General features: G+C 36.9%; 1 long non-coding RNA gene across 3 annotated transcripts; it reads left to right on the forward strand.

The window, feature by feature from the left end:
• Window positions 1–3,244: 3,244 nt before the first annotated feature.
• LOC103105067 (uncharacterized) lies at window positions 3,245–113,791 on the forward strand. Of its 3 annotated transcripts, none has more exons than XR_008911181.1 (5): window positions 3,245–19,119; window positions 59,863–61,849; window positions 95,875–96,042; window positions 96,685–97,009; window positions 101,433–113,791. It is a non-coding gene; the product is annotated as an uncharacterized LOC103105067 (long non-coding RNA). The 3 variants fall into 3 exon arrangements; XR_008911182.1 differs by having other exon boundaries at window positions 59,863–60,040; window positions 61,599–61,849; window positions 95,875–97,009; XR_008911180.1 differs by having other exon boundaries at window positions 95,875–97,009.
• The last annotated feature ends 30,388 nt before the right edge of the window (window positions 113,792–144,179 follow it).

Below are 144,179 nucleotides of genomic sequence, written 5' to 3' on the forward strand. Positions count from 1 at the left end.
GTTCGAAGAGTGGGGAGAAGGGAGCAGGAGGTATGCCTGTATTGTTTTGTTGAAGTTGAAAGGAGATATGGGATTTAACTCTGGACTGCTCATGTTTTATTTGCTCATTGGATTGTATTGATGTTGCCTGCCATCTTCATTTCCCCAGCCTCTCATTGCATACCTGCACTGAGTCACTCAGATGAATCCAGTTGCCTAGATGGAGGCAGGCAGTACCATGAAGAGGGCTTCCACTGGAGACTGAAAATTCAGATATTTTCCCTATATTTCCATCAATGTCTCCCAACCACTGAAGAGATTTTAAAATCATGTGGAATGAGCCAGATGAACTTCATTTGCTTTTGTGACAGTTTTACTGGACTGCTAGTTGAGGGGAATAAAGACTTCATATCCATGAATTTCAGTAATACATTTGACAGTCCCTCACATCACTCGTACATACAAGGTACAGGGAAGTAAGTTAGGTGATAGTAGAGGTAAATGGCTTCAGAATGAGATGAATGGTTGTACTCAATGTACATATTAATGGTTCTGTGTCAACTAAAGAAATCTCTAAAGACTTCCCTCAGGGATTTGTGATGGCCTCTGGGTTGGTTAATATGTTCATCAAAGCCCTAGATAAAGTCATAAATGGCCATCTTATCATATTTGCAGGTGTTACAAATCTGGGAGTGAAACCTACCAAACAGGATGCAAATTATTCAATAGATTATTATGATTTGACATTTGATAGGGATTAAAGTCCCAAACTGCATATAACCTTCACAGTACAGAAGGAGAAGGGAGGCAGAATGGAACAAGAGAAGGATCACAAGTTTGGAGGCAGAAGGCTTAAGTTCAAATCTCTGCTTTGACCCTCATTTCTTATTTGTCATTGGGCAATTCAACTTCTTTGGGATGAGGTGTTTTTAACTGTAAAATGGGGGAGGCGGGAGTTTAGACTAGATGACTTCCAACGTCCCTTCAGATCTGCTTTGCTATGATCAAAACTGTGAAAAATACTAAACTATTTGGTGGCCAGTTCCATATGAGCTAAAAATATGATGACATGGTACCCCCCAAAGTTCATTGGATTAATTTGAGACTGAATTGATAGAGACATTGTGTCCACAATGATGAGGGTTAGCTAGGAGCTATCACAGGGTTTGGCTCTGGATTGCAGAACTTAAAGGAGAAATTTCAAAGAGGCATATATGGAATTGGACTCTATAGCTCTCCAGATAGCAAGTTCCTTATTAGTGCAGGTTTTTAAGTAGAAACTATATGGCTACTTTTCAGGAATATTATGGATTCTTATTTGGGTGAAGATGGACTATATTTCCTCTGTTAGATGTTACATCTAGTCAAGATCCTATGATTCTGTGAATATAGCTCCTGGGTAAATCACCTAATTTTTCAGAGCTGTGGGCAACTCACATAAATAATTTACAGAGAAGGTACAAGTCCTTATTTATAGAAGGAGTTTCTTCACTGGGGTACATTTGCAATTAAATAACAAGTCCAGACTCTCTATTCTTATAATTGCTTTAAATACTCCTAAGGGAAGGGAGAGGGAAGAAGATAAGCATTTATTAAGTGCCTTCTATGTTCTAAGGGATTTACAAATATTATATTATTTGATCTTTATAATAATTTGATCCTTATTCTGTGAGGTAGGTGCTATTATTATTCACATTATGCAACTGAAAAACTGAGACAGATAGAGAACATTTACTGACTTGTCCAAAGTGATAGGACAAGTGTCTGAAACTAGGTTTAAATACAGATTTTTATGAGTTCATGCCCAATATTCTATTCTATCCATTGTGCCATCTCACTGCTACATATATATTTTTTCCTCTCCCAATAGAATATAAACTCCTTGAATATTAAAATTGTTTTGTTTTTTTGTTATATCCCAATGACTTGTTTAGCATTTATTATGAAGTAGTTATTTAAAATATTTCTTGATTAATGATTAGTTTTAAATTAAAAAGCAGAATCAGATCTATGTCATTTCATCTCTCAGTAATCTGTGGGTCTGACCTGATTTGCTAGTAAAAAGTGTCTAGTACAGATTTTCAGTCACTTTCCAATGTAGCCTCCCTTGCTTTATGCCCATATATTTATATATCTCTATGTATGTATGTCCATATATTTGATTATAAACAAAAATCCCTGGGGGGTACTCACATAATTGGTTGTATAATACCAGAATAATGTTAGATTTGGGGTGAAGTTTTGACATTTAGATTGAAACAGTGGATCTTTATCCTTCTTTCATTGTCAATTGAAGTACATGGGAAGCATGATCAAATTTCCAGATAGGATTTTTCACAATTAATGAATATGTACCATAATAATAACCCCTAAACAAATGCAGGTTTCCAATAAATAGGAAGGAGTATGAATTTATTCCATAATTTATAGAGACATAGAACTAATATAGATAAACCCCAAGGAAAATGAGAGGCTGGGTAGTATGTATAATGAGGGACGCATACTGAACCAACATTCTTGACTAACTTCAAATAGGGTGCCAATGAGAAATCGCCTGTCTAATTGAGCTACAATCCCCCATCTCTATTGTATTAACTCCTTACAAATAAGATTTTTTTTAACCTGGTGGGGGGAAAGAGTTATGGAGTGGGATGACATAGAAGATAGTCCAACTAGGAGTATAGTCATATTAGGTGAGGGTGTGGCCCAGCCCTTTTTCTAGTGAGATTATGAAGGAAGTGAAATTCTGGAAGCCAGGTACCTTGTACCCAAGATCTCCAACATCTCAGGAAGGTTGGTCCCTGCATATAGCATGGGTTGTCAGAGAGCCATAAGATAAGTTGTAAGGAAGGCATTAGCTTCAGGAAAGAAGGTGCCCTGCTCTAATGGGAAGGAATTGCACCTTTATTGGGAAAGAACTGTGCTCTCTCTACCTTAGGAGAAAGTGCTCCTTTACAAAATGTGGGCCCTCTGGGATAGTTTCATTTGATCCTTTGCTGGTTATGACTATAATAGCAGTCATTAATTAAATCATAGTTTTGAGGATACAAGTGTTAAGAAGGGATGTTGCATTAACTTGTTCATATCTTTATGGGCATTAGCTGATTGATGAATATATATATATATATGTATATTATATTGTATATATGTATATATACTGTATATGTATGTATACATACATATATATATATGTATATATATATATATATATATATATATATATATATATATATATATATATATATATATATATATATATATATATATATATAGGAACCTTTTCTGGGTCTACCAGAGCTGGAATAATATGCCATTTCTGTTTTCTACCTATGCATTTGATTTGATTCCATTTCATTTTAGAGAAATACTGCCCCAATATAGGGTGATTTTAGGTTCTCCTCCCTCATATTTCAGTTCATCAAGTCACAATAACTTAAGAGAAAAAGGCCTAGTTTAATATCTAGGTTTCCCCAAAGTGAGGAGCAAAATAGGTACTCAATAAACACTGGGAATCAGATATGGGAGAGATTTTCCTTTTCTCTACACATAAAAAGGGTAAGCCTGGACAAGTGCATATTAATAGGAAAAATAAAATAGGATTTATAATTTGTAATTGTGCTTTAATCTTTCAGAAGGCTGATACTTTAACACATGACCATAAAACAGGCTGTAATACAGCTAATTAGGCTAAATACTTTGTGCCTTTCTCCATCTTCTTACCACTCTGATGCTAAAGCATCCAGGGTTGACCCAGGTTTTTTCTTTGTTGGTGTTCTTTCCAAGAATACTGTTGTAGTTGCTGGGGAATCCTTTACATACACCCATATTCACCTCTGACTTCTGATGGGATTTCTGGACTTCTCAAACTCACCATGTTGTCTCTTGTCCTGAACACATACATCTACCTTTACATAGTCCTTATCCTAAGATCAGGAAATAACCAATTAAAAAGGGGCATAGAGGACCACAAGCTTGGTGCAAGCTCACTTAATTGTAATTCTCTGCACTAGCTGCCATGTCAATAAGGTTGCCTAATATTTGGGTAGAGAAGAACCCATCTTTCCTCACCTTTCAGTGGAGTTACATGATGCCACTGGAATAGTCTCAGCAGAGAAAATACTAGAGAGAAGTTTCATTTTATTTTAACCAGAACAGCAAACCAGATTACTGACATTGTCATGAACAAGGTGGCAACAGAGACACTCAGGGTTTAAAGCCTAATTTTAAAATGCCAAGTTCTGTCAGTACTAGACCAATACAGAGCTAGAAGCTTCTTATCTACAAAGGCTGCAAGCAATGAGTCATCTTACCTCAAATATTCCAGAGATTTGCAGAGGAGATCAGGTTGAATATTCCTAACAATGACCCCCAAAGGCTGATGAAATCATACACATATAATGGAGATAAAAAGCAAATGGCTCAGAGTCAGCCATTCTTTTTCAAATATTTATAGTGTTTCCTATTTTTCCTGAACTCATGAAAGAAAGTGCATGTGCCCCTTTGGCCTCACTTATACTTCCATTCAGTTGTTTTAGTACATGGAAGATTCTAAAAAAAATCGTAGACTGCCACTTTGCCTGGAAGGTTCTCTCATACCCAGCATCTATGATCACAGATATACAAATGAGTCTCACTTGTTTTACTTTCTGCTGCATGAAAGCATTGTTTCCTGAAGGACGTGGCTCCTGTAATATCTTTTGTTTCAAATGAATGTTAATTGCAGTTGGTTGTTGAAGGGTCCCCTAACTAAAAACAAATGAAAATGATGTTCTGGAATGTAAGAACTTTTACAACCATTTTGCAAGCATTCCACAAGATGGCAGTAAATTCCTGCATTTCAGATGATGTAATTTTAACCTTTTGCTATATAAATGTTTCATCAATAGAATTTTTTTCTGACCAAAGATTTCATTTTTTTCCCCCACAGAGGTAAATTGCAGAGATCATTTTCGATTAAAAAAAAATAAGACCCAAGAGAGGAAATCACTATAATTTTGATTTTAATGCCATATCTTTATCTTGTATTTACTCTTGAATATTCTCTCATATGTCCTGTTAATATATGGAAGAAAGTGTCATTGAAATATCACATAATTTGTGAAACAATAGACTGCTGATTGTTTTCAAAGATTTAAATAAAACTCTTCCTAACCCAACAATTTACACTGTTATTCCTGTGAGCTCATTTTTTTTCCATTTCAAGAATCTCTAAAAGGTGAAATCCACTGATTGAAATGGAGCAAATAAAGAAAAAAAAAGAACATGGATTTTTCATTTATGTGATCAGCTTAAGACTCTTGGTAATTAGACTATTTCATAAATATTGCATTCTAGGACTCTAAACATGAAAGAAATTAGTTTGCAAGGATTTACCCCTTCCCCATCCAAGTTGAATGGCTTTTATTATTGCTTCTTGAGAAAGTCTCAGAGGAGAACAGTGAGATAATTTAGATAAAATAGAATAACACACATATCTTTTCTTTTCTTTCTTTCTTTCTTTTTCTTTTTCTTTTTTTGGTATTCCATTGTGTCTGGTGCTTGAAAATTATAGCTAAGTGACCTACAAAATCCTAATGTACACACCTCGCTGCACATCCATTCATCCTTTGTTTAGTAGTAAGTGTGATCGAATTAGTCTCTAACCTCTATTAGACACATGAAGAAAGTAAAAATGTAATAAGGAAAGATGGGCTTAGTCATGGAAGAGTCAGTACGAATTATAGAGATCTAGAGAATATTATGACATCAAACCTCTTCTATTTTTCCTCATACACTTGGAGATAGACTCCTTGGGAGGACTAAATACAAATGTGGGATTTAAAGAATTTGGAAAGGCAAATTTTTCAATGAATACTGAGAGGATAATGAAGGGAATATGCATATTTGAACTATGCCTAAGGGGGGGGAAAGCAAGACCTCTTTATGCTATTCCTTTTATTTCCCCTTGTAATTGTCATTATATGAGACATTTTAATTTTGTTTTTGCTGTTTGTATCTGCAGATAGTAAGGTTTCCCCCCCCCCCACTGGCAAAAATATAACAGCAAAGTAAACTGACTACTGACAGCTATGCTTAATAAAGACAGGATTGTAGAAATCATACCCTTATTTTTTGAACTGGCTCAAATTCATTTGCATATTAAGATAGAAAGGATTTGGGGAATATCTAATCTTGATTTAGTTGGTTATTTGCAATAGAGGACTTTGATCCCCTCTCCTTACTCTGTCCCCCATAGTGCTTGAGGAGAAAGAAAAGAGTTGGGTCATTCTGCTTGTGGGCTCTCCTTGGCTTTTGTTAGCTGAGAGTCAATGCTATTACTAAAGAAATCTCAGCAAACCTTCATTAAGTAGAAAGAGGTTCTATCGATTCTGTCCGAGACCAAAGTTGTTTGATGTGATCAGTGACCAGTCTTGAAGAGATGTGCCTACAATCTAGTAGCAAGGAGCAATGCCAACAAAGGCTACAGTTGATGGAACTCATAATGGAGCAACAGTGAGTGCATGGATGAGAGATTAGTCTGTGTTGTTGAAACTGTGGCACTGGTACCCAGGCATGTAGGGAGGTGGGGAACTGCTCAGTTTGCCTTCTCCACAGCTCCAGAGGACACTTTTCACATGGTTCAACCCTCTGCCCAGCAGTCTAATGAAAGCGCTTCCTCCTTTCTAGAGTAAAAAGGGAGGGGGAAAAGAGGCTCACAAGCAGCTTGAAGTGCAGTTTGGGCACGTGATTTTGAAAATGTTCACCAATGCTGTACTAGATGGCAGGAGATCAGCTTGATGATCAGTTTGGCTAGTCTCCTAATAGCAGTATATAATCAGAAGACCTTAGTGATTCTACATTATTGCCAGTAGAAGTAAATAATTTTGAAATTTCTGATATGAGTTTTCCCAGGCCCCATTCATACCTGTGGGCTATGAATGTGGCTCTCATGCATAATCCTTATGCAGCCTAAGTCTCCACTTCAGGTATATGCATTTGTGGGAGAGTTTGCCTAAGTTTTATAGCAGCATTGTTCTAATGTGGCTTTTATTTTTGTGCTTTCATTAACTGCCTTAGCTTTGAACTAATCCTGCTCTCTGGCTGAATCCAGGAAAAAAAATAAACTCTTCAAAAGAGTCTTGTGATCTTTGCAATCCTGCAAGATTAGTTTTAGAGTTCCCACCACATCAGTATTCTCTTCCCTTGTAGCTCCCCTATTTGGAGGTTAGAGAGCTTGTTCTCAAACCTCCATTGAAGGAGGGTGACCAGGTCAGTCATCTCTTCATTTTCCACCTGGTCACATTCCTTTTGACTTCTGAAATGTGTCCCTGAATCCTTTCATGCCTCCTTTCATCATTTTTTTCCTGTGATTTTTTCTCCTATTAGATTGTAAGGTTCTTGAGGCAAGGGCTGTGTTTGCATCCCCAGAGCTTAGCACAGTACCTATGGAGCTTAAAAAATGTTGATTAATTGGCTGACTAGTGTTTTAAGTGAATATGGAAACTTAAAGAACCCTGAACCTGGGATAGATAATAGATATTATAATATGAATAGGGGCTTTCCCAGTTGCTTCATTTTCTAAAAATGAGGGGGAAGGCCAGGTGAATAAAATCTGTTCATTGACAATTGGTTAAAATATGCTTTTTAAAGCTAGTACATAGGAGCCAGACAAAGATTGGAATATAAAAACAAGCTGCTAAAAAAGTGTATATAGTGGAGAACAATGTTTTTCCCCCTTTCAGGTACTTGCTTCCTTCTCTTCCTGTTTTTTCTTTTTTCTTTATTTTCTATCCTCTTTTTTCGGTTTCATTCCCTATTTCCTTTCTTATGTGCTTCTCTTTCCTTCCCCCTTTCCTTTCCTTTTCTTTCTCATTCCTTTTCCTTTCCTAGCATCTTCCCTTCTCTATCTTCTCCCCTTTCCTCTCCATTCCTCCTCAATTCTCCTTGTTTTCCCTTCCATCAATTTCTCCTATTCAATTCAGAGAATCTAATTTTCCTGAGGTCTAAGCCTTGACTGACTTAGTTTAGCACTTGAAGAAAAATCTATTGTCAGTTTGATGCTTTCCTACAACTATTTATATTGGGAAGGACAGTTTTTCATATCATCTTACTCTGTCTTGTTGAGAGTGAAAAAATTCATTTTTTGTAGCTGAAGACCATGCTAGGGACTCATTTGACCCAATTATATGGAGCTTCTTCCCACTTCTCTAAATATTTTTTTCTTAAAGGCCAGTTAAAATCATCATTCATTTACTACATGATTGACTTAAAAAGGAAACCTTTTAAAGTCACTGAGTTTATAGCCATTTGTTATCTTGTAAGTGGCATAAATGCCCAGCACTTACTTGGTCCATATTTGGATTCTTGCTGACTGCAGCACAATTGCCAAAGTTTCATTCCTATAGATGTTTTGTATATACTTCCCCCTTACATTTAGTTCCTCAGGCTGTTAAGTTTCAGGTAGACTAAATCAGGTGAAAAGCCAGTAGTCATCTAAGGCCCTAGGTTTTTTTGGTGTTGCAAAATTTTCAAAGTTCCTGAGACTAGACTGTCTTTTCTCAGCTTACTTCCTGGCACGTATCTTGACTTCCAGGTGTCCCACACATTGTGTTAATTTTGTCTCCTCTTTCTAGATTACATTATTCCCTTTTATTATTCCAGACTAGATGACCTAGAATTCTACCTGAAAGTCCTTGAGACTCCCATTTTGGTTGTTGGCTTTACAAATCGGTATTGACTAATGGTATATGTGGTTGGCTAGATCACCCATGTAGTACATTTGGACTTCATCCATTTGGTATCCTGGAGCAGTTAGGGTAGGCACATAAAGTCATAGTCCTGCCTACAAAGAATTTATTGGGAAAGGCATATATACTGAGAAGACACATTCGTAGGCAGCAAGTCTGAAAACATTAAGTTAATATTCATGACTGAATGGAGTTTGAGAGTATCCTGAAAAGTTTTTCATCCAGATTTGGAAAAAAAAAAACTGAGATGTTGTTCAGAAATAATTGGAACCCAAGCAGACATTTTAGTGAACTGTAGAGACAAAATCAATAAGAAGACTGAATTTTCAGTGATAAAATTTTACTATTTGTCTAGACTTCTTAGCAGGAAAATGGCATAAAATTAAGAAATTCACCTAGGGTGCTGTTTTGGTTATAAGACCTCAAATAACCAAGGTGACATTCATTTTTTTACTGAATTAACCAGTTACCTAGACATTGTATGAATGAAAAGGATATTGAAGGAGGGAAAACAGAATAATTTTGTGGTCCAAAATATTTCTAAGAATGTCTTTAACTTATACAAACAAATCATCCTATTTTTATATGTACGCTCATTTTGGTACTCAATGTTCATCTCAATTAAGTTTAAACTTGGCTAGCCACAAATAAGTGGTTAGCTGTGATTGTCTTTTGACCCTGTACCCTTTTCTCATTGGCTTTTTTTGTACCTCTCTGTGATCAGACGAATGTAGCAAGATATATTTGCCTTTCTATGACAGTTTCAGAAATATTATGTTGGTTGCTTCTCAGTGACTTTGTCTTTGTGATGTAAATGTCATTGTGAAAATTCAAAGTCGTGGTAAGTGAAATTCTGCACAAAGAACTCCAAATTACATTCCTCAGAATAGCTAGAGAAAGAAAGAAGTATTCAGGGAGCAATGCAAAACATTAATTGCAATATTTCAAAGAAAATCTTGTTCTTCTTTCAAAACCTTTAAGTATATTAGTCCTAGAATTATGCTTCATTCTAGGGATATTTTTAAATGAGCTAAAAAATATAATATAATGTTCCATAATATAATTAGCAATCTAATAAAATATTTTGTTTTAAATTAGTTAATAAATGTACTATATGTATAATAATATACCCTTAAAATAAATTCTGAGATCATTATTGAGATCTTTTAAAAAGTGATTGAATATATTTCCCATCCCCCAAAATATTAGAAATCACATCACTGCCATATTTATTTCACTGTGTTGGATAACACCTAACTAATGGTGGTCTAAAAAAGTAACTCCTGGATTCTAGGGCAGAGTTGCTTGAAATTTACATCAAACAAAATGGCATGAATATCTTCCCACTGTGGACATTGGTGTGGGAGGGGTTTTCAGGCTCAAATGGGGATCACCATGAGTACCAAGATGTCTTTAGAGCTACCCAACTAGATATGCTGTCTCTCTCCTGCACTCAAGAGTTTGTGATTCAATTAGTCACCAGGGTGCCTGTCAATGTGGGCCACATTCATTCCTTTAAAGGGCAGGGAAGGTACCTCATCTCCCATATATAAGACCCTTTCTGATCCTATCCTAGCACTGTCAGGAGGTTTAATGGGTTAATCAATATTAAGTACTTTTGAAAGCACTATATAAATCCCAATTATTATTATAACCAGTGCTGTTATCATTACTCTACACAGTTGCCAGACTTCTAGTCTGATGATGACTTCATTCCTCAGCTTTCTACACAACTTCTGCTGAGATCTTACTATATACATCAGTGTGTAGACAAATATTTGACCAGGGACCTTGGGAGTGGATGGGATGTATGTAAACACACTTTGAAGTTTAAATTAAAATTTTAACATGTATCTTAGGTCTATACAATCAATAAAATAAATCAAAATCTAATTTGGAATTTTCAATTTCTGAGATGTATTAAATGCTCACACTAAAAGCTTAACAGTCAGTTCTTTAAGAGGGTTAGCGGTACTAATGATATCATTAGTGATAGCTATTCCACCTTGCCAACACAGAGGGGACTTAATTTTTTTGACCATACCCATTGTTCTGGTTTAGATGGTTAGGTTCAGCTCCTTTTTAAAAAAATTTTTTTTAAACCCTTACCTTCCGTCTTGTGCATTGGCTCCAAGGCAGAAGAGTGGTAAGGGGTAGGCAATGGGGGTCAAGTGACTTGCCCAGGGCCACACAGCTGGGAAGTGTCTGAGGCCAGATTCAAACCCAGGACCTCCTGTCTCTAGGGCTGACTCAATCTACTGAGCTACCCAGCTGCTCCAGGCTCAACTCTTATGAGAGATTATGGATTTCACTTAGGAAGTTCTGCAATAGTTCAGAAGCTGATACAATCAGCATGCTGTCATCCACAAACAAGAAAACCTGGAGGACCCCATCATGACAAGAAAGTCTAATCCCTATTCCACTGGACTCTAATTCATCATTAAAATAACACAGAGATAGTAAATTTAGAGTTAGAATGATTGCTTAAATTTATAGAGGGGGAACTGAGACCTAGAGAAATTGACTGACTTGTCCATGCTCCCTCAGACTGAAGGTGAAAGAATCAAAATTTAAACTTAGCTTCTTTATTTTATTCCACTCTACCATAGCAGCAGCTCCCAACACAAAAGGAAGCAGACCATTCATGCCTCCAAATATCCTGTGTGTGTGTGTGTGTTTGTGAGTTTGTATACATTTTGCCCATTTGTCCTTTGAGCTCAAACACTTATCAGATAGAATCCATCAGAAAATGATCCAAAAGAAAAAAAAATCATCCTATAGTATAAAGATGAGAGGCAGTTGGTGCCTTACTCCCTGATGCAGAATTCAGCCACAGTCATTTCATTTCATTTCACTTCTTAGCCTAGTGAGAATTATCTGCTTGTTTGCATGAGGCATCACCATTGATAGAAAAAAGGGATGGAAATTTAAGGCATTTAGCATAAATACTTCTCTCTTTCTTGTGATTTTTTGTGCCTATTCCTTTAGAAGTACTTTTTTAATACTATCAAAATTCACAATGAAATATTAGCAGTAGAATTTCAACACCAAAAATTAATTTCATGCAAATGTCATTTTTCCATAGCACAGGGAATAAAAGAATTCATCCCCAAAACCTTTCTTCTCCCATGACTTTTATTTTCCTTTGCTGATTGTATTCTGTGCCTTCAGCCCCACAGACAGTTGGGATAGGTGTGCCAATTAGTTTGTGAGAACTCACTTTCTAAGGCTGGTGAGAAAAGTTGGAAATGACCAACTTTAAGAGCTTAACTGGGAAAACCTCCCCCAACAATTCCTCATTGCTGCATCTGTTCAGTTCTGTAAAACATTATTATATAGATCAAAATTCTTTGACCTTGTATAACCAATTCAAGTAACTACTGTTTGTTAACAAGCAAGTATTCTTAGTTCTAATCACACAGTGATGGGATCATTGTTTTAGAGCTGGAATGAACTGAAGTGACCATCTAGTGCCAATACTTTCATTTTATAGATGAGGAAACTGAGACCTAGAAAGGTCAAATGGCTTGTCCAGTCACAAGTAGTAACCACATACACTATATTCATTGCCTCCATTCTTTTTTTTTTTTAGTGTTCATACTACTCACTTTTACCTTCTCCCTCCAGTCCCTCAACTTGAAATTTTCTTTTTCTTTTTTCCCTCTTCTCCTCTTCAGTCATACCCACTTCTGCAATTGAGCTCAAGACCTGGCTGGCTCTTTCAAGAAGTCTTCTTTATCACCTACAGTCCACGTTGCTATCTTCCTTCTATAAACTCCTTTTACCTGATAGTTCAGCATTTAATTACTGGTGATTTGTTACACATGTGTTAGCTTTCTCTCCCCAGTTACAATAATCTCCATCATAAGCCTCACTGAGGACAGGAGGTATTTCATGCAGACTGCAATTAATGAAAGAATTGTTAAATGCCTGCTATGTGCAAGACACTGTCTTAGGTGCTAAGGATTAAAAAAAAACAAAAACAAAAAGAAAAAGAAAATGAAATAGTGTCTGTCTTCAGGGGAGGTTATATTTTATTTTATTTTCGAAGGGCTTAGCAGGAGCTAGGCACACAATAGACACTCAACATCTACTGGATGTCTTATTTATTATTGACAAGTTATTGCTGAGAAATAATATATGAGAAAGTGAAATCATGATTTAAGAGAACTACCTTTTAAAAGTAGGAGCTCTTTCTCTTGGGCTAGAAGGATAGAGCTAATTTTGCACTGTTGTCTTGTGCTTGCAATTTCCATTATTCCTTTTCTTTTAGCCAAGGCTTTGCAGAACTAAAATTGAAACCAAGAGAGCCCTACACATTACTTTTCTGTTGTTTGCCAGGGGTTTTATGTTTCTGAAAATCATTTTTTTTCCATCTACAATGAATTTGAGCTTTAGAATCTTTATATGCAAGATCCATGACTATATCCAGGAAAATTGAGGATTCTTAATGGAAATGAAAGATAGGAGGCTAAGCGGTCTCCGACTGTGATCAAGCTCTGACAGTTTTAGGCTCTTTTCTTCAGGGTTTCAGAGGGAGCCTGACATGACTAGATTCCCAACATTGTAAAGGCAAATATTCATATAGAAGTTTGTTTAGAAAGTTAGAGAACAAACTTTTTTCTTTCCAGAAGTAAATAAAAAACTGATTGGGAAGTAATCACTATGGAAATTCTAACCTTCTCTTTCTCTCTCACTCCTATACAAATTGGAGATCACAGATATTCACACCATAGATAATTAGGATGAGGTGAGCTGCAGTATAGTCAGAAATAGATTTTGAATGCTTTGCAGAATTTTTGATTTTTCTTTTTTCTTTCTCTTAGAAACTATAATTTAGTGAATCTGACATCATTCAATGACAAGGTTGTCTTTGTCATTTGAAGATAAACTCTCCTTAGTATCTGCTGATTTCCCAGCAACTTATACAAGTAGGTGTTTATGAAAAAGTTTTATTGGTAAAGCTTCAGAACCTATTTTGAGGGGTGCCCTTCTCTTGGAGAGAAAAATCAAAGGTTATTTAACTTGTTTAGTCTCAGTTTCTTTATCTGTAAAATGGGGATAATTTTACAAGATTAATAAAAACCACAAGATTGTTTTTAAGATCAAATGTGCTATTATATGTAATACTATTTTGCAAACACTATATACATGTGGGCAGCTTTGAATTATCACTCAACTCATTATTCTCATCTTTTTTTGATGGAGTTGTAGGAATTACATTTTGATGGTTTGACTAAAATATATGAAAATTATAAATAATATGGTGGTCACTGATTTAAAATATTATACCTCAAAGTCTTTTAATAGCTTTTATTTACAAAAGAGGTAGAAAGAGTGAAAGCAGAGAAATAAAAAAGGAATATAGATGTCTAGCCTATCACACTAAATATTTCTCTGGTGCACGACTCATCCAGGCACAACTTGTTAACCTTCTCAACTGAAGTTAAAATCTCTCCAGAAGTCAGAAAAGCAAAGCCAGCTATTCACTCTCCCAAGTTTCCTCCAAGAGGTGGGTCAAGACAACTTGAGCTGAAGATGACTTCTGAAGCCGACTCTTCCTGAAGCCAACTCTCTTCTTGAAGCCCACTTCCCAGCCCCAGAAATTCAGGGCCTTCTATAATGGCTTCTTGTCCCTTCCCCTCTTCACAGAGGTCAATCACAGCTTCCAAATTGCCCAGCACTGCCCAGGAGGTCAGTGTCTTGTGGTATCCACTTCTCACCTCTGAAGGTATAAATTCTTATTATAGGCCTGTGAGGGTGTAAACCTTTTTTTTTATCATGGGATTCACACATTTCTGACAGATTGGGTTAAAAGGGTAGAGCTCTCGTCACTTAGTGGTTAGCTAGGTACTAAGTAGAGATACTAAAAGAAAGAGTTGACTAAGTGTTAACTCAAAGTAGATAAAGAGAATAAAGAATTCCCTTTTACAAGTGTTAACTCAACATAGACAAAGAGAATAAAGAATTCCCTCTCATAGAGTATAGATAGAAACAGTCCAAGAATGATTTTATAATAACTTTTTCTTTCATATTTAGTACATGAAAGTATATTTAGAGTACTGGCATGTGTGCATTGTATGTTGTCATATATAGAAGACAACCCTTTTAGCAGACAACAACAGTGATGACATTTTTCATCCTGTTCTCATATGTTTTAAATGTCTTTCATTTTATGCTAATACTAATGTGATAATAATAATGGAAATTATTTCATCATCAATAGTATTATTTTCTTGTGTCCCAAATAGAACCTATAACTTTGGATAATAACTACCTCTTTAACCCTATCCGGCTTTATTATAAAGGTCTGCTTTTGGTATTAAGACCATCTGGTAAAAGGGTATTGATAACTCAGGGCAATTGGACCCCCAAGACTGTAGAAACAGTCCAAAGCTCAAACCTTCCTTAAGGTGGGGCAGTAATAACATCTTTACAATAAGATTTAAAAATCTGTATTACTTAATTTTAAACTGTTGGACAGAAAAATTACTGGTTATGAAAGATGAATTAGACAAACGGTGCATGCTACAGACATGACATTTCTTAAACATAATACTTATGCACGATTCTTCAGCATCATTTAACTTTTTTTTATCTAAGTTTGGGTCATATATCATTGTGTTGCATATCATTTGCTACTTAATAGGACACTGGCAAGTTAGTCCACCTAGAAGTTAGATGTAAATTTATATGGGGAAAAAAAGATGTTATTATTTTCACTAACTTCTAATTGGAATCTAACATTTCCTTCAATTATTGAGAAAAATTATTCTGAGAAGGGTTTTATAGGTTTCCCCAGCCTGTAAAATGATTCCCTAATGCAAAGAGAGAGAGAGAGAGAGAGAGGAAAAAAAGTTTAAGAACTCCTCAATTAGCTATTCTTTAAGGACATTTGAACTCTACAGCTTTATGATTGGTGACATTACTAAGGAAATAAAAATCAAATTTGCTCCAAAAAAAACTGTGCATTTAAAGAAGGCAGATATTAATAAAATATATATTCTGTAATTATAACTCATTATTTAAAAGCTGCATTATTTTCACTATGTGGGGTACTCCTTTCATGAAAGCAAAATTATTACCCTTCTCTACCTTAGTAGATGCATTAATGGGTTGTTTTGACCAAATAGTTCACCACCTGATGGTCAGCTTCTGAATTGAAGGAGACTGGTCCTGGAGCTAATGATACATAATCCATTACTGGGGCCAAACTTGGAGTCTTTCCAACTTGGCAGGATTTGAAAAAGCTTTTCCTCTGCTTAATTAATATACAAAAACTCAGGGTCAGTTCCATGTCATGATTAGGCTTCAGAGCAGGATGTTAGTAGAGAATTCTCAAAATAAAAGACATCTATCTATAATGGAAACATTACATTCAAATATTAATAAGCCCTTAAAATATCTACTATATGTTCACCCTCATTTTCAATAGATCGAAATGTGCAGGGAGTTCATTTTATGTATCGTAACCTCACTTATGCATGCTCACTGGAAGTTATGCTATTACTGCTGACTTCACTAATATGTTAATATATCAGTCTTTTGTCTCCTCTCTGTTCCCATGTGGAAGCACAGACATTTGTCATAATAGCCAGCATGGTGATAGCTAACCTTCGTAGGGCTCTCTGGTTCACAAAGTATTTTACAAAGAAGATCACATTGGATCCTCATAATAACCCCGTGAGGTAGGGGCTATTATTACTCCTGTTTTATAGAAGAGGAAACAGGGGTAGAGAGAAGCTAAGTGACTTTCCCAGGGCCACATTACTGGTGAGTAGCAGAGGGCAGAGTTTAACTCAAATCCTCATGACTCCAGGTTTACCACACCCCCTAGTTGCCTTGTTATGTACAAAATCTATTTGGCCTTTCTTATAATCATAACCTCCAATTTATATGTGACTTGGGTGGACAGTAAAAGCCCAAACCTGCATACAGTCTTTTCATATTCATTGCACAGAGGAGGTGCAACAATGTACGTGTATGGCTATATAGTCACTATTTCTACATTCCCTCACATACCAAGGCTCATGGCCAGACACTCAAGTCCAGCTCTGGTGAATCTTTTAGAGGTCGTGTGTCCAAACTGCACCTTCAGGCTGCCTGTGATCCCCCTGCATTGCTCCAGACAGTGGAGGGAGGAAATGCTCACAATGCACTGCTGGGTAGAGGGGTGGGGCTTAAAAATGTCCTCAGGCCCTATGGAGAGGGGGAATGGAGCAGCCCTCTCCCCCATGCTGGGGCACAGGTGCCACATCTTTACACACACAGCTATTGATTCCTCTCATCTGTCCTCCCACTCAGAACATAGCTTTACTCACTCTCCCTCATGTTTAATACCTAGTTGAATCTAAGTTCTCTTCGTCCCTCACAATGCACCATAGACTCCATTACACTTTTTCCTTATTCTTCCCCTTAGTCCTTCTGCTGATCTATGCACAGACTCTTGAACTAATTCACCAAAGAAATAATTCTCTCCATTCTCAGAGGCTCAAATAACCTACTACCATTCCTACTCAGTCTCCAGTATCAAAACAGTGTCTTGATGCTTCTAAATATGCTTGGGGAACTATTAGCAAGAGTTAGCTTTTTAAGGTTTGCAAAACATTTTACAAATAACTCAGTTTATCCTCATAACAATCCTCATAACTTAATTATCCTCATAACAACAATGGGAAGTAATAGATGAGAAAACAGAGTGACTTGCCCATGGTAACAGCATTTGAGATAAGATTTGAACTCAGGATGTCCTGACTCTCTGTCTCTTGTGCTATCTGGCTATCTCTATTGGCAGATGAGTACAACTAAAGGAATTTGTTCTTCCCCCTTGCCAGTCTACCCAGATCTTAAGAGGGACGGCTAGACACGGTCTGTTTCATAAGGGATAAGAGAAGAAGACAACTAGCATTTCTGTTTGCCTGTAATGTAGCATGTATAAGAAGTATGGGGAAACAAGCAGGAGCCTAGATGTTGAGAACTGTGAGTGCCAGTGTACTCTAATACTTTAATGGGTTTATGATGTTATTGACTTGGATATTCTTTTCGATGATGCAGCTTGAAAATCCACTGATGCCTGTCCATCCTGGGATACTTTTATTTATCATATTTGTTTCCCACAGGCATCTAGCTCACATGGTAGGGACTTTCCTTACACTCCCATGATATCAGGAGGATATCAGTGGAGCAAATGGTTGTCCATCAGGTATCCATGGCCTTTGTTGTGCTATTTGACTATCATCCTTTTTGATCATACACTTCTCAAATAACATACTTTGTACTGCTTCTTTTATACAATACTTTGCTTCTGATATTTCAGAACAGCATATTTGTATGTAACATGCAGCTCTCCATTACCCTTTAGGTGGTCTTCATTTTCAATTCTTCCTTTCATTTCAATTCATTCAGCAAAACTGCAGTGTTTTGTGTCTTCCAACCATTCAATATCACAAGAGAATATTGTTATTAAGAAAGGAGAAGGGAAGGGAAAAAAATTGTATTAAGCACTACGTGCTAAGTGCTTTATAGACATTTCCTTGTTTAATCCTTACCAACAATGTTGTGAGGTAAGATGCATTATTATCCCCATTTTATAGCTGAGGAAACAGTTCAACAGAGGTTAAGTGATTAGCCCAGGATTAGGTGCAAGATAAGTGTCTGACACTAATTTAGTCACTGGTCAGTTTGCTGTAGCATCTCACTGCCTTTAGGTTGAAAGAGAACTTGAAATCACTAAAGATCTCTGCAGTTCTTCAAAAGTAATACAACTTAATCCTTACTATTTAAGGGGAAGGCAAAGGAATAAGTATTTTTATAGCACAACTTAGCTGTGCTAAGTGTTTTACCTAATTTTTTTTGTATTTGATCCTCATAATAACCCTGTGATGTAGGTACTATTATTATCCCCATTTTTAAAGATGAAAAAACCAAGGCATATACAGGTCAGTTAACTTACCCAGGGGGTCATATATCGACTAAGTGTCTGAAACTGGATTTGGACACAGGTCTTTTTGACTACTTATCCAGTGCTCTATCTACTGGTCCACTTATTTGCTTATTTAATTTTGGATGTATGATATTATCTATTTATATATATATATATGTATATATTTGAATATTGGTGCTGTGGAAAGGAAACTAGACTGACAGTTTGTGGGGGAAGAGGCCAACTGGGAGTGGCAGTGGGGTCTTGTGACTAGCACTTCCTTCCTGCTGGGTGTGGCAGTGGGGTCTTGTGACTAGCACTTCCTTCCTGCTGGGTGTGGCAGTTGGGTCTTGTGACTAGCACTTCCTTCCGGCCATGGGGGGACTTGCTTCCTGGTGTTGGAGGAGGAAGGAGCTTGTTCAGCCCTATCTGGTGTGGTGTGCCGCCTCTTCTTGGTTCAGCCTGAAGATTCAGGCCCATTCATCTCTGAAGGTCAGACCTTGTTGCTTTCTGTGTACTGCTAAGATTCTGAATTAGAACAACGAGAGTAGACGGGAGTGGGACAAACTCTCCGCCAGCCTCTGGGTCTGGCCTCAGGTCTGAAGCTGAGAAAAACTCCAATTCCAACTGCTTATTAAACTTTATATTATTTGAATATGCAGTCAGATAAGTGGACTATCTTTTCTGGTCATAGAGGGAGCTGAACTTCAGTTTCAGACATTCAAAGACAAACAGACCTCTTTGGACCCCTGCTGTTTCCTCTAAGCAGGGGGCATCTCCCTCCTTTGCCTCACCAAGCTATATACCCTCTCTTCCCTTAACTTCTCATTACCCCAAACAAACCTCCCTTTATCCCCATTTTTCTAATCCTATTTCCTTTCCAAATAAATATTACAGTGCATGAGCCTTATTGATAAACTATCAACTGAAAGTGCATGGGCATTTTTCATAGTTCAAGATGTGGAAGACACCTCAAAGTCCATGTAAAGTATATTCATTTTACAGTTGAACAAACCAAGGCCTAAAGAGGTTTTAGATACTGCCCAGGGCTCTCTAGGTAGGAAGACTCAAAGGTCAAATATAGACTCAGGTTCTCTGATTCCAAATCCAGTTCTCTTTCATTTTATCATATTTCAGGTACTTACCCCACCTTATACAGATAAGCAGTCCAAACTCTTTTGAGTCATCCTGGATCTCATTTAGGATGTTATTCAATGCTCTGGGCTGATGGAATCAGTGTCATGGCATTTATAGATAGTAAAATTTAAAGGATTCAATCATCTTTAAGGAATCCCTTTTCTATCTGCATTCTGCTCTGGAACTCCTCTTGATTGTCTCCTTGTTTTATAAAGTGTTTTTTATTACTAATCAGGGAGTCATTCAAAAAGGATATCTCTTTTTCCATATCTTTAAAGGAATCACATCGGAGACATATTGTGTTTGAGTCTTTAAGGTGTATTTGCTTTTCCAATAATTTTTAAAATTAGCTACCAAACAATAGGCATGGTGGGATCTTATATTTGCTATTTCTGCCATTTAGTTGCCTGATGACAAAGATCCAGCCTGATTTGGACAGGAAGACTTATAATCACTCTTCCTCTAGCCTTTCTATCTCTTTCCTCCTTCCCTAACCCTGGGCTAACAAGAACCCACATGGACTACTTGGATTATACTTAGGAGTCATTAACTCTATTGCTTCTGGTGTGATGGAGGACCACCAGGTCTTATTATGTTCTCTGTCACATCTCAAGATGCCCCAGGCCTTATCATTTGCCCCAGCACTATCATCTGATATATTGATGCAACTAAGTACTACTGAGCTTTGCCATCATTCTTGCTACTGTCCCCATAGGACTTCTAGGACTTTTTATCTGCCCTGAAGCTGTTTTGTAATGCATTACCTCCACCAATTAGACTTTGAACTCCTTGAGAACAAAAAACACCTTGTTTTTCTACTTGTTTCTATAACCCTTAGCACAGTAAACACAATACAAACTCATTCATTCAAATAAACAAACATTCCTCTGATGCATGTACAAATTATTTTAATAAAAATTTAATAAAGATGGAAGGGTAGGCATATGCCAGCATAATGGCATATGGTAACTACCTACGAATCAATATCTAATTGATCATTAAAAGTGAAGGTGAAGAAAAAGGAAAAAAAATAAGTTTTTGAATACTGAAAATTGTGTGAATAACAGTGCCATCCAATGAGTGAAATAGAAAGTCATAAGGAAGAGAAGGTTCTAAAAGAAAAATATTAAGTTTGATTTTGAATATGCTGAAATTGGGATATTGATAGGAAATCCATGTGGAGATGTCCTATAGGCACTTGCTCTTACAGCCATGGTTCTTTGGAGAAAGGTCAGAGCATGCAATAGAATACTGAGAGGCACTTTCACATAGACAACAGTTAATGCAATATGAGTGAATACAGTAGCCAAGGGGGAAAATATATAGAAAAGAGCTAAGGTCAGAATCTTGTGGAATGCTAATATTTAAGGAACTAGGGAAGAGAAGAGTTTCTTATATAGGAAAAATAGATCGGTTTAGAAAAGTAGTAGGAAAGCCTCGCTGTGATGTCTTGCAAGTCAAGAGAAAAGAGATTATCCAGAAGGAGGAGCAGACAATAGTTGTAAGTGCTGCAGAGAGTTCAAAGGTGATTAAAATGGAGAAAAGGGCTTGATGATAAGGTGGTTTGTAACCTTTGAGAGAACAGTTTTAGTAGAACATTGAAGATAGAAGCCATATCATAGGGGATTGAATATTATATGTGATGATGGTGTCAACATGGAAATCTAGAAGTCCCCAGTTTACTTAGTTTAAGGGTACAAACCCCAGGTTTTGACCTTGTAATGGGAGAGTTTCCTTCTGAGGGAAGGTCCCACTTCGCCAGACAATAGACATCTACTTCAGCTTCCGTGCAGTTGTGGAGTATCAGTCTCGCAAGCTGAAGGTTCTGAGTTCGATCCTCTAAAGGGGGGCGGGGGGTGTGATATACTGGGAAAGGCTTCTGGAGACAAAAGAGCTCCTTGACTTCGGATGGGGTCTACCTCCCACCTGAAGTGGGTGTCTATTGTCTGGTGAAGTGGGACCTTCCCTCAGGGGGAAACCTCTCTCGTGACAAGGTCAAAACCTGGGGTTTCTACCCTCAAACTAAATAAACTAGGGATTTCTAGATTTCCATGTTGACAATGGCGATGATGTGTTGGCCCTAGGCACAGAAAATTTTTCAGGGTGTTTAGTGGGGAAAGGGAAGAGAGAACTCACATGTATTTTCATCTAGTACAAGGGTTGAGGGAAGGATTTTTCTTTTAGTATTAGAGATCAGAGGGTGTTTGTTGGTAGCTGGGATGAAGCCAATGGAGAGAAAAAAAAAAACTTGTTTTGAGCTACAAGGTATGATTGATGGAGCAAAGTTGATGGACCAGAAAAACCAGTCTTCTTTTTCCTTCTATGCCCTGTCTCTTTGTCTTCGTATAGGCTGCCTCTCATGTTTGGAGTTCATTTCTTTCTCCTCATTTTCACTTAGAATCCTTGTTTCAAAGGTCGGTTCTGGTGCCACCTCCTATAAGAGGACTCTCTTGATCTTCCCAGCTTCCAGTATCTTTTTGTGTTGTCTTTGCAAATACTAATATGTGGGACTGTTCATTTCTTTTGGTAGACTATAAACCTAGTCAGTGCAGACTGTTTTATTTTTGTCTTTATTTTTCCATATACTGGCAATGATGCCTGTCATATGCTAAGAACTTAGTAAATGGTTGATTGATTGGAGGAAGAGCCTGGAATCATAGACCAGAGAGTCAGGGAGATTGATGAGTGTTTGAGATGGGGTCAGGACAATTCGTTCTCTGAGATAGGAAGGAAGATTTTTTAAAATATCTACTTAATAAACACTTAATAAGCACTGTTTTATGCTAGGTACTGTGCTAAGTGCCTTGTCCTTAGAATGACTCTAGGAAATAGGTGTTATTATTATCTCTCTTTTATAAATGAGGTTAAGAGAAGTTAAGTGATGTCCAATATTATACAACTAACAAGTATCTGTGACTGGATTTGAACTCACATCTTCCCAATTCCAAGTCAAGCACTCTATTCACTGTATCATCTAGCTGCTTCTGGAAGGAAGAAAGAATGGGTAAAGATCCTAAGCAATTTTGAGGTGTACATGTGGGATAGTTTTTAAGAATGCTTGCTTGATGACCTTAATCTCATAATTGGATGTTAGGTTGTCTGTTATTTGTGACATTTGAAGGTGTGATTCTTCTCTCTGAGGGGAGAGGAGAAGGTTTGGAGCCAGTTTTATTATACAGGAAATCAATAATTATAGGGTAGGAGGATTAGTGGATTAGTAGCAGGAAGAGCCTAAATAAGGTTAAATAGCAATAACGTTTGACATTTTTTTCAGTGAGTTTCAATGATCTAGGAGCAAGAAGGTGAATAGCTGGTTGACATTTCTTCCCAGCATTAAGGGTTAACAAATTGGGGACAGTGGAAAGTTGTAAGGTGAACAATCCTATGGTGATAGTTAGTGAATCTTTGAAATGGCAGTTGTGTTCTAGACTAGGTCATGGAGATAAGTGACACTAAGATATGGATAAAGAGGGGGCAAGAGGACCTGGTAGTCATTTTCAAGGAAAATGGCAAATGAATAATATGTTAGAAGTGCAAGAAGAGGAGCTTGTAGTAAAATAATGAATTTTGAAAAAATGGCACCAGAAGGTAATAGTACAATCTAAAATCCAACTGCTTTAAGGTTGAAGTGGATGAAAATGGAGAACCCTGGAGGTGAGAAGATTGAACAATCATATGGCCGGCTTGTTAAAATAATTCTACATTAATAGTGAAGCTCTAGAAGCTGATGGCATAGGGAAGTGTGAAGAAGTAGCAACTGAAGAGGCATGAGATCCAGGTGCTAAAGTTAATGAGGAAATTGGGAAGGCAACTTGAATGTTTATATCTGGAAGTGATACAGATGAGAAAAGAACTGTTTAATTGTATCATATCTGCATAAAAAGATAATGGCAAGAAAATCATGGCAGAAATAACAAAAATCAGGCTCCCACTTAAGAGAGAATGACAAAAGAATGGTCACTTCAAGAGAAGGCTGGAGTGGACATGACATTAAAGGGGCAGGATGGAGAAAAGGAAAAATTGCCAGACTTTTGGCCAGGAAAACCTAGGTTTAAATCCTTTCTCTGTGACTTAAAAACTGTGTAACCCTGAATAAATTATTCCATTTTTTCTTATTTGTAAAGTGAAATGGTTATTTTAGATCACTTGTCAGGTCCTTTCTAATTTTAGATCTACTCTATTATCCTTAAAAACAAGCCAAATTTCAGTTAAAGTCAGGAAGCAAGACAAATATTTGAGGGAAAGTTTGTGGATCTAGGAGAATTGAGAAAAGAGTGAGAGCTCTCAGAATACAGTAGAAAGGGACAATGGAGGGTAGGGTAGGAATAGAGTGGACTTGGGCAGTCTTTCAATTGGGGTCAAAGTTTGGAGGCAAATAATTGGAACATAAAGGGTGCATATAGCATCAAGGGTGCTAATATTGGAAGATGGGAATTAGGATGGATATTACTCTATAATGGTATGTTGGCAGTAGGGGGAGAGAAGGAGGTAGAAACATAATACAAGAAAGAGAAAGTAAATATATATATATATATATTTTTTTTTTCTTAGACCCTCAATATGTTAGAACTTTAAGAAGAACATAAGATCCCTATCGATTGACATACTTCAGAAAAGGCTCTGTAGAGAAAGTGGTTCTTGAAGTTTTGAATTAGATTGAGGAAGAAAAGCCAGAAATCTGATCTGAAAAGCATACTCTCATCACCAGTTCTTCTGTTTTGTTAGATATTTTTGGGAAGCTATATTAATGTACTTAGGGTCATAGAGTTAGTGGTAATTTCTGGAATAAAATGCTAGTGGCCTACTTTCCAAACTCTACTTCTGTCTTTGCAGGATGGGTGATGCAATGGTTGTTGGGTCAACTGATGAATAGGACTGAAGAGGTGATGTCTCTTGCCTGTTCCCCTTGCTTAGAAGTTCATGACAGCCCTCTCTCTACCTTCGAGGTCAAAGGCTCAGGCTGAGCATTCACTTGAGTTAGGGATGCACTTATTTGGGAAATATTACACCTCTGATTCTTTCGTTTTTCAGGCACAGTTCAAAACTGCTCCCTTCATACTTGTTGCCTAATCTCCCACAGATAATGACGCATGATGAAAAGAGTTTGGCACAGCTAGAAGCCACTCTGACTGGGACAGATGGAGGAGTTTTCCAATTCACTTCACTGCCACTAAGGTTCCCTGCTGTTTGCCAGGATCCCTGCTTTGACTCTCTGATCTGTTGATATGCAAGGCCCATGCAGAGAGTACAGACACTTCACTAATTGCTGCTTCAGTACCATGAAGCAGTATCAGAGAGGTAACTAAGAGGGATTGCAGCTACCTTGCAGGGCTTCCTACAGAGGAGAAAGATTTGACAACTGCCTTGATTCATTTAAGAAAGAGAGCAGCCCACTTTCTGGGTTCAATGGATTGTGCTATTGGCAAATATCTAATTGCTCCTAGAACATTGCTTTATTATCTGGGGTATAGAGTACAAATTTCCTTTCCCCCCTGTTTTCGCTGTGTGCCAGGACCCCCTACCCTCCCAAATAGCTCCATTGCTTTTTGTGGTGTCCATGTTCTGTCGAATAATCAATTAACTAAAATTATTGAGTACTTAATACTTGCAAGATGTTGAGAGGAGCTAGAAAATGGTTCATTATAGATTTTTAATTTCTTTCAAAGGTTTTGATTTCCCCCTATTTTTAGCAGTCATAGGTGAGTGAATTTGGGACAACAACAATCTTTTTGCCTTTCTACGTGTCCCAACTGAAATTGTACCTTCTACAAGAAGCCTTTCCTGACTTCCCTTAATACCAATAGTTTCACTCAAAAACTACATTCAATTTATCCTGTAAATATCTTGATTTGAACATAATTTTTTTGTATACTGTGGACCCTATTCAACTGTGGACTCTAAGAGCAAGGACCGTCTTTTGCCTTTCTATGGATTCTCAAGGCTTAACCCAGTGTCTGGCACATAATAGGTGTTCAATAAATGCTTTTTGACTCTTTGATCAACTCTAGGCATTCTCTACTTAATTCCTTCATGCAAAGCAGTTTTCAAAATAAGTTTAAGCTTTCCTTTAATACCCCTCTACATTAATTCAGTTATGTTTGCATTCATTTATACATGCAACCAATCTGTTATACATAAGACACTGAGCTAGGCATTGAAGAGGAAGAGGAGATAAATTAGACAAAATCCCTGCTCTTGGAGTTTATAATGAAGTAGAGGAAAATAAGACAGAGAAGTAATTGATTAGTAAAATAACAATAGAATTGATGAGGGTAGGAGAAGTACAACTAAAGAGTACAGTACAAAACTTGGATTACCATTTATTTTTTTAAACCCTTACCTTCCATCTTGGAATCAACACTGTGTATTGGTTCCAAGACAGAAGAGTAGTAAGGGCTAGGCAATGGGGGTCAAGTGACTTGCCCAGGTTCACACAACTGGGAAGTGTCTGAGGCCAGATTTGAACCTAGGACCTCCTGTCTCTAGGCCTGGTTCTCAATCCACTGAGCTACACAGCTGCCTCCTTGGACTACCATTTGTAACAATTTTACTACACCTCTATTTCCAAAACTAAGTTGTCAGGAGAGGTGGGAGTACCTCTGCTCTGGACCCAGCATCCTGTTCTAAAAGCCAAGGTCAGAGCAGGGAGGGAAGTAAGATAAATAGGGAGCATTGTCTTCTGCTAGGGCCCAGGAATGAAGCCATTCCCCTTATTCTATGATGAACTAATTGACAGAGGAGAAGTACACTCCCCTTAGGTAATCCAGTTCACTCTTGATCCTGCATCCATACTTTTTGAGGTTCTAGATCTAAGATTTCTTTTTCTTTATATAGTGACTGAGATCTGTTGGTTGGAAGCACTAGTTGAAGGTTATCTCAGAATTGGATGGTATTGCTCTCATGGCTTTGACTTCCTATTAGGACAGTGGTGAAAGCTAAGCAAAGTGAAATGTGCATTTTTTTTAGAACTCTTTCATATCATTTGGGAAATGCCTGGGTATGGGGGAAGTGGAAGGTGTGAAGCTATCCAGGTGTTTTATTAAGTTTTAGTTATGGTCTTGAATGACTCTAAGTCAAGCCTAAAAATTCAAATATAGCATATAACAGTATATCTCTATTTCTGTGTAGAAGTCAATTTTATTCATTATGAGAAGTTATGGCATGAGACTTAGAGTTACTAGTGCAGAGATAAATACTGGAAGTTTAGAGATGAAGCGGGACAGAGATTTGAAATTTAATTCTGATTAAGTAGAATCACTGAGACATGGATTACTATCCAGAAGATCTCTTATTAGAGTCTGTATACTACAACCACTTCATTTTACAAATAAGAAAACTGAGGTCCAGAGAAGGTAAATAACAAGTTCAATTTTCACATATCTAGTAATAGGGTGAGATCTGATCTAGGTGTTTTTATTACAAAATTCAACAATGGTCCACATTCTTTGGATAATAAGTTACCATTCTAAAACAGAGAGAAATGAAATTGGGGGATCAAACATTGTTAACCCTCTGAGAAACATATAGAGTTTGGAACTTCCTGAACATTTCTACCAAATAAGGTGGGCAGTATAACCACTAGACCAGCTTAGGACTGGTTCAGTTCATAAAGCCCAATCTTCTTATTAAATAGGTGGAAACTGATATTACCTCTTTGTTAAAAATTAGTGCTCAGTAAATGTTGTTAACTTGATACTGCCCCATATTATTCATGGACCCATTCTGAAAGAGATCTTCTCCTTCCATGGAATCAAGGTTTTGAAGACATTCTTCTGTGTACTTAGAGTATCATTCTCTATTTTCCTGCTACAGATGGCAGGGGCTTGGCAATAGGAGGATGAAGAACAATAATTTAGAAAGGCATAACAAGTAAAGGAAATTTAAAAAATATTCCCAGATGCAGGAAAAAATCAAGGCCTACTTTACACAGAAGTAATATAATGAAGAGTAGAGGATTATCAAATACATTTGGTTACTTTAATGAATCCGACTTATAGAGAGATCTCTAAAATTGACTTCTCAGTTTGGATATGTAATATAGGTCCAGAAAAATGATCTTCTGCCTGGAAATCTGACATTTATTCTGGGATTCTAGAGAGTTTTACATCTTTAAGGATAAAACTCTGATGATTTGACATATGTCCTACAATCCCAGTATGTAGCACAGTTACCAAAGATACTTGGTACACAATAAATATTTGATGCTAATGTTGGCAATTCAGAAGAATCTTTTCCTTCAGTCAAAAAAGCTTACTAATGAATAAAGCAATGTAAAAGTGGAATGGACTGCCTAAGGAGGCAGTGGGTTCCCTATTAAAAAGGTCTTTGAACAATGGTTATTTGATCTTTAATTGGTTGAAAGACAAAACTAGGTTTACTCATCTGAGGCTTTGCCTAAGGGTGTGGAATATTCTACATCTTTCCCTTAATAGAACTCTACTGCCTTGGCATTACAAGGCATAACTATTCCTGCTTACTTGCCTAATCTTTGTCATAGTTGTTAGGTCTTTTTTTTTTTTAAGTAGAGTCCAACTCTTTGTGACCCCATTTGGGGTTTTCTTGGCAAAGAAACTGGAATGGTTTGCTATTTTCTTCTCCAGCTCATTTTGCAGATGGGGAAACGGAGACAAACAAGGTGATGTGACTTTCCCAGGTCATATAGTATCTGAGACCAGATTTGAACTTAGGAAGTTTGAGTCTTCCTGCCTCTAGCCCTGGCACTCTCTTCACTGGCCTACAACACTACATTAAAGGTTTCTGTACCATGATGCTCCTCCTCCAGGGTTGCTTTCCTTCACAGCTACCCTTCCCAAGCTTACACCTTCATCCCACTCTGACTTCTCCAGAGCATTGGGGTTTTAAGGATGTGGGATAGATTCCTTGATGGATAGGCCACTCCTTTTCTTAGCACAACTTCTGATTCAGCACAACTTCTGATTGTCTTCTCTGTGTCTTCCTCACCTTACTTACCCTTACTTTCCTGGACAAAAGAAAGTACTAGATCTGTCTCTAGTTGGTAATATTGGAGTAGGGCTCTGATTGAGGTGCACATTGGAACAAATGGCTTCTCCAGTTTCTTCCTACTCTTTTTTTAAACCATTACTTTCTGTTTTAGAATTAATACTGTGCATTGGCTCCAAGGCAGAAAAGCAGTAAGGGCTAGGCAATGGGGATTAAGTGACTTGCCCAGGGTCATGCAGTTAGGAAGTGTCTGAGGTCAGATTTGAACCTAGGACCTCCCATATCCAGGCCTGACTCTCAATCCACTGAACCACCCAGCTTCTCCCTCTTCCTGCTCTTGAGATTAACTCATTCTGTGAAAACGGAGGAAAGTTTTCAATCGGAAACTGATGTGAAACCAAAATAAATGTACTGAAGAAAATTTTCTAATGGAATCACTTTTGAACATATTAAAAGACATCAAAGTGAGTAAGTATTTTCTCTTGTGATTTTCCTTTCAGTGTTAACAGAACATTTGTAATATTGATGATGTATCTTACCAATCACCTAGAATGCTCTTTACCACTAGAGAAAACAAAATTACTTTAATATTTTTTGAAGGTTTCTTTGCTTTGTAAGATGGCATCTGGGGAGCTTATTAAGTTCATTAGAAGAGTTGAAGAAATTTAACAGCACTTCTAAGTGTTTTTTTTTCTCCCCATCTCAAAAACTTTTGTATTCCTAGACAGTAGCATGAAAGATAAAAAAGTAGGCTTTGTTATTAGAAACTAATAACAATTTTTGGGAATGAATATTCCAGAAGGGAGGGAGATGGTTGTCATCACCTATTTAGCCATAGATTTATTAAATATATATAACAATAAGATCATAGATTTAAAGGTGAAAGAGACCTCAGAGGTCATCAAGTCTAATCTCCTTTGTTTATTGTTTAGTCAATTAGTTATGACCAATTCTTTGTGATCTCATTTGGAGTTTTCTTGGCAAAGATCCTAGAGTGGTGTGCCATTTCCCTCTCCAGCTCATTTGATGGATGAGGAACCAAGGCAAATGGGGTTAAGTGACTTGCCCAGGATTTTTATTCGATGACAAAATTGATGTCTAGGGAGATTAACTGACTTGCTCAAAGGTGCACAGAAAAGCGTTAGAAGCAGAATTCCAAACCCAAGACTTCTGAAATCAAAGGCAGTAATCTTTCAATTGAAGCATACTGTCTTCCTAAATGATTGAAATAGCTTGGTTTCTACAATTATTTTTCCTCTGTTTATACAGAGCTCTTCCTCGAATTAAATACTATAAACCACACTATCTTAGATCCTGGTCTGAAGAGATAGAAAACTGTTATTCTTGCACCATCATGCCAGTTTTGACTCATCATATTGTCAGGTTAATCTTGGTAATTTTCTAGGACTGAGGATGGATTTCTCCCATAGCAATTCCTGGGTGACTAGTAGCTTATACTTCAAGATCCTTTCTTGCTAAAAGTGCTGCAATATGTGACTAAACAAGAGTCAAACTAAGTGGCACATACAGGAAGGACCAGGCAATATGACATTCTAAAAGATGGTAATATGGTTAGCTGGGGTCAGGGGGTTAGCTCTTTCTGGTAGTTGCTGAGTGTATTAATGAGTAAATATTTATTAAACACCTACACTTTACCAGATACCATTTTGGGTGCTGTACTAACAAACATAAAAGTATAAGTGAAAACTTCCCTCCTTTAAACTGGGGTGACCTCCCTAGCCACAATACAATGTAATTGGGCAATATTTAACATGACAAATTAAAATATAATAGAACACTGGTATTAATTTGAGGTTTTCTAAGGCAATATGCAGACAGGATGCATTAGTTTCTATGTGAATTTAATACTACTGTTTAATAAGGTACATCTAGTGGATTCAGTAGAATGTAAATTTCTTGAAGGAAGCTTTCACTTAATACTTTTATATTTGTTAATACAGCACCTAAAATGGTATCTGGGACAGTGTAGGTGTTTAATAAATATTTACTCATTAATACACTCAGCAATTACCAGAAAGAGCTAACCCCTGACCCCAGATAACCATATTATTTTCTATGATTGCTTAGATCAGTCTTTTAGCATGCAAAAGAAACAATCCACAAGATCATGGTAATAGTCCATATGTGAGATGATAAAGGCTTGCAAAAGACTGATATCAATTTCAGAGGAGAGAAGGTATATAAAGAGATATTATGAAGGTAGAGTTGACAAGACTTGGAAACTGGTTAGATATGAGGGGGAGAAAGAATAATGAATGACATTTAAGTTTTGAGTTTGAGTGACTGGAGAATTGATGGTGGAATCCATGGTAATAGGGAAGTTAGGAAGGGAGGTGGTTTAAGAGAAACATAGGGTGGTTAGTTTTGAACATGTCGAATCAAAGGTATCTACAGCATATTGACTTAGAAACATCTAATAGAGAATTGAAAATGTGAGACTGGAACTCAGAAGAGATTAAATGTTTAGAAAAGTCATTGTGGTGAATGGGACAGTGAATTAATTAGGTAGGTGTAAAATGATTGATTTGTATCAGTGAAGTCAGATTTGAAGTTATGTGAGATATATATATATATATATACATATATATATATACATACATATATATGTAAGTGGTCTAGTCATTATTATTTCATGATATTATATAGCTTTGCTCAGCAGGATTTGATGCAAAGTGAAAGAAGTGGATAGTGGGAATGATCCTCCTCTGAAATTCAACAAGACAAGAACTTTGATGGGATAAGGAGAGAAGAGATTTAAAGGGAGAAGGCTGTGTTGAGTTGAATTGTTTTTTTAGTGGTCAAAATGAAGAAGAGAAGAGAGTGTAATAAGAGCAGGAAAACAACTGAGGGGTTGAGAGGTTGGAGGCTTCAGTGACAACAAAAAAGAGAGTTTGGAATTTCAGATCATCAGGTATGATGGAAGGACAAGTAACAATAAAGGGATTTCAGAATTCATGAAAATGGATGTTGAGCCCTTGTGTGTGTTAAGAAGATCAAAAGTATGACCATTTTTTGTTGTGGCTGTGGTGGAAGGGAGGTTCATGGGAAATGAGTAAATTGAGAGATGGAGGTTAGGCTACTTGAGGAAATATTAATAGTTCTTATGAAGTCTTCTACTATGAGTATAGGAGATGAAGTTGTCAAATTGATCTTTCTTAAACTGAGTTCTAATTGTGTCACATTCCTATTCAATAAACTGCAGTGGATTCCAATTTCCTCCAAGATCAAATAAAAAATCCTCTGGTTACTTTTTAAAGCCCTTCACATCTGACTTCTTCCTATCCTTACTCTTATCCAGGTGTATTCTTTCTACAACTCACTCCTCTTTATGTACTCATTGATTAGTAATGATGGCCTCCTTTGCTGCTCCTTCCACAAAACACTCCATCTTCCAACTTTTAAGTATTTTATCTGGCTATCTCCCCTGCCTAGAATGCTCTCTATCCTTGAGTCCACCTCCTGCCTTCCCTGGATTCCTTCAAGTCTCAAAAAATTTTTCATTCTAGAAGAAAACTTTCCCTATCCTTATTTTTGGTGTTTTCCCTCTGAGTCTACCCCATGACCCAAAATATCCTTTATATATCTTGTTGTACATTTAGTTTTATTTTCTCACTGATTTGATTGTGAACTCCTTGAGAGCAGGGACTATCTTTTCCTTTTTCTTTGTGTTCCTAATACAACACAGTGCCTGGTACATACATAGTAGGTACTTAGTAAATGCTTGTTGCCTTATTGATTATGACTTATGACTTCATAATCACTGAGAAGTCTTGTGCTTGTAAATCCTTCTACTAATAGGAACAGCAGCCCAACTATGTCATGGTAGTTAAACCCTGAGAAGTTGCTTGAGCTACATAGGGCTTAAGTCACATATCCAGGGTTATTCAGGTACTTTGGACTTTGAATCTTGAGTTTGCTGATTAGATAGTACATTATCTTATCCATGATGGTATCCCATCTTTTTAGGTAATTCCCTTCCTTCCCTTCCCTTCAGTATAATTTGATTTTATTAGACATTTATGAAATGCCCATCAGACATCATGAATTATACAAACATTTTGGTAGGAGTATAAAAACAAAAATGAAACACTTCCAGATTTTAAAGAACTTATGTTTATGTGATGGAAATTATTTTTTGATCTTTAGGAACTTATATTTTATGGGATGGGAATACCATATTATATGTATATAAAATAAATGAAAGCCAAAGAGTTTCTGAGTCTGGGGAGGTTAACATTAATAATTTTGGGAGACTAGGGAAGGCATTTTGTTGAAAGTTGCACTTGAACTGAGCCTTGAAAGAAGCTAGGAGATCCAAAAAGCAAAGGCAAGTAGGGAGAGGGTTCCAGACACAGAGGTAGCCTGTGCAAAGGTGTAGAAGTGGGAAATGGACTATTGCATTATTTTGCAGTAAGCAGGACAGTAAGATATCAAATTTTGGACTTTGATAAACATGATAGACATATCTTTCCCCAGTCTATAGACTATGGGCATAGCTCTCTTTAGGGAAATGAATATTAGTTACCCTTTGACTATACCCTAGGTTCAACAGGAAGGAGGTGTCCCTTTCAGCTGAGGTTTAAATTAATGCTGAGGCATTATGGAGGGCTTGCTTCTTTGAGGGTGCTTCCTGAGAATCAAAATCTTGTTAGAATTATTCTGGGCACTGATTCAAAGCATGAAAGGCTAAAATATTGCCAACATGGTAATTTACACAATATAGTAACAGGGGAAAATAAATTATCCATAACATACAGCAATGCCCTGAGAGCAGAGAGCCTCTCAGAGCGCACAAAAATTATACCTATAATACATCAGTAAAAAAAAAAATCAAGGATTATAAGAATCAGATTCAAGTTCTTGAAAAATTAGTGGAAATCACATTTTACCATTACTTTGGAAATCAAAAAGCAATAATAAATGGGCTTAGGCTATGCTCAGTGATGATTGATAGGATTCTATATTCCTTCCTATTTGTTGTTTAGTCCTTCAAGTTTTCAAGGGGCTCTGCTTAGATGCTTGTTATTTTCATTTTTCTGGGAAACTGGAGCTCTGTGATGTTCATCTATCCTTTCCAAGGTCAATATACTAGTTAAAAGATGAATGGAAGGTAAATGGAGCATGTGTGTGTGTATGTGTGCATGCATGTGTGCAAAAATCATGTTCAGTTCATAGTTATATTAATTGGACTCTGACCCTGAAACCATATTTTTACAGGTAGAGAAGACCAAGAGGGTAAGGTAATCATTTAAGACAAGGGTCCCCACACTTTTTACACAGGGGGCCAGTCCACTGTCCCTCAGATGGTTGGAGGGCCAGACTATTAAAAAAAACACAAAAAAGTATGAACAAGTCTGTATACCCCTGTCTGTGATAGTGGAGGCTGCAGCGCTGGCTGTGATGGGCCTGTCACGCCTTTCACAGGACCATCACCGCCACCACTATAGAGGGCAGCAGTATACACAGTGCAGAATCCAGCTCACCATGCTGATGACTTCTATTGTGCAGCCAAATAATCCTTTGCACCGTGCTTTGTTCTTGTTCAATTACTCTCAGAACAAGGATTATGGCACCAGAAGTAGTACTTCTGGTGAGTGATACCACGCTTTGAGGTGCCACCACATAAAGTACTCCAGGAGCATGGGATGCAGATGCATCCTGTACTCCTCTCACTGACCACTAATGATTTTTTTTAAACCCTTACCTTCCTTCTTGGAGTCAATACTGTGTATTGGCTCCAAGGCAGAAGAGTGGTAAGGCCTAGGCAATGGGGGTCAAGTGACTTGCCCAGGGTCACACAGCTGGGAAGTGTCTGAGGCCAGATTTGAACCTAGGACCTCCCATCATTAGGCCTGACTCTCAATCCACTGAGCTACCCAGCTGCCCCCACTGACCACCAATGAAAGAGGTGTCCCTTCTGGAAGTGCAGTGGGGGCCAGATAAATGGCCTCAGAAGGCCAACTGTGACCAGTAGGCCATAGTTTAGGGACCCCTGATTTAAGAGATTCAGGCAACCCATTGGGTTCTAGTCGTGTGAAGAAAAATTCCTATTGTCTGTGTCTTTTTCTTTTTCTTCTTGGCTGAATGAATGGTGTTTTGGATGTCAAGTATGTGAAGTGAATTTAAGCTGCTAAAGCTAGATGGATTAGGTTAAATAACTTCTAATTCCTGCTGAACAAAAGGCCAAAGAGGAACCCAGGTGTTCAAACAGGAGACAGAAAACAGACAATAAAAGAGGGAGGAAGACATGAAGTTGAAACTAATTATTTTCCCAAAGATATCCCTGTCAAATGATAAAACCTTAAGGATGGTGGCTGGCCATTAGGAAAGAAACATTTAGTACATTTGGGAAGGATGACCTTCCTAGTGTTATTCATATTGGATTATATGAGTGACTTTCTCATGGACTTATAGAAAATACCAGTGGGATTGGGGGTGGGGAGAGGACAAGTGCATAGGTCATCAAGACACATCCACCACATCAACTGTATAGAAGGCTATTAGAAATTTCTTTTCTGGGGCAACAAGATGGTTCAGTGGATTGAGAGCCAGACACAGAGATGGGAGGTCCTGGGTTCAAATCTAGTCTCAGACACTTCCTGTGTGACCCTGGGCAAGTCACTTAACCCCCATTGCTAGCCTTTACCACTCTTCTGCCTGGAAACCAATACACACTATTGATTCAAGGATGGAAAGTAAGGTTGTTGTTGTTTTTTTTTTTTAAAGAAGTTCCTTTTCTCATTCCCTAGCCTTCCCTTGCCTTGACCTTGAAAGGGAGAGGGGAGTACACTGGACATAGCCAATGAGACTTGCTTTTGAGTTCTGTCTCTGACACTTCTCAGTTGTGTCTGAAGACACAACTTTGTTTAGCAAGACTTCTCATTCCCAAGATGAAGATAATGTTTGCACAATGTATCCAATAGGATGGCTTAATGCATGCATGTATGTTGGAGGAAAGAGGTAAGATTTCTAGGTTTTAAAGTGCCATAAAAAGTGAGTTTTTTCCCCTTTGGTATTTCATATAGTGACATTAAGGGGTCAACCTGAAAACTTTTCTCCAGTGACATTTCAATACAATATTGTGAAGCAGGCAGATTTTGTCTTTGGCACCCCCAACCTCTACTTTATCTATATATCATCAACCTTTCTGTATCTTTCCCTGTTACATTCAGATGTCGATATTTAAAACTTTGTTGAAGTCAATATAGGGCACAGCCTTATACTTCAATTGTAAATCAATCCCTCAAGATTTCTTCCTCTTTCCCTAACTAACCTCCTCACCCCATTGTTCACCCACTTCTGCTATTAAAAACTGTTCTCTGCTAGAGATCTAATCAACATAATAACAATAATAATAATTTTTACATAGTTAACATTTATATAATGCTCAAAGGTTTACAAATATTATCTTGTTTTATTGTCTCACCAATCCTGGGATGTAGTTGCTATTATAATCCTCATTTTACAGATGAAGAAACTGAGGTATATAGAGGTTAAAGTGACTTGTTCAGAGTCATCAAGCTAATGGCTGGGGTCACTCTGAATTCAGGTCTTTTCTACTTTAAGTGTAGGGCTCTATCACTGCTGTTGTGAAATAGAAACCCACAGACTCCATATAGACAATTTAGGTAAATAAAGTCAAAAAGCCAAATTTCTCCAAGTCAAGGTAGAAAGTTAGATTTTTATTGGAAGAGGGCCAAGTCCTCCAATAAAAGTGTTCTCTTGAATGGATTACATTGTTGGACTCTGGCAAGAGACCACACCCAGAGTTTGAGACCTGTTTTTTATAACAAAATGAACACTTCCGTACAAGATCACAAGACATAACACCATATAGATGTTATTTTAGAAACAGTTACCCAATTACAAAGCTGATTGGTTAGTTCATTTCGGAAAGCCCATATTAGTCCTTTGACTAATGACTTAGTCAAGTGACCGTTACCTCTCTCTCATATGATCTGGGGGAAGAGATGACTATTTCCAGACAGGAAAGGGGGAGTGATGGTTTGTGCCATATTTGGACATGAGATCCAGATAGTCAGCATCTTATGATAAAGGGAAGGATAATCTTAGGGAGGGGTTAGATATCCCGTTAGAAGCAGTTTTTAGGTTTTAGTTAGAAATACTTGTAAAATTATGAATTTTACTGATTGTATTAAGATTATAATGGAATTTATACTACTCACTTTGGAATCTAAATACTGATTCTCTTAAACTTATCACTATCACTAAAATCCAATCAAGTATAAGGGGGTAGGGGTCTTTTTTCCCCACACTGCTTTATCAACCATAAAAATATCAGAGATGGCTAAGATTTTATTTCCTACAGAGTGCTTTTTAGTATAAGTCAAAGAGAAGAATCTTGGGTTGTACAACTTCAGGAAAGTTAAATCATGATCATTTGGGGATGTTAACAAGATTTCTCCATGGTTCCTTGAGTCATACTATCCAGTGAGTTGCCTCACCAGTCTATTCAGAAAGTCAGGCCTGCTTTTTTTTCTCTCTAATTTGTGAGTATTCAACAGTTTAAAGATCACTGATTTGAGAGACCGAGATTTTGGTCTAGTTTTGCCACTAGCTAACTTCATGACTTTGGACAAATCACTTAAATACTCCAGTCTTACATTTTCTCACTTGTCAAATATAGAACTTATATTAAATTATTTCTAAGGAGCCTTCAAATTCTATTTTTCTTCTGGCATATTAACTGTTTGTAAGTCATTTTGTTTGTCCTTATGGAAGTACACAAGGTATTTTAAGCAGAGATATAAAAGATAAAAGACCTTGCCCCAACAATGGGAAATTTGCCATGTAATTGGGGCTACCCAACCTACTCCCACATACATGCCTAAATCAGGGAAGTCTTGTGGGATGGGATGCTAGAGCTAGAGCTAAGCAAAAAAGCAACTCCAGAGGTCATCTAACCTAGTCCCTTCATTTACCAGATGGAGAAAGAGATGCGGGGAGTTTAAGTGACTTTCTCAAGGGCATGCCTGCATCATAGGTGACATTTGAAGGGAAATCAATGAAAGGTGTTCCAGACAGGGAAACAGTATGAAGGGCCCAGAAAACACATGGTATGAGTCAGAAGACAACCGCCTAATGGGAACAGCAGGTTTGTGAAGGCATGGAGTAGATCTGGTTACACTATTCTAAAACCTGAGACCCAGAGAAGGCCATTTCACAGTACTTAAAGACAATTAGATTACTTAATTTTGGAATCCACCTTCCTGAAAGCCGTGGTCAGTTCTTTCCTGGCTGATCTCCATAATTGAAAGCTCAGCAAACTGAGTAGAGCACAATTTTCATTAGGAATGTACATCCTGAGCCAGGAAGCCTGCCTTGAGAAAGGGCTGAGAAGGGCTGGCATGTTGGCACCGTGTGTACAAGCTTCAGCTGTTCTCAGTGATTCCCCTTTCATCTGCAATTTACGGTGTTGGTATTTTCCAGGCCTGTGGGGCTTTGAATTGAGCACTCAGAATGAATTTACTGTATAATTTTCCCTCAAACTCTCCCTTGAGAGGGACCTGGCAGGTGACCATTGTGATGGTGATTTTCTCTGATGTGGTAAATAGTCCAAAAGGTAGGCAACTGGGACCTCAAGCTTTACTCACACAAAATACCCCCAAGAATTTTCAGCTTTTATGTATCAGATTGAAGAGTCCTCAAAAAGGTCTTAATGGGACTAAAGCAGCATAGTATTCACTTATGAATAATATGGCAAAAGATAGACTATGATCTCCCCAAAAGATACACTTAAGGTAGTTCAATCCATTATCTTTTCTTGAGCAAAATTCAGTGATATGACTTATAGTTAATTTGTGAGTATTTAATTCAAAGGTTTGGGGACAAATACTTGTTCATTTATTTGGAGCTGGGAAAGATGGGCTTCCTTACAGATCTATCAAATACTTCCTGTGGTGTGGAAATGAGTTCCTTGATCTCTCTGGGTCTCAGGTTTCTCATTTAAAAAAATGAGAAGTCTGGATTAGATGTCCTCTAAGATCTCTCCCAATTCTAAATCTATGAGCTCAAAGATCATGGACAAATACTTACTGAGTCTCTGCTATGGAAGGGTAAGGCACTGGGGGGAGACAAAGATACATCAAACCAAGCCACTATATGTAGGCAACTTGGCTGTCATGTTGAACAGAGATCTCTCAGTGTTGTTTACTGGTAAGTCACAGGATGTAGATGCAGGGGCATGGGTTCATATCCTGATTTTACTATTAATGACATATATGATATCAATAACTCACTTAATATTATTGAACTTTAGTGATTCCATTGGCAAAATAGGGTACTTGGACCAAATGTACTCTAAGGCCCCTTCTAGCTTTAAATCTATAAACCTAGGATCCTTGTATCTAAGGAGCTCCTAACTTGTTAAATTAGTTCAGGTATTGAGATTTCTGCTTTCTCTTTCCTGCTATAATCCAATGGTATAAGCTATAGAAGCATGGGAAGAAGCTTTAGCTTGTGACCATTGACTATAATTACCTCCTCTTATTTTTAGTAGGATAAAATTAATTATGTCTATACACATAGGAACAGAAACAAGATCTCCTTTATCTATACCTTTATCTATTTATACAGACACTTGTTCTGGCTCTAGCTGCCATTTAAAGATCTTCCAGTTTTATTATACGTTATTCCTTTTTACACACTGGTATAATTGTAATTTATTACAAATAATACTCAATTTATTTCAGTAATTTGCTTAGTCAACAAGTATTTTTCAAATCCCTACTATGTGTGTCGCAGGGTCAGCTAGGTGACAGGATAGAGCACTAGGCCTGAAATCAGGAAAACTTGAGTCCAAATCTGGCCTCAGATACTTATTAGCTTTATGATCTTGAACAAGTCATTTAACTCTGCTTGCCTCAGTTTCCTGATCTATAGAGTAGTCTGGAGAAGGAAGTGGTAAACCATGCCAGTATCTTTGCCAAGAAAACCCAAAATGGAGTCACAAAGAGTCAAACATAACCAAAAAGCATTTAAGAGCAGCATATTTAAAATAAGCCAGGAGCTATGATAGACTACAAAGACAATTCATATCTCAACGATGCTTTTCATTATCATTTTATCCTTCACTCCTGCTTCACATGAAAATGTAGCCCTTTTCCTTACCAGAGTAAATCCATCCCATCTTCTTTAACAGATTGCTCCCTCTATCATAACCACTTTCTTACTAATTTTCAATTTCCCTCTGTCTTTTAGTTGATTTCCTGCTGTTTATGAACATGCTTATGTTTCCTCCTTCTCAGAAAATCTTCACTTAATCTATCCATCCCCTCTGGTCATCATCTACTATATTTCTTCCCTTTTGTTAAACTCTTTGAGAAGGACATCGGTAATATGTCTCCATTTTTTTTTGTCCTTTTTTCTCTCTTCTGAATTCTCTGTAGTCTGTCTTCCAACTTACTTATTTACTAAATCTCCAAAGCTACAATATACCAGGTAGTACAGTGGATAGAGCTAGAAGTCAGGAAGACCAAGCTCAAAATTGCTTCAGTTACTAGCTTTGTGACTTTGAGTAAGTCACAACTTCTGTCTACCTTAGTTTCCTCAACTGAAAATGTGTATAATAATAGCACCTCTGTCACAGGGTTATTGTGAATATCATATGATATAATATTTTAAAACATTTATCATAGTTCCTGGCACATTGTAGACACTATATAAATGCTAGCTTTTATTAACTACCATACCTGCTGATATTTTTTCAATCCTCATCCTTCTTACCCTTTCCATAGCCTTTGACACTGTCAGTCATCTCTTCTTCTTGATACTCTGTTCTCTTCAGATTTTAATGACACTAACTCTTCCCCTTTTCTCCTCCTGCCTGTCACATTTAAGTTGTCTCATTATCTTCTCACTATCTCATATTTGAACTAAGGGTGGTGCTCCTCAAGGCTCTGTGCTAGACTCTTTTGTATTCTTCCTCTAAACTATTTCACTCTCATCAGTCTCCCATGGATTCAAATATCATCTCTGTAGAAAATTCTTACAACTATTTGTCTAGCCTTAACCTCTCTTGACCTCCATTTTTGCATCTCTAACTTCTGATTGGATATCTCAAACTGAATATTTCATAGACATCTTAAACTTAATATGTCTAAAACTGAGCTAAATATCTCACTTTCAGAAAATTCCTTCTCCTTTTCTAATTTCCCTGAAAGCAACCTAGAAACATCCATCTAGACACACAGGCACACAACCTAAGTATCATCCTCCATTTCTCTCTTTCATTTTCATATATCCATTTTTGACCAGACAGGTGAATCCATCAGTATAGGTTATTCCTTTTAAGGAAACTACATGCTCCAATATGGATATATAACTGTTGTTTTATTTATAGCCTCAGAGAATTTCATGAGGTTTTAAGAAGTGAGAAAACAATTGTCCAGTATCACACATCCAATATGTCAAAGATGTTACTTGAATCCACAGCTTCCTGGCTTGAGACCAGCTTTCAATTCATAACATACATCTTCCTGACACACAATGGGCATTTAATAAATTATGACTGGATTGGATTGAATTGGAAACCTCAATCTCCTCATTCTATATAAGCTAACAAATAAATGGTTGGGCTTAATTGAGTGCCTTTCTTCTTCTTTTCCTCCCTTTCTCTCTTCTTCTGTTTCTTTTCCTCTGTGTTTATTTCTCTCTTCTTTCTCTGTTTCCCACCTTTTCTTCCTTCCTCCCTTTCTCCCTTCCTTCTTCCACCCCCTCTCCCTTTACTTTCACTCCTCTCCTTTTTGTAGTATTCTCCTTGGACATGAATTATAGAGGGGCCATCCCTCAACTTACTTTCAACCAGGCAGAGCCATCTTCAGATCTCTATTGCTAGTTAAATTGCTCTAATAGCTACATGTTTGTTATTTGGGTACCCAGAAAGAAGAAAATACTAGCTGCTTTAAAACATTAGAAAAGACCCTGTACTAAAGAAAATAAGGGCAAATGGCAGGTGATACCAACCCAGTCTTTATCCTTAGGAAGCCATGAAATCATAGCCTTTAGATGAGAGGAAGTCAATTATTCCATCACAACTCAATGAAGTTTAGTTATCCTTATATATCAACTCTGTTAGAAAGAATTAGTATATCCACAGAATTCTGGTTTAGCAGCCAATTAAAAAAGTAATCATGACCATCTGGAAGGGAGTCAGAGTATATATGTGCCTGCTTTGAAGTGGGAGGAAGACTTTTCCATCTCACATAAACCCAAGAGAATGTTATACTCTCTTTTCCCAATGATCCAGACAATAGTATTAAAGCATTTTAATTGCTTTGTAAAAATTATGACCATATTTTGAGTCTAAGTTGTCTAATAGACATTTTGAAATGTCCAATAGACAGTTGAAGATATGAGCCAGGAAGTCAGGGGAGAAGTTAGGCCTGGGCAAATTAATCTAAATATAAGAATTTTTCTCATAAAGTTGATTATTGGATTCACAAAAGCTAATTAATTAGCAATTTAAATGGTAGATAAAGAGAAGAGAAGAAGAATCATGATAGAGGACATGGGGGACAACCACAGTTAATTGACATGTCCTGAATCTTCATTCAGCAAAGAAGACTGAGCAGAAGCAGAACCATTATAATAAGTAAGGAGAAACAGATGAAGTAGCCCCCAAAAGACCAAAGATGGAAAAATTAAAAAGAAATAAAGTCGACACCTGTCTGCATTTTTAGGGGATAGACTTGGCTTCCCTTCCCACTAGGAGATCAAGTTGTTTATGCAGATAACAAACTGTCTTCTGCTTAGCTTGGGTGGCAGGAGACAAAGAGGAATTTCAGGAATATCAAAGGGCCAGCGAACTAACATTTGGCTATGTGAAGATAAACACTCCTTAGATAACAACCCCTGTAAATCTAAAAATTGTCCGTTCCCCCTCCCCCCCCTTTTTGGATCCCATATTCCTGTGTTAAGGTTTGTTTTTTGTCAGATAAGAACTCTGTAATGTATATAATCTGTTCCTTAATGTCAAACCAGAACAGTTTTCTGTTAGGGAATTCTGTCCCAGCTGGTAGATTCTTTATTTCTCTCTTTTATTAATAAATTATGGTTCCAATAATTGAATTTCTAGGTGTTTGAACTCATTGGTGAAGTGTACCACTTAAAGGATAAAGAGGTATCATAAAAACTTAAAGAAAAGAGAATGTTAAGGGTAAGAGAATGACTGACAATGTCATTTTCCACTCCACTATTACCTCTGGATTCTCCATCATGCCCTAGGAACCTCTTCATCCTAGGATTACTTCATCCCTGGAACTCACACCTTGTCAGTAGCCTTTGCCCTTGAACCCCTTTCTTCTGATTAGAAGGTAGAGAGAGGGGTTTGTATATTATGCTAGAGGTAATAGGTAGCTATTGGAGTTTTTTGAGTAGAGGAGTGATGTGGTCAAATCTGTGCTTTAAAAGCATCACTTTGGCAACTTCCCAAAGGATGGATTAAAGGCTGGGAGAATGGGGAAGGTTTTAGGGAGGATGAATAATGCTTAAATGGAAATGCAATTTTCTTTCTCTAACTTATTTTTTCCCTGAAAGAAAAAATGTCTAATCCTCATATACAAAAAAAGAGATCTAGCAAATGACAAGCACTTAAAAGAGAACAACAGTAGCAATGTTGTTTTAGAGAAGGAATTTAAGATAGGAGACAATATTGGGTTTTGCTATGGAAAGATAATCAGCCTTTTGCTTTTCTTCCCCCCTGAGGTGTGTGGAAACCCAGTTTATCTGATTACCTTCAATCCCCCAGGGCAGTAATTATTTTATGATAACACCAATGAGGCAGCCAGAGGAGCATTGTTTTTAAATTTCTTTTTAGCATGAAAGCTAAACACATTGAGCAGGGGCTTTGTCAACTGTGAGGCCCATGGAGATTAATCTGCCCTTTCACAGAGCATAACTGGCAGATTGAATGTTCCAGGAGTCTATTTTTTCTAAGGGTCCTGAAGGAATTCCTAGTTACAGATGGACCACAAATATAGGGTAGAGAATTCTGTTCACTGCCAAATGAAATTTGAATTCTAGAATATGTTTCTTGTATTTAATGGGTTAAGTAAAAGAAATACAGAATCCTGTGTTATTGATATCCTTAGGGTATCTCAAATCTTTGTATCCAAAATCCCTTCCATAAGATTTATGTTCATCCTAGCACTCTCTCAGGAATTAATGATATCAGCTTGTATTGGTACTTGAGAAGAGGAAATCTTTAAATTCCCTTCCTAATGCCTATCATTGTCATGTATCTGAAGAGGGATCTTAATAGATGTTTTTATGTGAGAAACTAATGAACATTTTATTTTTATTTTTTTAAATTAATGGTTATTTAAATAGAAAACATTTGTTCAATTCTTATCACAGTGTCTCCCATATTGGAGGCACTTAAAATGTTAATGATGATAATAAATGTTTGTTGACTAAAATTTGATAGAATTATACACATGCCTACATGAAAAAACTTAAATGATATGTAAAGGAAGTTAGAATGGATTCTTCATTCTGCCTTTCTTTACCACAAGAGACATGAAAGAGGTCATATTTTGCCAGATCTCCTTTTCTTTCAAAAATTCTAAATCATAGATAAGAGAGAATTATTTCTATTGCTCCATTCTTTTTCAGTTCAAACATTATTTATTTAGTGCTACTTATTTAGGATACATGCAAAGCCCAGGATTAAACATGAGGAGATACATTGATAAATGATTTGATCTCTGCCCTCAAGTTATTTATAATACAAAAGCGTGGGTACAAGTATATAAACAAATAGGATTCAAAAGACTAATAATTTATTATAAAACACTAGTGTTTGATAATTAGAGAAATGCAAATTAAAACAACTATGAGGTACCACTTTAGACTCATCAGACTGGCTAAGATGACAGAAAAAGAAAATGACACATACTGGAGGAAATGTGGGAAAATAGATATACTAATGTATTATTGGTAAAGCTGTGAGACAGTCCAAACATTCTGGAGAACAATTCAGAATTATTCCTAAAGGGTTACAACATTATGTATGCCCTTTGACTCAGAAACATCACTACTAGATCTAGAGATCAAAGAAAAAGATAAAGGACCCATACGTATAAAAATATTAACAATGACTTTTTGTGGTGGAAAGTAATTGGAAATCCAGGGGTTGCTCACCAAATGGGGAATGAATGATGAGATGAGATGGTATACTATTGTTTCTTAAGAAGTGAAGGAGATATTTGCAGAAAAATCTGAGAAGACATGTGAACTGATACAAAGTAAAATAAATAGAATCAGGAGAACAATATAAATAATAACAATATAATCAACAATGGAAGTCTTAACCTGGAAATAACACAGAACTACTTAAGTAGTCAGAAAAAAACAAGTCTTTCATTGGAAAAGATAGTGTTCAATATTTTGGCCACCACACAGATTCAAGTGCCTAAAACCAGAGAGCAAGAAAGGTTCTGGGACTCTGGGAACAGTATCTCTGAGAGAATCACCACACTAGAGGATTTCCCCCAAGAACAATAGAATTTGGGGAACTTATCTATCATTTGGGGAACTAAGGACAGGGAAGTATGATTGACATTACCATAGCTACAAGGAAATGAGAAGTTGAACACAGTACTATCAGGGAGAGTCTGATGCTTTACAATGGATACAAAAGGGAAGGGTGCAGCCAAGGACTGTGCTTCCAGGGAGAGAACTTTGATACAATGGGAGAAACTACTAAGACAAAAGGGTACTTAACATTTGATTTAAGTATGCCTCAGGGTCTATTGTTCAGTCTGAAACTGGTCTGAGACCTCCCTCTGGTAAATTCTAATAGGACAGGTGCAAACTTGGGGTCTCCAGATTTCAAGTTGACAGAAGACTTACTAACTCTGATCAATACAATGATCCACCACAACTTCAAAAGACTATTGATAAAAAAAAAAAAAATTGCTATCTAATGGGAAGTTGGGAGTTGAAATCTGTCTTAAGACACTCCCTGTGTGACCCTGGGAAATCACTTACCCCCCATTGCCTAACCCTTACCTCTCTTCTGCCTTGGAACCAATAGAGAATATTTATTCTAAAAGGGAAGATGAGGGTTAATTAAAAAAACAAACAAACAAACAAACATAAAAAATGCTCTCTATTTCCAAATAGAGAACTGATAGACTCAGAGTACAGACTGAAGCATATTTTTTTCTCTTCTTTTATTTTTATTGTTTTTTTTTAGAACATGGCTAATGCAGAAATGCATTTTTAAGGCTTCATATATGTTTCTTGACTTCTTAATCCATAGGGAATGAAAAATGAAAAATATAATTTAATTAATATGAAAAAAATTTGGAACTGAAAATTTAAAAACTGAAAATTAAAAAAAAACACTGTTTTGGTTATAGATTGCATAGATGATTTCAGACAAAGCTTATAGCATTAAAAAAAAATTACTAACCCAGTATTTCAAAAGAATGCTATAAGAATACTTTGATTAGATTTTGGTAAAGCTATATCTCATATTTAAGAGTATGCTATAGCCAGCTCTCAACTTACATGTCAAAAATCAACAATTACTAAACATCAGGACTTGATTTATTTTTTTTATTGGTTTTCTATACATAAGAATAAGGCAGACTATACTTAAAAGTACATACATTATTTTTTCTAGGAATTCTATTCCTAAATATTTACCAGCACATGCGTTGTATTGCTCCATAAACACTGAATGAGCTCAGCAGGAGGGAAGTAGATCATAAAATGAAATCATTGTTAGATTGGAGACCTGGTGACTATAGGCTTATAAATGATAGTGGTAATAATAACTGTCACTTATATAATGCTTTCAGGTCTTCAGAGTTCTGTAAACTAATTATCTTCTTTAAGCCTTACAACACCCTTGATCATGCCTATGCATATGCACATACAGACATAGACACATATATAATAAACATATATTTTAAATACATAATATTCTTGGGGAAAAGATGGAGAGATTTCATGAGAAAATTAAATAATTAAATTGACATGGAAGTGCTTGGAAATTTATACTAAAAAAATGGTTATCAATGGCTCCATGTCAACTTTGCATAAGATATCCAGTTGAGGACCCTAGTAATCTATGGTTGGCCATATACTTTTTTTAAAATTATTTTTTATTAATTACATATGCACCAAAATTTTGAATGCTTTTAATTTAAAAAATTGAGTTACAAATTTTATCCTCCTCCCTTCTTCCTTCCTTTTCTCTCTTCTTGAGAAGACAAGCAATTTGACACAGATCGTACATATTTAGTCATTCAGAATAGTTCCATATTAGCCACATTGCAAAATAAAACACTAACCAAAAAAGAGAGTAATAAAGTATGTTTCAGTCAATATATAGATGCTATCAGTTCTCTCTGAAAGTGGATAAGTGGATACCATTTTTCATCATAAGTTTGCAGGTTATGTAAGGGGGGATAAAGGGGTTTGTTATAAAAAGGTTCGGCTGGATTATTTAAGAATAGGGTTGCCAGGAATTTAATTAATTCCAAAGAGATTTATTTATAATTTATTTACAAAATATAGAAAGAGTGAGGTTAGAAAATCAGAGAGGATAGGGTAAGACAACTAGTCTAAGCACTAAGTATTTTGCTCCAACCCTTGGCTCAAAAACAGGCAGGGGAGTTTAGTCCTTAACCAGAGAGGCCTTGACCCTTATACCCAAGGACCTGGGGATGCAGGGAGTCTCTCTCAAGAGGATAGGTCTCTCTTGAGGCTAGTTTCCAGAAAATCCAAGAAAGTAGTCAGTTCTTTTCACTCACCACGTGTCATTCGAAAGATGAGAAATTCAAGGGCAGTCTCACCATGTACAGGGTCTCAGGTCCAGGCAGCAGATTCTTTACCAGCCTCCAACTCAAACTCAGAACTTCAGAAGAAGATGAACTCTCTGAAGATCTCTCTGAAGAAGATCTCTCCAAAGAAGATCTCTGAAGATCTCAGATGATTCTCCCACGAATCTCAGACAAATCTTCCCACAGGAAGTTGTAACTCCCATTTAAAGACATTTTCTTTTGTGTCACTTTCTGTGCCTTCCTCCACTTCTTACGTGGACAAACCATAGTCTAAAGCCTTGCTTAGGACTGCCCAGGGGCAGTCAGTTGATTCTGATTCATCACTCACTATTGTACATGTGGGTCACAGACCTCCTGTGAATCTTAAAAACTACTCAGACTGTACTTTAGAAGATTTGATTTAGCTATTTCCTTATTGTAACAATGGAGATACTTGGTCTAACAAGAATCAGGAATGTCTTGGGAACTTTACATTACTCCACCCATATTTAGACACACTTTAGGGGAAGATAAAGTTGTAAACTCCCAATTGATATATCTAATACAAAAAGGTGTTAAGTACCTGTAAAGGTTAAATTAATCACAAAAAGGTCAAGTAACTCACAAAAGGTAAGCTTAACAAAGAAGTGTGAAGTACCTCAGAAGATATAATCTAACCAGAAAAGGTGAGAACCAAAAAGTGGTGAGAACTAAGAATGGGCAGTCCTGGAAAAAAGTGTCAACTGTGATTGGTAGGTGTGAAAATTTAGGGGAGGTGACATAAGAGAAATTTTCTTTAAAAGGAGGGGTAAAAAGTCAGTTCAGGCAATTCAGTTCAGAGGAGAATTCAGTTCTGAACTCAGTTCAGGAGACTGAGTTCAGTGGAGGAATGGAGCTTCCTTGGAGATGGTCTTGTGGTGGGTAATAAGACTGACTCCCTTTCCTTTAGACTCAGAAAGGCCACTTTGGCCAAGGCCCTTAACTACTGCCTGGCTCAGCCTGAGCCAGATCAGTTTTCTCTCTCTCTGTCTCTCTCTCTCTGTCTCTGTCTCTGTCTGTCTGTCTGTCTGTCTCTTTCTCTCCTTTCCTTAGTTCCTTCATTTATATAAATTAAAATCACCATAATTCCCAGCTGACTTGGGTATTTTATTATTTGGGGATTTCCCCTGGTGACCAATTATTTAGATTTTAAGTCAAAACACTAAAATTATCTTTACACTCCCCACTCAACTGTAAGTAGGCTGTTTACACTTTTGGTGATTAAATCTAAAAATGGGCAGTGGAGTCAACTTAATCATCATAATCAGGGGATAGATTTAATTTAAGATTTAATTTTGTTGGTTTTAAGTTCATATATTAATGCATTCAATACTATGCTGTTACACTGATCAGTGGATGGAGAGTCAGTAAGACCTGAATTTAAGTATGGCCTCAGACTCTTATTGCCTTTGTGACCATAGACAAATTGCTTAATTTTTGTTTGGCTCAGTTTTTTTAACCTTGATAAAATTGTTTCCTCCACTATTTTGAACTTAACTACTTTACATTTTTTTAAATATTGCATTTTCTATTTATTCTGAAAATTTTCTTTTTACTCTGCAAAACCTTATTTTGGGTATATTTATCTATCTATCTATATCTATTTAGATGTCGTCCTCAATAAAGAATATATTCCTTGAAAGTAGGAATTGCTTAATTTTGTTTTTGTTTTCTGATTTTTGTTTTCAAGCCTCTAGCACTTGGCCATAATTGGCACATAAAAGATATTTCACAGAGTTGTAAAAATTAAAATTAAATTTCAAATAATGAAAATAAATTTTAGGAGATTTATTAAAATGGTCATTAGAAATCAAGGAATAAAGAGGATACAAAATAAAAACCATGTGCCCATGGCTGGTTAGCTATTTTCAAAATCCCCACCTTACCACCGCTGATTGCTGCATCATGCCAAAGAGAACATGGGAGGAGTTACCATCAGTTAAATATCATTCATGTTACCTCATCAACATAGAAACATAGGAGAGATTATAGGGAATTTTGAGAAATACTAAGGATGTCTGGGGAATGAAGTCAAAGGTTCAAAATCTCCATTTTTACAAAGGCCTGTTGATTTTTTTTTTATTGATTTATCTCTTTGTTGACCTTTTTAAATAGAGCTATCTCCTGAAGAGAAGCCACATTTTTTAAATGAGTCATGGAGGAAAAAGTCTCCTTAGTTTAATCATTCATCATATCCTTGGCTTTTTGTTTTTGACTATGATTTATGCAACTTCTGATGAGTAAAGTCTTTCTACCAAAGCAAACTATTACCTGCTCTTAAACAGTTTTAGAGTTATCACATATTAAGAAGTGAAGTGACTTGCTCAAAGTCACACAATCAGTATGTGTCAGAAGTAAAACTTAAACCCAGGACCTCCTGATTCCAAGGGTTCTGTATCAACTACATCTTTGTGCTTTCTTGTCTGATGCATGATTATCATACAGGTTTATTTTAAAATATATTCAGTAAAGTCTTTCTAAAAGGCCTATGTACATAAATACAGGAACTAAGATGCATAAAGTATATAATCATACCTGAAAGTTGTAACAGTTAAAATTTAGGGGAGACTGAGGCAGGTAGAAGTTAGTTTCTCTCTGCAAGGAGTATTATTTTTATGAGGTTTATTAAAGATTAAGGATTTAAGAATATACAAGTAAGAAAAGGCACATGCCAGGTGGGTCATAAGGCCCACCCAAAATTTCACTCACATCATGAGATGCATCTGTTTGCCAGCGGAGACAGGAAGTAAAGAGATCCCGCCTACGGGGAAGACCCTTCAAATAAAATTTTGCTCTCGTCCCAGGTGAGAATTCAGTGAGATTAGAGGGCATTCTAGGAGCTAGCAAGGATTCCTGGGGAATGGAGTCCAGAGTTCAAATCTCAATTTTACAAAGTGTATTGAATGACAAACGATGAATGTATAGCCATTAGCGAAAGGTTATTTCAATAGTCTCCTTCTCAAATGGGAATTTTTGATAATAGAATAGGAAGAGAAAATTATTTTCTGCATTAATATGCTTATGAATATTAATAAAAAGGAACTAATTATTAAACTCTCTAGGCAGATTACATTTTACACCCCTCCCCATGTGGTTCTCTATGTTCTAAACAAATTATATACTTGATGTTCCCTATGCATGCCATTCCATCTCACATATACATGCCTTTGCACAGATAGCACTTACCTATACTATTCTCCCTCTTTAACTTTTGGTTATCAAAACCCCAGATATCTTTGAGGCTCAGTTTAAGTTCCTTTGATCAGAGGTCATCCCCCTTGGTATTTATTCTTTCAACATCCATAGTATTACTTTCGATGTATTTTATATTTACTTGTCTCTACATTTTGTTCTCTCCTCTAACCCTTAAAAATATGCTCTCTGAGGGCAAGACCATTTAAGTTTTTTGCCTTCTTCAACTTCAAAGGCAATATGATGCCATGACTGACTGGTAATCAGAAATTCTTGGTTTCAAATCCTCCCTGGACATGGCCTTTATCTTTTCTGTGCTCAGGTATAAAGTGAAGAGATTGGACTTAATGACTTTTAATGTCCTTTATAGCTCTAAATCTGTTTTATGATTTGTCACTTTCCATTATTCTTTCCCCCACTCAGATGCCAAGCTCTGTCAATTCTATTTATATACTTTTCTTGTATCTGTCTCTAATTTCTATTCAAATTGCTAAAATTAGAGTTTAGACCTTTATCATCTTGTGCCTATACTTCCATAATGGACTTTTCCCCTTTTATTTTGTTGTATTTGTGTGTGTGTATGTGTATGTGTATGTGTATGTGTAGTAGTAGTAGTCGTCGTCGTCGTCGTCGTCGTCGTAGTAGTAGTAGTAGTAGTAATCTTCTAATTCTAGGCTCTCTCTTCCCCTGTTCATTGCCCAATTGACCTGATCATCATTACTCTACTTTAAATCTTTGATTGCTTTCTTATGGATGCAGGATAAAATTCAAATACCTTAGTTTAGCAGTAGACTTCTTTTCTAACTTTATTTCACATTACTTCCCTTCAAACCCCCTCTAGTATATGTAGATTGGATTACTGATTCTTTCCCAACCCTGACATTCCATTTCTTCACTGTGTACAACCACAGAGGTCACTCCCTTCTGCTTTCCCCCATATATTTTCTCTTCCTTTCTACTTTGCAGAATCTAGGTTCCTTAGAGGCTCTGTTTAGGTACTATTTCCTCTGTAAAGGACCCTCCTTTTCATTTACTGGCCTTTCATTCCTTGTGGGCACCTAGGTGGTACAGTAGATAGTGCTGAGCCTGGAGTTAGGAAGACTTCCTGATTTCTGACCTGGCCTCTGACACTTATTTTCCTCATCTGTAAAAAGAAGAGAAGAAGGAAATGGCAAACCTCTCCAGTGTCCTTTCTAAGAAAACCCTAAAGGGGTCATGAAGAGTCAGACACTACTGAACATTTTATTCCTTAAATTACTATGTAGTGTTTGTGCTAACACTGTATCCCATAAATAGATCTTTTAGTACATATTTCAATTTGCATAAATTCACTTTATGGGCATGTTTTGAGGAGCGCTTGTTACAGAACCTGAGGTATAGCTGACTTGTATCTTCCAGATCACTGTAGAGAGCAACCAACTGCATCAGAGGTGTCAAGAAATGTTACTTTTCAGAGATGATTTCCAAAATGCCCAATTCAGCTTTAACCAATCTTTGTGGCTTAATAAACCAACAAATCTGGATAGAATGAAAATGGACACATTGACAGGTTTTATATGGAAATGGGATAGAATGGAACCATGTCTGCTGCGCAAATATGTGAGAGTGACAGAGATTAGCTTAGAAAGGAAAGATAAGTAGAATATTACTCTGAAAAGGGAACTGCCCAACCTCTTTCTTTCAGACTTGCAAAAAAATATGTTGTACTCCCTGCTGAGTTACAGAGGATCGAGTTCAGCTTATAGTCAGTCAATAAGCAATTTTTAAGCACTTCTTTATACACTTAGCACTGTGTATATATTGTAAAGCAGAAAACAGAATCTCTGCCAGTAAGGTACTCATATTCTAGTGGGGAAGACAATACATAAAATAATTCTGTACTTATAAATTAGATACAAAGTTACTTGCTTAATAAATGGCTACTGACTGAGAGTACAAATGGAAGGTTATCTCAGAGTGAAATCACTAGCACTGGGGACACAAATTGATAGGGAAACCAGGAAGAGCCTTTGGAACAAAGTAGGATATGAGCTGTCTTGAAGGAAGTTAGGAGGCAGAGGTGAGGAGAGGAAGGATGTTTCAGACATGGAGAACAACTATGGAAAAGTCATGGATTTAGTGGATTGTGGGTGGGAAACAAGAAATAGGCCAGTGTAGCTGGATTGTAATTTACAGAGAGAGGAGTGAAATAGAAGCCAATTCGAAAGAGATGAAGAAGTGTGACTTAGAAGGGGTCCACATGTCTGACAGAAGATTCTGTATCTGATTCTAGAGATATTACAGAACCACTGGAGGTCATCAAGTAGGGTTGAGATCTTTGCTTTAGGAAAATCACGTTAGTATGTTATTGGAGGATGGCATGGAGTGGGGAGAGCATTAAGTCAGAGGGGTTAGTTAGAAAGTTATTGCAATAGTCTGAGGGAAAGGTGATGAAAACTGTTTGCTTTCTGTGAGTGGAGAGAAGGGATGTAGATGTTGTGTTATCAAAGCAGAAATAAGAGTTTGACAATGAATTAGAAATTTGGGAGAATGAGATAAGGAATAGATGACATTCTGTTTTGGATATGTTGAATCTGATATGCCTAATATACAAGATTTAACACTGTCATAGAATAGTGTAGCATCAGTGGTTTTCCTAATAGATTAAAAGAACTTGGGGGCAGCTGGGTAGCTTAGTGGATTGAGAGCCAGGCCTAGAGATGGGAGGTCCTGGGTTCAAATCTGGCCTCAGACACTTCCCAGCTCTGTGACCCTGGGCAAATCACTTAACCCCCATGGCGTAGCCCTTACCATTCTTCTGTCTTGGAACCAATACCCAGTATTGATTATAAGATGGAAGGTAAGGGTTTAAAAAAAAAAAGAACTAGAGAAAGACCTTTGGTACTTTAAGTAGGTCCTCTATGAAGGACTTATAGAAAGAGATATGGATGCATCTTGCCCAGGATGAGGAGTCAGAAAAGAATCTTGATATGTTTGGAAGGGAGCTATTAATCTGATGAAATTATGGGTCAATCAGAATATAAATGATAGTTTCTTATTCAATCCTAACCAATCCAATTCAACTCTGGGTCTCAGGGACACAGTAGGAATTATTACCTTCCACTGTAATAACTTCAAGGCAGGCTGTTGAAAACTGCTTGCAAATGGCTGTTTGATTGACAGCGGACTGGGAGATTCATTATGGAGCCCCCTAGCAGGCGAAAGATAGGTGCTGCAACTGCCTGCTCAGATTCTTGCTGAGTCTCTCTCCTCAATTACAGTAGGCCTGCTCTTGGGCTTCTAACAGCTGCAGAAGGCCCCCTGCTGTGACCCAATATTCTAAATGGCTTCTGAACTTAAAAAAAAAAAAAGAGTTAAATCTCTAAGCTCTTGTCCTGTACCAGTCGCCAACTAAAAAAAAAAAAAAAAGATTATGGAGGGAGAGACCCAGAGTGGATAGAGTCCTTTCCACTTGGAGATCTCCCCGAATACCCCCCCCCCCCATCTCCGGTATTCTAACCCCCGTTAGTGAGAGTGAAGCAGAATCACTTTCTCTCGCTGGGCCAGTTGTGCAAACATCTTGGAGACAATTGATATATAAAATCAATATCTCTTTTATTATAAGAGGGGACACAAACTAAGGATCAGAACAAGGGGTCCCTAACTCTATCGGACCTAGCTAGTCACCCCACAATCCTCCATGTCCATCGCAAGAGGGATCCTTCCAGTAGTCCAGCTAATTTTCCGACTCCCTATTTCTATCTGGGTGTTCCCTAAAAGCTGACTAAGCTCTCTTTCTAAGACCCTCAGTAATTGGTTAGATTTAGTTCGAAAACTTTCTCCAAAACTCGTTATGATTATTTCATAAAGGTCAAGTCCACCCCAGGGGGTCTGACCCCTGAGGTAAAGCCTCAAAGCTGATCTGAGAGAATTTTTAGATAAGAACCTTCTGGAAAGCGCAGTAGGTGTGGTCAGATCCTTTTCTAGATGTTCCCCAGGCAAATGAGAACCTTCCAAGATGATTTAGGGGTGTCTCCTTCTCCACAGTCAGGTTGAGGTAGCTAAGCTGTGACAAGCTGTCTTTTCTCTACCCTTCCAGACAGGAAGAGAGAGACTCTCCTACAGGAAGTCACTCACTCTAGCAGTTGTCACTTCCAAACTGTTCCTCCTCTGCCATCTGCCTGCTAAAATCCTTTCCCTTGAGTTCCTAGCCTGTACATTAAAGACAGCCTTCCACTTCTCTCAAATCTTATCCTATCTCTATTTTCCCTCATTACATTTGCCTTATGTCAAACCTACTTTTGATATTCTCTCTCTCAGTCATGTTAAGGAAAAATTCATTTATAGTTATGGGTGTCATAATCAGTTCTGGGGATAAGGCAATAGACTTGAAGATAGGCAGATATGTATTCAAAGCTTCCTTCAAACACATTAGCCATGGGACTATCCACAAGTCATTTAGCTTTTGTGCTTCAGTTTCGTCATCTCTAAAATGAGGGAATTGGTCTTGATGGCCTATAAAATTCCTTCTTGCACTAAATTTGTGATTTTGTAAAACCATGAACTCTTTGAATCAGGGATGAATCAGGATCAGACTAGTCTTAGGTTACATCTTGGTATGCCTAAAATCTTGCACAGCAGTTTTTGCATGTAATAGATACTTAATAAACCTCTAATGTTCAGTAGAACTGTGAAGCTTATCATGCTCATCAGTCAGAAAAAGATGATTAGTACGTTTTGATAAACCTTAAAGACATTTGTAAATATTATTATCCTTTTTACCCACTTCATGAAGTCTACATTTGTTGTAAAGTAAAACAAAAGCTCTGTGTGTGTTTTTTAAAAATAATGCCTTGCCTACTGTCTTGAAATCAATATGGTATATTGGCTCCAAGTCAGAAGTGAGTAAGGGCTAGGCAATGGGGGTTAAGTGGCTTGCCCAGGGTCACACAGCTGGGAAGTGCCTGAGGCCAGATTTGAACTTAGAACCTTCCTTTCTGGACCTGGCTTTCCATCCACTGAGCCACTTACCTGCTGCCAAGAGCTCTGATTTTGGAGTTATCTTCTCACAAAACCAAGCAAATAGATCAATTTCAAAAGATGCATTTTATTGGTACGTTTATCATCATCTATGTGATGAGGTTTATCTGCTTGATGACTCATTTCTTATCAAATTTTACTCCAGCTACACTTTTTTCCTAGTTCCCAAGGCCAATTTCTGAAGTAGGTAGAGTATATGGTGTGATTTGAAAGGGATACAAGATGCTATTGTCTCAAAGATATCTATTCAGTTGACTTAATATCTGAAATTCTCAGCATTATACAGCCATTTCTATTATCCCCAAACCTTGTAGGACAAGAAGATAATTGAACATTTACTTTATATATTATATATATATTAAATATAATAAATATTTATTAGATTTAGAGGCACTGGGCAAAATATAGAGTATGGCAGTGATGACAAACATTTTAGAGATGGAATGTTGGGCCCCTCCCCTAAACCCTACACCTAGACCAAGTACTGTGGCTGTCCTCACCCCCCCCATACCACCAGAGATCATGTTTAGTGTTCTTCCCTCTCACCAAGTGTGGGTGTACCTTGCCCTCCTTTTACCCCACACAGTAGAGGAAGAAAGAGCCCCCACTGGGCTGTTGGACAGAGGAATAGATAAAGTGAGGAATACCCTTGGCAAGTGTAGAGAGGGGGAATGGAGTAGCCTGATAGCTCCAAACCCCTACAGCTCTGCCATCTGTGAGTTACCCACCTTATCCCCTGTGCATTCCCATTAGTTTGCTGGGCAGAGGGGATGGAGATGTGAAAAAATGTCTTCAGGCACAGTGGAGAGTGGAAGGGAGCAGCTCTGCTGAGTCCCTCCACCTTTCTAATAATGAACTAGAGGTGGGGGGGGGAGGGAAGTCAAGTGCTCACAGAGAGCACTCTGTGTGCCATATTTCGTATTTGTGCCATAGGTTTGCCATCACTGGAGTATGGGATGTTATGCAGATGTACAAATCAAAATGAATCCAGGGAGGATGGGTTTCAAGGCTTTGCAGACTTCCTAACTATTTCTCAACTCTAGACCTTTGTACTGGCTGATCTTTATCTCTGGACTACAGGCTCTTATCACCTCTGTTTCTTAGTTCCTTTGTCTTCCTTCTCATGTGACCCCACATTCTGCAAAAGGCCTTCCCCAGTTATTATTCCCCATCTTTCCCTCTACTTACTCTTGGAAATGATCTTTCATTTATACTGTATTTATCTTGCATATTGGAATGTGTTTATTGAAAACAAAGACAATGTTTTTTACTTTTCTTCATCTCTCCAGTGCTTAGCACAGAGTCTGGCACATGTTGTTGTTTAGTTGTTTTTCAATTGTATCTGGCTCTTCATAACCCCATTTGAGGTTTTTTGTTTTCTTTTTGGAAACATACTACAGTGGCTTGTCATTTCCTTCTACCACTCATTTTATAGTTGAAGAAACTGAGGCAAATAGGATTAAGTGACTTGCCCAGAATCAGACAACTAATAATTAATTGTCTGAGGCCATATTTGGACTCAGAAAGATGAGTCTACATATGCTAGTCTAGTTTTTCTATACATTGTGCCACCTAGCTCCCCTGGCATATAGTAAAGCTTAATAAGTGCTAATATGGGGTGCTTTCCATATGTGCAATTCTCTATGAAATTAGGGGAGAGATTGTAAGACTCTGAGGCTGATAAAAAATTCCTCTTCCCTGCAAAATAAAGGACTGTAATCAGTATAGATATAGCATACATAAGTTTATTGCAGTAAGCCTTATACATGGTGGTCCCATAGGGTCTGGGTCTAATATTCAAAAGTGTTTTATACCCAGGGAGCTATCTTTTCAACCTTAAATACATCCTCACCACTTCATTTACCATAATTACCTTTCAAATAATCAAGTTCTTCTCTTTCCTAGGTACTTCCTTTTTTCTCTCTTAGTTAAAGTGCCCCAAGACAAATGGGAATATTATCTCGGCTGCAGATCCTTAGGGGTTTAGCTCTATTTTAATGAAGAGTTGGCATGCAGGCTAATTGAATTTGACTGAAACACAGAAAAAAATATATATATATGGAACTAAGACCCTAAAAATGAATATGAAATCATCGGGAGTGCCTATGGCTTCTGTCTTAATGGAAGATATGCCCAAATCTTAGGAGATTTGTTCACCTTCTATAAATCTCAGATATTGAGGGTGGAGATCTAAGGTTGTTCACTGAAGCCTGGGGTGACAGAAAAGGTTATGGGAAAATGTCATAGAAAAATTTCTTAGTTGAACAAATTTGCCCTAAGCTGGTCCTATTCCTACTTTGCTACCTTTCTCTGTTACCAAGTCTATGTGTGCTTAGAGGTCAATTACTTTTAATATTGGCTTTATAAAACTTTATTGGGAAAGTAAAACTGCTTGGAGAAAATAACATATAACTCATTTGAACCAAGCAGAAAACATTTGGGATTATAGTAATCCCATCACTCCTTCTCTCCACTAGGGTGGATAATTGAGAAATGACTGTATTGGTTTTGGCTAAAGCTGCTGTGGGTTGCACTAATTGATGCATTGGGTTTGATTTTGCATCTTTGGAGTTAGGGGGCTTATGAACACATTATGCAGATTTATGGAAAACAAAATGCAAATGGATATTTGGAGCCCAGAGCCCTGGTGATTTTTTTTAAACTGGTCCATGCCAGATTTTCCAACTGTGGTCATTTATTTCTGCAGTCTAATGATTCCAATCTCTCGTCTTTGGTTTGCAAGTTTTTTATACAGTCGCATGCCCATACTTATTTTCTGTGGAAAGTTCTTTTTTTTTTTTTGGCATCATTGAGAACTCTTAATTCTTTGGGGAATTAAGTCACCATGGTCTTTCTACGAGGGTTTCAGTAAATAAAAAATGTACTTGGTGTCAGGAAGAGTGGTTTCTTATACTTTGCAGGCAACAGACAATGAAAAAGTCACTTAATTCTGAGATTCTCCTTTATATCAGTTAAGTAAGGATAATAATATTTTTACTACCTTCCTCAGATAAGTGGTAGCTGAAAGAGATACTTATCCTAACCAGGCAGTTACTGACCCAGTAGAGTTCTGCACCTTAAGTTAGGAAGACCTGAGTTCAAACTGAATTCAGCTACTTAATAGCTATGTGACTGAAGAAGTTACTTAACCTCTGTATGTCTCAGCCTACTCAACTGTAAAATAGGAGCAAAAATATTACCTATCTCCCAGGGTTGTTGTGAGAACCAAATGAGGTAATATTTGTACAATATTTAGCATAGGCCCTGGTTCATAGTACACAATAAATGCTTGTTTTCTTTCTACATTAGAGGGTTATTTGGCTCAAGTGATATCACTAAATTAAAGAGAGAAAAAATTTTACTATATGCCAGAAATTGGGCTAAGAACTAGAAATGCATATAAAGGTAGATAATAAGGTCAAGCTGTAACTGTAAATTACTGTATAAATTGCAATTGTTATGATCCAGCACCTTCTCTGTGGTAGATACCAAAAACATGATTGTTGGATTGGTTACTCATAAATATGTTTTTGACTAGAGACTCTAGCACCTACTTGCCCATTCCCCTTAGCTTGTAGTCCTTGTTCTTTGTGCCTTTTAGTGTTAGAGGTAGGGGAAGTTTATTTATAGAAGAAGAACTGATGCAGAAAGAAAACGAAACAAACTTCTCCCTTGCCCAAATCAATACTTCTTTCCATTAGGATGCTATGAATGTACCTTCAACATTAGATTAAGAAGAGGGGAATATCAAGCCCTGACATACATGTTTACCTTAATAAAGTCTTCTTGACAACTTACAATAGGAAAGAATAGATAAGTGAGGTTATAAAATCTCCAGAACTTGAGATGAAAGAGAGGTAGGGAAGCTAAGCTTAGAGGCAAGAGATCAAATTATGTTTGTATACCATTCATATTGTCTTGCTTAGAAGACTCAAATAATTGCTGCGCATAAGGGAGGAGAAGGAATTGAGACACTGACTTAGGCTCATGACTTTGTAATGAAATTATACTACCTTTGCTGAGTCTTTGCCCAATTATATACATCAGTCTCTTGCTTTCCTTTTCCTTCCAGTGCCCTGAGCCTTGAGGGTGTTAGAATCGCTGGGCTCCCATCACTCTACTTAATATGGCTTTTAGAGAAGGGCCACTGGCTTTGACATCCATGTTGTTAATCATTTGATTGGGTTCTCTCAAATCTGGCCCAGGTATGGGTGTTCCTGCTGAAAACGGAGTAGTTCTGGAAGACTGAAGTAAGTAGAATTTTCTTTTCATTCTTCTGTTTCAAGGTACTTTGGGCTAATTTTTGAGTTTTCAGTTTGCCTATTTAATCTTCTTAATTTACTTGTTATCCCTCTATCCTTTATTATCTCAGCTCCCATCATTTCCCTGAAATCCTTAATCATTCTGTTCCTTTTTCTAGCAGGGTGTTCCAAATCACAGGTTACTGAAATTGCACTGATCATTTCAATCGCTGACCTGAAGGTTGACTTAACCCTGAGACTTCTGATGAATTCCAGGCTCCTATATCCTATTACCTGGAATCTTTCAAAGCTGTTCCCTATCCCCCCTTCACTCCCCACCCCCACCAAGAAATAGAGAAAAAATGAGCTTTGATTCTGAGTTATTCCTTAGTTTGAAAAGAAAATAAAAATGAACAGGGACAACAGAAATAATAAAATTGCAAGGGGCTTCAGAGATCTTCCTCACCCTCATCTAGTTCAGATGAGGATAATGAAGCCTAGGGAGGTGACATGATGAGTTCAAGGTCACCCAGGTAGTATGAGGCATATTTTGTATCTAAGTCCTTTAGATTCCTTTTATGCCCCCCTCAGAAACACATCTGTCTCTAGATTATTATCATCTCTTCCTAATTTATCATTTCTTTATATTATCTATCTCTAATCTGTTTTTCATCTATCTCTAATCTGTCAGATATCTATTCTCCTATGATCAGTCTATCATTCATCTCCTGTCCATCTATAATCTATCCTTTTGTATACTTTGTCATCTATCTACACTTTATCTATATATTTATCAATCATCTACATTTTCCTTAACAGAAATAATATGATATAATAAATAAATCTAAAAGCTTGAAGATGAGAGAATTTTATGCACAAATTTTGCCTCCCTGATTTTATATTAGGAGAGATTTGGGGAAGAAAATAAGGTAACAGTGTGAACATACAGAGTTGAATGGAATGCTGTCACCCAGGAGAGGCAGGAGACACCCTTAGTGAAGTGGTGTACTTCACAAAGTGAGTTCGAACATCCAGAATTCAGTTATTGGGACTGCAATTTATTAATAAAGGAATAAATAAAGAATCTACTAGCTGGGACAGCCTTCCCTAGTGGAAGCTGTCCCAATCTAACATTTTGGAACATTTTATATATGGTTACAAGATACAAAGTTATTTCTTTTTACACCTAGGTTCTTAATCAAACAAACTTTATCACCAACACAGGAATGTGGGGTCGGAGATGAGGAGACAATCCTCAGATTTATGTGGGGGCTGTTATTTAGGGACTGTTTATTTTCACATCCATTAAGTCACCTAGCCCTATTTAGCCATATGTTATCTTGCTTCCATCCTGACCTCTTTGATAGTCCTGAAATTCCTTTGTCTTCCTGCCTTTTCTAATTCTCACCCCCAAGCTAAGTAGAGACTGGTCTGTTGTCTGTATAAAAAGCTTGACTTCCTGGGGGAGGGAAGTCAGGTCTGTTCCCTAAAAAATGCTGTCAGGGTTTTTTATCTGTTTTATCTTCTTCAATTTTATTATCTTCCCTTATTGGGATTACTTCATTAGAATCTGGGGGTTAGAATCCTGGGAAAGCAACTGCCATCTGGAAGTTGGATGAGGACTCTGGAGCTAAAAGCATCTCAAGATCCCAGCTCTGACCTCCTGTGGACTTTCAACTTGTTCCAGTGGAAAATCCAGCTATATCCTGTAGACCAATTAAGTCCTTTACTCTGCTGCTACACTGTGGAGATTGAATCTCAAGAAGGGTTGGTCAGAACTGCTTTTTTTGCCTTAGCGGAGGCTTAGGCCTCACCAAGGTAAGCTTGGTCACATCCTACATCTGACTCCATCACTATATTGTTCTTATTCTAGAGACTATTTCCTTTATGGGTTTAGCCTAGGATTAGATCAGATAGTAGAGGACATTAAGGTAGAGAGGATAGACAGAATAGCTTCAGCCTGGTGGAAGAGACTCTGTGAAGAGTCAGTTGGTGGGAAAGAGATTATTTTTATTAGTGTTAGGGAATATCCTCAGCCTACTTTCCTAATCCCATCCTCATTCACAACTTTTTAATAAACCTCATTACCTTGAGAAGTACAGTCAGTTTAATTATCTACAGGCCTGAGTCAGAGAAGAGCCATTTTTGCTCTCTGATCCTGAGAAGATCATCTTGACTGACTGGGTTTAACAAAATCCTAGTCAACCATTTGTAGTCACCTTTACCACAGCCTCTTTGAGTCTTGGTTTCTTCTGTTATAAAATGGGGGTACATACACATGTATTGTCTATCAATCAGAACTCTTTTGTTGAAGGATTGGGACAACATATGTAATGTCCTTTGTAAACCTTTCAATTCTATGTAAATGTCAGCTATTATATGTAATGTGGTTTAAGAATAACTGTGATGATCATTCTCAGATGGATTTTATAATTATAAAGGGAATAGGCACCAGTAGGAAAAGGGAGGAGAAATGATAGGGATATGTGTGTTTGGTATTTTCCTTGGCACAGACCCATAGAAAGAGCCTGAGGCAAATATACATGAAAGTTCTTCTACTTTTAAGAATATAGTCTTTTCTGAAGACAGTATATAGGTCATTGCATTAGCAAAATTAGTCCATTTGCTAGTTAAGAATCATTGTTTTGTGAATTTTGAATATCTTGTCATTTTTTTCTGGTCCTATCTTCTTATTGCTGAATCAGTATTTTTTTCTCTAGACCCTACAACATCTTTCCTATATCTGAATTGTCTACTTCCTTATCGATGCAAATTTTACATACTGTGAGAAACTTCAGCTGAGATCACTGTCTTAGCCTAAATCAACTTAAAGCTGGAAAGAACTTTAGAAATTGTTTAATTTTATACACTTTATTTTGCAGATATGTTAGCTAAGGGCCAGTGAGGTTAAGGGATTTGCCCAATGTGATATGGCTAGAAAGTGGCACAGTGGTATGTTGATCCTGGTTCTTGTGACAACAAATGCATTATTTTTTCTCTTCCTCTTCCTTTTGCTTCTACTGTAACCAACTGTCTTGTCTCCAATGTTTGAAAACTTTCCTCTCCTTTCCTTCTCATTTCAATTAGTTATGATGGTCTATGGTTTCCACCATGACCAACATTTGTCATCTTTTCTCAGTCCTTTATCTTACCATTTTAGTGTAGACTATAATAACAACATACATTATTATATTAGCCTCTTAATAATTTTTTTCTTGCTCATAATTTCTCCTTCTATCCTTCCTTCATATCACCTTTTAAATGAAGACATATGGTTATGTCACTCCTTTGATCAGAAATTCAGAATAGCTCCCAATTATCTGAAAAATGGAAGTCTAACTTTTTTTGCATTTAATGCCCTGTATTACCCGATACTGTGCTACAGGCAAAGGATCATTAGCCTGGGGTCAGAAAAGGGATAACTTTTTTCTTTAATAACCATTCTTTGTCATTTGAATTGGTATGTGATAAACTCATCATCATAGAGCAGAGTCAGCATGGCATAAGGCAGTGATGGTGAACCTAGGGCAGGCACAGATGCCGAAGCATGTATGCAGAGGACTCTCTATGGGCACTTGACTTCCATCCCCTCCCACACTGTATTCATTACTAGAAAGACAGAGAAACTCAAGTGGAGCTTCTCCCTTACCTCTCTCCACTGTGCCTGATGACATTTTTTCACATCACCCACCTCTCTGGCCAGTAGGCCAATAGGAGCACACAGTGGGTATGATGGGAGACTCACAGGTAGCAGAGATGGAGGGAAGTGGAGCTCTCAGGCCACTCACCTCCCCCTCTCTATACTTGTTGAGGACATTTCTCATTTCATCCACCCCTCTGCCCAGAAACTGTGGATAATTTTAGAGTTGTGACCTAAACTATATTAATTATTGGCTGCCATGGATATTCCAAATAACAAAAAAAATTTACCCAAGTCAGTCTGGAAATTTATGGTGATTTAATTAATATAGTGGAAAGAAATTTAACAAGAAGGGAGAAGGAAAAAGGTGTAGGATTTCTCCTGCCTGGTTTGTGCTGGGTGGGAAGATTAGAGTCTCTAAAAGGTAAGGTTTTGGAGAAAAAAAAAGGAAGGAATCAGCCTGAACTCCAAGAGGGCTCAGCCAAGATGCCTGAACCTGGATTAGCTCAAGAGCAAACTCACTGCCAAAACCCAGACAAATAGCTGCCACCACACCAAGATGTCAGAACACTTAGCACGTTGCCAGCCAAAGCCTCCTCTCTGGGAAAAGAGGCTGAAGAGAGCAAGTGACTTGCCCTATATAGATGGTTTTATGTCACTTTCCTGTGTCTCATCTGTACCAATGTTAGCTTAGCTTGACTTAGGACAGCCCAAGGGTCTGTCTGCTGTTTCTGCATGTCTGTTGAAAGCCATTTCCTCAAATACATAATCCTTGAGTATGGTGCAGACCTTCCTGACCTTGTTAAACTAAGTAGGGTAATGTAGAGTTCCCAAGACTTGATTCTGTTAAACCAAGTGTTTCCATTGTTACTAATCAGGAGATAGCTAAATCAGATCTGCTAAAGTATGGTCTGAGTAGGGTGGAGTAGTTTTAAAATTCACAAAGCTCAATGGGAGTACTTCCTCCCTTCCCTGTGTGGACTTAAGGGGGGAAAGAGCACACCCAGCACTTGGTGGGAGAGAGGGTCATGGCACATGATCTTTGGTGGGGTATAAGGCACAGTACTTTGTCTGGGGGGGTGGGGTGGGGATAGGGTCCAGCACTCTATCTCTAAAAGGTTCGCCATAAGGGATAGAGAACCAGTCAGAATCAGAAAGATCTTGATTCAAGTTCTGCCTCTGATAAATATGGCATATATAGCTCCAAGTAAGTAATTTCTTCTTTGAATAATTGAGTTGATTCTCTAAGACACTAAGTTGAAGAAGAGGGGTAGACTTACATTGGTAGAGGAAATTTTCTCATTTAAGAGTTCCTAGTCACAGGCACAGTCTCCAGCCTTATGTATTAGGCTAGTGTTTTGCCATGGGAAGTGAAGGACTGGTTCTACATATGACTTACATATGATAATGACATATTTTAGAATATAGCTCAGTCATTCAGTTCTGAATTAAAGGGAGAAGAGTATGATTACTTGATGACTTCTGATAATTCCATCTTCTGTGAAGGGCATCTTCTCTCCTGGTCAATGAGGTATCCCTTGCTGATACTCCATGGCAACATGAAACACAAATATACACAAGTTATCTATATAGTGTCAACTAGTAGTTGACCAACTCAAATTCACATGTTTTTATTTTTGCAATGACTCTGTATTTTTTGTCTTGTTAGTTTCCAACCCTTTTATCTCTACTTTAGAATTTCTGTTGATCTTTACTGGGGAGGATATATGTTACTGTCTTTTTTACGCTATCTCCTAAAGCTCTATTTGGGATTTTAGGACACTGTGGTTGGTCTTTAGGTCTAAGGAAAATGCCAGTTTTAAAGGCTTATGTATTGAACATTCATGTGAAACCTCTGGCTTTCCTGGCTTTACAGCTATGAATTTTAAAATCTCCATCTTGCTTGGTCTAGCACCCAAAATTGTGTACATCCACACTACACGGGCATGTGCTAGTCAATGACAAATCAGAAATAACTAACTGCCCACCTGGGCTGTCCTAAGCCAAGCCTGAGGCACCATTGGCACTTGTGAGGCACAGGAAGTGATGGAGAAAGCAGCCTCTGGAATTCGCTCACTTCCTGTGGACAGGGCTAGATGCCAGTTCATGCTAGAAGCTTGAGCAAGGTGGAGGCCTGCAGACAGCTTCCCTTCAGATCGGTCACATGAGTCAAGGACTGTTTCCTTCTCTACCTTGGCCCTTTTGGGCCTAACTCCCTCTGACTCCCTGCCAGAGGTTGAGTAAACCCTTTCCCTTTTCTCCTCTCTACTTCTCTCCCTCTCCCTTCTCTTACTCCCATTGTGATTAAACCACCATAAATTCCATTCTGACTTGAGTGTTTCATTTTAGGAATTTCATAAGTAAATTCCTTGGTGACCACAGTTTTAATATTATAACAATCTTCAAAGGTGAAATTTTCACTACAACACAGCTCATCATTTATCTTATCATTGTCTCAAAACTTTTTAGAGTATTAGTTCTATCCTTGAGGGAATTCTTACTTCTTCACAGTTGCAAGGGGCAAGCAGAAACATTAGAATGCACAGGTATGTGTAGTACATATATTTGTAAACATGTGAATCAGTGTACAAATTTGTATTCAACATTTCATCAGCAAATGAGTATCATGACATATCTATTGTATATACATGGATGTATGGTATGTTCTGGAAGGATTAGCACCTTTCATGTGCGGATTTTCTGAGTCCTTTTCAAGATTGCTCATCCACATTTAGTATTCACCTTTTACCCATCTCTCACCTGTTGCTCTAAGAAGCTGTAGCATGTATGGCCACACTCTTATAAAATTATGGAAGTGATCTAGGGGGAAGTCTATCCCAAGCATGTGAATATTTTTTCTGGCAGAATGGGAGAAAGATAACAACTTGTTCCAGTGGTCATCAAGGTGACTGAATCAGGTGCTTTGGAGCACTTAGAAATAGATTAGACATTGTATTTGAGGGATCATTTAGTTATATTCGAGGGGTTCAGTCTGTCAGTATTGAGAGGGGGAAAGAGTGGAGACCCCCCTTCTCAAAATTGGGATTCAGGGGACACAGCTGATGTTTTGGGTTGGCTCAGAGAGAGGAGAGGGAGTTTTGAAGATTTTCCCCTTTCTGCCTTCCCTCCTTAGCTAAGACTGCTCTCCCATATTCACTCTTGTCCCTCTTGTCCCCCCCTCCACTACTTGAGACCAAAGGGTCTCCCCTTGATCTGTTCACTCACACATATTCACAGCTTGGGGAACAGATAACTTTTAATGTCAACTCATTCAGGGTAAAACAAAGAATAACTAGCATGGAAAGAATGGGAAAGGAAGGTGGGAAAAGGGGGTCTCTGTCTCTATCTAAAATCCATTTCCTATCTCCTCGAATTTGGGGGGAACTCAGGCCTTGGCAGCCTGAGCCCCCTGAGAGAAAGTGAGGTTGACTCACCCTGGGTTTGGCCCATTTGCCACAGTTCAGACTCAGGGCAACAGGAGCTGAAGTAAAGTTGGACAGAGACTTAAAATGTCTTCTGATGGTTTCCTCTTCAATTAGGAAATGTTGGGGGGAAATATTTCCAATCACCAGCAGGAAAAGTGGGTAACCCTCAGGAGAAAGTCTTTTTCCAACTTATCTCTTTGGATTTTCAAGACTGAGAGACCAACTCCCCTAACAGCCAGAATTGTATCCTCCTCAAGATTCCAATCCCTTGGGGTCCCTCCCCCATCAAGGTGATCAGCTGCATACATTCTTCAGCCTGGCACTTTTCTTATATGCCAGCCTCTGTCACAACATCAAAAACACCAAGGTTGGCCACTCTATCTCAGGCTATGATCAGTTATCTTGATTTTTTTCATTCCACTGGACATTGATGACTCTGGAAGAGAAAGTAAAGCTAACAACTTTGTGCAACTCTGTCTCAGATAAATCTAATTCTCACAAAAGGCAAGACAACACTCCATGACATCGACCCCATTCAAAACATAAAGAACAGAAATACTTCTCTATTGATTTTGGAAAATAGACTGATTGTGAATAGATCTAAAGATGAGTTGACTAATAAGTGTGTCTATATATGTGTACCTATGCCAGCTGTGATAGATATTCTGAGGGTGCATTTTTGATGGATTCTCTAGATAACTAATGAATCAAGTTTTGCCTACCTTCCTCCCTCTTCCTCCCATTTTCTCCCTCTCTTCAGAAGCCTTTCAGCTTCCCCTCCCCCTTCTTCTTTCCTTTAAAGTCACTCAGGATGGACTATGATGCTTTAGAGAAAATACTCTTTTCTCTTTTAACTCAAGTAATGGTTTATTTGGGGAAGACAGGACAAAGAAGGAGGATAAGGTAAGAGGGATGGGGTTTTCCTTTTATCTACAGGGAGCCTTGGTTAGGAGGATATTGAGAGAGTATTGGCAGTTCTATCACAACTGTGAAACAAAGTCAATCAGAGAGATATGAGGACAACTGTTTTTTTCTTTCTTCTTCTGCCAATCAGCCAGGTCAAGTCTCAGAGATACAATTAGCTCCTTCACCACCATCATCAGCCAAAGCCCAGAACAGAAGCCCTGTCCAAAAGCCTCTCAGCCATTGGCTTAGCTCCAACTGTCTTTCCTGATAACATTCCAAAAGGAATGTTCACTTGGCTGACAGATGATGTCCTTTGAATTCATGCCTCTTCGACACAGCTAATATAAACACCTCTATTTTTCCTTGAAATCTCATATGTGGGGAGAATATCTTCCTACAATTGGATTATAATCTCTTCATATAAATAGAACTCATGGATGACTTTAGCCTCTCATATGGGCCATATCTTTCCAGCAATACACAATATTCTTTCTTTCTTGACTTTTATTATGAAGTTTTACAAACTCTATTCTTCATTCAAACTAGAATGATCTTTTTCTGCTAAATCCACACAAATCAAAAGCCTAGATATACAAGAACCAAATGGCAAGTGAAGAAAAGAGAAGTGTATGGTACGTATAATAGTGTCCTATGAAGCATATATCCTGAACCTGGGGACAGTATGAAAGTACAACACATACTTCGAGATAAAGATTGATGTTGAAAGGAGACAATGTGCTGTTGAAGGTGGTGCTGATAATGGATAAAATTTTGTTTTTATCTGGCCCAATTTGGGGACATTTTTCACTTGAGCATTCTTTATTCCAAAGAAGATGCATTAACATAGTAAATTCTACCCTTTTTGAGGGTGCAGGGTCAGATTTGTAGCCTTATAGAATGCTGGTGAAATTATCTGGGTGGAGAAAACTCTTTTGGGCTTCTAAGGATGAATCTTAATTTCCCCTTGTTCCCCCATTCTTCATTCTACTTTTATCTCTATTGTAAGACTTTAATGGCTATTAAAATCAGAAAAACTATTAATGAAATTATAACACATCCATTTATTTTCCAAGATTAAGTAGTTCTCCCAAGTTTAGTTTTTGTCTCATGCTCTGAGAGTCCCATGTGACTATAGTGATTAACTTCAGTTGTGAAATCCAGCAAATGAAGCTACAATTTGATTTCAACATTTTTTTTCCCAAGGTGCTTTATAAGTAATACAATTTTTGATTTTGATCAAAGTCCAAGAAAGGGATTAAGTTTGTTATTGCCATAGCAATGAGAAGTTAGTCATAGCTATTATGATTAATGTTTGTCAAAAGACCTGCTATATTTAGTTGCCTCCAGCTATACTTTGCATCATATTCCAGCCATCTTCTTGTCCTCTGCCCTTCTGTATTTTATATATTCATTCCCTATTCCTTGATGATTTCCTCACTTTTCAGTTGTGATCAAATCAATATTGTCATTTCTACTTGATAGGGCTTATTAGTCAACTCATTTTTAGATCTACTTACCATCTCTTTAACTTCCCCAAATCAAAATCTTTCTTTTTGGTCACCATTCCTTTCTATGTTTTCTCCCCCATTAGAATGTAAACTTCTTGAGGGAAGTGACTTTCCTCTATTGAAATTCTTTGTGCTTATCACAAGGCTTGGTTTAACATGGAAAAAGTTGGCAGATGACTTCTCTTTCTGTATAATAATGAGCATGGAAAAGTCAATTCAATAATAAGAAAAGCTAGTTTTAGAATCATTTCTTCCACTTTATGAGCAGCATGGCATAGTGGATAGAGAGGGGGACAAAAACTAAGAAGATTTGCATTTAAATCTCACCTCTGACACATATTGGTCATGTAACCTTGGGCAAATTATTTAATCTATTGGTGCCTTAGGGAACTCTCCAAGAATATAAATTAAAGAGATGATTACCTTTTTTTTGTAAGGAGTTTTCTCATCTGAAACTTACCTATACCAATGGAATTACCATAAAAAAATTGTTGTTTTTTCTTTAGTATGCCATTAACTTCTCATTGAATTAATTATTAAAGGAGGAAGTATTTTTTATGATTATACATGCAGTGCATGTATTATTTGTGTTTTCACAGAAAAGGAAATCAAGTTCCAAGTAAGATTACCTGATGCCATATAAATATTGTTTCTCAGTTAAGACTTGAACACAGATATTTTGACTCCATGTTCAGGACTCTTTCTATTAGCCTTATACTTCTCTTCCCCTTTCTTAAAAAATGACGGCCTTTTCACAGTGGCCAACATCTTGAAAGAGGACCCAAGAAATATGAGAAAATTAAATTAAAACAAGCAGGTCTCATGCAAAAAGAGTTATATGCTGAAAGGTTTTTAAACTTTTATGAAACAACTGGATAATAGTCATCTTTTGCTTCAAGGTTCTCAACTTACATCATAATTTAATACATAAGTATTCAACTTACATAGTACCCAAGTGGCAGTTACCATTATCCTGAAACAGAATAAATTAAAGAAGCTACTCAACTTAGAGCTCCCCCTAAATCTTGGTGTATGAAATAATGCATGCGAGACACCTTTTTGAATAATAATGAGAAACATTTGGGGCCAGGAGTTATGTGGCTATCTTTGGTGGTTCTGTACATATTTTACTTGGAAATTTCCTTCTCATTCACTAACCCATTAACTCCCTTGATACACAACTCCATTCTGCAATTTAGTCTCTTTTGCTTTTAACTGTATTTGTATATCCTGATTCTTTTAGGGAATCTTGAAGCTGGCTAGAACAGTTTGGATCGAAAGATTTGAACCCATACTTATTTCTCAGATAAGAGAAGGGATTCTTCTCTTGATGTCTGTGAATGTTTTAAAAATTGATAAGCATATTTCAGCACAATTGATTTATTGTGTCATCTAATATATTTTAATGTGTTTAAAACACTATTCTGAGAAGAGGTCTATCGTCTTCATTGTCTCTCACAGGGGTTTGTGGTACACAAAATGTTTAAGAACCTATGATTTAGTATAGTACATATTGAGGGAATGAATGAAGGGATAGTTGAAAATATACTATTTAGAGAGACTGCATGAACTAATAACCCACAGGTCACTATACTTAAAAACATTGAGCATGGTTGGTGAATTCATACTGAATGATTTTAAAAGAATGGGCTAAATCAGATCCTTTAAACATCATTTCACTGTTTCTTATTCAAATATGCTTTTAATATCCACACCACCATCATTTCAGGCACAGACATAAAACACTCATTCATTCAGCTTCATTCTATTCTATGACAATAGAGATGACTGGAAATGTCACTACTGTTATACAGCAATACTGCATGTTCTTGTGAATAAGCCCTTGAGCAGCACATTTTGCTAAATAGAACAACATTAGTGGACTTGGATAATCTCTCAGCAGCATGGTATTTGTATTTTTTAATTGTCAAACCAATTACAGTAGCCTTCTGTTGGAGTAGCTTAGAATGTTCTGTGGGCGACTGGTAGACTACTGTTATCTCTTTTAGAATCTCATATTAGTTCAAGTTTTGAAGGAGATAAAAATCTGCCCAGAAAAAATTGAGTTGCAAAAGCAGAACCCCGAAATTCTACAATGATCTTTGCAGCTCTTAGTTTATTTTCCTATGGGTGGGGAGAGTTCTGTTCCCGGAGAGCACTAAGTTTGATCATAGTTTGTTGACATTACAAATGGGGCCCGGATGCAAATTGACTAGAGGGATGTGGAGACAGTGTAAAAGCCCCAATTAATTTAGCAGCATGGGATGAAACCACATCTGTGAGTTGTTATAAATGAGGTCAATGTGTGTCTGTGTGTGTGTGTATGTATGAATCTGTGTGAGTTCGATTTCTTTGGTAATGTGCTCTGGGATCCGAAGTGCACACTTTCTGATCCTTTTAGTTGCTCTGTTTCTACCAGTTTTGAAAGCCACAGGGATAGAAATTTGGTGCATTAAGGCATTGGTCCCTGTCACTGTAAACAGATATGTTTCTATCTATAGCTTCACTATGATTCTAATGCCTTTAAAAGATAGAAAAGCTCAACCTGTAATTCCTACTGAACTTTCATAAGATGGTTATTTGTTTTACTAAAGCCATCTGTAACATGCATTGTTTTTTAGAAGAAACACTCTGTAGGTCTTTTACCACATACCCAAGATAGTTGTATGTTGGGCTAAGAGGCAATAAATATGACACAATATCTAAAGCTGTGAATGAAGCATACCCTATAATGAAGGGATTAATACTGTGACTCATGGAAGGTAGACTGACCTTGAATCAGAGTTCAAAACATCCAGCAATATGATAAAAAATATTTTGGCAGATGGAATGCAGAATAAATACAAAAACAAGAAGGTTTATAGATTGAGTCTGTGCAATGAAAAAAGTCAATCTATTAAGAATATGTCTGCATGAGGTCAAAGCTGACTGACTTGGTGAATCAATAAAAACCTCCAGCTACTTCTCTATTCCACTCAATAAATAAGGAAAAGGAAGCTATCTTTATATCATTATTTCATAATTAACATTCTATAACATCTTTGTGTAATTCCATAACATTCACAACTACTACCCTTTCCCTGTCTGTTTTGTAAAAGCCTACTGATTTCCAGATCATCTTACTCTCTCATCTTCCTAAGGAAATATATCACCAGTCTTCATTCTACCATCTACCATCATCATCATAATATTAGCATCAATAATTTTGATCTGCTTTGCCTCCTAGTCTCACATTATCTCAATATTATTAAGTCCAAGGACCTTAAACTCCATTCTAGTTCACCCATTAACACCTTAACATCTTGCCATTATTTAAGATTGTTCACCTCTAAAATACTGAACTCCCAATCAAATCTTCTTCACCTTCCACATGTTGTAGTTCCTTACCCAGTGAACCTATTTTTCAGCTTCAAAGTAGCTTTAGTCTATGGAAATTTTTCCGTTTTGCAGTCCAATGTTGATTTTCTCCTTTCTTCTTTATGGTCCACTCACTGAGTGTGGCTGGACAAAGTAATGAAACTTAGGTCCCCCTTGCAATCTTGCTGTCTAACCTCAATTAGGATCCCACAAGACTTAGTAATTATCTTAATCATATCCTTTTAATCCCTACATTATTACCCATAGCATTTGTTCCAATTCTTTCCCACATTCCACAAATGTTCATCATGACCCAAACAGTTCAAGCTCAGTAGATGGCCTTGCACCTTGCTTTATTGAAAAGAACAAATACATCTAATGTAGCCCAACTAGGAAGACACTTGGAGGCTATATTTTGAACTCTTAAGATATAGATGGAAGAACAGTGGGACCTTATGAATAGAGAATTGAATATAGATTCATAAAGACCTGGATTTAAATCTTGCCTCTGAAGATTATTAGTTATGTGACCATAGGTACCAGTATCATCTGTAAAGTCTTCTGCTTGGCATTTGAATTTTTTAAAATAACCTGACACATTCCTCCCCTTTCCAGTTTTCTCTACCTTTACCCCCAGCCCAATTCTATTATCCAGCTATTATGATCCATTATGCTTGGTTTTTTGTGTGTTTGTGTGTGTTATTTTTTACAAAAGAAGACTCCTATAATAGATTTGGAGATGTTAGAGGGAAGTAGATGAGATGAAAAAAGTAAATCAACAAGCATTTCTTAAATTAAATTATTAAATTAATAGCATAAATTTATTAAATTTAAATTATTAAATTTATTAAATGTGCCAGGGAATGTGCCACATGTTGAGAGCATCAATAAAAAATTATAAAAATATTCATAAGGAAACAAAAAGAAGTTTACCACAAGGAACACAAGTATAAGTGGAAATTTTATCTCTACCTTATTAAATTTAATATATACATTAAAATAACTAGGTGCTAAAAAGTTTGACATTTTCAAATACATCTTTTCCTCCTCTCTGTATTGGTATATAGATGTATTCACAATAAATGTGAAAATTAAAAAATAAACATGTTGCACTGAAAATAGACAAACACAATAAGTTAATGAAAGACACAAAGGAATTTTCATTAGTAGGAGTGATGGCTTTTATTCTGACACAGAAGAAAAGAAGAGGGATGACATGGAGAAATGATAAGGTCATTTTCAAGACATAGTTATATGGAAAAGAGAAGGGAATTTAGAGATCTAGTATTGGTAGTCTCTCTTCTTTTAATGAAGTAAGAGGAGAGGTCATCTTATGATGATGAGGGAAGAAAGAGACAATTTGCTATCTCCCTCTTCTAAGCCTTTTTATGAAATCTTACTATTTATGTTATTTTCTTTCAAGACTCACTTCATCTGCCATCTCCCACAGGAACCCTTTCCTGATTTTATTGGGTGTTAATGCATTTATTCCTCCCTAAATTACAATACATAAACTTTCCTGGTTAGTTATTGTTTCTGCCCTACATAGAATATAAAGTCTTCCACGGCCCACTGTTTGTTTTTTCTAATTGTGTCTCCAGTTCCTGGCACAGCAACTACATTCAGTAGGCACTGATAAATGAATTTTGGGTTGGATTAGATTGGAAGAGAGGTTTAATATATCTTCCCTTGAACATTTAATAAGGAGTCATTTTTTTCTTGCTTTTACTGACCATTCTTTTATTTTTTTTCTTTTTGTTACCATGCGATAGTGCTTTATGTAAGACACCTAGATGCTTAAAATACAAATTTTCCATTGGGCTTTCAGTAGAACGGGGAATATAGCTAATTTTACCCATTTCAATTTTAATTTGTAGGCAGCACTTGAAATATTTTTTCTTAGGAGAACAATGTCTTTTCCCATCTTACTATTGAAAATTTTGTGCTTCATAAGAGTCAAATCAAATGTTTCACAGGGACAAAAAATAAAAAAAGTTTTTCCATATTATATAATACTAATTTTCATCATTCATCAAGAGGATAAGCATTTTTGATTTTATGGGAGATGAGGAGGCTATAATTATAATCTTCCAAATTTGCCTTAGGCTCTGGGAGGACAGTCTGTCCATCAAACAGTGCATATTAATTAGGCATTTACTAGGGTTTGTTAGGCATTGTGCTAAGTATGAAGATGCAAATAAGGACATTCCCAGTGTGATTTTGGTCAATCTCTCTTATTTGTAAGATGGAGATGCATAAGAGAAAGAAGAAAAGAAGATTTAGTATACAAAATGTGTAAAAATTATCAATGACTCTTAATTTTATATCAGAAACATTTTCAAATTTACTGTCTTTACAATACTCCAACACTCCTAAGGGAGCCTTCTGTGACAGAGAGATGTGTAAGGGGAATTTCATCCCCTCCCCTACCTGGATTGTCAACCCAGTTCATCCCATTTTTCTTGCCGGTGCTGCATCCATGAACGTGAATGCACAGGGATATGTGAAAAGGACCTGGGATATAAGGGGTGGTACGAGGTCCTGCAGGTCTCTACTTCCCTGAACACAGTTGGAGAGGCAGATGGAGAATCATGTGCAAGGATCAACAGGTGGTCAATCTTAGATTAGAAAAATATACTTATACCTATACCTATGTTTTCTTTATTTCAAGTGATTATTAATAAATTTTATGGAAAATAAGAACTTGGACTTATTTATTTATTTCTAACAGAGAAACAACTAAAAACAAATAATATGGCAAATCCATATGCCAGCATAAGTTATATGCCGAGTCCAAAATCCACCAGCTCCTCAAGACAAAGAGAGAAGTAAATTTCCTCTTCTTTGGGGTCTAGAATGATTATTACAATCACACAAAATTTGTCCTTTACTATTCTTTTAATACTTGTTATTGTATTGTAGTCATAATGTATATTGTTTTTCTCATTCACTTCATTCTATTCAAATAGTTCAAACAAATCCTTAATGGGTTCTCTAAATCTTTGTAATCAAGTTTCAGATAGCTTTGGAATTTCATTTCTAGTTCTAACAGTTTCTGATTTTGTGGAAAGAAAACAAAACCAGCTCCTCAAGATATAAATCAGTCTCAATGTATAGATTTGTGGAGTCAAATTATCTGATTGACTGAAGCAAGTATTTAACAACTCCAACAGTGCTGCCTATATAGTAGGAAATTTGCCCTGGCTACTAAATAGTTTTTCAAAGCTACTTGGATAAAGAGATCATTTTGCTTTCCCAAACTGACTTGTTTTCTATTGATTTGAACAAATCAATCTTTTCTTGACATCATTTAACCTTACCATTCAATGACTACCCCAAACTGGATGCCAGGATATTTAACACACAAACTGTAATTTTCTGGTTAAATTCACAAGTTTTCCACTATGCTTTGACTACTTTCCTCCTGTCCTAGACCAGTTTAGTTCAAAAATAGCTTCAGATAGTTAGACAATAATCCAATTTTATTAAACAACAGGATTTAGAAGAATAGAAAACTATTTTACTAGAAGATTCAAAGATATTTAAAGACACTGAAATTTCTCACTGTTTGCATTATAGAAACACAAATTTAGACATGAAAATGATCACAAAGGTTTTATCATTCTTCTTATTTTACAAATGAAGAAACTTGGGTCATAGGAGGTGAAGTGACAACTAAGCTCACATAGGTAGTTAAATGGCAGTGGTAGGATTTGAGTGCTTAAAGTTCAGAACCAGTGTTCTTTCCACCTTAGCCTAAGCCTGGACACAGTAACAGGAAGCTATACACAATACTTCTATATTTTAAGCTTGAATTTCTAAGCTAGAAATTTCTGAACATTTAAATAAATTTTAGAAGAAATAGAGTAAAACCTTGAGGGAACAATGATAATCATTTATTGGTGTATAGTAATACCATATTAGTCAGAGTGGAGCTTTTTTATAACCTAATTGAGAGGACTAAGTTTCTTGAAATAGGGTAAAGGCATATAGGGAGATGTCATAATGAATTTCCACACTTAAAATGTCTAATCTCCTTTTAAAAAGCAAGCTGTCCAGATCCTCTCCAGATGCTATTTTCCTGTTTTTCTAATTAAATCCAGATGCATGCTCAAGTTTGAGGGGGAAAAAAATAGGTGTGTTAATTATTTAGTTAGAGAGTGTGAGGAAAATTATTTTCTCCTAATTCTAAGGTTCATAAAACGTTGTCAAGTATTTATTTAGGTACTGGTTTGCACCTGTGTTTCAAGAAATTTTGCAGCTGTAAAAATGAAAAAAAAGTTTATAATTTTGCCCAGACAGAAACTTATACCTTTTTTAAAAATTGTTTTTCTCCTCTTTCTCCTCTGTGTTTGGACTTCCACAGGCTCACTTATGTGCACTGTCCACTTGTTCTTGGCCACATTCCCTCTAATCATTAGATTGTCAGCTTCTTGAAGGCAAGGACTATTTTTTCCCCTTTGCTTTTGCATTATCAGTATTTGGAACAGTGGCTTGCCTGTAGTACTCACTCAATAAAGTTTTATTGACTTCATTTGAACTTCCTCAAAAGTTCATTTTCAGAAATAAGTTGAGTGAACTTTTGTAATGGTGTTTCATTGTCTTTTATCAGATCAATCTCCTTAGGGAGGAGTCCTTTTTAAAAATTTTACTTATTTTTTTAATTTAATATTTCTTTATTTAGAACATTATTCTGTGGTTACAAGAATCATATTCTTTCCCTCCCTTCCCTCTCCCCACTCCTTCCCATAGCCAATGCACAATTCCACTGGATATTACATGTGTCCTTGATCAGAACCTATTTCCATGTTGTTGATGTTTGCACTAGGATGTTTATTTAGAGTCTCTATCCCCAATCATATCCCCTTGAACCATGTAATCAAGCAGTTGTTTTTCTTCTGTGTTTCTACTCCTACAGTTTTCACTCTGAATGTGGATAGTGTTCTTTCTCATAGATCCCTCTGGGTTGTTTAGGATCACTGCATTGCCACTAATGGAGAAGTCCATTACATTTGATTGTACCACAGTGTATCAGTCTCTGTGTACAATGTTCTTCTGGTTCTTCTTTCACTCTGCATCAATTCCTGGAGGATGTTTCAATTCACATGGAATTCCTCCAGTTTATTATTCCTTTGAGCACAATAGTATTCCATCACCAACATATACCACAATATGTTTGGCCATTCCCCAATTGATGGGCATCCCCTCATTATCCAATTTTTTGTCATCACAAAGAGTGCAGCTATGAATATTCTTGTACAAGTCTTTTTCCTTATTATCTCTTTGGGGTACAAACCCAGCAGTGCTATGGCTGGATCAAAGGGCAGACAGTCTTTCATCACCCTTTGGGCATAGTTCCAAATTGCCCTCCAGAATGGTTGGATCAATTTACAACTCTACCAGCAATGCATTAATGTCCCTACTTTGTCACATCCTCTCCAGCATTCATTACTTTCCATTGTTATCATGTTAGCCAATCTGCTAGATGTGAGGTGATACCTCAGAGTTGTTTTAATTTATTTAACTGAAAATTGCCTATTCATGCCCCTTGCCCATTTATCAATTGGAGAATAACTTGATTTTTTGTACAATTGATTTAGCTCTTCATAATCTGAGTAATTAGACCTTTTTCAGAGGTTTTTGTTATGAATATCGTTTCCCAATTTGTTGTTTTTCTTTTAATTTTGGTTGCATTGGTTTTGTTCATACAAAAACTTTTTAATTTGATGTAGTCAAAATTATTTATTTTACATTTTGTGATTTTTTTCTAGCTCTTGCTTGGTTTTAAAATCTTTCCTTTCCCAAAGGTCTGGCATGTATACTATTCTGTGTTCACCTAATTTACTTATATTTTCCTTCTTTATATTCAAGTCATTCACCCATTCTGAGTTTATCTTGGTGTAGGGTGTGAGATATTGATCCAAATCTAATCTCTCCTATACTGTCTTCCAATTTTCCCAGCAGTTTTTATCAAATAGTGGATTTTCGTCCCAAAAGCTAGGATCTTTGGGCTTATCATAGACTGTCTTGCTGATGCCATTTACCCCAAGTCTATTCTACTGATCCTCCTTTCTGTCTCTTAGCCAAATTGTTTTGATGACCACTGCTTTATAGTATAGTTTGAGATCTGGGACTGCAAGGCCACCTTCATTCAAATTTTTTTTTTCATGATTTCCCTGGATATCCTTGATCTTTTGTTATTCTAAATGAAGTTTGTTATGGCTTTTTCTAATTCAGTAAAAAGGTTTTTTGGTAGTTCAATGGGTATGGCACTAAATAAGTAAATTAATTTGGGCAGGATTGTCATTTTTATTATGTTAGCTTGTCCTACCCATGAGCAATCGATGTTTTTCCAGTTGTTTAGATCTAGTTTTAATTGTGTATAGAATGTTTTGTAGTTGTGTTCAGGGGTGGAGTTTAAAAAAATAATTCTTTTTCTGTGTTTTACATATGTTATCACACAAAACTTATTGCCATATTACTCATTTTTGTAAGTGAATAATCTTAAGAAACCAAAACCCTAAATCATATATATAAATAAACAAGTGATAAATCATATGTTTTCATCTGCCTTTCTACTCCAACAGTTCTCTCTCTGGAGGTGGATGGCATTCTTTTTCATTAGTCCCTCTGAATTGTCTGGGATCATTATATTGATGTTAGTAGCAAAGTATATGTTCTACAATATTTCAGTTACTGTGTATAATGTTTCCTGGTTCTGCTTATTTCAATTTGCATCAGTTCATGTAGGTCTTTCCAATTCTTTCTGAAATCATCCTGTTCATCATTTAGTATTACATCACTATCATATACCACTTTGTTCATCTATTCTCCAATTGAGGCATATCCCTTTAGTTTCCAATTCTTTGCCACCACAAAAAAACACAGCTATAAATATTTTTGTAGAAAGAGGTCCTTTTCCATTTTTGAAAATCTCTTTGGGATAGAGACCTAGTAGTAATGGAATCAACAGATATGCATTCTTTTATGACCCTTTGGGCATCATTCCAAATTGCCCTCCAGAATGGTTGGATCAATTCACAAGCAATGCATTAGTGCCTTTAGGGAGGAGTCTTGAAATCTTCAAGGACTCACAATGGAAGGATGAATAAGACACTACAAAAGAAAGAAAAAGTTTGGGTGATTGTGTATGTATGAAATCTAGTTCTATAGCCAAGATAGGAAAATATAAGGCAGTGGTAGAATAATGTTCTACCTTGGTATGAGGCTAAGTTGGTAGAAGCAACCCTTTAAATTCTTATCTTCTTGCATAAGTATAAACATCAAAAGCTTTGGAAATGAATGGTAAATTCTGATTGATTGATTGCTTATACCTTTCATATCAGGATTTATATAACTATAAACCTAGAAGAGCTAGAATGATCTGTGTGCCTTTGGGCTAATGTGGTTTTGGGGACCTAAAAATGTCTTTTGCTTGAGAATCATCTTAGGTCACAGGGCCTCTGAATACATATGGTGGGGCTCAAAGGAGAAAAAAAAAAGTTATGTAAAGTTTGGTGTATATTCTTGGTTCAAGGAAGAAAAAAAAGAGATGACCTGTAGCATTCATTCTATAATGTTCCATACAATTCAACAAGGTAAGAAAAGAGTCAGGTTGGGATGATTGCTGAGAATCCCCTATGCATTATCTCTTAGTATTATAAACAGGTTACAAGGGGGATGGTATATGGATGGCCAAACAATGTTCAGTGGAATCTTTTGGTGAGTTGAATCCATAATTGGTTTTTTGATTTATTTTATTTAAAGGCCTATCTTAGTCTAATAATTCCTTTTTTTTCAATTTTCTCTTATAAATACTTGCAATTTTCTGCATTTGTATTGCTATTTCCCTCTCAATATTATAATCTAGTCTTCATAAAAAAATCATTTCCATTTAACATTTAACTTTTTTTCATTATCCTGCCTACCCTCAAAAAACAAACCAACAAACCACCAAGGGAATTGCTATATTCCTTTGTTAGAAAAATAAGATAACTTTCATATGTGACTTGGAAAGATCTGATATTCGATCTCTTTGGGATTGTATTTATGATCCATACCACTACCCCTCATAGGACACATAATTCAAAATCAGAACTGTTTTGTATTTTAAGGGTAAAATTAAGGGCTATTGACTGAATATATTATGATAGTGGTCACCAGGAATTAATTCAATCCCAATAAAATACTCAAGTAAGTTTGGGAATTTTATGGTGGTTTAATTACAATAGAGGGAAGAAATTAAGAAGAAGAGAGAGAGAAAAGGGTATAAGATTTCTCTGGCCTAGCCTAAGCCGAGGTAAGTTCAGAGAACTCAGCCACAAGGTCTCCTTAGAAGATTAAAAGTAGCTCATTTTCCAGTCACAAGATCTACTCTGAGATTAGAGGCCTCCTAAGAGGATAGTGCTTTCAGAGGTAAAGGAAAGGAGGAATCAGCCTAACCACTCACCCAGGTCTCTCAGGGAACATGCCTCTCCTACCCATGGTACAGAGCTTCTCTAGTCACCTCACCAGCAAGCCTCAACACCCAAATCACCAAAATGCCTAGCAAGCTGCCATGAGCCATATGAACCAGAGAGAGAGCCAGAGAATATGCCATGAGCCATATGAACCAGAGAGAGAGAGAGAAATATATAGACCATTCTTTACATCACTTCCTGCATCTCACATGTTTCAATGGTAGCTTAAGCTTAATTTAGGACAGCCCAGGGGGTCTGTCAGTTGTTTCTTATTTGTCATTTGCTAGCACATATCTGTCATAGGCTATCCTCCTCAATAAAAAAAAAATATCCTCCTCAAAAAAAAAATTAATCCTTAAGTAGTGGTATATACATACCTGGTTGCTAGGATTTTAAAGACTAATGAAGGTGGAGAAAATCTAAAATTCACAGTATATTTTTTCTAGTTTTTGGAAGGCCCGGTTAGAACTTGTGCTCCACTCTGATCAACTCAGAAAATGAAATCTGCTTAATGGTGAATTAAATGAACTCTAAGATCAAATATAGGTTCTTCTGTTTGACTTTTAAAACCTTTCCTAACATTCTTCCATCATATTTTTTAGTGTTATTACACTAACCTTCACATATTCTTCCGTCTTATTGTTTGTGTACTTGACATTTTATTTCCTGACTCTTTTCTTTTTACCAACTGTCCTTTATCCCTAGAAAGCTCTGCCCATTTTACTACTGCCTCCTGGCTTGCCTTGAATATTCAACTCAAATCCCACATTTTGCTGGAAGTGTTTCTCTTTTCCTATCACAAGTATGAGATGACCTTATACTCAAATATATAGGTTATATAGTAATTTGTAGACTCTCCCATTAGAATATGATTTCTTTGAGATCTGGGTCAGTATGGTCTTTCTTTGTACTAACATTGCTTAGCACAGTACCTGGCACATAGCAATAATTTAATTGGATATTTATTTGACTCAAATATTAATCTATCTTTCCAAAGTCAATTTTAGTCTCATTTCTGTGTTCAAAGTTTCTATCAGAAGTCCCAATAAACTGTCATCTTTTCATTTTGAATTGTACCTATCAGAGCATGATTTACTCCTTGATATAAATAATATGGAAAAGCTTCCTTCCTGTGAAATAAGGAAAGGAGATGGTTGAAAGAGCCTAAAAGCTAATTCTTAATTTGTGAAATGTAGGTGTTTTTTTCACTATTGGAAAATAACAATCAATACAAAGATATCATCTACAAGGCAAATTGGCATAAATTCTATGTTGATCAGATTGCCCTCTTATAGGACAGAATAGTAAAATGTATTATTACTGAATACCAAATTATCTATTAGATTATTAAGATCAATGATCTAATCAATTATTCACCAATCCAAATGACTAATCAACTATTCATTGATGTAATAAATAGCTATGCACTTTGTTGAGTCAAACAGCTGGCATGGAGATTAAGTATTTTATAAATATCTGATGAATTAATTCCTCAGTAATTACTATACTCTTGTCTCTTCTTTCTCTTCCTATTCCAATGAGTCTGAAAGGCCTGGCTGTTATTATTCAAATTTAAATCTTTCCCCTTCCTCAGGATACTCCTTTATTTTTATCCCTAACACTAACAGTCCACCATAATGTCACCTATGCCTCCCATTGTGTTTTCTGGAGTGCCTGATTCAATAGTAGTGGTTTGAGGGTAAATATTTAATAATCTGATTTATGAAAAAAAAGGATGCTTGCTATACTTTTAAGTTTAATTTACATTTTTTTACATTTCCTCAATGACTTTATAAAGCTTAGAAATCAACAAAAAACAATGTCACACATTGATTTGTAGTATCTGCCAATTTCTGAGGGATAAATGATCACATAGAAAAGTTAGAAATTGGTTCTTCTGAGAGAGGGTGAGGTGACTCCAGCATATGCCTGTACACTGGTAAAAAATTAGCTTTCACTGTACACTTTTCCTTTCTTAATCTCCCCATCTTCTTTTAGGGTCTGAAAGATGGCTCCATCCTGATATTTGTGACAGAGGCTGGCACTAAAGAAAAAGTGCCAGGCTAAGAGTGTGTGAAATTGATCACCTTGATGGGGGAGGGGCCCCAGGAGTTTGGAATCTTGAGGAGGAGAAGACTTTGGCTGGTAGAGCAGTGAGGGTCTCTCAGTCTTGAGAAGTTGAAGAGAGAAGGTGAAAAAAGACTTTCTCCTGAGGGTTACCCACTTTTCCTGCTGGTGACTGGAAATCTTTCCCCACAATATTTCCTAATTGAAAAGACTATTGAAGAGGAAACCTGAGAAGACTTTACCTCAGCTCCTGTTGCCCTGAGTCTGAACTGTAGCTAAGGGGACAAACCCAGGGTGAGTCAACTTGACTTTCTCTCAGGGGGCTCAGGCTGCCAAGGCCTGAGTTCCCCCCAAACTCAAGGAGGGAGGGAAAAGGGTTTTAGATAGAGAAAGGAACCCCCTTTCCCCCACTTTCCTCTCCCATCCCTTTTCCCTGCTAGTTTTTCCTTTGTATTACCCCGATTGAGTTGACATTAAAAATTATCTTTCCCCAAGCTGAGTGTGAGTGAATAGATCAAGGGGATACCCTTTGGTCCTGAGCAGTGGAGGGAGGGACAAGAGGGACAAGAGTGAATTTGGGAGAGCAGCCTTAGCTAAGGAGGGTAGGCAGAAGGGGAAAAATCTTCAAACACCCTCTCCTCTCTATAAGCCAACCTTAAACATCAGCTGTCTCCCTTGAACCCCACCTTGAGAAGGGGGGTCTCCACTCTTTCCCCCTCTCAATACTGAAAGTTTTTACCCTTCTCATACAAATAAACAACCCTTCGAATACATGACCTAACTTCCCTGTCTACTTTTTTTTATTAGTAGTTCCATTTTTACTCAGTATTCCACCCACTACACTCAAATTGGCTATCGTGGGGGAAATGGTATACCCATTACTTCCCATTGGTCTCTCACTCACTTTACTACCACCACTCGCCCACCTCCACCAACTTTAATCAGTATCCTATCTTTCCCTGAGGGTCACACAATTCTTATTTACTAGCCAATCAATATTCTTGTGGCTATGCAATTCTTGACAGTCATGTCTTTGAGATCCAAGAGGGTTAGTGATTGATATTGATGGAAAATTGACAACAGGGGTTCTGAGCACAACAAGACTGTGGATTAATAAATCATATTGCTCTTTTGCCTCCTTGATTCTTTTTTTTAAACTCCAAATAATTTTTATATTCCTTACATTGATATGATTCTCCCTTCATCACCTCCTTCCCAGTATGACTGACATTCATGGTCACTGTGTATTCTCTGACTTGCCATCTTAGTCTTGCTTTCCCAGTTTGGACATTTGGGGAATGTTCTTCACCATTGAATGTTCTTCAATTCTCCGTAGCTGTTTCACTCTTTCTCCTACCTGTTGCTTCATGGGGAAGTTCATTTTCACTGACAAATGAGGTAGCCCTTACTGAACTGAAGAGTCAATTCAAGGAATGTAGGAGAAGCAGTTTCTGGCCAAGATTTGATAAAAGAGATGGAGGACCAAATAGAGCCACATGTAGGAGAAATGAAGCATTTATCTTCACCAGGAATTTTCAAGCTTTGATATGCTCTATACCTGACCCTGGCTGCATTCACTCCTCCTTAGGGAACCCAATGACTCCCTACTCTTTGGTCTTATGATAAGTTAAATTTGGACATCCCATATGTTTTACCTACTACAGTTCAGAACTCATGAGCTCAGGAGGTCCATGTTTTTATCCATGTTATCCATAATAGTTTTAATAAGGATAGGAATGATTTATTAAATCAGGAAATTGAAAGAGATTATCTTCTTAATCTGGCATTCTCTGATTTGTTATTTATATGGCAGATATTTGTATATATATGTATATATATAAATATATATGTGATATGCCTTTATATATATATATATATATATCTATATATATCACTAATCCCTGGGTACTAACTTCAATCTTCACGTTACAATAGAGAAACACCATGTTATAGAAGTAGGCAAAAGGATGACAATACACCTAAATTGTAGGTAATCGTGTATGTAGTTCCTGTAAACATTTTGACTAGTGTTCAATTTTCTTCCATTACACTTATTTAAATATATAAATACATCTAACTATACTATTATCCTTACAACATTTCCTGTTATTTTCTCTATGAGATATTACTTGGTATCTCTTCTACTATGCTAGTTGTATGTTACCCTTGCTGTCCTATAGTGTTCTATAATAGATTTATCAGATAATTAATTTTTCTTCCTTTCAGATTTAAGTATAAAACCCTTTTCCTCAGGTAAATATATCTCTTAAAATTCATTCTTGATATTTATAATATGCTCTTTGCCATTTCTCAAGAGCTCATTCCAATTTCATAAGCCATTGAGGTGGCTAGGTTGCTCAGTGAACAGTGCTGGACCTGGAATAAAAAAGGCTTGAGTTCAAATCCATGTCCAGACAGTTCCTAGGTATGTGACTTTGGGCAAGGTATTTAACCTCTGTTTCCTCAACCATAAAATGCAAAAAACTCCAATTTTTATGAAGGTGAAATGAAATATTTACAAAGTGACTAATTAATAAATGCTTATTCTCTTCCCTGCTTCTGTTCTTTGTCATTAATAATGAGGCTAGCTGTGTATTAAATACAGTATGGTATAGTGGAATTCTGAATTGGAACATAGTTTTAGCTCATGCATTGTGTTATATTGGGCAAATAGCATAATTTCTTTTAGTCAATTATCTCCTCTGTAAATTGGGCTAGATATATATTTTTCCACCTATCTCACTTTGTTTTTTCTTGTGAAATTTAAATAAAATATTATGTGTGAAAGAATTTCATAAAACTGTAAAGGGCTACAAAATATAAGGGGTTACTGTTTTTATATTCTCTTTTCTTCTTTTTTTTGAAAGATATAATCAGAAGGAAGAAGAGATAAAAACAACATCTGTTCCCCTAAGCCCTTAAGATTCCCATATAGGGCTCCAAAGCTATTAGTAATACTTTCAGGTTCTTTATGTCTGTATCATTTATTCTGAGGTGAATCAACAGATGTAGGTAGTGGTTAGCTGAAGGCCTGAGGAATCATATCAGGAAGTACTGTCAAGTTTCAGATACACAGTCCAGGAAGACTACAATTCCATCTTGCCACTTTACAACTAACCACAGCAGTTAGTCCTTTCCCCTGAAGTGATGGCAAAGTATCCTTCCTGCTATCTAGAACCTGTCCATTCTCATTATTCTGTTGAGTTCGATCCCTAGATTTTGATCTTAAAGACCAAGGTTTGAATTTTTCCTCCACTATTTACTGCATGATCCTGAGCAAGTTATGATCTTTCTGAGTTTTAGTTTCCAATGTGCAAAATGAAAGTTATAGTGCTTATTCTTCTATGGTACAGGTTTCTATGGGATCAAATAAGATAACATAGATAACATGATATAATTCCTTTTTTTTTAACCCTTATGTTCTATCCTAGAGTCAATGCTATGTATTGGTTCCAAGGCAGAAGAGTTTTAAGATCTGACATTGGGGGGTTAAGTGACTTTCCAAAGGTCACGCAGCTAGAAAGGTCAGATTCAAACTCAGGACCCCCCTTCTCAAGGTCTAGCTCTTAGTCCATTGATCTACCTACTTGCCCCCATCAAAAGACAACATTGATCATAAATGTACCTAAAGACTTTATGTAGCACCAATAGTGAAGATTGTCTTTTTTTTTTCCTTTCTCTTATCATATTCTTTCAATCCCTAAACATTTGATTCTGGATTCCACTACCACCCTTTGGAATTTTCCCCTTCTTTTTACTCCTGCTTGAATCATTTCATATATATATATATATATGTATATATATATATATTAGTAATAGTAATATTTCACCCTATCTTTGGGAAGTAGCATCCAGTCCACTAACTGTGACTGGAGGCAAGTTGCTTAATGACCCTGGGCATCAGTCTCCTTTGTAAAATTGAGATTTGAACTCTGGACTGCATTCCCCAGGAGTCCTTGCTAGCTCCCAGAGTGCTTTGTAATCTCACTGAATTCTCAAATGGGCGGGGAGCAAAATGATTGTTTAGAGGGTCTCAGCCCACAGCAGGTCTCTCTTCTCTTCCTGGCTCTGTTGGCAAACAGACACGTCTCATGATGTGAGTGAAAGTTGGATGGGCTTCATGGCCCACCTAGCATGTGCTTTTCTTACTTGTATATTCTTTAATCCTTAATCTTCAATAAACCTCTAAAAATATAATACTCCTTGCAGAAACTAATTTCTTCCTGCCTCCGTCTCCCCTAAATTTTAATCTTTACACCTTATCTATTAAATGATAATGATGTTGGATTGAAGTCTTCCAGAGTTCCTCTTAGGTCTATATCTATGAACTTATCAACCTCCATCCCATTTATTAACTTTGGGTTTATGAGAGAGGCTTCCTCTAAGGTTCAACTTTGATGCCTCATCATGGGTTTTTGGTGGATCTACCTTGGTTTTCCAGCTGTCTACCAACCTATAAAAAAACTTTGAACATAGGTCATATCTATTTTTTTGAACCAGGTTAGACAAATTAATAGGGGCTTACCACCAGATTAAATATTATGGCAGTCATAACTTAGGATCTTAGGAGCATAGATTTAGAGTTGGAAGATTCCTCAGAGGTTGTCTTGTTCAATTCTCTCATATTATAGATGAAACCAAGGTCCAGTGAGAAGAATAGAATTGCCTTAGTTAGAATTAAGTATAAGTAGCAGTGACATTTTTTTTCTCCATCATATCATACTACCTGTATTGATGCATTAAGGAATGAACTATGAGCTATATCACTGGGGGGTTGCAATAGGACCCAGGAGTGAGAAAAAGAAAGAGAAAATTGGAATCAATATGATGTATAATGATGAGAATTAATCCCTGGATGTGTGGAAGGAGATTTGAGAAACATCTGTTCATGAGAGAATAAATTAGTATTGATATCAGTATACCATGACCACATAAGACATAGATTCTTGTAGCAATATGTAATTAGGCAGATTTCTGGGGAGATACAACTAACACAACTATTAGTTAAAAGGGGGACAATATTCCATTATTATCCAGTTGAGATCTTAGCTTAAATCCTATTTCCAGTCTCCCATAAAATCTTTCTCTAATGTTAGCTAGAGTTAGAACATTATTTATAACTCCACAGAGAATGTAAACTACCCTGGGTAAATATAAAGAAGGAAAGAAGCTCCAATTATCCCATGGGAAAACACTTGCCTGTAACTCTAGGCTCTCCTTGGCACTATGAGTTCTTTGTTCTTTTCTATATAATATCTAGGCTGACTTGGGGTCAGTGCAGATATTCATCATGTTACTTTGTCCTACTGCTATCCAGTACTGGTCTCTTATGAGTAAACCCCAGCCCCAGAATGAATCCAATGAACCCTAATAAACAAAATAAAACTTATTAATAACCAAGGTACATCCCTCAATTTAAAAATGGTCAAAGGATATAAAAAGACAATTCTAAAAGAAATTAAAAATATCTATAAGCCATATTAAAAAATTGCTCCAAATCACTATTGAGTAGAGCAATACAAATTAAGACAACTCTGAGATACCACTTCATACCTATCAGATTGACTAATAACCATAAAGGGGAAATAAATGATACATTTTTGAGGGGATATGGAAACATTGGGACATTAATTCTCTATGATTGAAAATCTGTTACCCTAAAAAAGAATACATATCCCAAGAGCCCACTGACTTCCTGTCATTATGTACTTCCTGTAGACAGAGGATAAAGGGGGTGGGCTTTGGAGGCTCCCTCTCTCTGATGTAGAATCAGCATTGATGGTGGTGAGTATGGTTGACTAAAATATGGCTAACCAGCCATGGGCATATGGTCTTTATTTTATATCTTCTTTATTCCTTGATTTCTAATGATCATTAATAAATATCTTAAGATATTATTATTGAGATTTAATTTTAACTTTTACAATTCAATGTCAGTAGAACTGTGAACTGATATAACCATTCTAAAGAGGCTTAAAGGGCCATAAAATTATTCATGCTCTGAACCAGCAATACCACTAGTAGGTCTGTATCCTAAAGAGATCAGAAATTGGAGAAAAGGATCTACCTGTACCAAAATATTTCTAGTAGTTTTGTTGTTGTTGTTGTTATGGCAAAAACCTGGAAACTGAGAGGCTGTCCATCACTGGAAGAATGGATGAAAATATTGTGGCAAATAGTTGTAATGTAATAGTATTATGACGTAAGAAAATGACAAATAAGATGAGTTCAGAAAAACCTCAAAAAATTTTATTGAACTGATGCAAAGTGAAGAGGGCAGAACTAGAACAATGTATATGGTAACAGAAATATTATCATATGATGATCAACTGTGAAGGACTAAATCTTTATTAGCAAAGCAGGTTTCCAAGATAACTACAAGGGACTCACAATGAAAATGTTTTCCACAAAGAAGGAACTGTTGGAATCTGAGTACAGATCAAAGGATGCTATCTTCCACTTTAGTTTATGAAAATTTAATGTGTATGTGATATGTGTCTTCCATCATGACATGAACGATATGGAAATATGTAGAGCATGAAAGTACTGGTATAACCAATATAAAAATATTTACATCCTCAGGATAGGAAGGGGATAGGCAGAGAGGGAATTTAGGGAATCATAAAATGTCAGAAAAGAATCATCGAAAATTATTTCTACATTTAATTGAAAAAAATGAATAGGTTAAAAAAATAATCAAGGTGGTATGAGCACCTCTTTCTTTAGAATCTCAAAATTTTCTCTTAGATGGTGTGTCAATCTATAATCACCATAATCAGTACAGAACAGAACTTCCACCTTATATTAGGCATATATGGCATGGTAATATGCGCCCCCCCCCAAATCTTGTGCCTTTACAGAATCATGGCCTTATTAAAAAAATATTAGGAATCCTAGTGACTAGCTCATTTTGCTCTCCCACTAATAACCTTCATCATCTTTGTAAGCACTTAGTCTAACAACCATTGAATATAAGAACTGTATTAAGAATATAATAAAATACAGGATGAGCTAATTCATGAATCCATAAACAGTCAAGAAATTACTATAACCATCATGGGGAAAGAACATAAGGATACTAGAGTTTACCTTTTGTACAGATCTCAACAGGGTATAGCACCATCAAAGGGCAAAGTTTTTTGGTCTGCTTTTGTTCTTTATAACTTTATTTCTGCACTTCATAGAACTTCAGTACCCTTTGTTCCCTATATTATCAATCTTCCTCTCCTCTTTGTCTCCTCACCTTGCTCTTATCATTGCTCCATATTGCTTGATTCTTTCTTTTTTGAAGCACTGTCTTGATTCTCATTCTATAGTTGATTTTTTACATTATATACATGGAATCCAAAAATTCTTCTACAAAGCAGAAGGGGATATCTGTTTTTCTATTAAATTATGAAAACCCTAATTAGACAACTGTACTGACACCAGAACATATAGGTTTCTATTTGTGACAAAATTTATGGCAATTTGTACCAACTTCATGACTACAAATATTTATCCCTTCACATCTTTTGTCAAATCAAGTCAATATAATAACTAATAAGATTATTATAAAGTAAAAATATAGTCCCTGCTCTCAAGCAGTTCATAGTCCAATGGGAGAGACAATAGATAAATAATTTGTACATAGACAAGATTCAGAGAGGGAAACTGAAGATATCTTAGAGGTAAGGCCTAAGGGAAATTAAGAAAACCTCATTTCAAAAGAGGAGATTTTGCCTGGGATCTGAAAGACTGGTCTTTCTTAATCCAAAGTAATGTTTTTTCCACTCACATTCCATGTAATGCTTTTCTTGGTCTGTGCACAGTTCACTAAGTGCTTGGGATGTTTAGTCTGTGTTGCTGAAGAACATATAGTGCTGATGAGTTCCACCTGGAATGACTATGTTGCAACTAGTTACCCATCTCAGAAAATTCAAGGATTCCACCCTAACCCTAACAATATAACCTTACAATATAACACATACAATAATAAGTCCAATCATGTATGCTAAATCATTTCCACCAATAGTAAGGTAATTTTTGGCAAAGACCAATATTTATTTGCTGCACACATAATTGGCCATCACCTCAGGCAAGAAGACAAACATAGCATATCCCTGGCAAGTCACTCGAACAAATCCCCCAATTCACACATCAAGATGAATTACAGTCCTTTGTGGCATTTTTCTGGAAATCACCATGGAAACTATCCATTTTAATGCTTATTTTCCTCCTTCATTCACTGCTATTCATGAAAAGTGTTATTTTTATTCCTACTTATTGTTGGTCCCACTTAACATAATTTTCCAAGGTAGAATTTATGTAATTAACAGGGTAAGGGGGTCAACAACTCCTTGAGGACCGATATTTTGGGAACCTAAGAAAATCTTTCAACAAACTATGCCATATTTTGAGATGGTCAATCCTGATTCAACAAATGTTCTCAGAGCTTCTGAGTTGTTCTTTGAACACTGACGTCTTTAATTTAATCTTTTTGAGTAAATTTCTTTTTGCTTATAGCCATCAAAATACATTCAGTCCTGTCTTTAGTTTTTCATATCATAAACATTCAAGGAATCATTGAAACTTGTTTAACTAATCAGTGTCATGTTCTCTGTAAAGCCTTCTGGGACTTTGGCTTTGAAGTCCTTAGCAAACCTTTTCTTACCTCCCACCCACTCACGTCAGACACACACATTTATGATCTGAGCCCCAAATCCTGCAGTCTAACATGTGTATGTGTTTTAGAATTTCTAGGGTATTGACTAGAATGCTTTCTGCTATCAATATTAAATTGGAAGTTATTCAGAACCATGGCTCCCTAAATCCTCTGTTTTATTTTTCAACAATTCAAATATATAGCTTTTCCAAACCTTACCAAAAATGCTATCCATATCAGAGTGGGAGAGACAGAGAAACATTAAACATTAATCTTGGGGGAAGTATTATTATTTGTTTATGTATTTATATATATTTTATTTTCTAATTCTTCTAAAATTAAAACTCAGAGGGGTGTGTGTATGTGTGTGTATGTGAGAGAGAGAGAGACAGAGAGACAGAGAGACAGAGAGACAGAGACGGAGAGACAGAGAAAGAGATACTTTGGATAAGATTATTTTTGTCTAACATATCTTTATGTCAATTCACATGAATAATATGGGAATATGCAAATTGAATGGAAAATGTTAAAATATAGAGATAAAAACAATCTGACTTCATAAATATTCTGAGACTCAGTGGGATGGAAGTCATGAGTGGAACATAATGGTGTCTGGTTATGTCTTCTTCAAAGGACTAGACTTTACAGAAGAGGAGGAGCACTGTAAGTTAAAAAAAAAAAAGGATAATCCCCTCTCTGGAAAACCATATGCCTGAGGGTGAAAGCTGAAGGGAGAATACTTAGATTAGGATAAAAAGAGAGAGAAAACAGAAATGATATCATTATGGGGCTATCCTACAGGCAGTTCCAGCATATGCTTTCCTCATAGAGATTATAAAATTGGCACTAGAGCAAGATATATCAGTGATTGGGGAATGTCAAGTATCCAGACATCTGCTAAAAGTCTAAAGTCAAAATAGAGCATCTGATAAATTCTTGGCCCTGCTAATGATTTAGAAGATAGAAGAAGCATGAAGGGAAATCTTAACACTCTCATTCATTATGTCTAATAAGGAAGAACTAGTTGCTATGAGAGTGATTTGAATTGAGCGACAGTGTGGACTGTGTGTTTTTGTTATTCTCTTGCGCACAATAGTGAAGAATGGTGAAGATGGGCATAATCAAGGAAATACTTTGTACTTTATAAATACTTCTTTGATAAAAGTCAGAGTTGATAACTATGATCTCATGTTCAAAAATCAGAGAGGAGAATTTGGCAGAAGAGGTATGTGAGATTCTTAAAATAAAATTTGAATTATTTATTAATAAATAACTGTGGTGATGAAGAAAAAAGGGGAAGTGTGTATTGAAACCAAAAAAACAAAAACAAAAACAACCGAGAACTCACTGAAAAGAGTTATAAGGAGAGGTAAAAAAAAAAAAAATATATATATATATATATATATATATATAAGACTTCAGAAGCTTGAATTCTTCTACTAGCTTCTTACCACCTAAAGGGAGGGCAATATGTAGGAATAAAATGATTTTCAAGAATCAATTAGTTGATCAATAAATATTTATTAAGTGCCTATGTGTGTAATGATGATACAAAAAGAGGCAAAAGACAATCTCTATCCTCAAGGAGCTTGCAATCTAGTGGTGTAGACAAAAAGTAAGCAAACAGATTCAAAGCAAATTATATATAGGACACATACAAAATAATTAGCAGAGAGAAGACAAAGGAATTCAGTAGAGTACAGAAGGATTCCTGTGAAGGGTGAGATTTAAGTTGGGATGTAATGGAAGCCAGGGAGGTCAACATACATAACAGTCATAGAAGAGCTTTCCAGGCATGGGGGATATCTAGAGAGAACACTTGTAGCTGAGTGATGGCAGGTCTCCTTTGCAGAATAGCCAGGAGGAAGCCAGTGACACTGAATCAAAGTATATGTTTTGTGGAGTAAGGTGTAAGAAGATTGGAAAGTAAAGAGTCATGTCTAGGTTATGAAGGGCTTTGAATGCTAGACAGAACATTTTATCTCTTCTCTTGGAAGCAACTGGAGCTACTGGAGTTTATTTGAGTAGTAGGATTACATAGTCAGACATTCGTTTTAGGAAAATCACTTTGATGATTGAGTGAATTGGAGTGGGGAGAGACCTGAGGCAGACAGACCTACAAAAGAGGCTATTGCAATAATTCAGGTATAAGGTGATGAGGGTCTGTGCTAGAATGCTGGCAATGTCAGACAAAAGAAGGGGGACTATTTTAAATATATCACCAAGGGGAAATCAATAGATCTTGGCAACAGCTAAGATATGAAGAGTAAGGGATAGCAAATGATCCAAGATAACTCCTAGATTGTGAGCCTGAGGAAGGGATGTGTGTGTGTGTTTGTGTGTGTGTGTGTGTGCAGGTTTAAGGAGAAAGTTAAGTTCCATTTTGTACATACTGAATTTTTTTTAAACCTGTACCATCCACCTTAGAAGAGTGGTAAGGGCTAGGCAATAGGGTTAAGTGACTTGCCCAGGGTCACACAGCTAGGATGTGTCTGAGGCCATATTTTAACACAGGACCTCCCATCTCTCTCCTGGCTCTCAGTCCACTGAGCTACCCAGCTGCCTCCTGTATATTGAATTTAAGATGACTTCTGGACATCCAATTTGAGATGAAGCACAGGGAGTGGTTAGAATAGAAGCTTTTCATCACTGACATCTTCAGTGATAAATAAGATTAATCTGATCCTCAATCTATTGTCCTAGCTCAAAGGAAACAAGAATATAGAACTTGTTGCATCTAATCTTCCAGTCAAATATGAACACAAATATAGCCCCTTGGAAGTCTGGCCAAGGCAACTAAATGCTCAAGAAACCATAAAATCTTAACCTTTAGGATCTGGGCAGTGGAGAATCTTTGGAACCTTTGTGATGTACACTGTCACAAGGGAATCTAAGACTGTTCTTTACTACCAATACTAAACCAGTACAGTATAACAGCCTATAATCAGCAGATAGTGTCCCAATGGTTAGCACAGTGCCTGGCACATGGTACACTTAATAAATGTTTATTGACTGACTGGTTAGCCAATTCCAGGTGTTAGATCTCCCATTAAAAATCCTATGTGTAATTACCTCCCATTTAAGTATTATTTCTCACAAGTGAGTTCTCCAGATGTCAAAATTCCTTAATCCTCCATACTACTCCATATGCTGCACCAGACTGTGATCGCCTCTCCCCCTTGCTTGCTATACTTCCAACAGAAGGAAGATCATGAATAAAAAACGGAGACAATAAAAAACAGTCATGGAAGAATTGTATTATACAACTAATGCTTAGAATGAGGGAAAACTGCTAAAGATATTGGATCTTTAATTCCTTTCCTTTCCCTTTTTAAAGTTTGGAATAAGAACAGCGAAGTAATGATAGGACCCCATCTTGTGACAGAAGATAGAATATTATTGGAAGTCAAATCAATAATCATTTATTGAGCACCAATGCAAATACTGTGCTGAGAGTAAGGGTTATGAAGAAGGGCCAAAATTAATCTCTGTTTTCCAGAAGCTTCCTGTCTAATGAGGGAAACAATATGCAAACAACTCGGTAAAAACAAGATAAAATAGGGAAACTCCAAGGGGAAACTGGAAAGACTCTCAGAGGGAAGGTATCAAGGAGAACTTGGAAAAGCTTGTTTTCAAAAATGGGACTTTGTTGGAGACTTGAATGAAGCCAAGGATACCAGAAGAAGGTAGAAAGGAGAGAGTTTCAAGCATAGGAGTTAGTGAAGGAAATGATCCAATCCTAGGACAAGTACAAAAGTCTAATATTCTTAGAATCTGGTGTTTCCTTTGGCTAAAGTCAAGTTGCTCATATGACTGATGCAGTTTTTCATTCACCAGGAGAAGATCCAAAGGAAGAAGATCCAGGAGCAGTCTTACAAGAAGCAGTCCAAGAGTCAGAGTACCAGGTCCAAGTTGTAGCTCCAACTCTCAGTTCCTGTTCCAGATCCACCAACCCAAAAATTCAGGAAGAAGACTTCTTGCACAGGAAGTTCATCATCTTTTATGGTCATTTTTTATGTGACTTCCTGTCCCTTACTCCACTTTAAGGAGACCAAGTGCAGTATTTAAATTTGCTTAGCACTGCCCAGGGAGTGGTTAGTCACTTCTGGAGTTGTCACCCACTTTAGTAAGTGGCTTGCAGACCTCCCCTACTTAGTGTTAAGTGGGGGTGTCTATGCTTTTGGTTGATTAAATTTAAAAGTAGGCAAGGTGAGAGTCAATCCTATCTTTTCAGCACTATATATACATGCTTAGGCACTGTAAAATTTAAAATTAAATCTTAAAAGTAAAAATATTAAATTTTAGGAGGTTTATTAAGTGATCATTAGAAATAAAGAAATAAAGAGGATACAAAATAAAAAAACACAAGCCCATGGCTGATTAGCCATTTCAAAATTCCCACACTTAGTTTACCTCCACCACCATATTCGCTGCATCATGTCAAAAAAAAGCTGAGCAGGACTGCCCACTGAATGTTTATTCCCTGTCTACAGGAAGTACATAATAACAAGAAATCAGTGGGATCCCAGGAAATGTAGTTCAGTTCTTTTTTAGGGTAACAAATTTTCAATTATACAGCATGTATCTATGGATATGTGGTACTTTTGTTTCTGTCTTTGACTATATACATACATATATATGTTACAGTTGCGGTAGTTGCCTCTCGGTAACCGAGGATGACGATTGTCTTTGTGCGTTTTTGTGCACAAAGACACTTGTGCATGAAGATTTAAGTGGAAAAGTTGATGCACAGAGACAGTCCCACTCTCTCGGCGTTGGAAGCCTGGGCCCATTGGCACGAAAAGTCGTTACACCTGGAGACTTCCTCAGCTGCATAGGATGGCCGTGTTGTCTTTTGTGCTCCAACACGCCCTAAGCACTCCACAGTGCTTTGCTGCGTCGCCATCTCAGCCGTTGAACCTTCTTATTGGTTTCTTCCGTCTGTTCTGCCGAAGTAGTCTTCACATGCTGGGTGAGCAAAGCCCTGGTTCACCAAGGGTTAATGACCCGATGGCTACCCTCACAAGGTTTAGCCAGCCTGTCGAAGCCGTTGCCCAGGGTGTGGCCGCTGCCGCATACTAGCAGCTACTAGGAGCCACAAGTGAGAGCTGGGTGTTAGGTGAGGGTCAGAGGCTGGAGAGCTGCCCTAGGAGGGCACGACAAGCCCTCCATACCAAAGAATATGACTCCTCCCTGAGCACCCCATACACCCCATACATATATACATATATGTATATGTATACTTATTATTATTATTATTATTATTACTTAGTAATGGTTTTGCAATGTCAAAAGGTATACAAAGTTTAGTGACTTGCCTAACATAATAGTCTTCAAATTTGTTTTTTTATTCATTTATCTTTTTCTTATTTTATAGAATAGATTAATTTCCCATAAGTAGTCCAACTGTTAGCAGTTTCGACTGTTGTCATTTTTTGTAAGTCTGTTGGATGTGTTATAAGGGGATTTTAAGGAAAAGGGGGTAAAGTTTAGGAAAGGGAACACATACAAGTAAATAAATAAATTTATTAACAAAGGGAAGGGAATGGTAGGGAAGGATGGACCATCTGACTATTTCCCACTCAGATTCTTAACCCAATAAAGTTTTTACACTAATATTAATCTAACTAAACTAAACTAATCTACAAGTTAAATAAAGGATAAAGTCCAAACAGAGAGCCCAGATTCTCACATTTTTCCAGAGTCCTTGGTGGGTCAGACTGAAGAATTTAGTTGTAGGTCCTTAAAAGATCCAGGAAGTAGAGGAATCCTTACCCAAATCACTCTGTCCACCAGAATGAATGGGGAAGTCACACTCAATCTTTTCTTGGTGATAATTCAAGGCAGGCAGTTTAAGAGATGGTTGATTCAGAGAGTCTCTCAGATTCACAGCTTCTGTGTTGAATCCAGCTTCAGAGACAGATAATTGAAAAGCTATCCAACAACTTAGAATCTTCATCCAGCCAGCTCTTAAAATCTAGGCTTGAGGGCTGTCAATCAATCTTTGCAACTTCTTTGCAACTTCCCTTGCTACAGATGTGAGGCAAAACTTTTGAATTGCTTTAATTTTCATTTTAACTAATTATAAGTGATATTTATCATTCTTTCAAATAATTGTTTATGACTTGTATTTCTTCTTCTAAAAACTGTTTGGTAGTACAGTTTGATGACTTTTCTATTAGGACATAATGACTCTTGCTCTTAGATATATCCTATATATTTTGAATGCCAATATTTTAAAAATAAAGGAAAAATGGGGGAGAAAGCCCTGGAATCATAGGATCAGAGAGAAAGGACGCTGTAAAGTTTCTGGTCCAACCTCATTATTTTACAAAGGAGGAAACATAGATCCAGAAAGGTGAAATGAACTGTCAAGTTATTAAAAAGGTAAAAGAAGTAGAATCAATTGTTATCCAAACTTCCTAACTCTAATTCAATGTTCTTTCCAATATATCACATTGCCTCTGAGGCCATTCCACAACACATTATAAAGTAGTTGACTTCAGAGAATTTAAGAAGAAAATAGTCATCAGTAAGAAGCATTATCAATTCATTCAGTTAGTCAACTTGTCTCATTTCCATTTTTTCCCCATGGGAATTCTATACTGTCATATCAAGTAAATGTCTTATAAATAGAATGATTTGATTTGTACAAAACATGTAGAAATTTATTTATAATTTACTTGTGGATGAAATGGAGAGCTGTAGTTGTATGAGCATATAATTAGATTTACTGAAATAATGTTTGTGTTCATATTAATATAATTATTCCCTCCAGTGATGTAGATCATAATGCATTCCTGCTTCTCCATTCAATATGTTCTTTCATAAGTTTGCCATAGTGGTTCCATCAAATACGTTGGAGGCATTCCTCTAGTTCTGATTTGAGAACACCACACCAGCACATAAGCTATCCATCAATTATGCCCTGTTCTTGCTATATCACCTAACCATATTATTTTCTCATCATACATATCTCCCTTATTCTAGAATTTCCTCATAATCCCTTTTTGTAAGGCATTACAACTTACTTATGCTCAAAATGTACTATTCTCACTGGGTCATTCAGACAGGCAAGAAACATTGAATACCTTTGTGTACGGCACTCTGATAAATGCAGGGATACAAATAAAGATAAAATGCACTTCCTGCTCTGAAGGATTTCAGAGTCTAATGACCATTGGTAAGGTCATCTTCCACTCTTTATATTTCCCAATTCACAGTCATAAAACAACAATATAATACTCTATAGTCAAAAAGTGTACAAAAACAATTAAAACCTCAGACTATCTGGGTTCAAACTGTAGGGTGAAGTTTGTAACCAAAATAATTTTGTGTAGAAAGCAAAAGAGAACTAGTTAACTCAGGAGAAATAATTAAACTGCTTTCCTACATCCATAATTAGTTGAGAACATTTAATCTTAGAGTTGGAAGGGTCTTAAGAAATCATTTTTTCCAACAAGTGCCAGAACAAGAATTTAATTTAAAACATATCAGAGAAATTATCATGCCATCTTTGTTTGAGACCTGTACTGAAGGGTACCCCACTAGGCGATCCATTTTACCTGTAGATAGTTTTAACTGCTCAGAAGTTTTTGCTTACAACAATCCTAATTTTTTTATTTAATCCCTTTACCATCTCTTCTAAATTCTACTCTCTGAGGCACTGAAGTTTTATATTTTTGCTTCTATTTCCTTTTCCATATAATGAATCTTTATACTAGTCATTATGATATAAGTTTTGATAATAACATAGGAGGATGAAATAATACCCTTTATTATTTACTGTATATGCTTTTGTAAAGAGTATCAAATTAAGGAACTAAACATATCTCAGACCAATTGTTTCACTCAAAATAATCTTTTTCCATCTGAATTTAATGTGTGTAGATCTCTTTTTTAAACAATTTAAAGAACAATACACAGAAAGCACAACCTAGTGCTCTGTTTAGGAAGATGAATAATGTCCCTCAAAGTGATAAAACCCCTTTTGACAATTCAGAATTGCCTAAAACCAAAAAATCTCAGTGTTACAGATAATCATACAGATTTATACCTGCACTCACTTTGCAATAAAGAGTAAACAATCCTTTCATATTTAAAGAATGACTGTCCATTCCTTAGACACATGCAATCATCAGGAGAATAAAGTAATGCCATGCATAAGAAATTATATCCTTTGCATTGAAGAAACCATCACTAATGACAGCAAAGGACAAAATAGACATTTTGTCTTTCCTTAAAGATATTTTCTAAGACTAAGGAGTTGAGATTTAAGAAACATAAGACTGATACACTTATCTTTAACTGACATTTCCATCATTATCGTTCTTATCATATCATTGTTATCATAGTTATCAGTCACAGTCAGAAACAGCAGCAGTAACTTCACACCCACTTTTATGAACTTTTATCAACAGTTTATTAAATAAAATTTCCAGTGCTTTTATTCACCTCCCTGCCCTGTTCTTGGTTTCTGTACTTCCAAACCATGTCCCTCCTCTCCATACCTTTATCTTCCCTCAACCGTTTAGGGTCCCCTTCTTTCTTTTCTTCTGTTATTAAAATGCAAGTTTTTTTGTGAGCATATCTTTGTATTTGTCTTTCTTTTTGTTTCTATTGTATTTCCAGAATTTAGTACAGTTTTTGGAACATATTAAGCACTTAAATCCATCCTTCTCTCCTCTCCCCTTATGCTTTCCTTTTCCCTCCCTCTTTTCCCTCTCTTCTGTTTTGGTCCTTCTCTCCCTCTTTCCCTTCTTGCTCTTGTGTTTCCTTTTATTTCCTCTATTTATTTTCTCTCTCTTATCTTTCCTCCTTTCCTCCTTCCCTCCTTTTCTCCCTTCCTCTCTCAATTCCTTCATTCCTTTGTGCCTTTATCCCTTCATACCTTTGTTCCTTCTTTCCTTCCTTCCCCCTCTTTCTTTTTCTAAGAGAATTACAGAGCTATTGGGCATATTACTTGCCTCCCAGGAGCTTAGTTTGGGGTTTTTGTTTCTTATTCATTAAAATTTGATGTAATATAATTGATGTATGATATGATTACATTTCTTTAACAGTGTTTATTCTGTTTTACCCCTTTGTTTATTAAGCCTTTGATGATCAGCACTTTTAATTTTGTAATGGGACTGAGTCTGGTGCCATGTTTTTTCCCCCATGGACTGCATATTTGAGCAATCTTTGGGATTGTGAGAGTATATGTGTCTGGAAAATATTTTTCCAGGTTCCTATATATGACAATGAACAGATTTCACTTGGTGCAGTAAAGTTAAAGATTGAAGGGACAGAGAGAAATTAAGTCATGTCATAACTATGGGCACAATCTTTGCTGAAAAATTAGGGAAGAACTGTAAGTAGTTTTTTTTGTTTGTTTGTTTGTTTTTGTACCTGCACAGATATGTAAGGATGAGCTGTCCCCTGCTATTTGCAACAGAGACTCTTCTGGAAAAGTGGACAGCGGTCCTGTGGAAATAATAAATTAGAAGAATGGAGAACCAGATAAGTAGCAGTTGCCATTTTGGCAAAATTTGAACTACAGAGTAAAACTGCAGCTTTCAGTTGGTGTTAACAGTAATTATGATATTTAAAGAGTTCGCATTTTTCCTTGCTATAACATGAATCAGTGGGTTTGTACCGATCATGTCAGTTTCTATTTCTTTCACTTTAGTGTTAGATCGGCTAGAACAAAGCTCGACCCTGGGTAGAGGAGGAATGAGTATGGTGGCTGGTTCTGAGATGTATGGTTATTACTTGTATTTTATTGCCTAATTATTTAATTTAGTTAAACTACTTCCTAATAAAATGACTCTTTCGTATAATCGAAAGCTGGAAAAAGAAGGCAAGGATATAATCAAGTTGAAGAAAAGGACTGCAAAGTGTGTTTAGATAAGAAAGAGGTGGTAGAATAGTATCAATAGGATGTTAGGTTGATTAGAGACACCCCTATCCACGGCCTCATTTTTAAGACTACAAGATAATCCTCATCATATTCCATATTTCAGTCTTTGTGACTACAACTGAAATCTTTCATATTTCCATGGGTTGTCTCTGTCTGAATAAGATGAACTTCCCAAGATAATCTTATCCTTCTAATCTCATTGGTGTACTGGATAACTATACTGATTGACATAATCATGCATTCCCCTCTGATTCATTAGAGGACTGGAAAGCACAGTACCAAACTCCTCCTACTGCTTTCCTTTATAGAGAGCAGAAACACATTTTCCACTGCTTCTATTCTGTATCTGCTGCTTAGACCATGAGCTTTTTGAGGGCACGGTTTGTCTTTTTATTTACTTTTTCCTTAGTGCTTAGCATATGGTCAGGTGCATAAAATAGGTGCTGCTTAAATTATTTATTGGATTATTAGATTGGATTATCTGTCCTGTTAAATTGAGAGCTACTTGAGGACAGAGACTGCTTAAATTTTGTTTGTCTCTAGCATTCAGCATTAAAGCAAACTTACAGTGTTTTTCTTTTAGTAATTACTTAATGTATCCCTTTTTCATTCACTTAGTTTGAAAATGTCATAAATGACATTTCAGAAGATACTTTGTGAGATTCACCTATACCAAAGAGTAACTCTGAGAAGAATGTCTGGAGAACAAGGATTTAGAACAGATTTCAATTGCTTTATGCATTGGTACCATTATACTATACTTGACAATAATTGGATGTTAGTTTCTAACTTTCCAACAAAATGAGTATGGTTCAGTGTCAGATAATGGTAGGCCACAGCATTTATTAAGCATTTATTGAATACAAAATAGATTCTGAAGAAGTAAGTTCATGATACTGTAAAAGGATATAGAATAACACTAATCTTACTAAATTTTTTCTTCTGTTTGAGGGTAAATATAACAACCTTTGGTAAGACAAAGGTACTTGTTTAGCAACCTCAAAAAAGTTCAAAATTAAAAATAAGCAAACAACATAGTATATAAAATACTGATGAGAAAGGAAGGAGTGTTGAGTTGAATTTAATTTTAAAAAAGGAAGGCTTGGAAAGGGTAAGTATTAAAGGGGATGATCATAGATCTCCCCTCTCCCCCAAGTATTCATTCCATAGAAGAAGAACATTAAGGGCTAGGCAATTGGGCTTGTGTTTTGCCCAGAATTTCATAGCTAAGACATTTCTGAGGTCAGATTTGAACCAAGGACCTTCATTTTCTCCAGGTCTTGCTCTTTATCCTTTGAGCCATCTAGCTGCCCCTTGTGATCATAGATCACAGAAGATGAAAGTTTGTCAAAGCTGGAAGAAAATTAAAGTTCATCTTAATATAGCTATCATTTTACAAATGGCTAAATTGAGTCATATCTACTTATCAAGAACTAAATAAATGCTTACTGAGTTGATCTAGAGATATGAAGAGAGACATTGTGTTATAGGCAGCCATAGAATCAGAAAGTCTTGTCTTCAAGTCCTTTAAAAAAATTATTTATTGGGGGTAGCTGGGTGGCTCAGTGGATTGAGAGCCAGGCCTAGAGACAGGAGGTCCTAGGTTCAAATTTGGTCTCAGACACTTCCCAGCTGTGTGACCCTGGGCAAGTCACTTGACCCCCATTGCCTAGCCCTTACCACTCTTCTGTCTTGGAGCCAATACACAGTAGTGACTCCAAGACGGAAGGTAAGGGTTTATTTAAAAAAAATATTTAATTAATTTTGAATATTTTTCTATGGTTACATGATTTGTGTTCTTTCCTTCCCCTCTTTTCTCCCCTCTCCCGTAGCCAATGAGCCATTCCACTGGATTTTACATGTATTATTGATTGAGACCTATTTCCACATTATTAATATTTATAATAGAGCGATGTAAGAGAGGAATTGGACTCAACCTGTCAAAAAGAAAAGAGAAGCAGATTTTGCATGCTGAAGGACCAGCTGGAACAGGGGAAGGGCAGGAAGGAGAGAGAATTCTGAAGAAAGGAAGAGGAAGTAAGAGAATCTGGACAACTGGAGAGGGGACTTCTTTCTGGGAAGCCTAACAGAAAGGAGGATCTGAGTGGATCTCTGAACCAGAACTCTCCTCCTGTGACCCTTGACCCAATTTCCAGAGAAACAAGGTAAGTGAACAGGACTTCAACTGGAAGCTGTTCACTATAAGAAGAATTTCTCTGAATCCCCTGAAAGTCTTGGAACTTATAATAGCCAAGGCATCTAGAAAAGTGAAGACATCTTCATAACTGACCCCAGGGGGTCAGGCAAGCAAACCCTGATCTCACCAGACTTTGGGAAGAAGGGGTTCACTTACTTTAAGGACCTCCCATTCCCTCTTTCCTGTTACCTTTATTCTTCAATTCAATTGCCTTACCCCTTTATTTGTTTTCTTAGAATAAACAGCTATTCTTAAGAGCAAGAGACTGGCTTCATAGTATCTAAGAAAGGAAGGAGACTTTGGGAGATTGGGGGGGGGGGGAGAGAGGTTACATTTCTCTCCTCAGAAAGAAACTGTTGTTACCATAATAATAAGTCTGCGGGAACAGAAGTTTGTGATCTTGATGGCAGTCAGAGTAGGGTTTGCCAGGGAGAAGAGAGAGGGAAATCAATTCATCCCCTTTCTCTTTATACTTGATTCCATTCCACCTCTACCTCACTCTGGTACTGACCCAACAGGGGACACACTCCATTCTTGACCTGCCATTATATTACAGTGATCATTTAGAGTCTTTATCCCCAATCAAATCCCCATCAAATCATGTGATCAAGGAAATATTTTTCTTTTGTGTTTCTGCTCCCACAGTTCTTTCTCTGGATGCAGATAGCGTTCTTTCTCATAAGTCCCTCAGAATTGTCCTGGATTATTGCATTGCTGCTAGTAGAGAAGTACATTACATTCAATTGTACCACAGTGTATCAGTCTCTATGTACAATGTTCTACTGGTTCTGCTCCTCTCACTCTGCATCAATTCCTGGAGGTTGTTCCAGTTCCCATGGAATTCCTCCAGTTCATTATTCCTTTGAGCACAATAATATTCCATCACCAACGTATACCACAATTTGTTCAGCCATTCCCCAATTGAAGGGCATCCCCTCATTTTCCAATTTTTTGCCACCACAAAGACAATGTCTATAAATATTTTTGTACAATTATTTCTCCTTTTATATCTCTTTGGGGTACAGACCCAGCAATTGTATGGCTGGATCAAAAGGCAGGGAGTCATTTAAAGCCCTTTGGGCATAGTTCCAAATTGCCTTCCAGAATGGTTGCATCAATTCACAACTCCACTAACAGTGCATCCTTGTCCCAATTTTGCCACATCCCCTCCAGCATTCATTACTTTCCTTTGCTGTCATGTTAGTCAACCTGCTAACTGTGAGGTGGTACCTCAGAGTTGTTTTGATTGGCATGTCTCTGATTATAAGAGATTTAGAGCACTTTTTCATGTGCTTATTGATAGTTTTGATTTCTTTATCTGAAAACTGCCTATTCATGTCCCTTGTCCATTTATCAATTGGGGAATAGTCAAGCCTTGTCATAGCTGTTATCATGGACAAATCACTCAACCTCTCAGTGATCTAGGGGAATTTTTATACATTGCAGATGAGTTGCAAATCTATATTGTTACTGTGAGCTTCCACACGGAGAGTCAATCCACTACATGAATGAAATCACAGGTACAGACCAACAGACAGAGAGAATGACTGACACAGAAAAAGGGAGGAAAAAAAAGAGATATGATGATTTTCTTAAATTAAATTACATACAAGGGAGATTATCCATATGGGTCTAGATATGTTCACATCACAATCAGGAACTTGGAGATATTTGGCCAGGCTATCACCTCAAGGTGGGTGAGCCTAGAGGAACATAATGAGGATGAAGTTGGGGGCAAGGGATGGCATCCTACAAGTTAGGGACATTAAATATTTCTTTCTTACCCTCTTCTCTTTGCTTGTAATTTGATTATATAGATCTTTATATGGGTTGCATAATGGTTAGGAGGACAAAATGACATAATACTAACCAGAAAAGAAAGGTGAGAAACTGAACATTTAAAGTTTTGTTTCCTTGAAATGTACTGGTTTCAATTCAAAGAGTTTGCATTCATTTACTCCAAAAAGTGATTTCTTTCCTTCTTTTCCCTTCACACTGTCTTTTTTTTTAAAGAAAAAAGGTTTACTATACTTCAAATAACTCTTTCAAAATAACATGCACTGAAGTGAAAGAAAACCAGGCCTAAAGGGAAAGAAGAAGCCTCACTTCTTATGGAACAAGGAACTATTACTAAAGAGAGGGAAGGTTTTGCTTCCTGTGAAGAAAGGGCAGGGAAAACTTTTGAAGCCAATGACAAGTCTCTTTTTAAATCCCCTAAAAGGTCATACAATAATTGAGTACTAGTGTTTTTTTTTTTAAATCAACTTCTCCTAAGTGAACCAGTAAAAGTTAAACACTTAAATTAACTGAGCTGAACATAGACTTAAGATCCCTAAGGCAGAAAACGACTTTTGCTTTGCTTCTCCAAACTTTTCCTTTCCCTAGTGACTGCAAACATATGCCCCAAAGTCATCACAGTCTGAAAGTACAGACTATGTGCAATATTAGAAATGGTGCCAAAGTTCGGCTTTCTCATCCCAGAGATGCTGCTTCTCAACAGCTTTGTTTGGTGAACATTAATCCATGGGGATGGGGAAGGCCCCTCAAATTCTCAAGTCTCAACTCCTCCCAGAGGCCTTCCTTGACTAATTAGAAGTCAAGCCAATAAGTATTTATTGAGAACATGCAATATGCCATGGGGGATACAAGAGAAGCCCAAGACATGGTTCCTGCCTTCAAGGAGCTGACTGACTCTTTGGGGAATGCAAGACTTACACAGATGAAACAATTTGAGAGCAGCAAAAGACAGTATATAAAATACTAAATCATATGGAACAGATGGAGTTCAGGGAAAGCATCAACATGGGCATTAGTGGTTAGGGAACAATTTAGGGAGATGGGGACTTGAAAAATTAGCAAGATTTATAGAAAGAGGTGGAACACAGGGGGGAACATTTGGGGCAAGGAAAAAAAGTGAGCAAACTATCGTGGTTATCTCTTCATTCATCCCACCCCCTCTGAACATATAACTCTCATGCTCCATTCACAAATGATTCACTTATCTCAAGGAACTAAATCATTGCCCAGAACAAAGGAACTATAGTTGAACAAGTCCAGGCTCTGGAAAGATAGGGGAGATCAGGAAAGAGGAAATTGGTATAAACAGTGTTTGAGAACCAACGAGTTTTTTAGAAGTTCATGTGATCAATTACAAAGTTTCCTTTAACTGAAAGAAATATGAGGCATTGATCTGGCAAGTAAATATCTTTTTATTGAAAATGAAGGGAACGGGATTAACAAATTAGGAAAGAGAGAAAAGAGAAGTATAAAATAAATCAGGAAGCCAAATTACAAAAATGCTGAATTGTAAGGGATTATGAAAATGATCCAAACTCCTGCCCCCAGAGAGTGTCCCACTTATGATGTGCCTCCTTCTTTATATTCATACAGCTTCCTTTCTGCTATAGGTTATTGAATCATCTCTTACCTGTAATATTAAAATAGCCTTCTTCTTGGTTACCCTGCCTCAAATCTCTCTCCATTCCAATCCATTTGCCAATCAGCTACCAAAATGATTTCCCTAAAGCATAGTTCTAAGCATATCATTCCCCTAAATTCCTGTGGCTCCCTATTACTATCATGATCAATACCTCTGTTTTTCTTTTAAAGCTCTTTATAACCTGTCACCTTTCTGCCTTTCTAGATTTCTCACACTTAACTTCCCTATTAATGCTCTGATAGCATTGTCCTATTTGCTATTTGTCATATACACTATGTTCCATTTCTTAAATTTGTGCCTTTTTTGCTGGCTATCACTTGTGTCTGGTTCCCCTCCTATTTTCAAGATTTAGTGCCACTCCTGCCTCCTATAGGAGGTTTTTCTTACTCTCCTCCATCCACTCCTTTTCCCCATTGCTAGTACCTACTTGCAGATATTCCCTTTCATGTAATACTTATATGTATATGCATGTGTACACATATATCCACATATGTATTGAGTTTCTACATATATGTATATACACATGCATATGTATACAGATATGTCTGTATACCTATAAATATATAGAGAGAAATATGAGACAGACAGACAGACAGACAGAGAGTTTTGTTCATTCATTTTATTTCTGTCTGACTATGAGCCTATCACCCCATTTGGAGTTTTCTTGGCTAAAATATGGAAGTGGTTTGCCATTTCCTTCTCCAGCTCATTTTACAGATGAGAGAAGTGAGGCAAAAGGGGCTAAGTAAATTGTCCAGAATCACACAGATAGTAAGTGTTGAGGCCATATTTGAACTGAAGAAGATGATTCCAGTTGTGTCACTCTAACCACTGCCATCTAACTGTCCCTATGTATGCAGGTGTATTTGTTATACACACACAAACAATATATAATATATCACCACACGTAAATATATACATATGTATATGTATGTATATATAAGAACATGCTACAAACTATGAGTGTATATATGCATATATGCACCCACATATAGTTGGAACAATATAGAATCTATCTATAAAACAACATGCTGGAATGAGCCTCTTGAGGGCAGGAGCCAGGTTTTGCCTTTCTTCATGTATTCTATCTATCTCAACATGGCTCACGGTTCAGAAAGAGGCAATAATAAACATATCTGGCATCTCCTCCCCCTCCCCTTCTTCTTTAATTACTGCCAGAAGTTGGAGTCAAAGGCTTGACGCTGCTCTTAGAGAAAGGGAATAGCTAGGAATAACCATCTGTTCCTTTAAATATTTTTAGTGTAGTGTAGGGGAAATAACTTAAAGGTTCAAGCTTAACTCCTGATCACTTTTTCTTTATAGGTAAAGGGAAACACTATGCTTTAGATCCAAGGCTTGACCTTCCTCTCACATATCAGTTACACAATGAATACACATAGCAAATAAATCCATTTATCCAAGTTGTTTTCAATATAAAAATCAGAGGAGGTATATGTATGAGGATATATATCAGACAATACTCAGAGGAAATAGTTCTCCCTTAGAAAGAGAAATAATCCAGCTCAACCAAGAGTCTCTGATCTTAGACAAAGAGGAAACCTCTTTGAAGTCTCCAGTATAGCAAACTGAGGATATGGATGTGACATAGATTTCCAGCTCTTTTCATATTGGTTTCTTTACAGTCTGTTTGCTCTTCAGAGGGCTAAAGAGAGGTTGATATCCATCTCTCTAAAAACTGGAAGCCAGAGGCAGCCAAGAGCCTGGATCTCACACCAGTACAGGACGTTGGTCTTCACCAGCGAGGACAGATTCTCATGCCAGAGGACTCTGGAGCTCAGGTCACATTATTTCCCTGGGCCAGAACTCTTTTGAGTTCTTTGTAAATATTAGCTGGAACAAGACTAAAACCTGTTTCAGTACTTTATAAACAAAAACCTCGGTGCTTTGAGACTTGAGCGACTTTCCTCAACAACTTTTAGCATTGTTGAAATGGAAATAAAACAAATGCACATTAAGCACATAGAGTAGACATGCCATTATACGGAACATCACCTGGGAGGATACTTCAATGACAACACGAGTAACTACATATAGGACATGGCACATGCACATTCTGAAAGTGTATGCCTGCCCATGGTACACAGGAATCAATCAAATGCATCAAGATTGGCTATGTGGTTAGGCAAAGCTAGTGAGCTGCACTAATAACACTACCAATAGGCTTAGATATAAATATAACTGTATATGCAAAGCAGTTAACTGACATTGCTACAGAATGAACATAACATAAAACAACAAAATGAATACAACAGCAAAACAAAGAACAAATGCACTCAAACGTGTAGTAATTCACATTTAGAGCCCTAAACACATGCAATTATAAGCAAGGCACATTTCACATGGGCAAATTCTGGTTTTGTTACCTAAAAACATGTGTAGCTACATCTTTAGGGTTTCCTCTAATAGCACAGCAGCTCAGGGACCCGTCTAATAGGCCTAGTTCTCTTGTCATTGACTAATCTCTTTGCTCCTAAACTTGAACTAGTTGTTCCTATAGGCTGATTGTCAAGAGTATTATAGACTTGTTTGCCTAAACCTGAGCTATCAGCCATGCCAGCTTTTCAGTCAGTATGTGGTCTGTGAATTAAATCGATATCCAAGGAGTCTCCATAACAGTTGTGGGCAAGACATTGCCTCTGGGTTCAATTCCTTTGCCCTGTAATAATATAAAGCATTTTCTTCATCAGGTCCTTTACCTTTATCACTTATATCCAAGTCAGAAAGTCTTTGTACAGATGGTAGACCATCTCCTTTCCTCAGCCTTTGTAAAGGTGAGTATATATCAGTTCTTTCTACCTACTTGTTAGGGATCCAACTATTCTTCTATGAGCAATAAGTGGTTACAGTAAATAATTTTAATAGGATTTCCTATATTCTCTGGGAGTATTTTGAAAACATGCAAGTGCCCCAGTGTCTCAATAACTTTATATGGGTGAGTTTTCCATTGTTCAGCTAACTTGTGAGTCCTTTATTTCTTGCAGGATGCTTTTAGAATTTTAAAAGGGATCAGAATTAATTCCAATTAGTGCTGATGTTCTAGTGAGTGTTGGAGAGTTTCAGAGCCACAGTGTCCACTATTTTGTTGACAAATAAATTCCTTGGGAAATTTCACACTTACATGGATGTATCTCAGGTATGGGTTATACTTATTACTCAAACCACCAAGTCCAAGCTCTAGTACAGTCTAAACTTATTTAACTAAAATACCTGTCATAAAAAATGGGAACTTCTTGATAACTTCAGATCTACTGTCCAGGACAGCATTGCAGTCCACATTCTCAATGTTTACTATCACCTCCATAGGAGTCCTTCGAGTTCAGGTAGAATAGAAACATAAGTAAATAATGATATTATCAGCGTCTTTGGGGCCCAGAATAACCTCTTTATTTGGCTCCACTCCAGTTTCCCAATGCTGGTTCAGAAGATTTTAATTCCCTCATGACCAATGCTAGATTCTCTTTGCCAGTACATCAAATGAGAGTATGGTGATCTAGTTTACAACTATAATAAAAGATGGACTTGTTTCTCCAGTGATTCCCTGATAGAAAAATTCTCATGTCTGGCTTTTCTGCCTTCCCTTAGTACTCTGTCTTTTCAAGGTGAATAGGATGGTACACTACTCCATCTCTTATCTGATTGTCTCACTTTCTATGACTGCAACTCTACCAGTTGGTTCTATTGTCCTGCTATATTCCCGTAGCCCACACTCAAGGAGTCCTCAAGTGTGCTAAGGCTGAATCCTGGGGATTTTATTGATCTATGAAGCTCAGGAGTATTTAACCTTGGCCACTCTTTCTGTGTCTGCATAGATATGATGATATCAGATGTATGAGAGTCATATACTAAGACCCATAACTGTAATTTTACCTGAATTGTCAGCATCCACAGGGTCAGCTATTTGTATCAGTCTCTGCACACACTTCTCAATCTTAAGAAAGGATTCAAAAGTCTTTCTCCTTTGTACTGCATAGTATTATAAACAAAATTAGCATAGTGATCTTTTTATCTGCCTCCTCAAACAGTTTGTATACATTCATGCCAGGTAACATCTGTCCTTGCCTGTATGAGGTGGCTTCAGCTATTTCCCTTATGCTATCTTTTAGTCGCATCATTTAGGCTGGTTTAGGGACCTTCAGTTCTCCCAGGTGCACTCTTACCTGTTTAATCCAAAGCTTTCAGGATTATTCTTCAGGGGAACATGGTTCATTATCAAGTAAAAATGCCAACTATTAACCTAAGATATCTATACATCATAGAGGGCATAACCTCACTCTTATGCATACATGAAGTGGAATTCCTAGATTGAAGAATGACATTCTCTCTCTCTGTAGGAAGGTCTCCTTTGGTTAGAAGGACCCCCACATCTTTAAGCAATTCCTTATCTTCAAAGGCTGAAGAAGTCCAAAATTTCCAGTAATCACTCTCTACTGTCAACTCCTTAATGATATCTCTAAGATCAAAATTCTCAGGCAGAATTAGAAAAAGTTCATAAATTGCCTGACCTACCTTAACATCAGTTCTGTCTGTACTGTGGTGCCAGATTTCTATTAACAAACAATTGTTAATGCAATGAGCAAATATTTAGTATCATTTCAACAAAGGTCTATTGGATTAATATTGTAAGAATTTAAATTTAGGTTTTATGCTAAATACGAGAATTCTAAAATAATATTGTGGTCAAAAATATTATAGCTTAAGGCAAAATGACTTTTATTTTAAAAAAAATTTAACCCTTAACCTCTGCTTTAGAATCATTCAATATTAGGTATTGATTCTAAGGCAGAAGAATGGTAAGCGCTAAGTAATGGGGGTTAAGTGACTTGCCCAGGGTCACACAGCTGGGAAATAATCTGTGGCCAGACTTGAACCCAGGACCTTCCATCTCTGGACCTGGCTTTCAATCCACTGAGCTACCCAGCTGTCCCCTCAAAATGATTTTTAGCTGCTTTATTTACAAAAAGTGGAAAGAGTGAATGAAAGTGGGATAAAGAGACAGAAAGTACTGCCTAGCTATAAATACCCGAAGTTTAATACTAATGTCTCCAGACCTCAAATGCGAATCTCACTGGAATCCAAAGTCCTAATTAGGAAGCTGAAATCCTAAGAGCCAGGAGAAGCTGAAGAATCTGCCAAGAACCTTCAGTGCACATGAGACTAAGACTGCCAAGAATCTCACCAGAACTCACACTGAAGGGAGTGTCTCACCAAAGCACCAACAAGCAGAGAGGGTCTCCTCACTGAAGAACGAAGGAAGGAACCACTCCACTCACCATTGCAAGCCCATGTTTATAATTGAAAATCTGTTACCCTAAAGGGGAACTACATTTCCTGAGAGCACACTGACTTCCTGTCATTATGTACTTCCTGTGGACAGGGAATAAATATCCAGGGGGAAGCCCTGCTCTTCCTCTTTGGCAAGATGCAGCAATCATGGTGGTGTGGTAAGTTGGGGATTTTGAAATGGCTAATCAGCTATGGGCACATGGTTTTTATTTTGTATCCTCTTTATTCCTTGATGTCTAATAATCATTTAGTAAACCTCCTAAAATATAATATTTTCATTATTTAGATCTAATTTTAATTTTTATAATGCAGGATCTGGAGAAAGAGTCTCCTCCTCCAGTCTGGCTCCCCTACACAGAGAGCACATCACTGAATCCTTGAGCTGGCCTTTTTATAGCAGTTTTCTTAAAGTCACTTCCTGTTGCTCCCCCACTTTACAGGAACCAATCACAGACATTCAATTTGCATTTGCCTAGTACTGCCCAAGGGGCGAGGCAGTGGCCTCTGGGGTTATCACCCACTCTAGCAAATGACTTGTGAACTCCTATACTTCGTGACTGGTAAGGTATTAAGTAGGAGTATTTAAGTTTTTGATTCATTAACTTAAAAGTTGCTGATTGATTGGCAAGTATGTTGGGGTACTACAGAGGCCTACCTCTTCCTGTGATGAAGAAGTGGTGAGGGAGGAGTTGAGGTCACTTCCTACATGCCTGTTTTCCAATTGGAAACCTTTTACAGTAAAGATATTCAAGGAGTCAACCTCTATTTACTCTTCTCTTCTGCCCAAACAATCTCTCTCCCCTCACCTAGTCTAGCTGCTTTGTATCTCTCTCTCTCTCTCTCTCTCTCTCTCTCTCTCTCTCTCTCTCTCTCTCTCTCTCTCTCTCTCTCTCTCTCTCTCTCTCTCTCTCTCTCTCTCTCTCTTCTTCTGATTCCCACTATCTGTTTGAACTGTGGAGGGAGGCCACTAGCTAATAAGGAATCTTGAGCAATTAATTAATAAATTAATATTTTAAAATAAAATAATAACATAGCCTTTTAGTGATTTTATTCAATTCAAGTGGTGATCATAAAGCTGGTAATTTGAATTCTTCCCTTTTTTGACTTTTTCTTTGACATTTCACACCAAAATTTCAGGTTCAAGAATGCAACATTTTTTTTTTTCTGATGCACTCATCTTTAAGGTAGAAATTTTATGTTTCTAGTTCTTGGGAGCCTGAGATTCATTAAGTAATAACTTTGGGTAAGATACTCAGGTTCAATATGTCTTTTGTATATCTATTTCTTGTAAGCAAGCTTTGTGTGTTTTTGTGTTTGTGTTTGTGTTTATCAGTAATGTTTTCTTTTTGGTCAGAGAGGAAATAGGAAGTAAAGGTATAATCAGCAAAGGAAAAGTAAAAAAAATTAAAATAATACTATAAACTTAATTTTAAGAATATAGTAGCAAGAAAGAGATAACCTTCAGTTTTTTAATCCTCATTTCCTTTTAAAAAACAAACTGAGATGTGGATAGGCTATTTAGATGAACTATAAGGACCCTTTGGAGCAAAAAGATTAAAAATTCTTAGAAGAAAGGGATTCTTGGAGGCTACAACTCAGGAAAAACAGTTTTTGGATTGCACATGCAACACTATTCCATGAGGAATTCCTTTTACGAAGACTGTACCTTTCTTCGAGCAAGGGCAACTCCCAGTGGAGACAGGACTGAAGAAAAAGAAAGCCATTAAGTTTTGTTAAAAAAAAAAAAAACTGGTTTAAAAATATAACTACTCAAGCAGGAGACCAACTTTATCCTTTGATATGGTTCTTTTGTCTTTGAGTCATTGAATGGGTTAAGATCAACTATAGGGGATAAAAATCCCAAAGAGATGAATTATTTGTATTTATGGGAGGCCTTATTGGATTCCTCCACAAAGATTCAAATAGCTTAATCTCTCTCCAATCTCCCTTTAAATTTTTATTTACTTCCCCTCTCATAGTCCCTTCTTCCTTTAAGGTCTTTTCCCATATTGCTTTGCCTGTTCCTTCTTCTTCCTTTCTGGGCCCCCACCTACAGTTTTAGCTATACTTTCTTACACTCAACATTTTTTCTGTCTATACCCTGGACCTTCCTCAGTCGTCTTTCACCATCCAGGACCCTCTAATCCCATTCCTTTAAGTCCCTCCAATCTCTATTCCTCTCCCCTCCTCCATGCCAACCTCCATACCCCTACAATTCCATTTCTTCTAATTTTTTCATCCCTATCTCTCTGTCACCACTCAGAATTTAGATTTAGAGGATAAAGATTCTTCAAAGAACATGTTTCCTCTGAAAGAAGTCATTATCCATGATCATAGAAGGAATGTTGTTGTGCTAAAACAATGCATCCTTTTCAGCACCACTAATTTCAGAATATGAAGAAAGATACTTTTAAATTTGACGAGGATCTTGCCATTGTGGTTGCTGAATTGATATAATGGATCCCCTGCATATCTTACTCTTTGAAAGAGAAAGGTGAACAATCTTTGAGGATCCGGATAATCCTGAGGGTGAGAGTGGGAAACAATGGCTATTAGAAGAACCCACAATGAGACCTCAGTAATCCTGAAGACCATACAAGATTTCATGATGCTAGAGAAGCTCTATTAAAAGAAATAGGGGATTTCTCTGCTTACCCCAAAATTTGGAATAAATTTGAACATGTTAGACAAAAGGATAATTAATGTCCCAATCAGTTTTAAGATTGAGAATGCAAAGCAGTTAAGTGATACACAAGTTAAGGTTCTATTAAAGTCACTGATGCTCATATAAGTTGTCATTTCAAGTATCACTCCTTCCCCCAAATTAGAGTCTATTTTTATGAGCACTGCCCAGATTGGCCTCTTCTGAACGTAGAACAATTGAAAGATACTGTATATGTTTTCAAAAGGTATGAAAGGGAGGAAAATGAAAAAGTTGAAAAGGAGAAAATAAAAAAAAACAAGGCAGGGAAAGGGAAATATCTATTCTGGCTTCTATTTTGACATCTACAGTTGAGAATTTTATAGCTCCCTTATGAGACTTGAACAACTAGTAATGCTCAAAAACCTAGAGGGTGAATAGTTTTTTTTTTTTTTTAATAGAAGGCCAGGTCACATAACAATAAATTGTAAGAGAAAGAATTAGGGTTTAGAAACAATACTAATAGATGCTTTAGCAGAGCTGGTACTTCTCACAATATTACCATAGTATTCCTCAGGGGAAGTGTAGTCACTGTAGGGATTGTCAGAGGAGTCATGATTTATGGCAGTATGAGGAAAGGGAAGGGACTTTGTGGCTTGAGTATAGCAACTTTTCTTTTGCCAACTCTGATAATCCACTTCTATTTGTCTCTATATGTTCCCCTCTCCCTAGCAAAGAGCCTCATGTAACCTTTAAGGTTGGGGACACTTAATATGACTGTTTATTGGATACTGAGGCTTCCATATCTCTTAGTGAGCAAACCCAATTATGAATGTACATCCACTAACTCTTTAAATGGTTTGGGGGGCAGCTGGGTAGCTCAGTGGATTTAGAGCCAGGCCTAGAGATGGAAGGTCCTAGGTTCAAATCTGGCCTCAGACACTTCTGAGTTGTGTGGCCCTGGGCAAGTCACTTAATGCCCATTCCTTTGTCCTTACCACTCTTCTGCCTTGGAACCAATACATAATATTGATTCCAAGATGGAAGGTAAGAGTTTTGAAAAAAATGTGTTTGAGGTGTCAAGGAAACCTCAGAGTGACTGTAAGCTTTCCCCTTGCTTGTGTCTATAGGGTGTTTCACAGACAAAAATTTATTCTTCCTTATACCTGAATCATCTTCAAATCTTTTAGAAAGAGGTCTCTTATATAAACTCAGAGCTATAATATCTTGCTCTCCAGATGGATCCTTTTCTCTACATTTTCCCAAGTATTCACTGTCTTTATTCCCAGTTCTCCTTGATATCAGAAGACAGAAGTCTATGCTTTTGAAATTCCAGCAGACATCCCTCAATCTATCTGGGCCTCATCCTCTTCTGACATAGGTCTGCTTAAGTCAGTCATTCCTGTTACTATCAGGACAAGAAACACTGCCCTTCGTTATGATAGGAATTAGGTGAGGAATGAACAAAAGGGAACAAATTTAAAAATTCAGATTTATTGTTTGGGAAGGGGAGGAAGGAACAGGGGTTAAGAGAAATTCTACAAGTTATCTTACTCTCTAATATTTATAAATCTATCTAAAACTATCTTATTCAGCTAATCAGTAAGTTTCCCCAATAACCAAGTCTCACACATGGAGTTCAATCAAAAGGGCCAGTATCTTCTGTTGATTAGTGTCCAACAGGTCCAGAGGTGAAGAGTGTTTTTAATATGCTTTACTCAAGCTGCCAGCAGCCAGATTCAAAGATTTCTCTCTCTCTTCAGTTGTTATTTGGAGAAGCAGAAACCCGTTTTTCAAACCTTTCCAATCAAGGTCCTTCCAGGAGAGAAGTATGTCAGTTGGGACATAGAACCTTTCCCCAGATCTCTAGCCTTAGGCTCCCATGTGACTCTTAGTTATGTGCTCCTGTCAATCACTCACTCTGATGTATGCACCTCTCAGTTTGTTGCAAAATGTTCTTTCTTTAGCACACCTCCAACCCTCGCCAACTTCTATTCCTCCATATCATTTAATGAAGAAGCTACTGAAGAAATAGCCCTCATAATTGATATATTGATTAAAAAGGAAATAACAATTCCATTTTAGTCTCCATATAACTCTCTTGTTCTAGCAAAAAAAAAAAAGCCTAAGCCAGGTCCAGATGAGAAGCCTTTTTATCATTTTGTACAGGATTTGTGTGCAAATAATCCATATATACCTAGGCATTCAGGGCTGCCAAAACCTTCAAATTATCATCTCTTCAATTCCTAGTGAGGCTAAATGTTTTACAGTGGTAGATTTCTTTTCTGCTTTCTTTGCTACTTTTATGCATATAAATTCTAAGAAAATATTTGCTTTCTACTAGAAAAATTTATAGTAGGAATAGACTTGCCTGCTTCAGGAGTATTTAGAGGGCCCAACTTAATTTTGTTAATTTTTATAACATGTCTGAACTATTATCATTTTTAAGTCTTCTATTTTATTTCAATATGTAGATGATCTACTTTTAGCAGTGTAAAGGTGAAAATTAATGGTTGGACAATAATTACATGAAATTATGTGGTCGCCAATATTTATTACATCTTGAGTCAGAAATTTATTTACAAATAGAGAGAGGAAACAATAAAGAAGAGAAATGTGATGGGGATAGAGAAGTTATATATCCTATCAACCTAAATGTTACTATGGGTCTGCTTGTTTCAGGCAGAGATTAAATAGCTCTCAATCAGGAAGGCAGATAGTAAGTAACCACATGGCCTCCTCCAAGATGAAAGCTAGTCTCTTCAGAAACTAGGAACATAGTCAGTCTTTCACTCAACAATGAAGTAGTGCAGGAGTCATAATTCAATTTGAAGCTAAGCTCCAAGCCCATGATCCAAGCTACAGTCTTCAGTAAGGCTGCCTCAAAGACTATCTCCAGAAGACACCCTCTTCAGACTATTTCCTCAAAGACAATCTCCCTCAAGCCAAAAGATTTTGTGACTTTTATGTTGGCTCCTTGTCCCTTTCCCTCTTCACAGGGGCCAATCACAGTTTCCAAATTGTCTAGCACTGCCCAGGGGGACAATGTCTGTGGGATCTACTTCTCACCTTCTGAAGCTTAAGTTCTCAGCTTCTGAAGGTTAAGTTCTGTATTAGAATCTTGAACCCTTAGACTACATTTCCTCTTTTCCTTGCTTGTATGCATGTCACGATAATGTTGGAGTTTTTAGTTTTGGTTCACGTGACCCCATCTCTATCTGTTCCATGTGGAGGCGGGGGAGCTCTCTCAGTTTCTCTATTCTTTTACTTTCCCTTTTGCTTCAAGTTAAATTTAATAAATATTATTAAATATAATACTTGGAGAATTGAATATTAATTTTTAAATTTTACAATCTGGCACCTATGAAAAGATTTTAACTGAAAGCTTTTTAACAACTCAGAGTTTTATTTTCTCTCCTGGGGGGTTTCAAGCCCTTGTAGCTGCTGTAGCCACCAGGTTGCAGCTCACTCTTCCCCCATTGTTTCAAAATACTACTAGCTTGCAGTCTCTGCTGTTCACAAGCTACTAGAATTTGTGCTTTTGCTCCTTGCCCTCTGCCTCAAAGCCACAGGCTTCCACTCCCTCCACACCTCTGTTTTTGCCATTTCTATGGATCCTGCTCCTCCTCACTGTTTACTGGTAAGCTTAAAAGATTCCCTCCCCCAACCCCAGGCCAGCATGGAAGGGGAGTCCTTTTCCCTGCCAGGCCTTTGGTTTTGTCACAATTTCAGCCAGGCTTTTTGGCTTGGCAAGGTGGTCCTGACCCTTTTTCACCTAACCCAGCCTAACTCCTAGCTCCCTCTCTACTTTACCAAACCTGCCTTACTCCCATCTCTCCTCAGGAGTCACTTTGCTTTTGGGACAAACACAGACTTGAACCCTGCCTGGTTTTGTAGTCATATCCTCCATTTTTGTTTCTATCAGACCCTATCCCCTTACCCCGACCCCAACCCCAACCATGCCCCTAAACTATCCCTGTTTTAGTGCTACCTCTTGGCCACTAGAGGACAATATCGAGCACTATTTTTTCCTTGTCTCCCCTCCCCTCTTTTCTGCTTAGCTGCAGTGGCTGTTTTCTGCCACCAGAGGACAGTAACAAAACCATAAAGATTTCAAAAATTATTTTTTTTTACAAAAAAAAATCCAACAAAATCATGAAAAATAAAATAAGCTAAATATCCCTCCCCTTGCCCTATTCCTACCCCTAATAATAATAATAATAATAACAATAAATTTAAAATATTTAAATAAATAAATAAATAAATGTACATTAAAATGATCTCTCCCCCCTTTCATCTACATTTTTGATTAAAATGATACACAGCATGAATGCTACTCTGCATGAAAGCCTCCTGCTTTTTGCCCAATTATGAACCTTTAAGGTTCTGGATTACCTCCTTTTCCTTATGTTCCTAGGAAAATTTATTTTCCTGATCCTCACTATTAAGACAAAAATGCCACTGTATGAAAAATTAATGCTGAAATGCAAGACATACAAATTCAATTAGGCAATTTTATATACTTTTTACATGGTCCAATAACAAATGGTGGTCTCATCCAAAACATGTCTAAATTTTATAAGCCTGTTCCTGGACCACTAAGAGAGGAAAATCCTATTTCTCCCAAAATTCAGGACATCCCTCTCCTATATCTCTGGTACAGATCCTTTTCTCTCATACTCTGCAACATCTCTTTTGTGCTTTGCAACTCCTGGCCAACCTTATCTCCCCTGATCCTTCTTCCTATGCCCCATCTTCTCCTGTCCCTTCTCCCATCCCAAGACCTATCTCAGCTCTGAGGAAATCTTGTCCTTCTACCATACATGTTCCTATCTATGCTGCCTCAGTATCCCCACAGCCAACTTCGATGAAACCACAAACATTGAATGAGTCCTTTGTAAAAGTTTTCCCCTTAAGGGAAGTGCCGGAAATAGGACACAATGGGGATGTGATAACCCTTAGACACTATATACCTTGCACTTTTCAAGAATTAAATTTTAATATTCCTCATTTTGAGAACAAGCCAATTGTAGTAACAAAAAAAAAAGATGAATATAATTCATCTCATAAGGATGTTGAAAATTTCCTCAAGGCTTTTCTAACAGAAAGTGAGAAAAGTAAGATCATCTCTCATGTTAACAAAGTCCAAGGGCACAATGCAACACACTGGCCATCTCAGGATCCTGAATGGAATTATAACAATCCTGAGGACCATTTGCAATTATATCATTGCAGGGAGGACATTATAACAGTAATGCGAGAATGCCCTGAAGATAGAGAAGCATTGACCAAATTTGAAAGACTTAAACCAGGAGTTCCCAAATTACAGCCTGTGGGCCACATGTGCCTTCCTGAGGCCATTTATCCAGCACCCACCGCACTTCCAGAAGGGGCACATCTTTCATTGGTGTTCAGTGAGAGGAGCTCTGTATGTGGCAGCACTCATGTACAGTACTACTTCCAGTTACATAATCCTTTGTGTGGCACCTTGTTCTGAGAGTAACTGAATGAGAACGAGGCGCTATGCAAACGATTATGTGGCTGCACAATGGAAGATGTCAGCATGGTAAGTGGCAATCTGGGGGAGGGTATTCCCCACTGTGTATACTGCTGCCCAGTATAGTGGTGGTGGTGATGGACCTCTGCAAGGTGTGAGAGGCCCATCACAATCAGTGCTACAGCCTCCACTATCACAGACAGTGGTATACAGATTTGTTCATAGTTTTTTGTTTTTTTTTTTAATACTCCGGCCCTCCAACAGTCTGAGGGATAGTGAACTAGCTGCCTGTGTAAAACTTTTGGGGACCCCTGTTTAAACAATCTGATGATGAGACACCCTCACAATTCATGGATAAGCTCATTAAGCTTGGGGGTTGTACCTAGACCTTGATATTTCTAAAGAAAAAGATAGTAAACAAATCAAACGGCACTTTGTCAACAACTCTTGCAGGGTCATTCAGGATTATTTTAAAAAGCATTGCCCACAGTGGCCTCAGATGGATCTTGACAAGTTGAAGAGAACTGTCGTTTATGTCTCTGAGGACCATAAAGAAAACCAGGAAGAGACGAATAATCTCATAGAAGCCATGCATAAAATAATGACTCTTTAAGTCATAGAATTGGTAAACTAGACAAAGGGCATGATGCTTAACCAATGCACTTGTCCCTCTCCTATCTATCTAACTATCAGTCCCTTATCAGCCACTTCTATCAAGAAGGGCCACATAATGATGAACTGTAAGAATTTGCTCCAGACAGTAAGAAATATTATCTATCAGAAAAATTCTTATAGAAACAATTATAGAAATAATAATTAAAATAATGATTTCAGGAATTGCAACTTTAGGACTGACAATAATTCTAGCAATATAAATCAGGCACCTGACAACTCAATTCATACCAAATGACCCCAGAAGGGTATATCTTGAGTGCAGCTCATTTCAGAACCACCCAAGGTGCTACTTCCCCTCATGGAGGAGCCCAAGTAACTATCCAAAGATTATGAAAGTGTATGGGTCAGGGTTGGGGCACAGAAATCAGAGGATATAACCTTTGATTTTCCTGACCCTGAGAACTTACTGCCTGTTGTCCCTATCCATTGATCCCCACATACTGATGAGCCCCATGTAACATTAAAGGTTGGTAACACCTATTATGATTGTCTTTTGGACACTCTAGCTTCCCAGTCTGTATTGAAGAGTGCACCTGATTGAGATTGCAGTTCCATTGGCTCAGTAAACACAGTGGGGATATCAAGAATATAACTAAAGGTTCCAAAGCTTTTCCCTAGTATAGTGTCTGTAGGGCCCCTTAGTGTGGAACACTCTTTCCTCTTAATACCTGGATACCCAATAAATTTGCTGGGGAGAGATCTTTTATGCAAGCTTAAGGCCACAATAATTTGCTCTCCAGATGGCTCTATGTCACTGTAATTGCCTGAGGATTCCTTAACTTTACTCCCTGTTCTTATTTCAGATACTCACAACATGAAGGAGAATCCTAGTTTTGAGATTCCAATGGATATATTGTGAGTCTCTCTAGGACACATCATTTTCTGATGTTGGCCTACTTAAATAGGCTGTCCTTGTCCAAATTAAAATAAAATCTAGCTCACCTCCTTCCATTGCTCAATACTCTCTTTTGAAGGAAGCAATTGATGTCATTACCCATGTCATAAATTCACTGATTGACCAAGGCATCATAATAACCTGTAAATATGAACACGATATGTCCATCCTGCCTGTTAAAAAGCCAAAATTAGAGTCCAATGGCAAGCATCTCTATAAATTTGTCCAGGATTTGAGAGCTATGAGCAATCATGTTATAATAAGAAGATACCTTGTAGTTTCCAACATAAATACTATTATTTCTTCTATTCCTAGAACAGCTACATGCTTTACAGTAGTAGACTCATGCTCAGCTTCCTTTTCTATACCTAGATGAGGATTCCAAGCATATCTTTGCTTTGACCTGGAAGGGTTTAGCATAGACCTGGGCTAGTTTGCCTCAGGGGTTGGTGGACAGCCCGACTTTGTTTACATAATTCTTAATTGTCGATACAGATGCCATAAAATTTAAAACAGTCATTTAATTCAGTGTATGGATGATTTGCTCTTGGCTTCACCAAATGCTATAGCATACCAAGAGGATAGCAAGCAACTCCTTTTAGAGCTACATAAGAGAGCCCACAAGGTCTCCAAAGACAAAGTTCAGTGGTGTCTCCACAAGGTATAATATTTAGGTTTCATTTTAACTCCTGGATCCCTTTTAATTTCTCCTAAGCATATTGAAAGTATCCAAAAGTTAAGGTCTCCTACCATTAAAAAGCAATTGAGGGCAATTCTTGGAGCAATGGGATTTTGTTGGCAGTGGTTCCCTTGCTATGGGGAAATCATTAAACCAGTTGCAGCACTCACAAAAAAAACTTGGTCCCTGAACCACTTAAAATGGAAACAGAACACCTAACAGCTCTTTTAAATTTAAAACAGGCTATCCTGTCTGTCCCTGTTCTAGATATCCCAAATTATGATGAACCATTTACCTTATATGTCCATGAACAGAAAGGGTTAGCTTCAGGTGTTCTAACTCAACTTTTGGGACCTGATCAACATCCAGTAGCCTATTATTCAGCCCAGCTTGACCAAGCTTCCAGAGCACCACCATGCCTTAGAGGAGTAGCAGCCACACCTTCATTAGTAACCAAATCTGTTAGTCTAGTAATGGGATGCCCTCTGACCATAATGTGCACACATGAGGTTGAGGCATTGTTATTAAGACATAGGACACAGGCATTTACTGATCAAAACATTATGAGATATGAGATAAACATATTGAATGAACATATCACACTAAAACTATGTGGAGTTCTTAATCCTGCAACCTTGCTTCCCAATTTGCCAACTTCCAGAGAACCTTTACACAATTGTACATCTTTAGTGTCCATTGTTGATAAACCTCATAATGATTTAATATACACCCCATTGTTAATATACACCCCATTGCATAATTCAGATTTAATATTATTTATAGATAGTTCTTCATTTATGAGAGATGGCATGCGCTATACAGGAGCTGCAGTAGTTACTGAATTTTATACTCTCTGGTCTTCTTGCTTACTCTCAAATGTAAGGGGAAGGACTCACAGCATTGAAACATGCCTGTATCATTGCAAAGGATAAAAAAAATCACAATTTACACAGAATCCCACTACGCCATTAGTATATGTCATGCTGTTGGCATGTTATGGCTCCAAAGGGGATTCCTAACATCAGCTGGAAAATGTATTTACAATGCAAACCATATTACTGAACTTATTCCTACCATCCAGCTCCCTGAAGCCATAGCTGTCCACTGCTCTGCACACATAGGTGGTAATGACCCTGTCTCCAGGGGAAATAACCAAGCAGATATTGCAGCCAAACTAACAGCTTTAGAAGGACCTTAATTAATTTTGGCACAGATAATTATTGCTGATTTGGATCTATCCCTTTTCTATAATGACAAAAAAGTGGGAAAATGGAAGCAAAAATTTAAAACAAAATAGATTAATGGTGTATGGGTGTCATCTGTAGGAAAAACCCTGTTCCCTAGAATTTTTTATCAAGAAATTTGCTAATTTATTAATAAAAATGGTCACTGTGGCCCTCAGGGCATTGTGGACTCTATTAAAAGAGTATGGATAGCCCCTGGTATAACTACTATAATCTTTAAAGTATGTAAAGTTTGTTATACTTGCCAGGCCTTTATTCAACATACTTTTCAAGGAAAAGCTTTTGGGAACATCCTCTTGCTTCCACACTGTTCAAACATTTACAAATTGATTTTATCTCTATGCCAAAAGCTGGACAGTATAAATTCTGTCTGGTCATAGTAGATCAGTTGACCAGGTAACCTGAAGTGTTTCCTAGTGCTCATGCCACAGGAACTTTTGTTGCCAAAGTACTTTTGAAAGAAATTATTCCTCATTTTGGCCTGCCAGCATGTATTGATTCATATAAAGGAACTTATTTTACTGATTCAATCTCATCTCAAATTTATTCATGTTTGGGGGTAACTCCTTAATTTCATACACCATATCATCCCCAGAGCTCCAGCCAAGTTGAAAGAATGAATAAAGAATTTGTAAGGTGAAAAGGGGGTTATTTTATTAAAAGTTTGGACTGCCTTATTTAAGAATAGGGTCATCAGGAATTTAATTTATTCCAAAGAGATTTATTTACAATTTATTTACAAAATATGGAAAGAGTGAAGTAAGAAAATCGGAGAGATAATAGGTAAGATATCTAGCCTAAGCACTAAGTAATTTACTCCTGACCCCTAGTTCAACCTAGGCATGGAGAATTAGTCCTTAACTGGAGAGGCCTCAGCAAAGTCGAGGACCTGGGGAATGTTTCTCAAGAGGTAGGTCTCTCCTGAGGCTAGTCTCTTTATAAAATCCAGGAAAGGAGTCAGCTTTTTCACTCACCATATGTCAGTACAAAAGAAGAGATTTAATAACAGTCTCACCAAAGTATAAGTCTCAGATCCAGTCAGCAGATTCTTCACCAGCCTCCAACTCTTACTCAGAACTCCAGAAGAAGATGAAGTCCAAGTTGCTCCCCACTCAGGAGATTGTAATTCCCTTTTAAAGGCACTTTCTTTTGCATCAGTTCCTGTGCCTTCCCCTAATTTTACATCTACTAATCACAGTTGAAGCTTTGTTTTAGGACTGCCCAGGGGGAAGTCAGTTTGATTCTGATTCATCACCCACTATTACACACATGGGTCATAGACCTTCCCACTTAATGATTAATTGGGATGTTTACACTTTTGGTAATTAGTTCTAAAAATGGGCAGATCTCCTCACTCAACTTTAAATAGGGTGTTTACATTTTTGGTGATTAAATTTAAAAGACGGCAAAGGAGTTAATTTAATTTTCACAATCAGGTGAGAGTAAATTACATTTTCACAATCAGGGGAGAGTTAAATTTAATATTGACAAATTTAAAACTATGATTGGCAAATTGTACAAGGAGACTCATTTAAAATGGCCTGAGGGGACGTGGAGTCAAGATGCTGGCTTTGGAACAGCAATAGTTCAGACCTCTGAAAACCCTTCTTTACCAATCACAAACTAAATGCTCCTAGGGGGCTGAAAATCAAACCTAACAACAAGACAGAGCCAGGGAACCCTCCTGCTGGACTCAATTGAAAAGGTATCCCCCCAAAAGCCAGAATCCAAGAATACTCAGGTTTAGGTGGAAGGCAGAGGGAAGGTCCCAGTACCCTCCCTCCACCCACCTAGAGTGCTAAGCTTCCAGTGCAGCGGGATCCTCTGGGTGGGCAGAGGTGCTGTTCTAGAGGGTGTACCCTATAGGCAGGGCTGTGCCAGGCTTAGAATGTCAAACACAGGAGGTGGGGAAGCAGCTGGAGAGGGAACGAAGAGCTGGCAGCCTGGTCAGAACACCTGAGACCCTCCATATTGCTCCAGCCCTCCAAGAGGTTTTGACCTCAGTGCACATTCAGCCCAGCCCAGCTGAACTTAGTCCCATCAAAAGTCTTCAGAGTTCAGAGAATCTCAAGCTCTAACACCCCTCCCTCACTGGCTGCTAGACTTTAATCGAATTAAAAGCCTTCAGAGGACAGGGAAGTTCAAACTCCAACACTCCTCCCCCAGAGACTGCACTGACATATATGACAAAGCTCCAAGAGGGGAGACTGACAGAAAGCCCCAGAACCAAAAAAATGAGAGGAACAAGAGCACAGACAAATATGGGGAGCAAAGAAGGGGTAAATATGAGTAAACAACAGAAAAATAAGAAAGAAATTAAAATTGACAGCTTCTGCACAGGCAATGAACCAAGAACACAGGAGGAGGCAAGCAATAAAACAGAAAGCCCAGGGAATTGGATAAAGGCTTTGTAAGAACTCAAAAAGCAATTCAAAACACAATTAGGAGAGGCTGAAGACAATTGGGAAAATAATTTAAAAACTAAAATAAGTCATCTGGAAACAGAAAATAGTGTCTTGAAGGCCAAAATCAACCAGGTTGAAAATGAGGCAAAGGAGATGAGAGACAAAGTAAAGAGAATGAAAGATGACCTCCAAAGAAAATAAGACCCAAAGGAGAAGGATGACCAAAAAGCCTGAAATGCAATCCAGTCTTTAAGAACCAGAAAACAACAACTTGAATTAACTCACCTCACAAGGCAGCAGGACACTACAAAACAAAACCAAAAGAATGAAAAAATTGAGGAAAATATGAAGCATCGCATTCACAAAACAGAAGATTTAGAAAATCATTCGAGGAGAGACAATTTAAGAATCATTGGTCTACCAGAAGACCATGACAAAAGAAAAAGCCTGGACACAATACTACAGGAAATTATTCAAGGAAACTTCCCCCAAATTCTAGAACAACAGGGAAAAGTGGAGATTGAAAGAATCCACAGATCACTTCCTATTCTTAATCCCCAACTGACAACACCCAGGAATGTTATAGCCAAATTCAAGAACTATCAGACCAAGGAAAAGATATTACAAGCTTCCAAGAAGAAATCATTCAGATACCATGGAACCACAGTGAGGATAACACAGGATCTGGCAGCATCCACACTGAAGGACTGAAAGGCATGGAATATGCTATTCTGGAAAGCAAGGAAACTAGGTCAACAACCAAGAATCAACTAATCAGCAAAAATGACTATATTCTTACAGGGGAAAATATGGTCATTCAACAAAATAGAAGAATTCCAAGAATTTGCAAAGAAAAGACCAGACCTGAACAGAAAATTTGGTGTCCAAGCACAGAACTCAAGAGAATCATCAAAAGATAACTTAAAAAGAGGGAAAAAAGAAAAACAAAACAGCAAAAAAATGTACTAAATCTCTTATAATCAGAGAAATGCAAATCAAAACAACTCTGAGGTATCACCTCACACCTAGCAGATTGGCTAACATGACAGCAAAGGAAAGTAATGAATGCTGGAGGGGATGTGGCAAAGTTGGGATATTAATGCACTGCTGGTGGAGTTATGAATTTATCCAACCATTCTGGAGGGCAATTTGGAACTATGCCCAAAGGGTTCTAAAAGACTGTCTGCCCTTTGATACAGCCATAGCACTGCTGGGTTTGTGCCCCAAAGAAATAATAAGGAAAAAGACTTGTAGAAGAATATTAATAGCTGCGCTCTTTGTGGTGGCAAAAAATTGGAATATGAGGGGATACCCTTCAATTGGGAAATGGCTGAACAAATTGTGGTATCTGTTAGTGATGGAATAATATTGAGCTCAAAGGAATAATAAAGTGGAGGAATTGCATGGGGACTGGAACAACCTCCAGGAATTGATGAAGAGTGAAAGGAGCAGAACCAGGAGAACATTGTACATAGAGGCTGATACACTTTGGTACAATCGAATGTAATGGATGTCTCCATTAGTGGCAATACAGTGATCCTGAACAACTAGGAGGAATCTATGAGGAAAACCACTATCCACATTCAGAGGAGACACTGTGGGAGTAAAAACATGAAAGTAAAACAACTGATTGAATACATGGATCAAAGGGATGTAGACTAAATGTACATCCTAGTTCAAATATCAACACGGAAACTTGGAATTAGGTTCTAATCAAGGACACAAGTAATACCCAATGAAATTGTGTGTGGGCTGTGGGAAGTGCGGGTGGAGGGGAGGGAGGGAAATAATGTGATTATTGTAACCAAAGAATAATGTTCAAAATTGACTAAATAAAGTAATTCAAATGGAAAATAAGAATAAAGATTTTTGCTTATTATCAAAAAAATAAAAAAAAATACAGTGGCCTGAAATTCTATTCTAGCCCTATTTTATCTCAAAAGCTGATCCAGAGGTGATTTACACATCTCACCATTTGAGATGCTATTTGGACATCCACCTATTTAAGCACAACCATTTACCCCTGACTATACCTCATTGTTAGGAGGGGATACAACCATTGCTACATATATTGGAGAAACACAAACAAAATTCTGAGAACTCTAAGATTAGAGCTCTGTTCAAGCAGGCCCCATAGACTTCTTGCTTCATGATTTAAACCCAGGTGATATTGTATGCATAAAGAATTTCAAATGTACTGGGTTGACTGAACCAGCATATGATGGACCATTCTAGGTCCTACTAACTACACCAACAGCCATAAAAATTGGGATTCATTGTAACCATGTAAAAAGAGTACCTTCTGTTGATAATAAAGAGTTGCTTGTTCTGATTGTATTTGACTATTGATTATGATAAGACTTCTTAATTTCTGGATTTGTACTATTTTGTTGCACTTTATTTGGTTGATCCTCATACTTGAACAAATTGCCCCTGTAGGGCAACACATATACTTTCTCAAGTAAGAAAATCTGTATTAGTGACCTATATTGACCTACTTTGCCTTTTGTAACATTTTGTGCCTTTTCTAAAAATTTTTGTTTATTTTCTCGAATGTGTTTTTGTTTTATCTACCTCATTTTTACTTACACTGTGGATCATGGTAAGTAAGTAATCTTATTTCTTGAAAACTACCCTCTATACTTTACTTCTGTAATTGTGAAATATACACAATTTCAATATTTTTGTTTTCTTCCTATGTGCACCATATAGTATTTGATTTTTTTCTCTCATTTTTTTTGTACATCACCAGGATTGAAAAGAATTTTTAAACTATTTTTACTTTTTGCAATAGACTAAGCTAATATGTCCATTTACCTAGCATATAAAAGCATATACCAAAAGCTTTGGACTATGGCAACCTGCCACTAGTTATTTAAATATTATGAGACTTTTGCTCAATGACTATGTCTAATCCAAGGAGAAACGAACCACAAAGGAGCACAGAACATGACCTGAAAAGTGCCAGAGAAGCACAAAAGGTAAAAGAAACCAAACCAATCCTACAGGGGTTGATGACATTCTGCACAAAAAAACTCAATGAGTTGATTATGTGTGGGACTCGAGGTTGCAACTGTTTAACATGTGTTAAATGCAGGACTTTCTTGTACCACACTCTATATCAGGTATATAACATTGACTGTTCTGGCTTCATTATCCCGAAAAGTGATGAAAAGGGTTGAACTGGTGAATTCTATTTCCTATTTGTCTTGAGATCTAGTCTCTTTTTCTATTTTCTTTCATGATGTGGCAACTTACTGTAGTCCAGACTAAATTGGACTAGTTAGTGATTTTTGTTGCATGCTTATGAGACATGGATTGCTACAAGAACCTGTTGTGATTTGTGAAGATTTTTCTTTTTTCCTTCTTCCCCAAATTTTTCAAGTTTTTTTTTAATATTCTGTATTTCACTCAAAGTTTATTTTTAAATTTCTTTTTATACTTTGATGGTTTTGATAATTTATCCATATGCTTTATGATTCAACCATGTATCCCTGTGTAACTCTCATGTGTATCTCTGTATCCTCCTGGGGGGGTATATTATTATTCACCTCAGGGGGAAATATGTAATTGTTGTGAACTTTGATTTGAATTTAAGACTAATTTAGGAAAAGAGACTACCTCCCAGAATCCAGTAGGTGAACATTTTGGAGAAAGAGCCATGAAAATGTCTGCAGAGACCACATGCTGCACCAGAAGATCCAGAGTGAACTTTGGTATGTGAATTTGAACTATGGGGGGGGCGGGGGTTAAATGCTTTTGTTTTGAATGTATACTCTTATGCCAAAGAGGACTGCCTCCTAATTGTTTTTTTTTTGTCAATGCACCTATTATTAGTTTTGTTCCTCTTCTCTTTTATTTTCTCTTATTCCCAAATTATTGTAATTTCCCTTTAAAAATAATATTTGTATATACCTCTAATTCAAGTTACAAGTTAGCCAGGTTTTTATGATCCATTGGGGAGACTAATCTCCCAAAGGATCATAGGGGAATTGAATTAATTAGAATCTTGAACCCTTAGTCTACATTTCCCACCATTCTCTTTTCCTTTTCAGGTACATGTGTCATGATGTGGTTGGAGTTTTTAGTTTTGGTTCTCACAGCCTTGGGTCTTTCTCTCTTCCATGTGGAGGAGGGGGAGCTCTCTGTTTCTCTAGCCTTTTACTTTTAGGAGCTCTCTGTTTCTCTAGCCTTTTACTTTCTCTTTTGCTTCAAGTTAAATTTAATAAATATTAAATATAATACTTAGAGTACTGAATATTAATTTTTAAAATTTATAATCCTCATCTAAGTATGAGAATTTTCTAAAATTCACCTTCTGGCAAGGTGAATACTTATCCTGGCTGATTTGAGTTTCTGACGGTGTAAATTCACTAAGTGATTTGGAGCTCCTCCACCTATTTTAAGCTTGTGTTGATCCAATTGAAAGGTAAACAAGGGAGAGTTAATCCTGTCTTCACAATCTAGTGAGGTACGTAAGTTAGTGTTAACTCAGGATAGATAATAGTGTAAAGAATTATCTTTCAAAGCAGAACCAAATGGAGATACATGTCAAGAAGATAGCAGGAATTTCCTCTTAGAGTTCTACTTGAGGAACCATAAAGTCACCAAATCAAAGTATGTTACTACTGGTAACTTTGTTAAGAAATGGGACTACTACCCTTAAACATTTTATGGCCTTCATTCTGCAATATTGCTTTCTCATTTGCCATTCTCTGGGGACTGCAATATGATTGTACAACTGTAGTGAACATACTGAGAAACCCTCAGAAATGAGAAGAATTGATGATCTCTCTGATTCCCCTTAGAAAACTGTTATTTAATTCTCTACACAGATGATTCTTCTTTAATGAGAGAAGGCACACACAACACTGACACTGCCATGGTTTCAGATCATAATATCATCTGTGTGAATGCATTACCTTCACGTTTTAGCATCTGAGGAACTAAACTAATGATGTTGAAAGAAGCCTGAAATCTAGCTAAAGGAAAGAAAGAAACAATTTACATAGACTTGAGATATGCTTTTGGGGTCTATCATGCTGTTGTGATGCTCTGGATGCAGAGGACTACCTGACCTCTGTGTTCAAGGTATTTATAAATAAAGAGATTATTAAAGAAGCATCTGCTCTTAAATTACCCAAAGCCCTATTATTCATTGTTCTGCCCATATAGGAGGGACTGACCTTGTCTTTAGGGGAAATCAACAGGTGGACACTACAGCTAAACTCATGGTCTTAGAAGGCCTTGTGGTGACTTTGATTCTATCATCAAATGATAAACTAGACTCTTCTCTCTCTTATAATGAACAATAATTAAAGAAGTAAAAGCAGAGGTTCAAAGCAAAACAGATTAATGGGGTCTGGGTATCTTCAGAAGGTAAACTCCTATTCCTTTGAACCTTCTACCACCAGACATGTCTATCTATTTACAAGACTGGCCACTCTAGTACTCAGAGAATTGTGAATTTGTTTAAAAGAAAATGGGTCCCCCAGGTATTATCAATATAGCCACATGTGTATGCCTCTGGCTCTACTTGCTAGGCATATAATCAACATGCTTTCCATGCCAGTGCCTTTAGTGGGTGACCTATGGTTTACAGATCTTTTGAACATTTACAAATTTATTTCATTTGTCTTGTATAGTGGACCAACTCACTAGATGGATAGAAGCTTTTCTGGTACTCATGGCACTGAAGCTTTTGTAGTTAAAATACTATTGATGGGGCATCTAGGTGGCTCATTGGATGGAGAATCAGGCCTATAAATGTAAGGTCCTGGATTCAAATATGACTCCAGGGACTTATAGCTCTTTGATTCTAAGCAAGTCACTTAATAGCCATTGTCTAGCCCTTACCAGTCTTTTGCCTTGGAACCAATATATAGTATTGATTCTAAATCAGAAGGTAAGGACTTTAAAAAAATCCTACTGAGGGAGATTGTTCTCTGATGTGTCCAACTTACACACATTGATTCAGATAAGGGTACTCATTTTATAGATTCTATTTTATCATTGGTTAATTCTTATTTGGGAATTAATCCCTAATTCTATATAGCTACAATCCCCAGAACTCAGGCCAAGTTGAATGCATGAATAAAGAACTTAAAAGCAAAATTGGAGAACTATGCACTGAGACTAATTTAAAATGACCTGAGATTTTCCTCTTAACCCATTTGTAACTATACAACAGACCAAAGGGTATCTATATGTGTCTCATCATTTGAAATGATTTTTGGACCTCCCTCAAATTCAGGCCAGCCCATTTTCTCATGTACACATATCATTACTAGGAGAAGATACCTCTGTTGCTTCTTATATATAAGAATTATAGGTCATATTATTTGAACTTCATGACTCTGGAGTATAGGGCAGGACCCTTGGATTTCTAACTTCATGATCTATACATAGGAGATGTGTGAAGTGAATTATTTAGGGGACTTGAATCCTGTGTGCCTTAGTGATGAGACAAAGGAGTCACAGAGTGATGTGGATTGTCTGATGGCTAGGTCCCCATCAGTGTGGCAGAGCCAGTTCAATGTTGCCATGGAAGGGCAGATGGCATAACATTTGAAAGTCATTGGCCAAGGAAAGGGAGGAGGAATGATAGGATTTGAAAAGTGAGGACAGGAAGTGGAGTTAACCTCTTTGCTTCCCTACTTTTTCTCCGAGCTTTTTCTTTTCTTATCTGACCCTCTCTAGCAAGCTGTGGTCTGAGTCAGCTAAACGAAGAGTCAAATCTATCCCTAAAATAAGAAAGACTGAGACCCACATCTTTCTCCATATATTATTCTCTCTCTTTAATAATAAATGCTTATAATTTTGATAATAATCATCCAGACTAATTTTTATTCATAATAGAGACAAGCTGTGTGTAAAAAGCCAAAACTAAAGAAAAAAAAAACCTTTCTCTGAACTAGAGACTCAGCTTGCTTGGGAAGGCCTCTTTCATTTGTTGCTGATAATTCCAACTGCCATCAAAATTGGAGAAAAGAATTCTAAGCATTTGACTCATTTGTTGCCATGTAAAACTGGGACTATCTATTGATTCTGTGTACCCCTATCTTGTAGTTGTTGTACTAAAACCTATGCCAACTTTTACTATGGAAAAAAAAAATATATATATATATATATATATATATATGTTTTAAGAACAATGGCCAAAAAGATCTAGTAAATTTAACTTTTAAGTAATTAACATTTTCTTTGAATACATGTGTTTAAGTGATGCAGTGTCAAATGGGTTCAGGAAATGATTTTATTTTAAATTTTTACATTTTTAAAAAATATGATCTTTGACTTGAGCTTATGGAATTATACCTGATAAATGGTATTGAAGGAGCAGTTTAAAATGTGTAAGAGACCTGATAATATTGTATACTCCAAAGCTTAGATTATTGAAACTTGACAAATCTTATGGAACTGACACTGATGTTTTTTGAGTCTGATTCCAGATATATTAACAAAGTCAATGATTCTAACTGCCAACAGCCTCTGTAGGGACAACATATATAAGTGCCATGGTGAAAAGAGCTGTCTGAGGGAGAGAGCAGAAGAGTGACTGGAAAAAGATAAGGCAAGACTTTTATGACTCATTTACCCTGGAAGGACATTTTCTTTAATAGGTAAAAATTCCCAACTAGTTCTGACCCCAGCTTGCTATCTCTATGACTTTCATATGGACATTAAACTAGAGTAGACATCAGGCTAGGAGGTAATATTCTCCTTTTTATACTTTTATTCCTCTTTTTCATTGTTATGACAATTTATTTAGTCATGACAGATGGTGGATATTTGCAATATTGTTTTACCTAACATCCATATTTGGTTATAAGCTAATTTTACTGGAAAGTGGATAAACATCAGAGGTTGTTATAATTTTTATATATGTTTGCATATCTTTGGGAAAGATAATTTATAATTTATTTGACTGATTTATTCAAAGCATTGTTAAATAATTGACCTACCTATACATCCTATACTAAATCTATAAATGTTGTAAAAGAATATGCAACATTTGGGAACATTTTTCTGTGTTACTATCAAGCTCAAACACATAGATCATTTATTTTAAAAAAAAGTGTTATGTTAACAACATGGAAATAGGTTCTGATCAAGGTCACATGTAATACCCAGTGGAATTGCGCATTGGCTATGGGAAGGGCAGGGGGAGGGGAGGGAGGAATAGAATATGATTTTTTAAACCAAAGAATAATGTTTGAAATTGACCAAATAAAAATAAATTAAAATATTAAAAAAATAAAATGACTTATAGGCAAAAAAAAGTGTTATGTTATTATATGTAAGATTAAGCCATTGGTAGGATCTCATCTTCTTGAAGGGGGATAAAGAAGCTATCCTAAAGGTTATGTCCTCAAATTGTGTGCATTGAGATAAATTTTAAAAAAGAAATTCTAGAGGAAGATGTTACCAGTGACTTGGAGTGGGAAAGCAGATTTGCCAGAGAAAATGTTATAAGGACTAGCATGATTCCAGATGTTCTAAGATGATGACAACAATAGAAGACATCCCCAGCAATCAGAGCTACATCATGAGACTGAGTGAGCACTTGGCTATCACAAACTGAACTGTTGGGGTGCAGTCGGCCATCCCTTTTGGTGCTCCAGATGTTTCAATATTTTATTTTGATTATAAAACTCTTGCACCAAATAAGATAGTGCTCCCTAATAGCTTCCTGTAAATGCATCTATCAATCATTTTAATTTCAGGTTAAGAAGGAAAGCATTGTTAGACCCTCCATGAAATGTATAGTACCTTCAGGTCCTTATGTATCCTGGTGAGACAATCCTGAAATGTATACATATTATGTGTAGAACAATTCATTGGGAAGACTATATCTCCCAACAAATCAGAGCTGGGGATTAAGAAGAAAATAAATATTGAATTGTGGTACTGAATTGGTTTTTTCCCACTTGACTCTCCAAAACAGTTTAATTTTAAAGCTCAAATGGCTTCTCCCTCAGAGTATGTAATTGGATTGGGTCTTCCCTTCTTTTGCCTAGATCTTTTACATTCAGGGTGAAAACCTGTCCTTATTTATCTGAAAGCAAGAACTCTCTTGGTTAATGCCATGATGGTCTATCCAAATGGCAAAGAGGGAAGTATATGCAGGCACTCTCCTGAGACTGACTACCTGTTCCTGTGCTGAAGTGATGAGGGAGGATTTGAGATCTCTCAGGCCATTTCCTGCATGCTTGTTTTCTAATCAGAAACCTCTTAGGATAAAGATGCTTGAGAAAAGAAGTTGGCTGCTTTTTGTCCCCCTCTCTTCTGGCCACACTATCTCTCTTTCCTCATCCAGGCTAGCTGCTTAGTAGTGCTCTCTCTCTCTCTCTCTCTCTCTCTCTCTCTCTCTCTCTCTCTCTCTCTCTCTCTCTCTCTCTGTCTCTCTCTGTCTCTCTCTCTCTCTCCCACTCTCTCTCTCCCTCTCCTCTCTTTGTCTCTCTTTCTCTCTCTCTCTTCCTCTTTCTCTCTCTCTCTCTGTCTCTCTCTGTCTAGCTTCCTCTCTCTCTCTCTTCCTCTCCCCGCCCCGCCCCCCCCCCCCACTTTCTGCCTGTCTCAAGTTGTGTGGCATTTGTTTGAACTATGGAAGGAGTCCACTAGCTAGTTAGAAATCTTTAGTGGCTGACTAATACATTAATATTTTAAAACTAAAAAGATACAGTTTCTGAAGAATTTCATTAATTACAAAGCAACAGAAGACTTATGCCTTGAAAATAGGGACTTCCTTTTGGATGAATCACTTAACTCCAATTGCCCATCCCTTACTTCTCATCTCCCTTGGAACCAATACTTAGTATCAGTTCTAAGAAGACAGAAGGGAAGGGTTTTGAAAAAGAAAAAGAAAAAAGAAAGAAGAAATTATTTTCAATTCATCTTTGTTTCTTCCGCACTTAGCACAGTTCCCTGAATAAAGTAAGTGCTTAATAAGTGCTTGTTGGATTAGATATTCATATATCCTGGATAGTATATTGGTTACAGAGAAAGGGGATGGCAGTCTTTCATATCATCCAATTCAGCCTTTACTCCAAGAAATATACCCCAGTGCTCAGCTGGTTGAGTCTCCTATTTCTATTGTTCTCTGATGAAGGTGAAACTACCCCTGCTCATCCATTTCAGTGTTTAACAACCCTTCTGTTAGGTTATTCTGCTCTCTCACTAATCTGTATTCTTCTTGCTACAATTTTAACTTGTCCTTTTGTGATTCTTTTCTTTACCTTCCCCCTTCCCCTGACTAGAAATTAAATTAATGTAAATTCAATTTCCCCACAATGTTCTGTCCTACTCCCCCTCTGTACCCCTAGAATATTTACAAACAGAACAGGCTTTTGTGTCTATTCTGCCTTCTAAATTCTTTGTCTTTGCAGGGAGATCTTGAGTCAAAAATAGATTAGAGCTTGTCTGTGCAAACAAACTGAATCTTTTCTTGACCTTCAGCTATGTTTGTACCTTGATGTAGTTACGTATATTTTCTGCTTGTTTATTTGTTCTAAATCAGTTTCTTCCTGAGAAGTGGTTGCATTTGCTTTATGTAGAACCTTTTAAAAACCAAGTCAGGGTTTGGATTTCTTTTTTTAATCTCAGTATAGAGAAGTTGAATTTCTCTGCAAATATCCTTTATCAATGATAGTGTTTAACTACCCCACCCCACAAATATTACATAAGGGGAGTGAACAGGAAGTCTTGCTTTTATCATTAAGCTGCATGATACTTAATTATGATACTTTTCCTGGTAGGGATTGTTCCTCTGGGCAAGGAGGTGAAGGGGAAGTTTCTTTGTCCTAAGTATCCTTGTGCTCTGAAGGTCATCAATTTAATGGATTAGCTATTGCTCTCAGGTTTTGGAAGCAGAAAAGCAAGAAGGTTAAAGGGCCACTGCGGCATTTCCCCCTTATTTGCTCATTTTTTTTTCTTTTTTAAAAGTTTATGAGGAAAGCAGATAGGTGGGGATGTTTTATGAACACTATTTCATCACTAAAAAATATTCTGGAAAATACAATGTATGAACAGTTTATTGTTCAAGATAGAGCTCCACATAGTGCTTTCTTTTAAAGATCACAATAGCATATGAGGAGACAGATGCCTTCCTTTTATTTCCCTTTTCTTCCTATGCCCTGTTGTGCTTACAGATGAATCTCTTTCTGGGTTACCTCATTATTGATGATTCTACTTACTCTGTTGTCCTGTCTGCATGACCTCAACAAACCCCTTCCCTGACCTTAAATCCTTACTACAGGAAGAGAAGGGAGGACATAGCTATACCTCACTGACTTCAAAGAAGAAGCAAGCTTTCATATTCGTGCCTGGTCTGCTTTGTTTCTGTGAAATAAAAATATTCTGCTTTTTGCTTTATTTTATTTAATTTTATTTTTTACTAAGAGGAAATGACACTGGAGGAAACACAGCCTCACACTGCTTCTCTTTGTATGGTATCACCACTCTTGTCTTTATCAAGGCCCAGGACTACAGAAGGTGACCTATGCACCTGCTGCAGTACTAAATTCTGCCCAAGAACAGCAGGTGGATGACTGTTTCAAGGACTTAAATGGATGCTCATAGCTCACAGAGGTGAAATAACTCCCCAGATTATGAATTAAACAAAATCAAAAACAACCCCTCCTAAAACACCAGGGTCCCTGTGACTATTGAGTATGTGGTAAGTTACTAAATGAAAAATAACTTGCATCTGCACAAATACATTCATTGCATTATGCCTATGAGCATCAATCTGAAGTCAACGTTAGACTTCAGCATCTTTCATCTCTTCCTTGCTACTAGCTTTTTTCCTTCTGCTTATAGGATTAATTAGATTTTCCCAATCAATCCTAAAAAAAACAAACAAAAAAACCCTCTTTTCTCACATACCTGTTCTGCATATCAAAACTTCTCTTTCTTTCATTATTCCTGAGATTTATTGAATAAACAATATTTATACCAGATGCTTCCATTTTGTCACTTGTTTGCCTTTTGTTGTTCTTCAATTTAGTCACGTGGACCATATGGTCCTTGGAGTTTTCTTGGCAAGGATACTGGAGTGATTTGCTATTTTCTTCTCCAATGGATTAAGGCTAAAGAGGTTTACTGACTTCCACAGAGTTAAACAGCTAGTAAGTGTCTGAAGCTAGATCTGAAATCAGGTCTCTCTGACTACAGGCCCAGGGCTCTATCCACTGAGCCACCTAGCTACCTCCTAAACAGTCACATTGCTAGCAAGAGTTATAATTGGCTTTGAATTAAGATCTTCCTGATTCCAAAACTAGTGCTCTCTCCATTGAACCCTGTAACTGCCTCTATTTAGCCCTTAGTCTCTTGAAATCTGCCCCCTCTCTACCACATTTTGAAACTCCTTTCTCAAAGGTGTCCAGCTATCCCTTTATTGTTAAATCCAGTGGTACATTTTTTATTCCTTTTTCTCCTTGGCATCATATAGTACAATATTTAGCAAGTGAAGGCCCATAGGCTAGATCTGGCCTATACTCTATTCAATCAGTCATTTTTTGCCTTGATTTGGAATTTTGTTTAATGCATTCATTACTTTATCTTTCCTCCTTTTATCTAGTTATATAATTCTGTTTCTCCTTTTTTCTCTCAGTTTGGTAGTAAAACTTTTCCCTTTCAATTTTTGTTTGTTAGCAATTTTTTCTGCATCTTTCTTAAACTATTTTATTTTTCTTAATTCTCTTCCTTTTCTGTCTATTTTAAGCTTTTATTTTTTAGAATGATCTTTATACTTTACTTCTTTGATCTCTGCCCATCATAGAATGAAAGGTTCTAAAGTACCTATCTTGACGTCTGACCTCCAACCAATTTCTGTTAGTGCTTGATATATCTTGGCTCCTTACTTTTTTCCTCAAGTGCCCCATTGTTAGAAGTATAAGTTTCTGCAAGAAACAGAGATTAGAGAAATAATTACTAATGATAGAAATTTTCCTGATCTTAGGTTGTATGGTTAATTTTTATGCCTTGCTTTCCCCAGGATGATTTCATGTTCTGTTATCCCTTTTGCATTGCAATTTCTTCTTTGTTTCTCTGTCCTCAAACTCTTTTAGGATGAGTGTTGGTGGTCTTTGGGAGATCTGGGTCTCTTTCGCTGGAGGCAAGATGCTGTCCATGGAGGGAGAAGACTATAAATTTATGTACTACAATGAGTATGTATATGTTTATGTTTTTATTTATACACATAGAATGTACATCTATATACATGAATTATAGATGATATGTATGTACAGTATATGCATATGCATTCAAATATTTATTAATGTATTCAAGGTAGCTGTGTATACATCTGTATCAATGTACATATATATGGTATATTATAGAAGTATATATGTATATACATACATAATCATGGATTTATATTACCTATTAACAGGGAATATAAACATAATAAATTTATATACATAGCATACATAAATGTATGCATGATATAAAAATAAATACACCAATAAATGTGCATGTGTTATATATATACACCATATGTACATGTATGTATATTGTATAAATGTGTGCCTGCCTAAGTGTCTAGGTGGCAACAGTGATAGCTGGTTGGTGTAAAACTTAGAACATCAAGACTAGAATCAGGAAATCCTGAGTTCAAATCCATCCTCAGAGACTAGTTATGTAACCCTGAACAAGTCACTTAACCTCTTTATGCCATAGTTTCCTTATCTGTAAAATGCAGATTATAATGGTTCCTACCTCCCAAGGTTTTGGGGAGGATCGCATGAGATAATAATTATAAGTACTTAGCACTGCGCCTCCTGGAACATAGGAAATACCTTACAAATGATAGCTTCTATAATGACATCTACTCTTACTGCACTATTATCATTGTTGTTACCTTACATACAGATAAAGACATATACACCATACATACAGACACATACCTTACGAATATATATATGCATAGCCAGTTTATATATCTTATCTATTATGGGTCTAACATAATAGACCCACAGATGGTACATAATATTTCTATATGCACATACCATATCTCTATATGTTGTGATATCAAAATCACTTTAAAAGACTGATATATATTAATTTAAGGTCGCCAAGGAATTCAGCTATGTAATTACTAAATGAAAACTCAAGTCAGCTGCCAACCTTTTTTATGGTGTTTTAATTACAAACAGGAGGAAGAAAGTATTAGAGGAAGAGAGAGAGAGAGAGAAAGGGGAGAGAAGGAAATAGGGCTTAAATACTCACTCTGCTTAGGCTGAGCCAAAGGCCCAAGGCCCTGGATAGCAGAGGCAAAGAAAGAGATCAGTCCCTATCACTCATGTGACCAAAATGGAGAAAACAGCCTGTGGGCTCCTCCAACTCCAAGCACCAGGCTCCAACTACCTCTCTCCCTCCTCCCAGGAAGTCCCGGGAACTCCTGAGCTGTCCTCTACCTCACTTCCTGTGTCTCACATGTGCCAATGGTGGCTCTAGCTTGACCTAGGACCGCCCAGAGGTTTGTCCTTTTTGCACATCTCTGTTGAAGGCCATATTCTCAAATAATTAAATCTTGAGCTTTGCTGCAGCCCTTCCTAAATCTTGTTACCCTAAGTAGGGTGGAGATTGTAGTTTCCAAGACATGATTCTGCCATTTCAAGTATCTCTATTGTTATTGATCAGGAAATAGCTAAATCCCATCTTCTAAAAAATGGTCTGAATAGGGTTGAGTAGTTTTGAAATTCACAATGTTCATATAGAGATACATATATATACCTTATATATGCACTGGTTATATATGTAATAAACACACAAATTGTACATAATATCTATGTATGCACCATCTCTCCATATGTGTTTACTTATATAGACACAAATATACCATATATACATATACCTAACATACATATATAAATGCATATAGTTTATATATACATAATAGACATACAGATTGTACATAATATCTACATATGCATGCACAACATCTATCTACCTATCTACCTACCTATCTATCTATCTATCTATCTATCTATCTATCTATCTATCTATCTATCTGTCTGTCTGTCTATCTATACATTTATGTATCTTTCTTTCTACACCTTATATACATATACCCTACACGCATATATAACAGAATAGTTTATATATCATATATATATATACACATAATATACACACCATATACATCCACATATATCTACATACATAGATACCTCAAATACACATACCATACACACATATACATGTATATGATACATGCATCTTACAGAAATATATAAATACATTTATATATCGTATACACATATATTTCATATAGATATATAGATTAATACATCTCACATACATCTATGCATACATTTTATATTCATATATAAACATACTTTACAGATGTGTGTATGCATATACAAGAACCCTATAAAGGTTATGTGTATATGTATTTATGTTTGTATATATAGGTGTTGTATCCATGTCTGTATCTATTCCTATATATCTATAGGGATACCTACATAACACATATGTATATATACGTCCATTATATACATAGAATGTGTTTATACATATAAATAATGTGCATATTATTTATATATATATTTATATATATATACGCATTTATTTTATAGATGTAATTATGTGTGCATAGCATCTCACATATATGTATATTTGTATGTATGTATCTAAATATATCTATTAACCATGTCTATTTTGTTGGGTCATTTTTTGGTCATGTCTGACTTTTTTGTGACCCTATTTAGGGTTTTCTTGGCAAATCTGACCTCAGAGACTCATTATTTATGTGACTCTGGACAAGCCACTTAGACTCTGTTTGCTTCAGTTTCTTCATCTTTAAATTGGGGGAAATAATAATACTTATTTCCCAGGACTATTGAGGAACAAGTGAGATAGTAACTGTAAAGGTCTTAACAGTGCATGGCATATAGTAAGTGCTATGGAAATGTTGCCTACTGTCGGGAAGATGGACCTCTACCCCCTTGTACTTGAATGGATTTTAGTGATAGTGATAGGTTTAAGATAATCAATATTGTGATTCTAAAGTGATTAGTATAAATTACAATATAATCTTAATGCAATCAGTAGAATTCATGATTTTATAAAGATTTCTAACTAAAGCATAAAAACTGCTTCTAAGGAGATTTCTAACCCCTCCTTAAGTTTTCATTTCCCTTTATCATAAGATGCTGACCATCTGAGTTTCATGACCAGATATAGTGCAAACACATGCAGCCCTCCCTGTTTGGAAATAGTCATCCTCCCTGATCAGATGAGTCTGAGGTAATGGTCATCACTATCTGCCTAGATAAGGGTATTGCCTTGTGATTTAACCTTTAGACTAATATAGGCTTTCCTAAATGAACTAACCAATCAACTTTGTAATTGGGTAACTGTTTCTAAATAAGGTCAATATGATGTTATGTCTTGTGATATGCCATCGACCTTGTATAGAAATATTCATTTTGTTATTGTCCTAGTATATAAACCGGGTCTCTGCCTCCTTGCCTTGTCTCTTGCCTGGGTTTAATGATGTAATACATGCAAGAGTCTGGTTTTATCTGGGAGACTTGGCCCTCTTCCAATAAAATCTAACTTTCTACCTTGACTTGGAGAAATTTGTCTTTTGACTTTATTTACCCAAATTGTCTATATTGGGGAGGTGGGTTTCTATTACACAACTCTACTATTATTATAGATGAAGAAACAGGCTCACAGAAATAAAATGATTTGTAGGAGACCACCTTTAGATAGTAAGTGATGAGGCAAACTTTGAACCCACATCCTCTGATTCCAAATCCAGTCCTCATTCAATTCTAAAGGTATACTAGCTCACTGGAACAAAGCTCAAGTCAATCCATCCTAGGAATGGCTTTGGGTAAGAATGGAAAACAGGACAGAGAAGGGAGAATGAGAATGAGAGGAAGCTCTTTGTATTACCATCCTTCTCATCTATGAGAAGAAAACCTTTCTGTATGTTTGCCATTTTAAATGTATTACCTCTTCCATTTAATTGCTAACATTTCTTACATTTTAGAATGGCAAAAGTTATTTGCTTTTAAAAAACATTTCTACTAATATGATAATAATTCATGTACTAATATGTAATAAAATAATTTTTCTATTTCCTTCAAAATTCATTATAACATGGAGTTGACATTAGTTTCTTGAAAGCTGTGTTGGCAGAATCAAAGTTCTGGGAAGTTTTACCCAACTGGAAAGGTTTCATGTTTTGAGGTATTATACCAGACTTTCTATCTATCAGTAGACATCAGCCCAGCTAAATTTGCTGAGGCTGAGCAT

The sequence above is a fragment of the Monodelphis domestica genome, chromosome 4 (assembly GCF_027887165.1).
Source record: "Monodelphis domestica isolate mMonDom1 chromosome 4, mMonDom1.pri, whole genome shotgun sequence".
In the NCBI taxonomy this organism is placed as follows: Eukaryota; Metazoa; Chordata; class Mammalia; order Didelphimorphia; family Didelphidae; genus Monodelphis; species Monodelphis domestica.